This window comes from Erythrolamprus reginae, chromosome 10 (genome assembly GCF_031021105.1).
Source record: "Erythrolamprus reginae isolate rEryReg1 chromosome 10, rEryReg1.hap1, whole genome shotgun sequence".
Classification (NCBI taxonomy): domain Eukaryota; kingdom Metazoa; phylum Chordata; class Lepidosauria; order Squamata; family Dipsadidae; genus Erythrolamprus; species Erythrolamprus reginae.
Genome location: NC_091959.1, coordinates 22,842,734 through 22,986,912, shown reverse-complemented (window position 1 = coordinate 22,986,912; position 144,179 = coordinate 22,842,734). Strand labels below are relative to the sequence as shown.

The 144,179-nt window shown below is 41.0% G+C and overlaps 2 protein-coding genes across 4 annotated transcripts; one reads left to right on the top strand and one right to left on the bottom strand.

Moving 5' to 3' along the window:
* Window positions 1–22,845: 22,845 nt before the first annotated feature.
* On the top strand, window positions 22,846–48,392 carry HAPLN3 (hyaluronan and proteoglycan link protein 3). 2 transcript variants are annotated; one of them, XM_070762969.1, is made up of 6 exons: window positions 22,846–23,318; window positions 24,644–24,768; window positions 39,633–39,769; window positions 40,904–41,272; window positions 43,010–43,312; window positions 45,762–48,392. In XM_070762969.1, the coding sequence occupies exons 2-6, from the start codon at window positions 24,731–24,733 to the stop codon at window positions 46,040–46,042; spliced, it is 1,128 nt and encodes a 375-aa protein (XP_070619070.1). In that variant the 5' UTR covers window positions 22,846–23,318; window positions 24,644–24,730; the 3' UTR covers window positions 46,043–48,392. The 2 variants fall into 2 exon arrangements, with proteins under 2 accessions (XP_070619070.1, XP_070619071.1); XM_070762970.1 differs by having other exon boundaries at window positions 22,935–23,037.
* Window positions 48,393–50,959: 2,567 nt separating this feature from the next.
* Window positions 50,960–143,266, bottom strand: ACAN (aggrecan). 2 transcript variants are annotated; one of them, XM_070762966.1, is made up of 19 exons: window positions 143,142–143,266; window positions 115,331–115,408; window positions 112,169–112,552; window positions 110,129–110,303; window positions 107,468–107,595; window positions 101,361–101,654; window positions 100,063–100,530; window positions 97,830–98,004; window positions 92,573–92,700; window positions 89,060–89,353; window positions 87,716–87,895; window positions 82,854–85,013; window positions 80,306–80,419; window positions 75,082–75,195; window positions 68,959–69,117; window positions 64,569–64,651; window positions 64,016–64,160; window positions 61,113–61,295; window positions 50,960–52,492 (listed from the first exon to the last, which is right to left on the bottom strand). In XM_070762966.1, exons 2-19 carry the CDS (start codon window positions 115,398–115,400, stop codon window positions 52,416–52,418), a joined length of 5,331 nt encoding a protein of 1,776 aa, XP_070619067.1. In that variant the 5' UTR covers window positions 115,401–115,408; window positions 143,142–143,266; the 3' UTR covers window positions 50,960–52,415. The 2 variants fall into 2 exon arrangements, with proteins under 2 accessions (XP_070619067.1, XP_070619069.1); XM_070762968.1 differs by lacking the exon at window positions 75,082–75,195.
* Window positions 143,267–144,179: the final 913 nt, after the last annotated feature.

Below are 144,179 nucleotides of genomic sequence, written 5' to 3'. Positions count from 1 at the left end.
TTTAATTATTAGATTTGTATGCCGTCCCTCTCCGTAGACTCGGGGCGGCTCACAATACAATAAAACAGTTCATGACAAATCTAATAATTTACAATTTAAAATATTTTAAAAACCCCATTATTAAAAAGACATACATACAAACATACCATACATAAATTATATAGGCCCGGGGGAAATATCTCAGTTCCCCCATGCCTGACGACAAAGGTGGGTTTTGAGAAGTTTACGAAAGGCAAGGAGGGTAGGGGCAGTTCTAATCTCTGGGGGGAGCTGGTTCCAGAGAGTCGGGGCCGCCACAGAGAAGGTTCTTCCCCTGGGGCCCGCCAACCGACATTGTTTAGTTGACGGGACCCGAAGAAGGCCCACTGTGTGGGACCTAATCGGTCGCTGGGATTCGTGCAGCAGAAGGCGGTCTCGGAGATATAATTTTAAAATGTTGATTATAATTTGTCTAAATAAAGAGTCTTCGGAGAGGGGCGGCATACAAATCTAATAAATTGAATTGAATTGAATTTGGGGGTTTAGTTCATAGGGTTTCATTAATGTCCTCAGCATGTCTCAATCGATGAATTATGTGTTTCAAGAAATGAATTGTTTTCGTTTTGTGTCTTATGTTGGTAATGGGTGAAGTTGGTTAGTTTTCTTCTTTTTTAATGATACTTAAGTATTGGTACCCTTGGTTACATTTTTTGTGTGTGTTTTCTTCATTCTGAAAGGACTTTGACTTTAGTTTAAAAGTCTCTCTGTCTCCTTCTCCCTCTCTCTTTCTCACAACACACTGACACTGATGTTTTCCAGACCATGGACCTAACAGGGAATGGCCTGTAACAAACCTTTCCTGGTAACTTCTGTCTTTTGCCACCAGCAAATGTACAACATTCCTCCCCTTCCCCCGTGGAGCAGAAACTGATAAGGTCTCCGGAATATCAAGGCAGGAAATAAATGGGAATCCTGTCTCTCTCTCTGTAGGTCGTGCTGCAGAGACAGACATTGTCTCTCACTCTTTCATATCAATCTGCCGGTTGTGCCAGGTGTCTGGAAGACAGCTGCACCGGAAACAGAAGGCTCTGGCCATCCTCCCTTCAAACAAGGAAATTCCTGGCCAGAGATATGGGACTGAGCCAGAGAGCGATGCCCTGGAAAGACTCTGTCTGAAGTCCCTCGCGAAAGCCCCTTTCCTGAAAAGAGACAAAAAAACCACGGCTTCCAATTTATCCTCTCAAAAACTTGGCAGGATGCACTGGGGTGGGAGAAGAGGTCGTGTAACAGCGCCCGGTAAACAAAATAAGAATGTTCATACATTCATAAAGAACCAAAGTGCCTTGATCTTGTTGAATGACACTGGGGAATAGCAATTTCGTTGTCTTAAATCTGTGACTTGTTTTCAACTAACGTTTGGCCTCTGGATCCCAAAATAACCACAGGTTTTGTCTATCGTGTCAACTTTTTAAGCTACAGGATACCCTCAAAAGTCATGGGGGAAAGATCAGAAGCAACATGAGAACATATTATTTTACTGAAAGAGTAGTCGATGCTTGGAACAAACTCCCTTCCCCCTAGGCTTATACAATTTATGCATGGTACGTTTGTGTGTATGTTCGGTTTTTAAATAAGGGTCTTTTAATTATTTTAAATATTACATTTGTTACATGTTGTTTCATTATTGTTGTTAGCTACCCCGAGTCTAGGGAGAGGGGCGGCATACAAATCAAATCAAATCAAATCAAATCAAATCAAATCAAATCAAATCAAATCAAATCAAATCAAATCAAATCAAATCAAATCAAATCAAATCAAATCAAATCAAATCAAATCAAATCAAATCAAATCAAATCAAATCAATAAATTTCCAGCAGACGTATTTGGTAAATCCACAGTAACTGAATTTAACCCTGCCTGGGATAAGCATATATCCATCCTAAGATAAAATACAGGAAACAGTATAAGGGCAGACTAGATGGACCATGAGGTCTTTTTCTGCTGTCAATCTTCTATGTTTATATGTCATACAAATTGTGCATATAAAGGAAAGTAAAGTAAAAACGTATCAAATATATGTTTACAAAGAATAATTTTATTCATACAAAGGCTATAATAGTTACTGCAAGTTAAATTGTGTTCATACAAATGTTTTTTTTTAATCAAATGGTATTTATACATACTAAGGTAAAGTTTTTTGCTTATAGCTCTTTCTGGAGTGTTTAATCAGTGGACATTCTCGCCTGATGCTCCAACAATAGTCAGCCATCATATATACATCCCATCTATCTTGATACCATGCCTCCATAACTTTTAAATCTTGGTGGAATCGCTCACCCTGCTTATCACTGACTGTATCAAGATTTTCTAGGAAGTTAGCAAGATGGCTATGTAAAAAATGCAATTTGATGCTCATGTTGCCTAATTAATTAATTATATATGTTTTTCTGCTGAGTCACCTGGCATACCCAAATATGGGAGGGAGCTCATATTATCATAGCTGATAAAAGGAAGTAGAGCCTGTGGGTTAGAGGAGAAATCATTGCCTAGCAAGGCATAAGCTGCCCAGGTTTGAATCCTAGATGGGTATGGCTTGGCCGACGAAAACTAAAAAGCTTGAAATAGATCTATACCAGTTTCCCTTTATTTCTTTATCAGTTCTTTGCAATTTTGATATATATATACTGGTATACAGTATATACACTGCTGAAAAAAATAAAGGGAACACTTAAACAACACAATATAACTCCAAGTAAATCAAACTTCTGTGAAATCAAACTGTCCACTTAGGAAGAAACACTGATTGACAATCAATTTCACATGCTGTTGTGCACTTTCAACTTTGAACAGAACAAATTATTCAATGATAATATTTCATATATATAAGATGTAAAGAAAAGCTTGATGCAGTAGAAAAAAACTAACTACAGCTTTGAAACCAGCATGCCTAATTAACTATAAAAAAGCTCAAAAATCAAACTCAACAGGTATTGTGTTACAAATTGTTCCCCAGTTGGACACGAATAAAGAAAATCCTTGCAAATTTTGGGGCAATGGGTGTTTTCAAAGGAGTCTTTTCCTTCTGTAGACATCTACCTCCAGCTTTAAATGTGATGTATGGAGTCATGGTGACCCAAAAGCTTTTGCCAAATTGTGACAGCTGAATAATTACTCTGGAATTATTAAAAGGAACAATAACCACCCAGTGGTGCACCCCTTCTGAAGGAGGTTTGAATGGTTGCAGAAACTGGGCATGCAATACCAAGAGCAACAGCATTTAGACTTATATACCGCTTCACAGTGCTTTAAAGCCCTCTCTAAAGTGATTTACAGAGAGTAAGCCTATCTCCCCCTAACAATCTGGGTTCTCATTTTACCTGCTAGAGCATGTTTTGATCCTTCTGATGAAATGTGCTAAGTTACCAAAAATCCTAATTGAGATTCAAACTAACAAAATTTGGTGATTTGTGCATGCAGGTATTTTTGTGTTTTGTGTAGCACAGAGTATTGCAACATTTTCAGCATCATAATGCGTGGGCTTTAAAATGCATGCATCCCATGTTATGTTCCACTGGCATAGTTTTAATGCCCTGAATTATTCTAAGATGCCACATGCCTCCAGTGGACATTTTAAAAAAGAAACCCTAAGGAAAATTTGGAAACAGAATCCTTCCCCATTCTCTACAGTATTCCTCCCAATATTTTCAATATATTCCTCTTTTCAATGTTTTCTTCTGTTAGGTGAGGCTTTGCGCTGACAAAACTTAGCATGGAGCATCATGCACGAGTGCCTTCATTCGCATGCAAAGTTTAATTTAGCTCCAGGACGAGGTTTGTAAGGTGAAAAGTTTGTAAGAGGAAACAATGTTTCCCATAGGAATCAATGGAAAAGCAATTAATGCGTGCAAGCCCAAAACTCACCCCTTTTGCCAGCCGAAGCGCCCGTTTTTGCGCTGCTGGGATTCCCCTGAGGCTCCACTCCACGGGAAACCCCACCTCTGGACTTCCATGTTTTTGTAATGCTGCGATTTCGCTGAGGCTCCCCTTGCTGGGAAACCCCACCTCCGGACTTCCGTTGCCAGGGAAGCACCCATTTTTGTGCTGCTGGGATTCCCCTGAAGCATCACAAAAACAGGGAAGTCCAGAGGTGGTGTTTCCCATGGAGGGGAGCCTCAGGGAAATCCCAGCAGCGCAAAAATGGGCGCTTCGCTGGCAACAGAAGTCCGGAGGTGGGGCATCCCAGTGGCTGCGGCTTGGGTTTGTAAGGTGAAAATAGTTTGGAAGAAGAGGCAAAAAAATCTTAAACCCCAGGTTTGTATCTCGAAAGGTTTGTATGACGAGGGGTTTGTAAGACGAAGTATCACTGTATATGCCATGTCCTCCTTCTGTAATGCAAGGAGAGGTCAGCCAATCACAGCAGCAGAGCACTGAGCTATCTTGAGTCGCACCGATTCAATCGACAGAAGCCAAAGGTATTTTCTGTCACACTGAAGGAATCCATCCTCGTGCCCGCTACGGAGATTTGTGATGCTTGGCACGGAGTTGCCATCAAGACCGTGAATCTTCAATCGGTTCCATTTCCAGGAAGAAAAGGAACAGGCTCTGCACAACTCAGTACATTCCTGAAGCCTCCTGGGAGCCATTTGAGCTCCGTTTGCCCCGTGCGAGGCAGCAGGCAGCGTTTTCCTTTACCTGAAACAATGGGGTAGGTGACTCAGCAATCTTTGGCTTTGGGGAAATTGTGTATCCCATGATTGTGGAAAGCAACATTTCCGAAAACAGCAGAGGAACGAGCAAACACTCAAAAAAACACAAAACCCAATGTTTTTAATAGCAATACCATTATTTATTTTATTTTATTTATTTATTTATTAGATTTGTATGCCGCCCCTCTCCGAAGAGTCGGAGCGGCTCACAATAGAAACACAAAATACAAATCCAATGATTAAAAAAAGCAGAACAATTAAAAAAGCCCTTGATTCAAAACATCCATGCAACCCAAACAAAACATACATAAAACGGAGCGGCCGAGGGGAATCAATTTCCTCTTGCCTGGTGGCAAAGGTGGGTTTTGAGGAGTATGTGAAAGGCAAGGAGGGTGGGGGTGGTCCTGATCTCCGAGGGGAGTTGATTCCAGAGGGCCGGGGCCGCCACTGAGAAGGCTCTTCCCCTGGGTTCCGCCAGATGACATTGTTTCGTCGACGGGATCCGGAGAAGGCCAACTCTGTGGGACCTAATTGGTCGCTGGGATTCGTGCGGCAGAAGGTGGTCCTGAAGGTATTCTGGTCCGATGCCATGAAGGGCTTTATAGGTTATGAAGGGCTTTATAACAATAGCATTTAGACATATATACAGGGGTGGGCTACTGCCTGGACGGGGGGAATGCGAAAATGGAGCTCCACCCCAGAGCACCCTGAAAGGGGCTCCTGCATAAGCCATGCCCACAGTGTGGTAGTAAACATTTTGGTAGACCTTCACTGCTTATATACTGCTTCATAGTGCTTTTGCAGCCCTCTCTAAGTGGTTTACGGGACCAGCATATTGCCCCCAGCAATCTGGGTCCTCATTTGACCCACCTCGGAAGGATGGAAGGCTGAGTCAACCTTGAGCTGGTGGTGAGATTTGAACTGCTGAACTACAGCTAGCAGTTAGCTGAAGTAGCCTGCACTCTAATCACCCCGGGGCTTAAGATGTTTAGCCCAATATTTATGCCAACTGTGCATACGAGACCTTCCTATGTTTTAGTTAGTGTTTGCAAACATGCAATGGGCAGCTGTTGCTGCTCACCCATTTATTAGTCAACAGAACCCTTGAGATGTATCCATCAGGATAATCAGACACCTTTTAAAAAAAAAACAAAGTTTATTAAATATTTACAATAAAATCACACAAATATAGTACATATAGTACAATACAACGTACACACAGTTAGATTAGAAGAAAGAAAAAGAATAGAAGAAAAGAAAAAGGTGTGAAATCAAAGGAATAAAGGAGAAATAAAGCACTCTGCTTTATCAATTACATTTGATACCGTTGTTTACATTCAACCTACTCTAAGAGTAGTACATTTAATATGCAGCTTACGTCTAGTCCTTTTATTACTTTATTATACATCAATTGCATATATACATTTGCCATTCCTCATAGCATTTTAACATTCATATATATATCCTTCAATGGTATAATGGTGCTATTTTATCCTAATGTCTATAAATTGTAGTTAATTTTGTTACTTTTGAATTTGGTGTTGAGTTTCCTAATTTTAAATTACATAAGTTATAATTTGGTTCTAATTTATTAATTAATTTAAATTTTTTTGGGGGGGGGCAACCCAGATATACCACCTGTCCCAGCTTTTATGGAAGTCTTCCATGTCCCTGTCTTGTAACTCGTAGGTCAGCTTCGTCATTTCAACCACTTGATATATTTTATTCATCACACTGTAAATTGTGGGGGGGAGCTCCTCTTTCCATAGTTGGGCATACATAATTCTAGCCGCTGTTGTGATATGTAATATTAAGTGTCTATCATGTTTTGAGAAGTATTGTCAGACACCTTCAAACATCTGGGACCAGACCAGACATGACATAAGAAACTAGGGATTCTACATAGAGCAGGAGAATAGAAATAGCACTTATATATCACTTAACGGTACTTTACAGCCCTCCCAAAGTGGTTTACAGAGTCAGCATCTTGCTAATAATAATAATAATAATAATAATAATAATAATAATAATAATAATAACAACAACAACAACAACAACAACAACAACAACAACAACAACAACAATAACACCAACAACAATCAGAAGAAGTTGGAAGGGACCTTGGAGGTCTTCTAGACCAAGCCCCTGCTTAGGCAGGAAACCCTACACTACTTCAGACAGATGGTTATCCAACATAGAAATATAAAAACATAGAAGATTAACGGCAGAAAAAGACCTCATGGTCCATCTAGTCTGCCCTTATACTATTTCCTGTAGGATGGATATATGTTTATCCCAGGCATGTTTAAATTCAGTTACTGTGGATTTACCAACCACGTCTGCTGGAAGTTTGTTCCAAGCATCTACTCCTCTTTCAGTAAAATAATATTTTCTCATGTTGCTTTTGATCTTTCCCCCAACTAACTTCAGATTGTGGGCTTTTGTTCTTGTGTTCACTTTCCTATTAAAAACACTTCCCTCCTGAACCTTATTTAACCCTTTAACATATTTTAAATGTTTTGATCATGTCCCCCCCTTTTCCTTCTGTCCTCCAGACTATAAAGATTGAGTTTATTAAGTCTTTCCTGATACATTTTATGCTTAAGACCTTCCACCATTCTTGTAACCCGTCTTTGGACCCCTTCAATTTTTTGTATTAAACATCTGCTTAAAAAGTTTTACTTTCTAAAAAGTTTTCCCCCAGAATGCTGTCACTCTGCTAAACAAACAATTCCCTCAACACTGTCAAACTACAGTATTTCCTAAGTCTGCACTACTAATACTTCTAACTTTTTTCCATCATTCCTATCACCCATTTCCTCCCACTTAAGACTGTATGATTGTAACTTGTTGCTGGTATCCTTAAGATTTTTATTAATATTGATTGTTTCCTCATTACTTATTTGACCCCATGACAATCATTAAGTGTTAGCCCTCATGATTCTTGACAAATGTATCTTTTCTTTTATGTACACTGTACCTGTGTGTCCAATCACACTTGGCCAATAAAGAATTCTATTTTATTCTATTTTACCAAACCAAGTGTGAATAGATAGAGGGTGGGATGCAATGACATTTCTCAACCAAGCACTTACAAAAAAAGATTGTAATGTTGTTTTTTGCAAAATTACCACCAGCGGTATTGAATGTTCATTCCCAGAAACTGCAAAAATGCTTCATGGAAATTTGGGGGGGGGGGGGTGTTACCTGCTCAACTGGGGTTCCGTCTGAACCAATGTTCTTTTCCCGGCACCATCTAGACGCCTGGATTCTGGCGCCGCATTAGAAAATTCTAATCCAAAATCAACAGCCCTGTTGATCTGACACATGAAACCTTCAATCTCCTGTTCCTTTTCTGCAGCCAGGTTCCCCCCTCTCGGACTTCAATCAGATTTCAACCTCTATTAAATGTTTCAGCGTTTCTCGTACTCAAATCTCTTGCCAAGCTATTTTTATTAAGCCATATGGGAACACGAAAGAGAGGAGGAGTCCACGGAACGGCTCCTGTGTGTACAACATATTTTGCCGTATACCGAGAAGTCTTGTGCTAGGAAATGCCTAGGTTTTTTAGATCTTTCCATTTTATTTTAAGGACAACATATTTTTTTAAAATTATGCTTCTGATAGCATATCACTATCCTCAGCAGATTTAGGTATAAAAAGGTCGAACAGACGCAAAAAAATAACCAAACTTGATAATATTGATGCATGATGGAGAATAATCAACAAGGAGTCCAGAGTACGATGGTTGCCCAGAAAGCAATGCACCACATTTTTTTCTTCAACAATTATTTATTGAGCACAATTAAATTTACACACAAGAAAGAATGATGTTTCTTTTGCAACTTCAGATTGTGTAAAATGCACCTGTGAGAGCTATCATGGGGCTTCCCAGATTCGCCCACGTCTCGGCAACACTCCACGGCCTGCACTGGTTGCCGATCAGTTTCCAGTCACAATTCAAAGTGTTGGTAATGACCTATAAAGCCCTACATGGCATCGGGCCTGAATACCTTTGGGACCATCTTCTGCTGCACGAATCCCAGCGACTGATTAGGTCCCACAGAATCGGCCTTCTCCGGGTCCCGTCGACTAAATAATGTCATCTGGCAGGACCCAGGGGAAGAGCCTTCTCTGTGGTGGCCCCGGCCCTCTGGAATCAACTCCCCCCGGAGATTAGAACTGGCCCCACCCTCCTTGCCTTTTGTAATCTACTTAAAACTCACCTATGTCACCAGGCATGGGGTAACTGAGTTTCCCCTAGGCTATGGTAGATTTGTGTATGGTATGACTGAGTTGTATGGTTTTAATAATGGGTTTTTATGTGTTTTTTTAATATATTGGATTTGTGACATTATATTCTGTTGTGAGCTGCTCCGAGTCCTCGGAGAGGGGCGGCATACAAATCTAATAAATTATTATTATTATTATTATTATTATTATTATTATTATTATTGTTGTTGTCATTACATCATCATCATCATCATCATTATTACACTCCCTATTTTTCCATGTAATCTCCGTCCTGTTCTATGGCCTTCCTCCATCGAGACACAAGGGTGTGTATGCCCTGTCGGTACCACTCCTTGTTCTGGTCACAAAGCCATTTCTGCACTGTGCGAATCACCTCTTTGTCACCTCAGAAGGATGAAAGGTCTGACTCAACCTTGAGTCGGTCAGAATTGAACTGCAGAACTACTGGCAATCAGCAGAAGTAGCTTGCAGTACCGCATTCTCACCACTGTACCACCATGGTAATGCACACAAGGCATTATTCCTTGTATTTAACCACCAAAGAACAGTGGCATGTCAATATACATACAAGTATTGCTATGGTGGTCCTACTATCAGTGTCATTCTCAAGCAAGGCTTCCTAAACTTTTGGCTTGCCTGGGCCACATTGAGCGAAGAGGAATTGTTTCATGCTGCATAGAATCCAAACCCTTATGAAGCGAAGCCCCCAAGGTGTAGTTTAAACCAAATGTGTGTAATTTTTTCTCCAGGTCAAAATTTGACCTTTGACTTGGCGAGCCAATCCTGCATTCCAGAAAGTAGCATCAGGGGCTGGATAAAAATTAAAAACCCCTTTGAGTTGGGCTTAGCTCATGGGAGTTAGATGTGTTAAGCAGGCAAAGGCGGGAAATTAGAAACCCCTGGATTTCTGGAAAGATCTTCCTGGATAGTATTGCAGTGCAGCAGTGTCTTGAAAGCAATTCTCTAGCTCAATTTATACCAAGCCTAATTAAAAAGGAGTTAATCGGAGTCTTTTTCTTAAGTGTCCCCCTCTCCTTTGGATTCAGGAATGTTTTCTGTAACATCTCCAATAATGATCTTTCTCTACATTCTCAAGATCTGTTGATAGCTGGTTGATAGATCTCTGTTGATAGATAGGTGTTTTTTATTTTATTTTATTTTATTTTATTTTATTTTTTTATTTTATTTTATTTTATTTTATTTTATTTTATTTATTTTATTTTATTTTATTTTATTTTATTTTATTATTTTATTATTTTATTTTATTTTATTTTATTTTTTATTTAGTTAGTTAGTCCAATACACAATGAAGGTTATAGAGGTTATATGCGAGTAAAATATATTAGAGAAAGAATAGAAGTCAAAATTTAGGAATAGAATATATCAATGAGAGAATAGAAGGATGTTTTGAGAGTAGTATAAGAAGATTAGAATAGAAAAATAGTAGATATGATATATGAGATATAGGAGAGACAATAGGACAGGGGACGGGAGGTAGGGTAGTGCACTTATGCACGCCTCTTACAGGTGTTGTGGCCTGCCCGTTCCTGCTCAGCTGGTCACAGATCTAGAGGACCAGGAGATGATTGTACCTTGGCCAGTTCATCACGCGCACCTGGCACCTGAGTCCGATAGTGAGGAAGGCTTGGTGCCAGAAGCTGAAAGCCAACCAGGGCCTTCTGCACCTCCTCAGTTTGAGCCGAGTGACTCAGAAGGAGTCTCTGCTTGATGCTTGCAGTGCGGTCAGGTGGTAGGGAAAGCGAGTAGAATGCTTCGCTGCATAGCTAGAGGTATAACAAGCAGGAAGAGGGAGATTGTGATCCCGCTGTATAGAGAGCTGGTGGGACCACATTTGGAATACTGTGTTCAGTTCTGGAGACCTCAGCTACAAAAAGATATTGACAAAATTGAAGGGCTACAAAAATGGTGGAAGGTCTTAAGCATAAAACTGATCAGGAAAGACCATAAACTTAATCTGTAGAGTCTGGAGGACGAAGGCAAAGGGGGGATATGATTGAAACATTTAAATATGTTAAAGGGTTAAATAAGGTTCAGGAGGGAAGTGTTTAGTGAACACAAGAACAAGGGGGCACAATATGAGGTTAGCTGGGGGAAAGATCAGAAGCAACGTGAGAAAATATTATTTTACTGAAAGAGTATTATTTTACTGAAACTTCCAGCAGACTTGGTTGGTCAATCCACTCTCACTGAATTTAAACATGCCTGGGATAAACATATATCCATCCTAAGATAAAATACAGGAAATAGTTTAAGGGCAGACTAGATGGACCATGAGGTCTTTTTCTGCCGTCAATCTTCTGATTCTATGCTAGGGCACACAGGGCAGCCAGCAGGCATGACTGGCTCTATAGGAGGAGGTCTCCTCGTGAGTAGAGCTGTAGGCTAATTGGCCACATTTGGAGACTATTTAAAGAGAAAGCACATAGAGTCACTTGCCGGAGACAACGTGGTTGATTCATTATACCTAGCTTTCCTGTGTTCTGAATTCCTTGCTTTCTGAACTCTGGATTATCGCTCTGTGAAAATAATTAGTACAAGGCTGTGGGTCAACTTCTGGGAGTGCAGAGTTAACTGCCTGATATCAGCTCAGCTTTTAAGAAGATAAAGTAATAATGATGATGATGATGATGATGATGATAATGATAATAATAATAATAATAATAATAATAATAATAATAATAATAATTTATTAGATTTGTATGCCGCCCCTCTCCGAAGACTCAGAGTGGAAGTAACATTTTGACTTACTAAGAAAGCAATCTTTCTGTTTTGTATGAACTTTCTATCGTAGCAAATAAGATGATTTATTTGTAGTAAATAGGATTGTTTGCCAAAAGTGGGGTCTCATCATTTCTAAGGGGATTCCACACTGAGACACAACAGATAGGCTCATGTTTTTTCTTTGGCAAAGCTATGAATAAAGACAGATGCTTGTAGAAGCTACGTAGAATAATCCTAGAAGAAAGGCAGGAGATGTTTGATAGGATAACAGAGTTGGAAGGGACCTTGAAGGTCTTCTAGTCCAATCCTCTGCTCAAGCAGGAGACTCTATCCCATTTCAGATAAATGGCTGTCCAGTCTCTTCATTAAAAATCTCCAGTTTTGCTGGTGAATGACCACAATTAAATTATTAGATGTGAAAAATCTCCAGTGATGAGCATCCACAACTTCTGGAGGCAAGCTGTTCCATTGGTTAATTGTTCTCACTGTCATGGAGTTTCTCTTTACTTCTAGGTTAGTCCTCTCTTTGATTAGTTTCCACCCATTGTTTTTTGCTTGTACTTTTAAATAATTTTAAATAATTCTGAATTCTCCATGTGCTCAATCTTAATCTTTAACAGGATTTACCATATTTTTCAGAGTATAAGACGCACCAGAGTATAGGATACACATTAGTTTTTGGGGAGGAAAATAGGGAAAGGAATCTGCTGATCAGATAGTCACCTGGCTAGCGTCCTTAGTCTGGTCAGCTTCAGCACATTATTTTATTCCCTGGTTAGGACTTAAAAAAACCTTATTCAGAAAGAGTAACAATGAAAGAGCTTGCAAGCCAGTAAGAGCTGGGAAAATCATTAGCACCTGGTTAGTGCTGGAAAGAAACATTTGGAGCAAGTTAGAGCAATGCAAAGACTTAGGGCTTGGAAAACATTTGCAAAGAGTAACAATGAAAGAGCCTGCAAAGTAAGAGCTGGGAAGATCCTTAGCACCTAGTTAGGGCTGGAAAAAAAAAGCTTAGAAAAAAGCCACATTCAGAGTATAAGACACACCTGAATTTTCAGCCTCTTTTAGGGAGGAAAAATGTGCGTCTTATACCCTGAAAAATACGGTATATGCTGCCCAACTCCAGTGGGTGGCTAACAACATTTAAAATACTGTACTATAAAAAATAACAACATCAAAAATATCAGAAATAAGATAATAGAAATAAATAACAACCCTTAAATAACATACATAACTCAGTCAATCATGGTCCCAGGCCACCAGGTCTTAATGGCTTGCCAGAAGGCCGGTAGGGTCTCCACAAGCAGTTGGTTCCAAAAGGTCGGAGCTGCCACAGAGAAGGCCCTTCCCCGCAGTCCCACCAAGCGACATTGTTTGGCAGACGCAACCTGGAGAAGATCAACTCTGTGGGCCCATGTTGACCACTGGGAAGTATGGGGTAGCAGGCAGTCCCGTAGATGGACTGGTCCATAAATATGTCTATAAATATGAATACAACTAAGCATTTACAAACAATGGCAGCTGTTTCTTCTTGACCATAACACCGTTAAGTGGAACTGCAAATACCAAGAAGCAGGTCTCGGATGCAAGAAAGAATAAAGAAGTATTCAGACCTCAGAGTTTGCCTATCCAGTACAGGGCACCTTCCAAAGGTAACCCCAGAAGCAAAGACATTTTAGCCTCACCCTTTCCAGACAAGGTTTCCTTGTTTGGGACCAGGAGACAGAGTGGTTTTGTCTGATAAGGCCCCTCGCTGTTTATCAGAGAGACAGAAAGAGAATAGCGTCACTCCAGCCCTTGGACAGGATTCTCGGGGCCCCAAGATCAAAGAAGGAGTCTGAGAAGGCGCAGCATCTGGGTGAGAGATAGCTAGTTGGCTAGGGCTGCCCCCATGCAGAGGGAGTCAGCCGGGAAGGGAGGTCTGGGGAAGCCTCCAGAGGCTTGCTAACATGTCCATGTTAATTAAGTAAGCAGAAACAGCTGTCTGGGGAAAGAGATATTCCATAGCGGAACACCAGAGCACAGACTTTGCTTGCAAAAATCCCCCAGATTTAGCGTGCCATCCATATGTGGTGCTCCAAGCTAGGCAGATGTATTATTATTATTATTATTATTATTATTATTATTATTATTATTATTATTATTATTATTATTAATACAACACAGCAAACAAGATCACTATGCTGGATTTCGTATTTCATCACCAGTCGGGCGCTTCCCAAGCACCTAGGACTGCGTAATATAGCGGCGAATTATGTTTGCCGATCCCAGTAAAGCCGCCTTTTACAATTGACAGATGGAGATTTTGTCAATTCTGATGGTTTTCAAATGTCCGCTGAGATCCTTTGGTACTGTGCCCAGCGTGCCAAGTACCACTGGGACCACTTTCACTGGCTTATGCCAGAGTCGTTGCAGCTCGATTTTTAGATCTTCGTATTTCACTAATTTCTCTAGCTGCTTCTCCTCAATTCTGCTGTCCCCTGGGATTGCGATGTCAATGATCCATACTTTCTTTTTCTCCACAATTAGGATGTCTGGTGTGTTATGCTTCAGAATTCGGTCAGTCTGAAGTCGGAAGTCCCACAGTAGTTTTGCTTGCTCATTTTCGACCATTTTTTCGGGCTTATGATCCCACCAGTTCTTTGCCACTGGTAGATGGTAGTTCTGGCACAAGTTCCAGTAGATCATCTGTGCCACAGCATCATGTCTATGCTTGTAGTCAGTCTGTGCGATCTGACTACAAGATGATGATGATGATTATCATCATCATCATCATCATCATCATCATCATCATCATCACCAAACGAGATTGATATGCTGGATTTCGTATCACAATATCACAAGTCAAACACTTCTCAAGCCTCTAGGACTGTGTGGTGTATTTTTGTATGATGCGCACGGATCCAAGTACAGTGGCCTTCTGCAACTGACAGATCGTGATTTTGTCAATGTTTATTGTTTTCAAATGCTGGCTGAGGTCTTTTGGCATAGCACCCAGTGTGCCGGGACTGGGTGCTGGGACCACCTGTACTGGTTTATGCCAGAGTTGTAGTTTGCTTTTAAGATCCTGATATTGGTTAAGTTTTTCTGGGTTTTTTTCATCAATGCGATTGTAACCTGGTATGCTGACATCAATGATCCACACTTTTTTCTTTTCCACAATTGTGAGATCCAGAGTATTGTGTTCCAAAACCTTGTCAGTTTGAATTCAAAAGTCCCAAAGTATTTTGGCATGTTCGTTTTTAACTACTTCCTGAGTTTTATGAGCCCATCAGTCCTTTACCACGGGTAGGTGGTAGTTGTGGCACAGGTTCCAATGGAGAAGAGGAAGAGGAAGAAGAAGATGATGGTCATTATTATTATTATTATTATTACTACTACTATTATTATAATACTTTTATTCATTAAACATGAAACTCAGTCAATTGAACATTTAAAAAAGTGTCACAAATATCACCAACCGGTGCTAATGGTTGATGCGGGTTGCTGCCAGCATCCTAGGTATCAACCAAGTATTTTGTTAAAATATACGATGTTCTGAGTAGCCCAGTTTTTTGCAGTTCCACTTAGGTTATTGCAGGAAGCTGCAATTTCTTGATGTGTTTTGTGAAATTCTTGGACATGATACCAAGTGCCCGGATGACAATGGCTGTCACGGTTACATGTTTCATCCATAGCTGTGCAGTTGCGACAGCCAGGTCACAATATTTCATAATTTAAGTCCCACAAGATCTTCACCTTCTCCTTTTCAGTAACTTTTTTCCCTTCGTGCTCCCATGACTTTTCGGATACAGGTATGTCCTATTTTTTGTATAATGACCAGTGAACTAATTTAGCAACTGGATCATGTCTAGCTTTGTAATCAGTTTGCGTGATTTTGCTGCACTCACATATTAGGTGTGAAAGAGTTTCAACTTTGTTGTTCCTATTGTTGTTATTTAAAATCAAAGGCTGTTTTCATTATATTTTCAGCAGTTCCTGATTCCAGGGTTTTGCCGGGATCCAAAACCTCATTTCCTCAACCTAGAATAACAACGTTGCCCTGCTAAGCTGCAGCCCAAAGGGCCCAGAGGTCACAGTGCACACAATTTTCCAATTCCTTTTGGTACAACAGTCCAGCAGCTAGCAGTGACAGGCAGAAGCAAGGAATTTGTGCCTGGAAGGCAGAAGAAACTGCGGCCATGTCCCCCCCGAAACAGGCTGCGTACAGATGTGTTCGGCTAAAATCCACACCATCCAAGCTTAACTCATCTCCATTAGCTTGAGATTGGATACTGGGTATCTTCTTATTTACTTTATTTTATTTATTAATTGGATTTGTATAATAATAATTAATATTAATAATAATTTATTAGACTTGTATGCCGCCCCTCTCCATGGACTTGGGGCGGCTCACAAAATATAGAGCGCTGGTGAGACCCCATTTGGAATACTGTGTTCAGTTCTAGAGACCTCACCTACAAAAAAACATTGATAAAATTGAACGGGTCCAAAGACGAGCTACAAAAATGGTGGAAGGTCTTAAGCATAAAACCTATCAGGAAAGACTTCATGAACTCAATCTGTAGAGTCTGGAGGACAGAAGGAAAAGGGGGGGACATGATCGAAACATTTAAATATGTTAAAAGGTTAAATAAGGTTCAGGAGGGAAGTGTTTTCAATAGGAGAGTGAACACAAGAACAAGGGAGCACAATATGAGGTTAGTTGGGGGAAAGATTAGAAGTAACATGAGAAAATATTATTTTACTGAAAGAGTAGTAGATGCTTGGAACAAACTTCCAGCAGATGTGGTCGGTAAATCCACAGTAACTAAATTTAAACATGGCTGGGATAAACATATATCAATCCTAAGATAAAATACAGGAAATAGTATAAGGGCAGACTAGATGGACCATGAGGTCTTTTTCTGCCGTCAATCCTTTATGATATCCAATTAGGATATCCTTGAATTGATCTAGGGATAAATATGAAGTGCATAAGGAAAGAGAGTGGGGAAAACTTGTCCAAGGTAATTTTATTTTATTTATTGTATTGTGCTTTTTCCAAGAGGCAACTGGACTTTATGGTTTTTTCTTTGAAAATGTCTTGCTTCCCGTCCAAGAAGCTTCCTCAGTTCTGACTTTCCCCACCATATTATTTGCTGTTACATCTCATTTATTTGCTTTCACTTATCTATTAAATTTCATTATCTTTAGGCCAAAGGGATTATTTTCCATTGTCATACATCCTTATTCGACTACTGTAATTCTCTCAACATGGGGCTACCTTTGAAAAGTGTTCGGAAACTTCAGATCGTACAGAATGCAGCTGCGAGAGCAATCATGGGCTTCCCCAGGTATGCCCATGTTACACCAACACTCTGCAGTCTGCATTGGTTGCCGATCAATTTCCGGTCACAATTCAAAGTGTTGGTTATGACCTATAAAGCCCTTCATGGAATCGGACCAGAATATCGCCAGGACTCCCTTCTGCCGCATGAATCCCAGCGACCGATTAGGTCCCACAGAGTTGGCCTTCTCCGGGTCCCGTCGACTAAACAATGTCGGTTGGCGGGTCCCAGGGGAAGAGCCTTCTCTATGGCGGACCCAACCCTCTGGAACCAGCTCCCCCTTGAGATTAGAACTGCCCCCACCCTCCTTGCCTTTCGTAAACTCCTTAAAACCCACCTCTGCCGTCAGGCATGGGGGAATTGAGACATCTCCCCCGGGCCTATACAATTCATGTATGCTATGTTTCTGTGTATGTCTGCTTTAACAACGGGTTTTTAAAATGTTTTTAAATTATTAGATTTGTCTTGAATTGTTTTATTGTTGTTGTGAGCTGCCCCGAGTCTACAAGAGGGGCGGCATACAAATCTAATAAATAAATAAATAAATAAATAAATAAATAAATAAATAAATAAATAAATAAATAAATAAATAAATAAATAAATAAATAAATAAATAAATAAATAAATAAATAAATAAATAAATAAATAAATAAATAAATAAATAAATAAATAAATAAATAAATAAACATAAAGAAAGAAAGAAAGAAAGAAAGAAAGAAAGAATTTACCTCTTAAAGATTTCTTTACCCTTATCAAGTCCACACATCTTAAAATTGCCAAGGTTAAAGAAAGAACACTGCATTAAAAGCTAATTTAGAACATAAGGGTGGACTGTGGATGGATTAATTGACATGTTCTTTGATGGCCTTATGGACGTGTGGAAAGAATAGTTCACATTCAATTTCCACATTAGATATGGTAAAATGGAAAGCACAGCATAGACGTGAATTAGATGTGCTAAGCCAGACCAAATGACAATGGGAATTATGGCTCAGAGTGATGTGATTACAAGACCTGAAAAACAATAACAACAACATACACCCTTGGGCACATGAGCGGAAAGCTACTGGGGCCACCATCAGATCAGTCATCAAAGAGATGATTGATGAGGCAGAAGATAACTCCAACAAGAGGTCATCCCTCCTGAAGGAGCTCTTTTCTCATGCTCTTAATATAAGATTAACATTCAACATTTAAGCATTTCCCTTTTGGAAATGAAGAGATGCAATGAGCAAACTCTTGGTTCCTTATTTTTCTACTTGCTTATAATATAATATACTGCTCAAAAAATAATAATAATAGGGAACACTCAAATAACACATCCTAGATCTGAATGAATGAAATATTCTCATTGAATATTTTATTTGCACAACTGTTCCATTTGCACAACAGCATGTGAAATTGATTGTCAATCAGTGTTGCTTTCTAGGTTTGACTTCACAGAAGTTTGATTTACTTGAAGTTATATCCTGTTTTTTAAGTGTTCTCTTTATTTTTTGAGCAGTGTATAGTATGATATGATATGACATGACATGACATAATATAATTAATATTTTATTTATTTATTTATTTATTGGATTTGTATGCCGCCCCTCTCCGGAGGGGCGGCTAACAGCAATAATAAGACAGCGTACAATAATAATCCAATACTAAAAACGATTAAAAACTCATTAATATAAAAACCAAACATACATACAGACATACCATGCATAAAATTGTAAAGGCCTAGGGGGAAAGAGTATCTCAATTCCCCCATGCCTGGCGGCAGAGGTGGGCTTTAAGTAGCTTACGAAAGGCAAGGAGGGTGGGGGCAGTTCTAATTTCTGGGGGGAGTTGGTTCCAGAGGGCCGGGGCCACCACAGAGAAGGCTCTTCCCCTGGGTCCCGCCAAGCAGCATTGTTTAGTTGACAGGACCCGGAGAAGACTCACTCTGTGGGACCTAACTGGTCGCTGGGATTCGTGCAGCAGAAGGTGGTCCCTGAGATAATCTGGTCCGGTGCCATGAAGGGCTTTATAGGTCATAACCAACACTTTGAATTGTGACCGGAAAGTGATCGGCAACCAATGCAGACTGCGGAGTGTTGGTGTAACATGTTACATGGGCATATTTGGAAAAGCCCATGATTGCTCTCGCAGCTGCATTCTGCACGATCTGAAGTTTCCGAACACTTTTCAAAGGTAGCCCCATGTAGTCGAGCCTCGAGGTGATGAGGGCATGAGTGACTGTGAGCAGTGACTCCCGGTCCAAATAGGGTCGCAACTGGTGCACCAGGCGAACCTGGAGAAACGCCTCCCTTGCTACAGCTGAAAGATGTTTTTCTAATGTGAGCTGTGGATTGAGGAGGACGCCCAAGTTGATATATGATATAATATAGTAATATAATATAATATAATTAATATAATATAGTAATATAGTAATATAGTATAGTGCAGGACAATGCAATGCAGTGCAATGCAATGATAATATCAGAGTTGGAAGGGACCTTGGAGGTCTTCTAGTCCAACCCCCTGCTTAGCCAAGAAACCCTACACAACCTCAGACAAATAGTTATTCAATTTCTTCTTTAAAACTTCCAGGGTTGGAGCACCCCCAACTTCTGGAGGCAAGCTGTTCCACCGATTAATTGTTCTCACTGTCAGGAAATTTATCCTTAGTTCCTAGTTGCTTCTCTGCCCAGAATCAGCCACACTCAAAGGAATTTGCTCGCACGGAGTTTTATCCATCATCCATTCCCCGAGGCCTTAAGAGTCATAACTCAACAAAGCATCCTTCTTGACGATCTGACTTACAAGTGGACTTCAGACAGCACCTGTAGCTAAGGCCATCATTTTTACTGCTTATTTACACCTCACCTTTTCTTTTTCCTTTTGCTCAAGGGGGTCATGCCTGATTATCTATCCAATCATCTTCACTATCCAGATAAGAAAGGCTGCCTAAGAGACAATGACTAATGAAGACTCGCATCAGGCAAACTTACAGCTCGCCTGTATGGAACCCACATTGCATAACTGACATTGACACCATTGAGAGAGTCCAGAAATACTTTTCACTCCTCCTCTCGAAACAAACTACCGTACACCTCCAGACTTCAAATACTACGGCTAGACAATCTACAACTCCGTCGCCTACCAACTGATTTAACTGTTGTTCATAAGATCAAACACCATAATGTCCTTCCTGTTAGTGACTACTTCACCTTCAACAACAACAACAAGAGTACATAATAGATACAAACGCAATGTAAATAGCTCCAAACTTGACTGCAGAAAATATGACTTCAGCAACAAGGCCTGAAACTCACTACTTGACTCTGTTGTTTCTTCCCCTAGCCCCAAGAGCTTCAACCTTAAATTATCTACTGTTGACCTCTCCCCTTTTCTAAGAGGTCTGTATGGGGGGGTCCATAAGCACACTATTGTGCCTACCGTCCCTGTCCTTCTTCCCTATTATCATTTTTATCACCTCTTTACACTTTATGATTCTATACTTGTATAACAAATATATAAATAAAATAAAAATAAAATAAATAAATAAACTTCAAAGGGAAAATGAGAATTTGAACCTGGGTCTTTCCAGTCTTTGCACAGTCCTAAATGCTCCATGGTAATTAAGATCAAAATTCCTTTGAAAAGGAAGATGTCATGCCTTAAAAACTGCCAAAAGTTCATTACATCCCTATTCTGATACTACACCCAAATGCAGAATAAAGAATATTGTGGAAATGGCTTTAAGATAACCTTAGGCAACCCCGATCAAGTAGGCTGCAGTTTTTATTATCCCCAGTTAGCATAACTCGGTTGGCTGGGGTAACAGGAACTGTGGTCCAACACATGTGGCTTTTAACCATGGCTGGAACCCAAGAAGCAATTCAATGCAAAATCCAAGCCATCTTTCTTGGCCTTGCTGAATAATTGGTGTAAATTGATAGAGAAAACAAAGGACAGTGAAAAATTGGATGTCACCGATCTGGGTTTTTTGGAACATACATTTCAAGCTTAATGACAAAAACAGGGAAAGGGAAAGACAGTTGTTGTTGTTGTTGTTGTTGTTGTTGTTGTTATTATTATTATTATTATTATTATTATTATTATTATTATTATTATTAGGCTTTGCTCAACCATTTCCCCTCCTTCAATTTGGCACGATTCCCTAATGTGATGATGAAGATGAGCAGTTCAGATCAGATCTTGTTATGGATCAGGGTTACATAATAATCTCACACCAGTGATGGAATCCACATTTTTTTTACTACTGGTTCTGTGGTCGTGGCTTGGTGGGCTTGGTGTGGCTTGATGGGTGTGGCAGGAGAAAGATGCTGCAAAATCTCCATTCCTACCCCACTCTGGGGCCAGACAGAGGTGGTATTTACAGGATCTCCAAACTACTCAAAATTTCTGCCACTGGTTCCCCAGAACATGTCAGAACCTGCTGGATTTAAAAGATCAAAATGTTGTGCATTTCTTTTTCATCCAAGATTGTTGGGGGCAGTATATCCCGACTCTTTAAATGGCTTAGAGAGGGCTGTAAAGCACTGTGAAGCGGGATATAAGTCTAAATACAACTACGTCGCCTCCGATCTGATCTAACTGTAGTTCATAAAATCATATACCAAAATGTCCTTCCTGTTAGTGACTACTTCGCCTTCAACCGCAACAACACAAAAGCACGTAATAGATTCAACCTTAACAGAAACTGCTGCAAACTTGACTGCAGAAAATACGACTTCAGCAATAGAGTGGTCAACGCCCGGAATGCATTACCTGACTCTGTGGTTTCTTCCCCAAACCCCAAAATCTTTAACCTGAGATTGTCTACAGTTGACCTCTCCCCTTTTCTAAGAGGTCGGTAAGGGGCGTGCATAAGCACACCATTGTGCCTACCTTCCCTCTCCTACTGTCCTATTGTCTTCTTTTATCATTACTTTCTACATATGTTATGCTTATACAAAATACTATACTATACTCAGTGAAGGGCTGCGGAATTGTTTACTACCACACTGTGGGTGTGGCTTATTTTGTGGGCCTGGCTTACCAGCCATGTGACCAGGTGGGAGTGGCTGGACAATCATGTGAGCGGGGGTGGCTTAAAGGTCATGTGACTGGCTTAAAGGTGGCCAATTTGACATCACCTGAGTCCTTCTGAATTGGATGGCATAGAAGTCTAAATCAATCAATCAATCAATCAATCAATCAATCAATCAATCACTCACTCAATCAATCACTCACTCACTCAATCACATAAAGGGTTTGGGTTAGGGTGCCTGGCCTCTCCTCACCTCAAAGAGATACAATTTCCCTAGCTATTTACTATTACTGAACATCCAAAATATACTATTGAATTCTCTGTATATATGCCACATAATACATATTACACACAGGCACACAAAAATATACATAACAGTAGATAAACTGTATGTGTGTGTGTGTGTATGTATGTACGTACACACAAACACACACAGCTCTTCTAAAATTATACATATTCAACGTCATTTACTGCGATAGAACAAACATACCCATAAGGGGAAAAAAGGAAACAATTTTTTTCTCCCGGTTCTGCGTACCTGACCTTACCGGTAGGAGCTCATCTCTGCCTATACTTGTTCGACAAATAAACAAACAAATAATGCTATTACTATTGCTGAAATAAATAAATAACGAAAGGACAACCCAAGCCACAAGACCGGTTATATTTTGCAAACTCTTGCAACAGCTATGCCTGCCAAACAAACAAACAAACAAACAAGCGAACGAACGAACAAACTATCTTTGGCACGTTTCTAACGGAAAGCAGCAGGGAAATATTTAAAGCGCCGAAGCTGAGGCATAAATAAGACGTAGCTCCCTTCCGAAGCAAAGGCGTGAATAAGAATTAGAGAAGGCTTAACTCTGCCCCTGCCCCGGGGAAAACCTTTCCCAACTCCTCAGACCAGACGGGTGTTGCCGAAAAACACAGCGCAAACAAACCAACCCAACAACCCAGAAAGCGAGAAGTCAACGGAGACCTTTCCCGGGGTCCCCGGCTGTGGGTGGGTGGGAATGGTGGTGGTTGTGGGTGGGGAGGGCTCGCGTGTTCCTTTAAGGGGGTTGGTCCTGCCGCGGTTTCCTTTTTTGGGTCGCCGCCGCCCCGCCCTGCGGCTCTCTTACAAACCCACTGCGCTAAAGTTGCAAGAGGCTCAGTTGGTTTTTTTTTACGCGCCGCGGAGGGAAGTTTCAACTTTCCGGCTGCTGCTGCTGCTGCTGCAATTGCTGCTTGCTTACTAAGTGTCGGTTTCAGGTCGCTGCGGGGCTAGTTATGCCCTCTGGCTCCGTAAGTAAAGAAATTTGGAAAAGTTGGAGAGAGAGAGAGGGAGGGAAAGAGAAGAAGGGAGAGAGAAAGAGGGAGGAAAGGAGGAAGAGAGACAGAGAGATACAGAAATCTTTCCCATTCCCCTCCGATTTCTCCCTCTTTTTCCTCCGCTGGGACTCTAGACTTTCATCCCCCTCCCCAACCCCGGTTGGCAGGCTCGGAGTGCGAGAAGCACGAATGCGCCCTGGCGCAATTTTCACCCCTTTGCGCTCCGGCTAGCAACCCGATCCGCGCGTACGAGGCGGAACCGTGAGAAGCGGAGGAGGAATTCGAGGCGCGGGGAGAAGCAGGGAGCAACTTTGCTGGGGGTAGCGACGAGGATGCCACACACCTAGAAGAATCGGGTCGGGGGATAAACGGGTTATGGCAAGCCTCGATTGAGGGTCTGATCTCGGTTACGGTTTGTTTCCCCCCCCCCACCACCCAGCCTTGGGGGTTTTTTTAGTGGGTTGTGTGAACTCATTTGGTTTTGTCTGGGTGTAATTCAGTGTGCGGTGCAACCCAGAAAATGAGTTGATTTGGTCATTCTGCAGCTTGTGGGAAGGCAACAATTGTCCAAGGGTAGAGGGACATTGTTTAGTATTGCCAAGGTATATGAACCACTTAAAAAAGAGAGAAAGAGATTGTAGAGGCATTTGTCAGAAATGGTATAGGGCAGTGATGGCGAACCTATGGCATGGGTGCCACAGGTGGCATATGGAGCCATATTCTGGGAGTTGAAGTCCAGATATCTTCAAGTTGCCAAGGTTGGGAAACACTGGCATAGAGGATCTGGGAGGGCATTTTTGGCTTCCAGAGACCCTCTGGGGGGTGGGGGAGGGCGTTTTTACTTTCCCCTGGCTTCAGGGGAGCCTTTGGAGCCTGGAGAGGGCAAAACACGAGCCTACTGGGCCCACCTGAAGTTGGGAAACAGACTGTTTCCAGCCTCCAGAGGGCCTCCGAGGGTGGGTGTGGGTGGGAGAAGCCGTTTTCACTCTCCCCAGGCATTTAATTATGGGTGTGGGCACTGGCACATGTGCGATAAGTGCACAACCACACTCTTTCGGCACCAAGGAAAAAAAGGTTCGCTATCAGTGGTATAGGATCTCCCTCTGGGGTTGGACTAGAAGACCTCCAAGGTCCCTTCCAACATTGTTAAATCTCTCAAACAGAAGATCCCTACCAATGAAGGCAATCTGAAACATCTTTGTCTCCATCTTTCTGGGGTATTATTGTCAGGTTGCACAGGGCAATTACAATACAAGCCAATTTTATTTTGTCTTTTTCACACTTGTGTTGGAGAGCAGTCGGGGAGGATCCAGCTGCTGTGAAGTTCATCCAAACCTTAATATCCAGAACAAACCTTGATCCCCGGAACAAAACCAGCTGGACTGATGTGTAGAAGCGTGGAGATGCCTCTCGTGTTATCAAGGTGGGCTCGGCTGCCAAAGTGACCTGAAGTGTAATGGTCTGATTGTGTTGCATTGTTGGGAAATGTCCCTTTGCACTTAATAACTGGTGACATCTTAAAAAAGGATATTAAGACTGAGCCAATGTGTGTAAGGATGAAATTACCTGACAGTAGGAAAGGAACAGAAAGACGGAAACATACCTGAGTCTAGCAAACAGAGAACAGCTAATAGGAAAGAAAGTTTTAGCAGAAATAAACTTGATGTTTAAATTCAGTTACTGTGGATTTACCAACCACATATGCTTGGAACAAACTTCCAAGCAGACGTGGTTGGTAAATCCACAGTAACTGAATTTAAACATGCCTGGGATAAACATATATCCATCCTAAGATAAAATACAAGAAATAGTATAAGGGCAGACTAGATGGACCATGAGGTCTTTTTCTGACGTCAATCCTCTATGTTTCTATGATATCCAATTAGGATATTCTTGAATTGATCTAGGGATAAATATGAAGTGCATAAGGAAAGAGAGTGGGGAAAACTTGTCCAAGGTAATTTTATTTTATTTATTGTATTCTGTCTTACTTTTTAAAAAAAATAAGTCAAGGCAGAAAATGTACTTCCTCCTCCTCTCTTACGTAAAATAGCAAACCTGTGGTGTGCGTTGGGCTGAGAGAAAGAATGACTGCCCTAAAGTCATTTGGGTAGCTTTCATGTCTAAGGTAGAACTAGAACTCAGAGTCTCCTGGTTTGAAGCCTGGTGCCTTAACCACTCGACCAAACTGATAAACCTTTCACCATAGCAATGTAAATAGTATTTTTCTAGAAAAGGGCGATGGAAAGGAATAGCCTATTGACTGTGGTCTAGTGGTCTAGGGGTAGTGATTTCTGACAGTATCAAAATGGGTGAACAGTGCAGTCAGGTGGTAGGGAAAGCGAGTAGAATACTTGGTTGCATAGCTAGAGGTATAACAAGCAAGAAGAGGAAGATTGTGATCCCGCTATATAGAGCGCTGGTGAGACCACATTTGGGATACTGTGTTCAGTTCTGGAGACTTCACCTACAAAAGATGTTGATACAATTGAACGGGTCCAAAGACAGGCTACAAAAATGGTGGAAGGTCTTAATCATAAAACTTATCAGGAAAGACTTCATGAACTCCATTTGTCTAGTTTGGAGAACAGAAGGGAAAGGGGGGCCATGATAGAAACATTTAAGTATGTTAAAGGGTTTAATAAAGTTCAGGAGGGAAGTGTTTTTAATAGGAAAGTCAACACAAGAACAAGGGGGCACAATCTGAGGTTTGTTGGGGAAAAGATCAGAAGCAACGTGAGAAAATATTATTTTACTGAAAAAGTAGTAGATGCTTGGAACAAACTTCCAGCAGACGTGGTTGGTAAATGCACAGTAACTGAATTGAAACATGCCTGGGATAAACACATATCCACCCTAAGATAAAATACAGGAAATAGTATAAGGGCAGACTAGATGGACCAGGAGGTCTTTTTCTGCCGTCAATCTTCTATGTTTCTAAAGAAAGCAACCCTTTGATGAACTCTCTTAAGAACTGCCTCCCAAGAATGGTGAAATTACACGATTCCTTGAACTATTAACTTTTACCTACTGCTGATTAAGTATTTGCAGTAAGCCATGACTTCACTGGGGGAATTCTATGCATCGTATGACTACGCTGATGTGATGAACTCTTTCCATCTGCTCTATGGGTTGGGATGAACTAAGCCAATGAACAGAGATGGATGTTTTGCACGGCTTGTCGCTTTTTGGAATCTATGAGAGCAACTCTGCCTTTCTGTATGTACTCGGAAACCTTTCCCACTGAGCTAGCATGTTTTCTAATTTTTCCACTCTGGTGTAAGAAAAACACAAGGTTTGTCTGAGATGTATGATTGGTTTTTTTATATGTAGGGTTTTAAATTGCTTTTTTATTGTTGGATTTGTATCATGTTTTTTGTGTTGTGAGGCGCTCCGAGTCTCCGGAGAGGGGCAGCATACAAATCAAATTAATAATAATAGTAATAGTAATAGTAATAGTAATAGTCATAGTTCACTCTAAGCTGAGCAGTGAGCAATCGCTCACTTAAAAATCATCGTCAACTCAGAGTTTTCCAAACCTGCCCAGAAGCCGAGAGGGAACGAGTGAGAGGGAAGGAGAGAGAAAGGAAGAGAGGAAGAGAGAGAAACAGATTGAAAAAAGAGAGGAAGGAAGAGAGAAAGAAAATCAAAATCTAGTTTGAAACTAGCTCAACTATTTAAGTGGCATTTTGATATTGATAGAGTTGCCCTATTATGAGCTCTGTTATAGACACACAGTACAGTACAGTATTTTATTTTGAAATTCTCTGAGGCAAAACAGGGTGGGTTTTTTATTTGTTTGTTTGTTTGTTTGTTTGTTTATTTATTTAATATTTCTGTGCCGCCCAGTCCCGAAGGGACTGCCGCTCAGACACTATACTTTTCCGCCCCCCCCCCAAAAAAATTAGAGGGAACACTGGTAATAGTAATAGTAATAGTAATAGTAAGTGTGGGCTGGATTGCAGCACCATTTTTTTCAAGATGAGTTTGGAGAATCTCTGATCACACTGATGTCTTAAAACCTGCTTTATATCAGAGGTCCATTTTCTTTCTTTTGGGAAATGCCCAAATCTTTGTGTAACTAAAAAATAAATAAAATCTTATACCTTCCACATGAGAAATGGGAAATCTTCAATTTTCCCACTTAAAACAAATGTATCTTTTCTTTGATTGACACTGAGAGCATATGCACCAAAGTCAAATTCCTTGTGTGTCCAATCACACTTGGCTAATAAAGAATTCTCTTCTATTCTAAAATTTAAACCATCCCAGATTATGATGCATCCCAGTATTATCACTATAATATTTATTTATTTATTTATTTATTTATTTATTTATTTATTAGATTTGTATGCCGCCCTTCTCCGAGGACTCAGGGCGGCTATCAGCATATAATATAGCAATACAGTACAACAGCAAATCTAATTAAATTTAAAATTACAATTTGAAAATCCAATATTTAAAAACAATCATACCAGTTCAATCATACAACATATAACTCATTTTGTTGGCTAGGGGACTGAGACCTAATTGCTCCAAGCCTGGCGCCATAGATGAGTCTTAAGACTCTTACGGAAGGCAAGGAGGGTGGGGGAAGTGCGAATGTCCAAGGGGAGCTGATTCTAGAGGGCCGGGGCCACCACAGAGAAGGCTCTTCCCCTAGGTCCCGCCAAGCGACATTGTCTGGTTGATGGGACTTAGAGGATGCCAACTCTGTGGGACCTAATCAGTCGCTGGAGTTCATACAGCAGGAGGCGGTCCCACAAGTAATCTGGCCCGATGCCATGTAGGCCTTTATAGGTCATCGCCAACACTTTGAATTGTATCGGAAACCAATGCAGTCATCAATATTAAGATTGATCAAATTATTATACCCTGTTAGATATAGGGTCTCCTGCTCAAACAGGGGTTTGGAGTTGAAGATTTCCAAGGTTCCTTTCAACTCTATTATTCTATGTTCTATATTTCACAGGCATTGTAAGAGGAGAACCCTGTTAATCAATGGGGAAAAAAACAGGAATCTGTAGCATTTTTTCAGACTATCTCTGTGGCTCCGATGAAGTGCTTGCAGCTTGTGAAAACTTGTGCCTTTTAATAAAACGGTTAGTTGGAAGAGATGCTACTAGCCTCCACTTGATAAAGAAAGACAGTAGACGGATATGTTGCAAAATAAAGAAGCCATCATCAGCCGAGGGCTATGTTTGATTTCTTTCCTAAATTCCATTCTTGGCACAAGCTATCAGTGATGCCAAGGAAACTACAGTATACTGAATTCATCAACCTTTGGAAATTCACGACTCATCTTTGACTCAATGGTGCCTTTGGAGCCCAGGTGTTAATGTTGGACATGTATTTCTGCTGCTTTACTTATAATATCTGGCTAGTAATGGATCCCAGCTAAAGAGGGGATGAAGGAGTTCCTCCGGTTCTTATTATGTTTGCAGATGACTCCTGTTTTTGTGATAACTTTTATTGAAATCTGTAATTCAATAAATACCTCCAGAACCGTCTACTGCCACACGAATCCCAGCGGCCGATAAGTTCCCACAGAGTTGGCTTTCTCTGGGTCCCATCGACTAAACAATGTCGTCTGGCAGGCCCCAGGGGAAGAGCCTTCTCTGTGGCGGCCCTGGCCCTCTGGAATCAACTTCCCCCAGAGATTAGAACTGCCCCCACCCTCCCTGTCTTTCATAAATTGCTTAAGACCCACCTGTATCGCCAGGCATGAGGGAATTGGGACATCTCCCCCAGGCTTATATAGTTTTATGCATGGTATGCTTGCGTTGTATGGTTTTTTAAATGATGGGTTTTTAGATGTTTTTTAAATATTAGATTTGTTACATTGTCATATTGTTATTTTTATTGTCGCGAGCCGCTCCGAGTCTGCAGAGAGGGGCGGCAAACAAATCTAATAAATTATTATTATTATTATTATTATTATTATTATTATTATTATTATTATTACTACTACTACTACTACTACTACTACTATTACTATTACTATTATTATTATTAGATCACTTTTATCCCTTCCCTTTTCAGAACTGACTTTGGAATGCAGATAGTCACAATCACCAACATTTATATTGTTAAGTGAAACATTTGTTAAGTGAGTTTTGACCCATTGATGACCTTTCTTGCAAGAGTTGTTAAGTGAATCATTGCAATGGTTAGTAACTTGGTTGTTAAGTGAATCTGGCTTCTCCATTGGCTTTGCTTAAAAAGAAAGCTGCAAAATCTTATCACATGACCGCAGCCATCATAAATGTGATCCAGTTGCCAAGAATCCAAATTTCATTCACAGTGAGCATAAAGATGCTGCAATGGTCGTAAGTGTGAAAACAGGCATGTCACTTTTTCCAGTGCCCTTGTAACTTTGGTCACTAAATGAAACCTTGTACAGTGATACCTCGTCTTACGAACCCTTCGTCATACAAACTTTTCGAGATACAAACCTGGAGTTTAAGATTTTTTTGCCTCTTCTTCCGAACTATTTTCACCTTATGAACCGACCGCCGCCGCTGGGATGTCCTTATACAGTTTACCAAAACTTTCTTACCATGAACAGGAAATTGTTCAGTAGCTAATAGGAGAAAAAAAAAACTTTATGCAATCTTAGGGACTGGAAACTTGTTTGTCTCCTAGTGAGAAGATAGAGTTTTCTTTGAGTCTAATTTGACTGCTGGCAATTTCATTTACACATGTCCAGAGATCCAAAGGAATCCGATAACACCTTTTCAAACAGTCAGATAAGTTTTCCAAGCCGCAGGATCAACTTACTCATTAGATCCACGGATGTTATGCTATTATGGGCAGATCTATTTCGGGATAATCTTGAATTTACAACCACAAGTAGGACAGGAACGTCTGTCGCTAAGTGATGTGGTCATTGCATGAATGGCGACCAATCTGGCAACTCTTTTTTTTTTTTTTGCTACGGTCATTAAGTGAATCGTGTGGTTGTTAAGTGAATCTGGCTTTCTTCCCCTATTGACTTCGCTTGTTGGAAGATCCCTGGAAAAAGTCACAAATGGCAATCTGATTCACTTAACAACGGTGGGAGGAAAGGTCGTAAAATGCAGCAAAGTTCACTTAACAACTTCCTGGCTTAAGGAGAAATTTTGGGCTCGGTTTGTGGTCATAAGTCAGGGACTCTTTGTCCTTTCCAGTCTTGCCTGTCGTCTTCTGGGGGGGGGGGCGTATCCTAATGCTCAGCAGGGTCTACCTTGCTTAGCTTCTTAGACAAACCAAGTTTGGCCAGGTGCTGCTAGGCAAAGTAGGCTAAATGTTTCATTTGAGTCAAGCTGTATTTCTGGAGATTATGTGGATATAGGGTTGGTTTTTTTTTACTTCCAGCCTTGGGATTACTTAGTGAATTCCAAGGCAACCACTATTTTGCCTTATATTTTGTAGATCAAGCAAGATTAACTTTGTCCTGCAGAAGCAGCTCCTTGAAATTTATGAAAAATTTATGTCTCTAATTGGAATGGGAGTGGAATGAAATGGAATGGAATGGAATAGAATAGAATAGGGAATGGAATGGAATAGAATAGGGAATGGAATAGAATAGAATAGAATAGGGAATGGAATGGAATAGAATAGGGAATGGAATAGAATAGAATAGAATAGGGAATGGAATGGAATGGAATAGAATAGAATAGGGAATGGAATGAAATAGAATAGAATAGAATAAGGAATGGAATAGAATAGAATAGGAAATGGAATGGAATAGAATAGAATAGCGAATGGAATGAAATAGAATAGAATAGAATAGGGAATGGAATAGAATCGAATCGGGAATGGAATGGAATGAAGAAAATGTGGGGTGGAACGGAACAGAACAGAACAGAACAACAGAACAGAATAAAGAATGGAATAGAATGGAATGGAATAGAATAAAGAAAATGTAGGGCAGAGCGGAACGGAACGGAACAACATAACAGAACAGAATAAAGAAAGGAATGAAATAAAGAAAATGTGGGACGGAACGGAACAGAACAGACATAAAATAGAATACAGAAAACATGGAATAGAATGGAATAGAATAAAAGAAAGAAAATATGGAATGGAATAGAATGGAATAGAATAGAATGGAGCAGCACAGCAGAGTTGGAAGGGACCTTGGAGGTCTTCTAGTCCAACCTCCTGTTCAGGCAAGAAACCCCGCATCAATTCAGACAAATGGCTTTCCAGTCTCTTCTTTAAAACTTCCAGTGTTGGAGCATTCACAATTTCTGGAAGCAAGCTGTTCCACAGATTAATTGTTCTAACCATCAGGAAATTTCTCCTTAGTTTTCTAAATTGCTTCTCTCCTTGATTAGTTTCCACCCATTGCTTCTTGTCCTGCCCTCAGGGGCTTTGGAGAATAGCTTACATTTGACTGTTAAAAATCTAAATGAATCATCTGGGCACCCCTGAACTGTGCACGGTGAATACGTAAAAACTGATAGCAAAAGGATCAGGTTAATTGTTTTACTTCCTACCTGCCAGATAAAACAAATTACCTTGTTTGGATTGTGTCTAGTATATACACTTCTTCTTATCTTAAGTCCAGATTTGATAGATTGGTGAGCCTTTGAAAGGTGCCCACCCTGCCTAATTTCTGTTTTATTTCATCATTCCTGTAAGTTAACTTTTTTTTTTTTAAAAAAAGTAGTAGAATGTACAAGGTTGTCTTTGATTTTCCGCCCCTTCTCTGTGGGAAGTCTAAAAAGAATGCCAACGTGTAATTTACCCTTGTTGATGCTATTATGACATGATAAATAATGGTGGGGCTTTGAAGAGGCATTGTGCTGGGTGGTTTAAAAATAAAAGTCCTTCCAAAGCATGCGTAGAAGCAAAAAATCACAGAAATCTCATGTGTGTGCACGTTCCCACCTCATGAGATTTTGCTTCATGCACAGAAGCAAAAACACACTGGCATGTGCATATGCGCATACATGGAGAACATACAGGTGGTGGACAAAAAAATGGAAACACTTGACTTTTGGGTATCATAATGTTTGAACATGTTCAAATCAATCAAAACTTGACATGTTTTAATGTTTTTTTAAAAAATTCTGTTATTTGATATGTTTTTTTAAACTACCTTTTTTAAAACAAAAATTTAAGGAAATGGGTTTCTTCTAGAAATGGCAGACCTCTCAGACTTTCAAAGAGGCCAAATTGTGGGTGCTCGAATGGCAGGCGCTAGTGTCACAGAAAGTGCCCAAATGTTTGGTGTTTCAAGAGGTCATGTCCCAAAAGTAATGACTGCTTTTGCAAGAGAAGGGAAAATGTCCTCAGCCAAGCACAGGTCTGGTTGAAAGTCGAAGTTGTCTGAGAGAGACCATCGGACTTTAAAAGGAATTGTTAGAGCAGATCGCAAGATCACAGTTCCTAAAATCACTGCAGAGCTCAATAGACATGTACAGAACCCAGTTTCCACAAAAAACTGTTCGAAGGGAGCTTCACAAATCTGGATTCCAGGGAAAAGCTGCAAGGTGTTTCCATTTCTTTGTCCACCCTCTGTAAGCTATGTGCGCAGTGCACCGGTATTGGCAGTAATGCGAATCCGCCTATGAGCACATGGCCCTCCCGAGCTTTGCACCAGATCTAAGCACCCTGTGGGCTGGATCCAGCTCCCGGGCTTTGAGTTTGACACCCCTGGTTTAGAGGTTTGGTCCCAGAATGAGGTGGTGCAGATGCAAAGTGCTAATAAAATCTTTACAGGATATATGAATAATATTAGAATGAGAATTTTTTTTTTGGCCAAGTCTGATTGGACACACAAGGAATTTGTCTTTGGTGCAGATGCTCTCAGTGTACATAAAAGAAAATATAGATTTGACAAGAATCATGTCATAGGGGTCAAATAAGCAATCAGGAAACAATCTATATTAATACAAATTTTAAGGATACAAGCAACAAGTTACAGTCATACAGTTATAGCTGGGAGGGAATGGGTGATAAAACGATGAGAAAAAACTAGTAGTAATAATAGTGCAGACTAATAGTAGTACGGTAGTGTAAATAGTTTGACAGTGTTGAGGGAATTATTTGTTTAGCAGAGTGATCGCATTTGGGAAAAACCTGTTCTTGTGTCTAGTTTGTCTTGTTGTGCAGTGCTCTACAGCGATGAAGTTTGTCTTGTTGTGCAGTGCTCTATAGTGACTATGTATATATTTACATATGCATACTCTTAGGTTAACCTTGGGTTTTTAAACCTTTGGAGCTAATTGATCTCTCAAGGTGGTTTTGAGGCTAAAATGCTATGGGATCAGAGAGGATACACTCACAATCTTTAATTTCTGGAGGAGAATTTGGTCTGTAAATAGCAACAGCAGTTAAACTTATATACCGCTTCACTGGGCTTTATACTCCCCTCTAAGCAATTTACAGAGTTAGTATCTTGCTCCCAACAATCTCAGTTCTCATTTTACCGACCTGGGAGGATGGAAGGCCAAGGCAACCTTTCGCCAGTCAGGATTGAACTGCTGGCAGTCTGCAGAATTAGATAATAATAATAATAATAATAATAATAATAATAATAATAATAATAATAATAAAAAAGATTTGTATACCGCCCCTCTCTGAAGACTCGGTGCGGCTCACAACAGCAATAAACAATTTAGTACAAATCCAATAATTAAAAACTGAAGCTAAAACCCACTATTATTTAAAAACAGTCAATACTACTCAATCACACCACACACAGATCTTACTAGTCAACAGGGAAATGCATCAATTACCCCATGCCTGGCGACATAGGTAGGTCTTCAGAGTCTTGTGGAAGGCGAGAAGGGTGGGGGCAGTTCGAATCTCCAGGGGGAGTTGATTCCAGAGGGCCGGGGCCATCACAGAGAAGGCTCTTCCCCTGGGTCCTACCAGATGACATTGTTTAGTCGATGGGACCCGGAGAAGGCCAATTCTGTGGGACCTTATTGGTCACTGGGATTCATGCGGCAGAAGGCGGTCCTGAAGGTATTCTGGTCCGATGCCATGTAGGGCTTTATAGGTCATTACCAACACTTTGAATTGTGTCCAGAAACTAATCGGCAGCCATTGCAGGCCGCGGAATGATGACGAGACTTGGGCATATCTGGGAAGGCCCATGATTACTCTCGCGACCGCATTCTGCACGATCTGAAGTTTCCGAACACTCTCCAGAGGCAGCCCCATGTAGAGAGCAACTCAAGGTGATGAGGGCTTGAGTGACTGTGAGCAGAGACTCCCTCTCCAAATAGGGCCGCAACTGATGCACCAGGCAATCCTGGGCAAATGTAATAAATAAATGTAGTAGAAGACTGGCATGATTTAAATGTCAAAAAATGAATTTTGAACCCATTCTCTACCACCGTAGATGAGGCTGTTCTGTTCCCTGGTGCATCAGACGCTGTTCTGAATTTAAAATGATAACTGGCAGAGATTTTATTCCCACCCTTCCTAAAAGTTGGATATTTGCTTCTACAGCATCGTTAACAGAATCTCTCTCCTCTTCTTGCATACTTTATTTCGTGTCTCCTATTCAAGGAACTCAATGCGTGGAGATTTGGCTGCAATCCTAAATCCTGATACGCTCAATAGGTTTTGTCTACATCAACATGTGTACAGATGTTCAGTCAAGGCAGCAGCCTAGGGCTCGGTTCCATATGTTCTCATGGAACTTTATCAGTGTTTAACTTGCATGGGTTCGAGCTATACGCTCAGACGGATGGGTAGGCGGGTAAATGCACAAGCAAGCAATTCTTGCTGTGTTTTGGTTGGGAAGGAAATACTTTTGCTGCAAAAGTGAACTATGGTGCAATGGTTTGAGTGTACTGTAGTACTAACTAGCTATTTCTGCTGATCACCGCCTACCAGCAGTTTGGCAGATTGAATCTCAGTGGGCACAAGGTTGACTCAGCCTTCCATCCAGTGAAGGGCTACCAAAATTTTTACTACCACATTGTGGGTGTGGCTTATGCAGGACGCCCTGCATTTTGTTTCAACATCTTTCAGTGCAAATTGGGTGCTCCATTTTTGCGTTCCCAGTGGAAAATTAGAGGATAGCACAAGAGTATGCTGTCACTTGATTCCAGAATATGGATAAATGAGGTCTACAAAATACTTCACCTGGAATATTCCTATTGAAGGCATCACAGTTCTGCTGTTTTCCGATACCTGCCTTTTCATCTTCTTAATTTTTTGCCACCCGCTCCCAACAGTAAGCATTTTTGGCTCTGTTCTGCTGTCATTTGGCCCATCAGCTTGCAGTTACCATAATAGACTCCCTTTGACATTTAATTTAATTCAATTTATTTGATTTCTATGCCACCCAATCCTGTAGGATTCAGGGTGGCGTACAACAATAAAAACAATACAGTAATACAATAATAAAAAAGCAGTCAAATATTAATAATAGTTATAAAACCCCATTATAAATCCTAACCTAAAATAACATTGGGCAACTCCAAATCTCAACCAACAAATTTATTATTTTTTATTTATTTATTTTATTTTTATTTATTTGTTTTGTCCAATACACATCGAAGAGAATAGACGTGTAATAATTTATATAAAGAAAAGGATAGAAGAAAAGATATTAAAATAGAGGAGAAGATATATGAAAGGAAGAAAAGATATATGAGATAAAGGAGAGACAATTGAACAGGGGACGGAAGGCACACTAGTGCACTTATGTACACCTCTTACTGACCGCTAAGGAACCTGGAGAGGTCAATCGTGGATAGTCTAAGGGAAAACTGTTGGGGGTTAGGGGTTGACACTACTGAGTCCGGTAATGAGTTCCACGCTTCGACAACTCGATTGCTGAAGTCATATTTTTTACAGTCAAGTTTGGAGCGGTTAATATTAAGTTTGAATCTGTTGCATGCTCTTGTGTTGTTGCGGTTGAAGCTGAAGTAGTCATTGACAGGTAGAACTTTGCAGCATATGATGCTCTGTTGTGCACATTTGCAAAAAGAATCAGAACACCAAATCCAAGCTGAATAAACAAGACCTTACAGACAACCCTCACTCCATTAAAGACCTTGGAATACTCATATCAAATGACTTAAGTGCCAAAGCCCACTGCAACAACATCACCAAAAAGGCTTCATGAATTGTTAACCTAATCCTAAGTAGCTTCTGCTCCAGTAATCTCACACTACTAACCAGAGCATACAAAACGTTTGCCAGACCAATCCTTCAATACAGCTCATCTGTCTGGAACTCACAACGCATTTCAGACATAAAGACTCTAGAAAATGTCCAGAGATAATTTACTCGAAGATTTCTCCACTCCTCCACTCGCAACAGAATACCCTACGCAACTAGACTTACAATCTTAGGTTTAGAAAGCTTAGAACTACGTCACCTTAAACACAACCAAAGCATAGTCCATAAAATCATCTGCTACAACGTCCTTCCTGTCAATGACTACTTCAGCTTCAACCGCAACAACACACAAGCACACAACAAATACAAACTTAAACTGCTCTAAACTTGACTGCAGGAAATACGACTCTAGTAACTGAGTAGTTGATGCATGGAACTCAATACCTGACTCTGTAGTATCATTCCCCAACCCCCAAAATTTTACCCTTAGACTATCCACTATTGACCTAGTGTTGGTTATGACCTATAAAGCCCTTCATGGCACTGGACCAGAATATCTCCGGGACCGCCTTCTGCCGCACGAATCCCAGTGACCAGTTAGGTCCCACAGAGTTGGCCTTCTCTGGGTCCCATCAACTAAACAATGTCGTTTGGCGGGACCCAGAGGAAGAGCCTTCTCTGTGGCGGCCCCGACCCTTTGGAACCAACTCCCCCCAGATATCAGAGTTGCCCCCACCCTCCTAGCCTTTCGTAAGCTCCTTAAAACCCACCTCTGTCATCAGGCATGGGGGAATTGACATGTTCCCTCCCCCTAGGCTTATAAAATTTATGCATGGTACGCTAGTGTGTATGATTGGTTTTAATTTGTGGTGTTTTTTAAATTAACTTAAATATTAGATTTGTTTTACATTGTATTGTTATTGCTGTGAGCCGCCCCGAGTCTGCGGAGAGGGGTGGCATACAAATCTGATTAAACTTAAACTTAAACTTAACTCTCTTCGATTCCTAAGAGGTCAGTAAGGGGCATGTATAAGTGCACCAGAGTGCCTTCCATTCCCTGTTCCAATCTTTCTCTTTTACTAGTATCATGTATATAAATATTATTATATCTTTGTATACCACCCATACGTACTTGACAAAATAAACGGATAAATAAAATGAATAAATCTAAATAAATTTTAAAAAGTGATGAAACACAGCAGAGAAAAAAACACAAAAAGTGATTTATGGAAGAATCTGTAAATTCCCAGGGAAGAGGAGCAATCTTCTGCATCTGTTTATTTATTTATTTATTTGATGTATCGAATGTAGAGACCACCCATCTCACAGGGCAAAATGAAAGGATGATTTCATGAAGTCATGACATTTAGAAACGACTGTGAAACTCCAACCTTTGAACATTTTATTTTTCAAGGAGAGGCATATCATTCTCAGCAGGCAGACAAATGTCAGTCCCTAAATAAATGCAAAGAAACCCCCCAAAGCAAAACAAAACCCTTCTTTTCAAACATCTACTATTAATCTACTATTTAAAAAAGTCCAAGCATCATTTGAAATTTGGAAGCCACAAAGAAATTTGAAGGCGGGAAGCAAAAGAAGGAAGTGGATTGACATTGAAAATTAAACAGAAAAAAGACATGTGTATAATTTTAGAAGAGCTGTAGATACTGTATATTTGTGTGTGCCTGTGTGTAATATGTATGTACACATATGGCATATAGACATAGAAATAATAATAATAATAATAATAATAATAATAATAATAATAATAATAATAATAATTTATTAGATTTGTATGCCGCCCCTCTCCGAAGACTTGGGGCAGCTCACAACAATAACAAATACAATAGCAGTAATACAAATCTAATTAATAAAAATAGAATTAAAATCCCCTTAATATTAAAAACAATCAATACAACAAGTCATACCATTCTCAAGCGCAAGAAATAAATAGTATATTTTGGATGTTCACTAATAGTAAATAAATAGGGAAATTGTATTTCTTTGGAGGCAAGGAGAGGCCAGGCACCCTAACCCAAACCTTTGATGTGAGTGGCATCAAATTGGCCACCTTTAAGCCAGTCACATGACCTTTAAGCCACCCCCAGGTCACATGATCGTCAAGCTATTCCCACCTGGTCACATGGCTGGCAAGCCACACCCACAAAATAAGCTACGCCCACAGTGCGGTAGTAAATTTTTTTACAACCCTTCACTACATCACTGCCCTAAGGTCAATTTGATGCTGCCTCCTGGTGAGGCCATATAGAAAAATAGAAACAGAAAATTGACGGCAGAAAAAGACCTCCTGGTCCATCTAGTCTGCCCTTATCCTATTTCCTGTATTTTATCTTAGGATGGATCTATGTTTATCCCAGGCATGTTTAAATTCAGTTATTGTGGGTTTACCAACCACGTCTGCTGGAAGTTTGTTCCAAGCATCTACTACTCTTTCAGTCAAATAATATTTTCTCAAGTTGCTTCTGATCTTCCCCCCAACTAACCTCAGATTGTGGCCCCTTGTTCTTGTATTCACTTTCCTATTGAAAACATTTCCCTCCTGAAACTTATTTAACCCTTTCACATATTTAAATGTTTCAATCATGTCCCCCCTTTCCCTTCTGTCCTCCAGACTACTATTACTACTACTACTACTACTACTACTACTACTACTACTACTACTATTATTATTATTAATTAGATTTGTATGCCGCCCCTCTCCGGAGACTTGGGGCAGCTCACAACAACAATAAAACAATGACCAACAAATCTAATAATTTAAAAACCCCTTATTAAAAGCAAACATACACACAAACATACCATGCATAAACTGTATAGGCCCAGGGAAGATGTCTCAATTCTCCCATGCCTGGCGGCAGAGGTGGGTTAAGGAGTTTACGAAAGGCAAGGAGGGTGGGGGCAGTTCTAATCTCTGGCGGGAGCTGGTCCCAGAGGGTCGGGGCTGCCACAGAGAAGGCTCTTCCCCTGGGTCCCGCCAAACAGCATTGTTTAGTCGACGGGACCCGGAGAAGGCCAACTCTGTGGGACCTAACCAGTCACTGGGATTCGTACAGATTGAGTTCATGAAGTCTTTCCTGATAGATTTTATGCTTAAGACCTTCCACCATTTTTGTAGCCCGTCTTTGGACCCGTTCAATTTTATATAGTAGGAGACTCTTAAACTGGATGGCTTCTTCCTTCGCTTGTCAGGTTTTCCTTCCAGTTCCAGAGGCTTCCAGAACTCATGATCTTCGCCCTGGTGGTGATGTTGCTACAAAGCGGGAATATTCATGGCAAACCCACTTTCCACAACGGCTTCTACTACGATGGAGAACAGAATGATAAAGGTGATGATCGCGGAGATATAAATAAAGATGCAGTTTGGATGGGGGAAATGAGTACCTGGATTGGGTGGGAAGGAAAAATAGTTAACCAGTCAATTCACTAAAATGTATAGGGGGAAAAAAAATCCAAGCCTCTGAAATGAGAATATTAGAGAGAAATAAAAAAACTGTAGTTGAGCTTCCACGATTTTGATAATTTTGATTATGATTTATGGACCATTGGGTCAGAGAACTGTTTGACCTAACAAGAAATGTGCACATTTTATACCACTGAGGTTGTTTTGCAAATTGCATGAAATTGTGAAAAATTGCTTTACTGAGTTAGTCCAAGATCCATCTAAGTCCAGCCTTTGGTTTGCCCTTGAAGTATTTTATGGCTCCTGGGCCAGATCGAGTCTTTTGGTTGTCCCTGTCTGGCCCCCAAGGATTGTTTTCATTCTGAAGGCAACTGCTGTTATTTTTCAATTTACCTCTATGAGTGGGTGCATGCTATGTACCTTCACTTCCCTATTGGTTCACCTCTCCACAACAGTCCAGTCCACTTTCTCCCATTGAAGTGGACCTGAGATGCATCTTCTCCCATTGAGGTTCACCTGAGACCTTTTCCCACTATTGGTCACCTGAGATACACGTTCTCCCACTGTAGTTCAGCTGAGATACATCTATTCCCATTGAAGTTAATCTGAGATGCACCTTCTCTCATTGAAGTTGACCTGAGATGCATCTTCTCCCACCGTAGTTCACCTGAGAATGCACCTTTTCCCATTGAAGTTAATCTGAGATGTTCCTTCTACCACTCTAGTTCACTTGAGACGCACCTTCTCCAACTGTAGTTCACCTGAGATTTACCTTTCCCCACTATTGGTCACCTGAGACGTATCTTCTCACACTGTGTTCACCTGAGACGCACCATCTCCCACTGAAGTTCACCTGAGATCCACCTTCTCCCACTGTTGTTCACCTGAGATACAATTTCTCCCACTGTTGTTCATCTGAGATTTACCTTCTCCCACTGTTGTCCACCTGAGATGCAACTTCTCCCACTGTAGTTCACTTGAGATGCATCTTCTCCCACCGTTGCTTCCCTGACCTAGTATTTGGAGTCATGTTGCCTGACATCTGATCTTTGCTTCCCAGGACTGTTCAATGGTGTCCGACTGATGGTTGAGACCTCCGACGATGCCATCTCTACCCAGCGTGGTTCCAATGTTACCCTGCCCTGCCATTATCATTACACCCCTAAACTGGAAGCCCCTCGCAGGGTCCGCATCAAATGGTCCAAGCTGCCGGAGGACAACTCTAAAGACCGAGATGTGCTGGTGGCATCTGGGCGGAATCACCGCAGCTTTGGTGAGTTCCGTGGACGGGCCCATCTCCAGCAAGAGTCTGCAGATGAAGCCTCGCTGGTGATCAACGACCTGCGCTTGGATGATGCTGGGAAGTACCGCTGTGAAGTCATTGATGGGCTGGAAGATGAAAGTGGGACCGTGGATCTAGAACTGCAAGGTGAGCAGGATGGAGCTGATGGGACCAATATTCTGAGATAACCATTTTTTAATCTCAGATAAAATAGATAGATAGATGATACATACATGCATACATACATACATACTATAGATTGAAGATGGATGGATGGATGGATGGATGGATGGATAGATAGATAGAGATAATGATATAAAGATATTGATATAAGGTAGATGTGAAGATAGATGTTGATAGAAGATAATAGATATGAATAGATAGATGATAGATAGATGATAATAGATAGATAATGATATATAGATATTGATAGAAGATAGATGTGAAGATAGATGTTGATAGAAGATAATAGATATGATAGATAGATGATAGATGATAGATAAGATATAGATAGATAATAGATGATGATAGCTAGCTAGCTAGCTAGATGATAGATAGGTAGATAAATGATAGATAGATGGATAGATAGATGATAGATAGACAGACAGACAGACAGACAGACAGACAGATAGATACCTGTAGATGATGTATAGATCAACTATATTTATTTTGGTAAGATAACATTACAGTTACTTCCTGTTTCTGGCCACCAGATGTCACCAGCAGTCTGTCATTTTTTTCATTGGTATCCTTTTGATGTAAACAGCCTATTGTGCGAATGCTTTGACACAATCCCGATCCAGGCTTGTAATCTGGAGACCTATTTTAAAAATCAAGCAACCTTGTTTACTGACTAAAAATCCCAGCCGTTACGACCAGCATGTCTAGCAGGGAGGGATGCTACCACTATGCGTTCCAGTCGAACGGTGTCTAGATAGCCACAAAGTTACTTATCTCTAGTTTTACACAGTGATGTGCTGCCAAAATTTTTACTGCCACACTGTGGCTGTGGCTTATTTTGTGGGTGTGGCTTTATGGTCATGTGACCAGGTGGGAGTGGCTTGACAATCATGTGACCAGGGGTGTGGCTTAAAGCTCAGGTGACTGGGTGGGAGTGGTTTGCCAACCAAGAGAAGTTTTCAAATAGATGCTTGGACTCTTTTTCAGTTGATGAAGTCATATTATTGGAATAGCCACAAAAAGGACCAATTTTAAGATTTTGTACGGAACCCACAAAGTTCAGTATGATAACAGATTAGGCAAGGAGCTCAATTTTCTTGAATTGCTATAAACGTTCAGTTCTAGATAATGATTAAAATGATTAAAGCGTTTATGGGTAAAAACATACCATTTAATTCTTTTCTATTTTAAAAGTAATTAAGGATCATACTAAGGTACCAGAGAAGGAAGGACAATAAAAAAACTATTAAATATTCAATAAATAGTGCATAAACTTACTACTCCCTCATGGGGGCAGCAGCCCATTACTGGTTTTATACAACCTTTTTCCAAATGAAGGTCATCTAAGTTGGGTTGGATTCACTCCTCCAATTCCATCGGTGTGACTTTGTACTTTGCTTTGAGCCTTGGCTTATCCGGTTATGAAATGCACACCTTCAGTAATCTTTCCATTTGTACGAATGGGTGTGATTGATTTTAATATTTGGGATTTTAGATAGCTATTTCATTTTAATTTAATTGGATTAATGCTATTGTAATTTACTGTTTTTTGTGTGTTGTGAGTCTTTGGAGAGGGGCGGCATAGAAATAATAATAATAATAATAATAATAATAATAATAATAATAATAATAATAATAACAATAACAACAACAACAACAACAATAACAACAACAATTTATATTTGTTCGCTTTTCCCAATTCAGGAGTGGTCTTCCCTTATCAGCCTCCCCATGGACGCTATAAGCTTAACTTCCACGAGGCCAAGAAGATCTGTGAAGATCAGGATGCAGTGATAGCCTCCTTTGACCAGCTTTTGAGGGCCTGGGAGGACGGCTTAGACTGGTGCAATGCTGGCTGGCTGATTGATGGCACAGTCCAGTATCCTATCACGGTGCCACGGGAACCCTGTGGCGGATATCACCTACAACCTGGGATCAGAAGCTATGGAGAACGTCACAAGACCCTCCATCACTTTGACGTCTTTTGCTTCTCTTCAGCTCTGAAAGGTGAGTGCAATTATCTTTGGGGCAGTGACTACCATATTTTTCAGAATATAAGACCCACCTTTTTCCTCCCCCAAAATTCAGGTGCGTCTTATACTCTGAGTGTAGCTTTTTGTTTCAGCCCTAACTAGCTGCTAACGATCTTCCCAGCTCTTACCTTGCAGGCTCTTTCATTGTTTCTCTCTGCGAAGAATGTTTTCCAAGCCCTAAGTCTTTGCAGGTTTTTTTCCATTGCTCTAACTTGCTCCAAGTGTTTCTTTCAAGCGCTAACCAGGTGTTAACGATGTTCCCAGCTCTTAGCAGTTTGCAAGCTCTTTCATTGTTACTCTCTGCAAAGAATGCTTTCCAAGCTTTAAGTCTGCGCAGGTTTTTTTCCCCATTGCTTTACTTAATCAGAATGTTTCTTTCCAGCCCTAACCAGGTGCTAGCAATCTTCCCAATTCTTACCTTGCAGGCTCTTTCATTGTTTCTCTCTGCAAAGAATGTTTTCCAAGCCCTAAGTCTTTGCAGGGTTTTTTCATTGCTCTAACTTGCTCCAAATTAGTTTCTTTCCAGCCCTAACCAGGTGCTAACGATGTTCTCAGCTCTTAGCAGCTTGCAAGCTCTTTCATTGTTACTCTCTGGAAAAAATGCTTTCCAATCCCTAAGTCTGCTTTCTTCATTGCTATACTTAATTAGAATGTTTCTTTCCAGCCCTAACCAGGTGCTAACGATGTTCCCAGCTCTTAGCAGCTTGCAGGATCTTTCATTGTTACTCTCTCCGAATAAGGTTTTTTTAAAAGCCCTAACCTAAGGACGCTAGCCAGATGAATATCTGGTAAGCAGATTTCCCCCCCTATTTTCCTCCCCCAAAACTAAGGTGTATCTTATACTCCAGTGAGTCTTATAGTCCAAAATAATACAGTATTTGTAGAAGGAGATCATTTTACAGTGGTCCATTCCCTGCCATCCAGCCTGAGCTGAAGAAGCTTCCTGGATGAGAAATGAAACATCTTCAAAGAAAAACCAGAAAAGTCCAGTTGCCTCTTGAAAAAGCACCTTTGGGATGACCGTGCCCTGGATGACTGAGAATCTCCAGAGACACGTAGAAGCAGATGTATTGAGAAAGTGGTCATAGACTGGGGAACTTTTCTCTTTTTGGGGATGCCCTTGTTCTGATATCATTTGTGATCCACCGAGAGCATGTCCTGAATGCACATCTGCCTTTGAAGGAGCTTGTAAAACAGCAATTAATCAAATTAAAACTATCAAAAGACCGCCCCGAGTCTGCGGAGAGGGGCGGCATACAAATCTGATAGATAGATAGATAGATAGATAGATAGATAGATAGATAGATAGATAGATAGATAGATAGATAAATAATTAATAGACTGGACCAGTTGATGGGCATGTTGGAAACTATCTTTAAAGTAGGACCATTGATTCATTGTTCGACCTCTTAGCTAAAAATGCCTTTTTCATTAAAAAAAAGTGTTCTTCTGTTGAGTTGTATCAACATTGAGACTCCATTTTAAAATCTGCCTGCCTGCCTGTCTGTCTGTCTCTATATCTCTGTCTCTTTTTCTAGCATTAGAGCTAAGCTGTGAAACATAGAAACATAGAAACATAGAAGACTGACGGCAGAAAAAGACCTCATGGTCCATCTAGTCTGCCCTTATACTATTTTCTGTATTTTATCTTAGGATGGATATATGTTTATCCCAGGCATGTTTAAATTCAGTTACTGTGGATTTATCTACCATGTCTGCTGGAAGTTTGTTCCAAGGATCTACTACTCTTTCAGTAAAATAATATTTTCTCATGTTGCTTTTGATCTTTCCCCCAACTAACTTCAGATTGTGTCCCCTTGTTCTTGTGTTCACTTTCCTATTAAAAACACTTCCCTCCTGGACCTTATTTAACCCTTTGAAACTGCTTCCATCGACAAAAATGGCTGGATCCGTTCCTTGAATACTTTGAATGTGCTATCATTTACTTATTTTGTTCGGTTTTTGATTTGACGTGAAATCAACCTCAACCACAATTTTGTCTTTGTTTTATCTTGTTCTAGTGGGTACATTAACCACTCATCCATCCATCCATTCATTTGACTTATATGCCGCCCAATCCCTCAAGACTCAGGGCAGCTAACAACAATAAAACAATACAATAACAAGTTAAAGTCAAATATTTAGGTTAGTGCAATGTAGGAACTCATCCAACATGTCTTGCAAACCACCGTTTTATGGCTTAGCATTGTGTCATCTGTGCCTCTCTAGTTTGAGGAACCAGAGCATAAATTATGTTAGCCAACAATTGGTTTATTTGGTTAGAATAAGCTCAATAGCTATGCAAACCTAACCAGTTGCAAAGCATTGATTCTCTTTTCTTTTTTCAGCAATTCTGACTTTTTATTTTATTTTTTGAAAAATACATGAATTATCAGTAAAATATTCTTTGCCCACCCAAACAGGGGCTGTCTACTATCTCGATCACAAGAAGAAGTTCACCTTAGAAGAAGCCAAGCAAGCGTGCCAAGACGACCACGCTGAAATTGCCAAGGTGGGTCAGCTCTACTCCGCCTGGAAGTTCTTGGACTTGGACAGCTGCGATTCTGGCTGGTTAGCGGATGGCAGCGTGCGCTACCCCATCGCTTCTCCCCGACCCAACTGCGGCCCACCAGAAAAAGGAGTCCGAAATGTTGGCTTTCCCCAAACCGGGAAATTTGGAGTCTACTGTTACAAGATTTGCTAAGGAAAAGCTTCTTTCATTGGTGGACGGTTATTTATCACCACCTAGAGTTTTTTTTTAATTTAAAGGGCCAGTCTCTTGTGGGTGGGGGGAGGAAGGGGGGGTCTGTTTTTAACTGTATGTTTTCAAGTTTCAGTTTTCTTTAAAAAAAAACCTTTTGTAATGAAACAGGAAATGGAGATGGAGTTGCCTTGGTGCCGATTGGAAGAGCTTCCGGCTTCAAACCTGAGCTTATTGATGGGGCCTGTGCGTGCGTGATTTTATTATGTCTTTTGACGTTTTAGGATGGCTTTTGCTCCTGGCAACATCTGTCCGTGAGATTAGGGAAGCCATCTGAAGTACCGGTTAGGCAGCTGTTGTAATAACGTCCCCGAGAAAGGAATACCTTGCTCCAGTGTGACATCCCCAATTCTTAGTAGCATACGAACTCCTCTTAAGTGGCCCAGTATTTACAACTTTCAAATACAAGTGGCTGTTTTAATGGCTCAGGATGCTGTGTGATAAAGCAATCAGCGAGAATCTCAGGGCAAAAAAAAAAAAAAATGGATGCAGGAGGAGCTGTTTCTCTGTAGCTTTCCTCCTGTTCTCCAGGCTGTCGATATGAACAGAGGGAAAAAACACAATTCCTTCTGGGGTTAATGATGAATTGGACCTGGATCTATACTGAGCAGCACCTGCGAGGTTACCAATTCAGCTCCTCCTCTGTTTTATAAAGCGATGAGAAATTTGGAATGGCTGGGCTTACACAATAGGCCAGGGAGGGTGAACCTTTTAGACACTGAGTGCCCAAACGGCACATGTGCGCAACCCCAAGCTGAAAGGTGCATAGGTGAACATGCCCATGTGCGTGCATGCGCTGCAGAGACCTGAAGAGTGAAGGGCTGCTTGTCTTTGGCGCTACCAGTGTGCTCTCTGAGCCCATCACAAGAGCACATGTGTCTGGTGAGCGTGCACATGCCTGTCAGCGTGAGATTTGGCTTGTGCACATGTGCAACAAGTGAAATCTGGTGTGACGATGGACACAGGAGCAAGATTTCTGATATTTTTGCTTCTGTGCATGCGTGGAACCAAAAAATCATTGAAAATCGCCAAACTCTCCCTTGCACAAGATTTCGCTTGCTGCGCATGTGCAAAAGCCAAATCTCACACGGGGGCAAGCATGCACACATCGGGGATGTGCAGCTGAGTGTGCATCCTGGAATTTTCTACTGGGACGGAGCACCTGACTGCACTGGCTACTGCCCACCACTGGAGGTGCAGCATCCCAACACCACCAGCGCAACAAGAGGTAAGATCTTTTTCTTTCATAAGTTTCTGTTTTGTCATTTGCAAGGAAACAGAAGCTTGTGAAAGAAACACTACAGAGATCTGACCTGGAGCGATGTGTCATGCGCCAGCAGAGAAGGTACTGTGTGCCACCTCTGGCACGCATGTCATAAGTTCGCCTTCATGGCAATAAGCTCTGCTACCTTGTATTTTTGGGGTTTGGGCCTGGATTGTTGTGCAGACCCAACCGTTGAGTAAACCGCAGTTAAACTATGGCTTGGAGTCATGCCATCTTTTCTTCTTGGGTTCCTAAAGCATATGTTTATGCACTATTGCATGAATGTGAGTGCCCACACAAATAATTCAATGCCCTCTGCCCCCTGCACATGCGCAAGTGGCCCACTACCACTGTTCCAACCTCCTGTGCATGCATGGACAATATCCCCCCCGCTCCAGTTTCCTGACTTCCAGTGAGCCCGGTAGGCTGATTTTTTTGCCCTCCCCAAGTTCCAGAGGCTTTCTTGGAGCTTGGGGAGGGCAAAAACGGCCTCCCTGGCTCCCCCAGAGGCCCATCGGAGGCCAAAAATGTCCTCCCGGGGCCTCCGAAGAAGCTGAAAATCGTCTGGCCTTTGCACACATGCGCGCCGGAGCTCAGCTAGGGCAACAGCCATGTGCCAGAAGATATGGCTCTGTGTGCTACCTGTGACACCCGTGCCATAGGTTGGCCATCACTGGAGTAATGTATGAATGCAGGTCTTTGTAAAACCGTACATTTAAAAAACCCTCTGATTTAGAGGCCGACCAGTTTGAGGAGAAAACAAAGAACCGTTTACAATCTGACGTCCATCTTGCTGTAAGGGTGGACAAATCTGGGCCTGGATTAACGCATCTCAACTAAGCCGTATCGTTTTGTCGGGTTTTGTATGCAGAACAAGCAAAACTCTGTTGGGACATCTAACCAACCCATTGTTTTGGAGAATAATTCCTTCTGGACCTCTTGTATTGTCAAATGTGACTTGAACACTGTCTTGTGGGGTCTAAAGACGGGGTCCCAGGGATGTCTGCTAATAAAACTTGGAAGACACCACTCAAAGGAGTAATTTGGATGACCATTGGATCAGGGGTGAAATGCTACTGGTTTAGCCCGGCAGAGAACCGGTAGTGGTGACAGCACGAGACTCCTCCCACCTGCTCAGACACCACCATTTTCTTTTTTTAACACTCTGCGCATGCACAGAAGATGAAAAAGCATGCATGAGAGCAGAGCACGGGTGAAGTGTGCTCTTCCGAACCAGTAGGGAAAGTACCGTATTTTTGGAATATAAGACGCACTGGAGTATAAGATGCATCTTAGTTTTTGGAGAGGGAAATAGGGAAAAGAATCTGCTTGCCAGGTATTCATCTGGCTAGCATCCTTAGTCTGGTCAGATTCAGCACATTATTTTATACCCTGGTTAAGGGCTTTAAAAAAAATTATTTGAAGAAAGTAACAATGAAAGAGCTTGCAAGCCAGTAAGAACTGGGAAAATCATTAGCGCCTGTTTAGGGCTGGAAAGAAACTAAGTTAGAGCAATGTGTTCCGAGCAAAGTCTTAGAGCTTGGAAAACATTCTTTGCAGAGAGAAACAATGAAAGAGCCTGCAAGGTAAGAGCTGGGAAGATCGTTAGCAGCTAAGTTAGGGCTGGAAAAAAAGCTACATTCAGGATATAAGATACACCCAAATTATCAGCCTCTTTTAGGGAGGTAACATTTGCATCTTATACTCCAAAAAATACGGTAAGTAATTTTCACCACTGCATAGGATGTAATCCATCTTGATGCTGCCTGTCAACCAATCCTAATTTTCTCCAGAAGTTCTGTTTTTTACTACCCGATTCTACCAGAACAGAAATAGCACTGAGGTTCCTACCAGTATGGTTGAGCACAGCGCACTGGTAGCAAAAGTTGCACACAGCTTCTGTTCTCCTTCATGCATGCTTGTGCATCCCAGCATGTTTTTCCTTCTGTGCATGCGCGGAAGCAAAGAAATTCACTGAAATATCTCTCACACGGGCTTCCCCTTGCAATATTTTGTTTCCTGCGCAATGCAACAGTAGTGGCGGTATTGGGAATCTGCCCCTGGGTAATGAGATGCCATCCGTGAAGTGCAAAAAATTTCACTACCACAGTGTGGGTGTGGCTTATTTTGTGGGTGTGGCATGCTGGCCATGTGACCAGGTGGGAGTGTCTTGATGATCATGTGAACTGGGGATGGCTTAAAGGTCATGTGATTGGCTTAAAGGTGGTCAACTTGACGTCACTCACGTCAAGAGTTTGGGTTAGGGTCCTGGCCTCTTTTCACCTCAAAGAGATAGAGTTTACCTATCTATTTACTATGACTGAGCATCCAAAATATACAATTTAATTCTATGTCTATATGCCATATGTGTACGTACATATCACACACAGGCACACAAAAATATACATTATCTACTATATAAACTCTATGTCTATACACACACACACACACACATACAAACAGCTCTTCTAAAATTATACACACTCAACCTCATTTACTGCGATAGGAAAAACATACCCAGAGCCCAAAAGGGAAAAAAAGAAAATCAAAATTTTTCTACCGGTTCTCCTTAACTGACCGAACCCGTAGGAACCCATCATTGGATACCATCATGGACTCCTCAGCATTTTGGAGCAGAATGGAAAGAAAGTGTGGAAAAGCAAGATGCTTTGGGCAGTGTGTGTTTTGTGTATGTGTGTGTGTGTAAAGAGAACATGGTAGGGGCATGGAAGGGCCCAAGGAAAAACTGAAGCACTGATGGAAGGAGTTTTGAATGAGCTGCATTCATCAGGGCTAATGAAAGGTCTCTGCTGTTTACGGCACAGATCGAAACTCTTCTGCCTAAATATTGAAATCTAATCAAAACACCCTCTTTATGTCAAGAGTCTTAGCTGGTTTGCAGAGGCTGCTTTACTTTTCTTACCATTGAAGTCAGCCTCCGATTGCAGGAAACATTATGTTTCAAGCAGTGGTCGGTTCCTACCGGTGTGTTAGGAGGCTCCATTCCGGTACTGGCTGCCAGATTGCACAATTTGCACGCAACCACTGCGGTACCATCTTCACAAGTCCGTTGGGCAGTGCCATCTATTTTTCCTGAATTTTTGTGCCCCTTTTGTGCTTCCTGCACATGCTCAGAAACAATATCTCACAAGGGATGCTCGTGTGTGATTTCGGCAATTTCACATGCGGAAGCAAAAAATTTCAAAATCTTGATTTTGAAAAAATTCAAAATCAAAAATTCAAAATCTGCCTACCTAACCGTACCTGTAAGAGCCTATCACTGCTACCCAGTAATCCCTTGTGAGGTGGAGTTTGGGCAACTGAATGGAGATGAGTACTTATTGGCCGGATGCCCTTCTTGTCACCAATGTGGAGTTATGTTCAGCAGATATATTCCCTTGTGCCCAGATAGAGAAATATCTCCGCCTAGGATCGAACTTCCAGCCTCCCGATTATAAGTTGACAGCTAAACCTCTAGGCCAATGCACCACACGCCCAACAAGTGGTCCACGTACCCCGATCATCAAATACACTCGTGCATCCAAGATACACCTCCCTCCTTCCCCCAGTGCATGCAAACAGCACCTCAAGCCAAGTTAAATTACAACAACTTTTATTGTACAAGGATTCATCATAGCACTGACAGCAATGGGCTCGGCTCTCTTTTGTTTTGTTTTTCCATTCCAGAGTTGCTTTTTTATTTTTATTTTTTTGTGCACAGGACTTGAGAAGAAAATAAAAATCCTGGGGCTCTTTTCCTTGATGGCTTTTTCTTTTGCAAAATAAAAAAAAGCTCTTCCTGGTATTCCCACCACCCCATAATCCCCAGTCATTCCCCCCATTTCTCCATCGTATACAAAGCTGAACTCCTACCAGCATCTCTGAGACATTGGCAAGTCCACTTGAGTCACTGTTTTAAAAACGACTCCCTCTCGGTTTTCCTCTCTTGCTTTCAATGCATATAACATATAGGTATTTCTTTAAAAAAAAAAATAAATAGGTGCAGGGAATTTCAAGTGCCCTGCACCGTTCCCTGCGAGAGAGAATTCGCCATCTCAGGATGGGAGCTGCTTTCGCCTGCCCAGGTGTTCCCGGGAAAGAAAACCACAGCAAGAAGGAGAAGAAGGAAGATAGGTATATGAAGATGTGTCGTTTTATGATTTGGCCCAGCCTGCTTCTGGCCCGTTCCTACAGAATTAAAAACGGGAGAGCTGGGGAACGGGTCAGAAGAGATGCAGAGTTCGGGACCCCTGGAATCTGACCACGAAGGGCTGGAAGTAAAAAAAAGGCAGTCAGGTGTGGAGTTTTGCCCTGGTCCATCCCCACTTTTCTTCTTACCTGTTTACATTTGCTCTAGCTAATTGCAATTTCCCACACTGTGATTTGACCATTTTTGCATTTATTGAAAGGCATGAACAAGCAATTTCACCGTTTGCATCCACGATGATATATTTTGGAAGAGCTGGAAAATAGAGCATTCCTGACCCCCCTCCCCTTAACAAAACTCCCCCCCTCTGTTTCTGCTCGCTTCCTCTTTGTAGCTCCTGCTCAACCCCATTTATATTTCATGCAAAGACAGATTGGAAAGGGGACTTTTAAAAAAAGGACTTGTCCACTCTGCGGTTTAAAAAAGTGACCCCACTTGCAAGATTGAAAAAAAAAAATCAGGATTTTCCCCTATCTTCTTCCTCCTCTTCCTCCAGATAATCTATTATTTAACTTAACCCTCTGTTAACCCTCCCCTGACCCTGTTCCCCACAAAGATATTTGGCTCTAACCATCATTATTTTAATATATATATATGTATGCTGGAATCGTGTCTGCTTCCTAGTTTGCAAAGGGTTTCTCCCCGTACTCTCTCCTTTCTTTTATTTTTTTGTTCTTTTTCTTTATATATATACACACACACACCGTTCCTTATATAATGAGACTCCCCCCCCTTTAAAAGCAACAACAATGAAAAATATATCAATTTTGTTAATATAACTGTTCCATAAATTCTCTGTCTGTCTGTCTGTGTGCTCCCCGATCTTTTTCTCTCGGAAGGGTGGATCATGCCGTCATCTTTCCATTGGTCCTCGATCGAGCCCGTGAGTTCCTCTTGTGCAGTCTGCGTTTAAAGGTGGAGGCTGTGGGAGGAGAGAGGGAAGAAAGGAGGCCTTGTTACTCGGGAAGGAAGGCTACACAGGCCTGGCTTGTCCTGGGTTGGATGGAAGGAGGGTTTTTTTTCCTTCCCACTAATTCTCTCTCTCTCTCTTTCCCTCCCCCTGTGGAAAAACACAGAAGCTGCAGCGTCTTGTTTATCTGGCTGCTCGTGGCAAGGGCGCGACAGTGCCAAATTTCATCCTTTTGCACAATTGTGCTTTTTCTTACTTTTGGACCCCTGGGAGTTGATGTATTAGTTGGTTGGGGATTTCTTAATGCATTTTTTTTCAGGAATGGGGGGAGGTTTTGTCCTCTCTTCCTCCTGTCCCTCCATTCCTCCTTCCCACAAACATATCTCAGGCGCTGCTAGAGAGAATCCTGTCCCTGGCCCATGGATAAGCAAGAGAGCTGTTTGGAAAAGACCCAGGTGGAGAGGGGAGTTGTTTGTAAATGAAAACCTTGTTAGCATTTGTTGTGATTCCGTCTGAGGCCCCTCAGGGAACGGCTGATCCTCTGCCGGCTTCCTGCTCAGAGGGGGAGGATGAGGAACAGGAGGTTCAGGCAGACGGGGAGGAGGAATCTCAGGCTGAGGGAGAGGGAGGACAGGCAGAGTCCCCCGAGGGGGAGCTCTCCCCAGCAAGCAGCCTGGATTCCTTAGATGAAAATGCACAAGCAATCATCGATCTCCGGCAGAGAAGAGCAACACAACGAAGGGGACAACTAGCCAGGTACTTTCAGCACTAAAGAGGCAACAGCTGGGTTTGGGTGTGGTGGTCTCTGGAAAGGCTGAAAAGGCAGACCCACCCTTCCTGGCTTGTGGAGTATTATCTTTGGGAGTCCTGGGACCTGGCTGTGATCTTTGGCGTCTTGGAATTCTGGTTTGTGACTTTGAATACTGAAACCTTGGGGGGAAAAGGTGTGGGTCTTATTCTCTACAGTGGTGGGTGTGCCAGCAAGAAGTCTGCTGTATTGTCTGGCCATCAGGACTCTGCTGTGAAGTCTCATAGCCTGCCTGTTGGGAAGAACAGGTTTTTCTCTGTGTTTATTTTTCAAACTATAAAGTGCCTTTGTTTTTACCAGTGTGTCTGGCTGTTTTTTCCAGTTGGTGTTGAAGTCTGGGGGCACCCAGACAGAACATATGTGCTTAGTCCAGTGGTGGCAAACCTATGGCACGGGTGATACAGGTGGCACTCAGAGCCATATCTGCTGGCACGCAAGCTGTTTTATTTTATTTTATTTATTTATTTATTTATTTATTTTGTCCAATGCACAATAATATACAATGAAGGTTATAGAGGATATACTCGAGTAAAATATATTAGTCACAATTCAAAGTGTTGGTTATGACCTATAAAGCCCTTCATGGCATCGGACCAGAATATCTCCGGGACTGCCTTCTGCCGCATGAATCCCAGCGACCAGTTAGGTCCCACAGAGTTGGCCTTCTCCGGGTCCCGTCGATGAAGCAATGTCGTTTGGCGGGACCCAGGGGAAGAGCCTTCTCTGTGGCGGCCCCGACCCTCTGGAAGCAATTCCCTCCAGAGATTAGGATTGCCCCCACCCTCCTTCCTTTCATAAACACCTTAAAATCCACCTCTGCTGTCAGGCATGGGGGAATTGAGACATCTCCCCCGGGCCTATATAGTTTATGCATGGTATGTTTGTGTGTATGTCTTGCTTTTTAAAAAAGATTTTTTAAAAAGATATTTTAAATATTAGATTTGTTATACATTGTTTTCATTATTGCTGTAAGCCACCCCGAGTCTACGGAGAGGGGCGGCATACAAATCTAATTAATAATAATAATAATAATAATAATAATAATAATAATAATAATAATTAGAGAAAGAATAGAAGTGAAAATATAAGAATAGAATATATCAATAGGAGAAACTTGGAGAAACTATAGGACAGGGGACGGAAGGCACTCTAGTGCGCTTATGTATGACCCTTATTGACCTCTTAGGAATCTGGAGAGATCAACCGTTGCCCTAGCTCAGCTCCAGCACTCATGTACAGACCGGCCAGCTGATTTTCAGCTCGCCCGGAGGCTCTGGGAGGGCATTTTCAGCTTCTGGAGGGCCCCTCGGAGGTGGGTGGGAGCATTGTTGCCCTCCCCAGGCTCCAGGAAAGCCTCTGGAGCCTGGGGAGGGAGAAAAACAGGCCTACTGGGCCCACCAGAAGTTGGGAAACGGGTTGTTTCGGGCCTCCAGAGGGCCTCCGGGGGCAGGGGAGGTAATTTTCGCCCTCACTAGGCTTTGGATTATGGGTATGGGCCCTCACACAGTTATGTGCGCACTTTTGGCATCTGAGGGAAAAAAAGGTTCGCCATCACTGTTCTAGTCATCCCCGACTCTAGGGGGCAGTCTCTGTTTCAAAGCTGAAGAGTCACCGCTGTCCGAATATGTTTCTGTGGTCATGTGGCCGGCATGACTAAACATTGAAGGTGCACGGAATGCTGTTACCATCCCTCCAAAGGTGGTCCCTGTTTTTCTACTTGCATTTTTACATGCTTTCGAACTGCTAGTTTTGGCAGAATAACAATAGCAATAGCATTTAGAAACATAGAAGATTGACAGCAGAAAAAGACCTCATGGTCCGTCTAGTCTGCCCTTCCTGTATTTTATTTTAGGATGGACATATGTTTATCCCAGACATGTTTAAATTCAGTTACTGTGGATTTACCAACCACGTTTGCTGGGAGTTTGTTCCAAGCATCTACTACTTTTTCTCTAAAATAATATTTTCTCACGTTGCTTCTGATCTTTCCCCCAACTCAACTCAGATTGTGTCCCCTTGTTCTTATGTTCACTTTGCTATTAAAAACACTTCCCTCCTGAACTATATTTAACCCTTTCACATATTTAAATGTTTCGATCATGTCCCCACTTTCCCTTCTGTCGTCCAGACTATACAGATGGAGTCCATGAAGTCTTTCCCAATACGTTTTATGCTTATGCTTTATGCATTACTATTAATCTTCTCATTGTTCCTATCACGCATCTCCTCCCATTTATGACTGCATGTCTGTAACGTTGTTGCACGAATCCTTGTGATTTATATTGACTGGTTCCTAATATGATTTGATTGCTTATTTGTTTCCTATGATTATCATTAAGTGTTGTATCTTATGATTCTTGATGAATGTCTCTTTTCTTTTATGTACACTGAGAGCTTCTGCACCAAAGACAAATTCCTTGTGTTTTCAGTTACACTTGGCCAATAAAGAATTCTATTCTATTCCATTCTATTCTATTCCATTCCATTCCATTCCATTCTATTCTGTTCCATCCGATCCCATCCTATCCCGTTCATCAGTCCCTCTCTCTCAGCTCCAGGAAGGAGAAGGCAATAGCAAAGCAGTCTCCAAAATTTTGCCTGGAATACTGCAGGAGCTTGTCCAGACATATTATCAGGAGTGAACAATAATTCAAGGGTGCAGAGACATTCAACAGCAATCTTATGTTGACCCCTGAATGTGCAACTTTTTAAGAAAGGAAAAACTGCAAGAATTGAGCAGGAAAGTGACCAGGTCCCTCAGCTTAGAACTATCTCTCTTCTTTTGCCTCTTGGCTTGTCCAAAACAAACCCCTGCATCAGAAGATCAGGCTTTTATCTCGTGGAGTAAGAACCTCCTGTCTTTCGTTCTTCTCCAAAAGGCCATATTTGCATGTGTTAGCCAAACCGATTTCTGCTTCAGTTTGGAATCTTATTCTGTACATCCATCTTTTGGGACTTTTTTGGGGTGGTGGTGGTCATGCGAGGCGCATTATGTGCTTACACCACCATTCCAGGAAATGTGGAGAATAAGGAAGGAGAAGAGAGAGAGAGAGAGAGAGAGCTTGCATGTGGAACTTCATATTCTTCTACCGCTGACCAGTTGGCTGGGCTGAAATGTTGCCTTCCAAACCCTTGGAGGCCACTACTTTTACCCCCCTCTTTAATTTATATTCATCCCGTCTTGCGAGTTCCTCTACTTGCTCTCTGTTCTTCTTGTACAATTCTGAGAAACCCAAGATTTATAGAACTTTGCTGAGGACCACATGTTCTCCAAGGAGACCTTGCCAACTATTGGCAATCCTTTAGTGAATTCAAGGGCTCAGTGCTCCTTTACCAGCCAGTCCCTGCAGTCCAGCTTCTAGGGGATGTTTGAATTAGTAATTTCGGTCATGTTAAAAGCTACTGTCAAGGCTACAAGGCTTGGGAGAAATGGTACCACTGTCTATCTCAAAAAACTCCCCAAATTTAACTACCATTAAAAAAGAAGAAAAATCTAGCAACAATCTTACCGTTCAACATGATATCAAATGAAAATAACTTTATATTATTATTATTATTATTATTATTATTATTATTATTATTATTAATTAGATTTGTATGCCGCCCCTTTCCGTAGACTCGGGGCAGCTCACAACAATAACAAGAACAATGTAAGAACAAATCTAATAATTTAAAAAACACTAAAAACCCCATTATTAAAAGCAAACAAACATTCCATGTATAAACTGTATAGGCCCGGGAGAGATGTGTCAGTTCCCCCATGCCTGACGGCAGAGATGGGTCTTAAGAACTTTACGAAAGGCAAGGAGGGTGGGGGTAGTTCTAATCTCTGGGGGCAGCTGGTTCCAGAAGGTCGGGGCCGCCACAGAGAAGGCTCTTTTCCTGGGTCCCGCCAAATGACATTGTTTAGTCGACGGGAGCCGGAGAAGGCCAACTCTGTGGGATCTAACCGGTCGCTGGGATTCGTGCGGCAGAAGGCGGTCCCGGAGGTATTCTGGTCCGATGCCATGAAGGGCTTTATAGGTCATAACCAACACTTTGAATTGTGCCCGGAAATTGATCAGCAACCAATGCAGACTGCGGAGTGTTGGTATAACATGGGCATATCTTGGGAAGCCCATGATTGCTCTTGCAGCTGCATTCTGCACGATCTGAAGTTTCCGAACACTTTTCAAAGGTAGCCCCATGTAGAGAGCATTACAGTAGTCGAACCTTGAGGTGATGAGGGCATGAGTGACTGTGAGCAGTGAGTCCCGGTCCAGATAGGGCCGCAACTGGTGCACCAGGCGAACCTGGGCAAATGCCCCCCTTGCCACAGCTGAAAGATGTTTCTCTAATGTGAGCTGTGGATCGAGGAGGACGCCGTTATATAATAATTTATTAGATTTGTATGCCACACCTCTCCGCAGACATGGGGTTTTATAGTTTACAGTTTATGTCCCAAAAGATATTGACCATGACATCCTGAAGACAAACATCAAATTCTATGAACCATAACCCCTGATATCAACTCTACAGACAAATTACGCATACTATTTAATCACTATTAATTTATACTTCTCAAAAAAAAAGGGAACACTCAAATAACACATCCTACATCTGAAAGAATGAAATATTCACATTGAATATTTCATTTGCACAACTATTCCATTTGCACTACATCATGTGAAATTGACTGTTAATCGGTGTTGCTTCCTAAGTTTGATTTCACAGAAGTTTGATTTACTTGAAGTTATATTCTGTTTAAGTGTTCCCTTTATTTTTTTGAGCAGTGTATTAACTTTTACTAATTCTATTTCTTCATTTTATGCGGGGAGACGTACTCCTAGTACCTATTTGAAACCAGAGGTGGTATAATACTGAAGTGTCAGCCATATAATTGACACATCTCTCCCCCACTCCCCCCCCCAAATCTACCTCCTTTTCTTTTTTTCTTTCTTCTTCTCTAACTTCTTTATTCTCAATTCTTTTTTCCCCTTTTCCCTCATTTTTTCTGTTTTTGTAAACCTGCCATCCCTGTTATGTTATGTAATTTATTCTTCTCTTTCCCTTTTTAATGTAAATACACATTAAAGATTATTTTTTAAAAAGCTACTGTCAAGAGCATTTCCCCATATAGTGGTAGAGGTTCAGTGTGGTGGCTTGAATGTTAGAATCAATCATCCGATCGTTGCTAACGAGCAAAGAAGAGCTAGGAGAGAAACCTGGTACACAAGGGACGTTTTTGTAGCCGCACAGGCATTGTCTTAATTGAAAGCAGGTTTTCAATCTCGTTTGCGGAAAGCTTTTCAGGGATTTCCCTCCTAATTAAAAGGACATTTCAAACGAGTAGGTGGTTTGGGGGGAATGCGGTGGCTCCGTGGCTAAGACACTGGGCTTCTCGATCAGAAAGGGCCAGCAGTTGAACGGTTCGAATCCCCAGCGCCGTGTAACAGAGTGAGCTCCCTTTACTTGTTCCAGTTAGCAGTTTGAAAACATGTAAAAAATGCAAGTAGAAAAATAGGCAGTGACGGGCTACCAAAATTTTTACTACCACACTGTGGGCTTATGCATTTTGTTTCAACATCTTTCAGTGCAAATTGGGTGCTCTGGGGTGGAGCTCCAAATTTGGCTACCAGAACTGCATTCCTGACCGTTCCCATAGAAGCCCACCACTCACAATAGGGACCACTTTTGGTGGGAAGGTAACAGTATTGTGTGTGCCTTTAGTCGTATCGGACACATGACCATGGAATTGTTATCAGACAGCTCTGGCTTAGAAACAGAAATGAGCACCCACCCCATAGAGCAGTGTTTTCCAACCTTGGCAATTTGAAGATATCTGGACTTCAACTCCCAGGCTGGGGAATTCTGGGAGTTGAAGTCCAAATATCTTCAAGTTGCTAAGGTTGAGAAACACTGCTCTAGAGCAGTGTTTCTCAATAGTGATGGGCGAACCGAACCCACACAATTTGGGTCCGTACTGAATTTTTGCGGTATTTCGTATGCCGAACACGAACCTGAAATGTTTTGAAACTTCAGGCAAAGTTCGGGGTTGCGTTCAGTGTTCGGAACTTTGATGTCACTGGCAGGTTGTTTATTTTTATGTGAAAGGACCGCCCTTTGTATGCAGTGCCGCTGAGGCGTCCTTTTTCGTACAAATAACAATGTTTATTTTTACGTGAAGACCTTCCTTTGAAGGAGCTGGGGAATCCCTCCCATGAAGAGATTCTGGGGGCAGATCCTTGACGTCACCGGCAGGTTGTTAAGGACGCCAAGGTGATCACTTCCTGGATTCCATGGAATCCAGGAAGTGATCACCTTGGCATCCTTAGCAACCTGCCGGTATATGTGACATCAAAGCTCCGCCCCCGGAATCTCTTGGTGGGATTCCCCATTTGGGTTCGGGTTCGGGTTTGGCCGAATTTTGCATAAAGTCCGTCCAAACTTGCCGAACTTGAACACCGTTGGGTTCGCCCATCACTAGTTCTCAACCTTTCAAATACTGCGACCCCTTAATACAGTTCCTCATGTTGTGGTGACCCCCAACCATAAGTCGAGCGCCAATTCTCCCAACAGAGCTTCAAGCTGATTGGCAGGAAGATCAGAGGGACACCCCCACTGTTAACGCCTGATTGGTCAGATTTTAAAAATATGTTGCAAAGCGCCAGAAGAGAAGCTTTAGTTCCTAACACCATGGGAATTTATCTCCCCCCTCCATGGTCTTAGGCGACCCCTGTGAAACGGTTGTTCGACCCCCCCAAAGGGGTTCTGACCCCCAGGTTGAGAACCACTGTCCTAGAGTCAGAACGTACTACACGTAGGTGCGAGAGCAACACCTTTACCTTTACCTTCAGGTAGTTCATACAAATAGTGTGAACAGGATAGAGAAAAACAAGGACTCTGTTGTGGCTCTAATTCTATCATGAGGAAAGACAACATTGCTTTTTCTGCTTGATTTTCTCCTGAGTTGTCCAGGCAAATAATGCCCAAACTTTACTCCCACTTATTTTTTTGAATCCAGAAAAACCTACATTAATATAGATTGTTGCATACTAGTTGGCTAGTTTAGTTTACAAGATTTATATGTCACCCAACTCCAGTGGACTCTGGGTGGCTAACAACATGCAAAAAAAACAACACAAAAATTTACAATATCCGCATAAAATATTTAAAAAACCAGCTCAATTAACCCTGTTAATAACACTCAAACATTCAGTCATTCATTCATGGTCCCAGGACCGCCAAAAAAGCCAGGTCTTAACGGCTTTGTGTGGATAGTGTGAATCGCTTTAGGCAGTTGGTTCCAAAGGGCTGGAGCTGCCACAGAGAAGGCCCTTCCCCGTGGCACCACCAATCGACATTGTTTGGCAGACGGGACCTGGAGGAGACCAACTCTGTGGGCCCTTATTGGCCGTAGGTGATACAGTCCTAGACAGTTAAATTAATCAATATAACATCATGTATATATCTAATTCAGTTGAATAAATATTACTGTAAAATTTCATTTGGGCTGCTATCATCATCATAATCATCATCTTTTAACAATCCCATAATCCCTTGCAGGATGGAGTCTAGGCAACTGAATGGAGCTAGCAGAGTGTTTAATGGCTGGTTGCCCTTCCTGTCACCATTGAGGAGTTTTGTTCAGCAGAAATATAGTGTGCCCAGAGAGTGAAATATCTGCCTCTACCTAGGATTGAACTCCCAGCCTCCTGATTGCAAGGCGAGAGCTCCACCTCTAGGCCACCGCACCACTCTCTATTTGGGCTGCTAAATCCTCCCTCTATGGGTTATAAGGGAAAGGGTACAAATGCTGAAAGTTCATCAGAAAACCTTACGTACGGTCTATACAGACTATCCAGGGCTCTTCCCACTGCCCGTTTGATTGGCATCGGATGATGGGCACATGGCGCTGTATGTAATCTTTGTTGCACTGGTAGCGCACCATAGCGTTGATCTCATAGCGGTCTTTCTTCTTGCCAAAGTGCCTGGCATTCTCAACCGCAGGAGGCTCTCCACAGGCCACTGGTAGGGAAAAAAAGGACATTTTTCAAATTGTTTTCTGCTCAAAGCCTTACTCAGCCAACAGGATGCTCCTGGCTGCTCCTGTAATTATAATTTCTGATAATCAGAATGCACCAGGCCATATAAATACAGTCAAAACTTGAAAATGTATAATATCAATATGACTTTGTGTCCGGACTCTGGAGCAGTGTTTCCCAACCTTGGCAACTTGAAGATATCTGGACTTCAACGCCCAGAATTCCCCAGCCAGCATTCGCTGGCTGTGGAATTCTGGGAGTTGAAGTCCAGATATCTTCAAGTTGCCAAGGTTGGGAAACACTGCTCTAGACCATCTTAGTTTCCTGGAAAATATGACTTTTATTTCCACTGGATAACACTTTGCTGCTTAACCTTGAAAATTGTAATTTTATATGCTTGTGCCTTAATCTCTGGACTTGTTTTTGAATTGTGGTTTGGCCCACTGACCTTTCCACAAATGCATTGTACCTTTTAAAAATCTGATCTTGCCACCTGAAGGCAAACAGGATATTTAGCTGTATACCAAAATATCATGGCAACCTTGAAGTGATAAGGTACTCCAGTGGGGATTGAGTCAGTGGTAAGAACAATGTGACTTTGTTATAAAATACATTAAGAAGATATTACAACCATGGTGGCGCAGTGCTTAGAGTGCAGTACTGCAGGCTACTTATGCTGTCTACCGGCTGCCTGCAATTTGGCAGTTCAAATCTCACCAGGCTCAAGGTTGACCTCACTCTAAAAACTCTTTCATGAACGGCGTTGAAACCCCACATCCAATTACCCAACAACAACAATCAACTTTATTTGATTAGTCAATCAACCATATCAAAGCAAAAACAGGCACCACATCGGTCATCATAGAACTGCAACTGGTTAAAATACAATAAAATTGGATAAAATAAAGGGAATTTTGATAAATAAGTTAAAATGCAGTAGAATATGCTAAAATTGAGTAGTAAAACATGAGAATATCACTCATGCAAAGGATTATATTAAACAAAATTACCCCAAATCCTTTGCTTTTAGACTGCCTGGAAGTGGCATCACATCACAAAGAGGCTAAGACTACCTTTTACTATGTAACTCCTCTTGCCTTCTCAGCAATCTCCTATATTGAGGATCTATCCCCTGACTATCCATTCTAATGTCTTCCTCATCCTCTGACTTGGACCACTCTCCCATTGTCATATCAGCCCCCTCTAGTGGTTCTTCAGTTTCACTCAGGTCACTTTTTCACTCACTCTCACTCTCTGCATCACCTGGCAACCCCTCTGGCCCAGGGTATCCAAAAGGGCCTGGCTCATCCTCCTCAGAATCTGACATGACCTGAGGTGGACAAGGAGCACTCACAACACCCTGAACACAACTGCAGAAATTCATGCTGTGGGTCCAGAGCCCATTCCCACAGCACGCACCGCTAGGATAATTACCACCGGAATCCTCGCTATGACCTTTCTTTACTAACTCCAGGAGACATGGATTATGATCTTCCCAAACTGTCCTCCCAGAACAGGGATAGGCAAAGTTGGCTCTTCTATGACATGTGGACTTCATCTCCCAGGATTCCTGAGCTAGCATGATTGTCTCAGGAATTCTGGGAGTTGAAGTTCACAAGTCATAGAAGGACCAACTTTGCCTACTCCTGTCCCAGAAAGAAGAACAGAGCTCAGTCCAGGCACTAAACAGGCTTAAATATGTGCAGAGAATTGTACCTGAACAATGCATGTACCCTGGAGAGGTCCAAATGAAGAGCCTCCTGAGTGTAGCACTTATAGCAATATCCTTAGAGTGAATTATTGCTTCCAAAGGGGCCTGTTTTCTACCAACTGGTTATGATTAGCATGTGTTGCACTTGGAAGAGGGCCAGTAGCTTTCAATATTTCATTTTCAGCTGCTGGGACAGCCTGTCCTTGGATCTGCCATGTCTTTCCCCGAGTCTTGCTTCACTGCTTAGTGCTCTTAATCATTGCTCAGTCCTGACAGGGGCTTACTACTCTATTCTGCAGAAAAAAACAATTGCTGCCAATCTGCCTTCCATTGAGGACCTATATATTGCAGCGGTCAAAAAGAGGGCGGTGAAAATATTTACTGACCCCTCGCATTCTGGACATAAACTGTTTCAACTCCTACACTCAAAACGTCGGTACAGAGCACTGCACATCAAGACAAACTAGACACAAGGACAGTTTTTCCCCGAATGCCATCACTCTGCTAAACAAATAATTCCCTCAACACTGTCAAACTTTTTTATTATGTCTGCACTTCTATTTCTACTAGTTTTTTCTCATCATTTCTATCACCCATTTCCTCCCACTTAGGACTGTATGACTGTAACTTGTTGCTTGTATCCTTAAGATTTTTATTAATATTGATTGCTTCCCCTTTGCTTATTTGACCCCTATGACAATCATTAAGTGTTGTACCTCATGATTCTTGACAAATCTATATTTTCTTTTATGTACACTGAGAGCATATGCACCAAGACAAATTCCTTGTGTGTCCAATCATACTTGGTCAATAAAGAATTCTATTCTATTCTATTCTATTCTATTCTATTCTACTCAACTCTATTCTATTTTATTCTATTTCATTCTATTCTTCTTAGGATCTTGACCGCTGAGATTCAAGCCTTTTGCAGCCATAATCTTGGACTGCCTGATAGAGATTTGAGCCCTTCAGAAGAGGACATTGAGCCTCACCTGTTCCTTTCTTGCAAGTGAATGGGAGGTGGTAATTGCATGGCACATCATTCCATTCACCCTTCTCATGCCAGATCATTACCACGCAATCTTCCTCTTTGGAAAAAAAGTTATCCGGCTGGTTAGGTCTCCAGTTCTCATATTGCTAAGGAGAGAGAGAAAAAGATCTGGAGTAAAACAGAGAGCCAGATGAAGGAAGGGGGGGGGGTCAAGGGGAGAAGGGACAAAATCAATAGACCTTTCACAGTTCTCCATTTAAAAATAAAAGTTAGAAACAGTTGCCGCTTTTCCACAAGGCTGTCTCTAAGACTTTGGATTATTCTAGGAAGACCTGGAGACTTGGGTAATATATTTCTCAAGTATGAAAAGTGATTTGTATCCATGCTACAACCACAGCTGTTTCCCATACTTCATCTTGTCCATGAAGTGTTTTCTCGAATGGGCACTCCTCAAATGGATGGGAACCCTGTTGGATTTTTGGATTTCTGAAGCATTGCTTTTCCAACAGTCCAGAAACATCTCCATGTTTGATACCTTACAGAGTTTAACTTACAAGAGAATGTCCATCAGACCAGCGAAAGTCATCTTCTACAGCTCGGTCACTTAGCCCAATCCACTGGTAGTTCTGTGCATTGTCTAGATAACACAGAGAGAAATAAAAATTAACATGGAATGCTGGTTTATTTGGAGACAGATGATGACTCTCCGGATTTTGAGCCTAAGTTTCAAACTAAACTAAGGAGCACTTAAAATTCAATGCAAAAAGGTGCTTTGGAAACACCCAAACTGCCTACAGTTCTTTAAAGCAGCTTTATATTTCTCCAGTACTGCACATCTGTCTCTTGAGTTTGCACAAGGATCCCTGGAAGAGATATTCAAGGTTTAAGGAGTTACCGAGAGATGCTGTGGCATGCATCTACAGACTCTGAAGCATCTCCTTGCTTTTGAATCCAAAGCTTCTTACCAAAGCATTTCCCAGCACAGCGTTCAACCGAGACGACAGGTTTGAAGCAAGAATCATGGTTTTAAAGCTTTATTCCAGCACACCCTCATTTTTATGTCTCTTCCAAAGAATGGCGTTGAGACTCCACACCCCATTCTCCACAATCCTTTATATTTCCTGGAAGTGACATCACACCTCAAAGAGCTAAGGCTGAGAATTAATACCTTTTACTCTGGAGCTCCTCTCGCCTTCGAAGCATTCTTCAATAGCGAGGATTTATCCAATTGTTTCCCACTAACATGTCTTCCTCACTGTCTGACTGGGACAACTCACCCAATATCACATCAGCCCCCTCAGGCTCATTCAAGTCACTTTCTGCCTTCAACTGGCAAAGCCCCTGATCCAGGGTATCCAGAGGGGCCTGGATCATCCTCCTCAGAATCTGACATGCCCTGAGGTGGACTCACAACACTCACAACAGCCATAAAGAAGTAATTGGCCATTTCCTTTCTTCTAGCCTAAACATGGAATGGTTGGATTTTTCTTCTAACCACATATGACCTTACAGTATTTTCCTTGTCTGCCAGCTATGGCAGAATAAACTCCAGTCATTTCAAGAAGCTCACTCTCCGAGTCTGCGGAGAGGGCCGGCATACAAATCTGATTAAACTTAAACTTAAACTTAAACTTAAACTTAAACTTAAACTTAAACTTAAACTTAAACTTAAACTTAAACTTAAACTTAAACTTAAATTGGTTGCCTTCTCAGGAAAGCCTCTTTCAAGGACTACAGAGAGATAGAACGAATAAATAAACGGGGATAATTGTGTGTCATAGCCTGAGCCTCCTTGGATAAGTAAGACTGAGTAAGATTTCTTTCTTAAAATAATGACTTATTTGTCATTTGGTATTTGTTCGCATGGGTGTCAAGATAAAGGAGTCTTCGGAGAGGGGCGGCATACAAATCTAATAAATTGAATTGAATTGAATTATGCATATGTTTTGGGAATGCCTAATAGTGCAGGAATTTTGGCAAAAAGTGCAAGGGGACATCAATAGAATGCTAAATATACAATGGACAATCACTAAGGAAATGGCAGTACTAGTTAAAAGCAATGCGATGGGAGAATTTAGAGAAATAAAACAAGCAGCAATAGAAAGTGCTCAGCCGGTAATAGTTTTGGGTTGGAAGGATGCGACAAAATGGACAATGCAAAATTGGTATAGGTACATGGTGGACCATATTCAGTTTGAAATTATGGATAAAGGGATAAATTTGGATAATGAAACTGAATTGAGACAACTGATGGGACGGTGGGACAAGGTAAGACGATATATGATGAGTAGAATCCGAGACCAAGCTATAAGAAATAAATTGGAAATATGTAAATAGATATATTGCTCTTGGGTCAAAGTGGATTATATAAGAAACATCCCCGATTGGTGGTGGGGTATGTGTGTCTGTCGGGGTGGAGGGCACATTTCACTATGCACTGTTTTATGTTGTGTGTATATTAAACTTGTTAAAAATTAATTAAAAATAATAATAATAATGACTTTCTCCCTTTCTCTAGGCCTAAAGAGCAATGACTTGCCCAGCGATAAAACTGTGGTAATACTAATTATGTCTATCTTCAGCCGTTACTTATTTTCTTGAAATAGTTTCATTTTTTTCCCCTATGAGTATTCAAATACTACTATGGATCCCTGTAAAATATTGATTTTCTCCCAGCAAAATCAATGATGATTAACACTGGTTTGTTCAAACAAGATTTTCATTTTACACTTCAGCATTGGCAAGAATTTGAACAGATGAATAATGAGCACCACAGACTGGGAACAATGATAAAAAGACTCAGTCTTAGAGGCACATCAAGCTGCCTTTTATAAGGTGGATGGTTGGGTGTTGAATGTCCAGATGGAAGATTCTAGCTGTTCTTACCAGCTGCAAACCATCAGTTTAGAAATGCAATTAGTCAACTGGAATATGAATTGATCTGAAGCTTCAAATCAGATGCCTTTGATTTGATTTGGATCTTAATTGACAATTCAGGGGACCTTTCGCATATGGTGAAAAGTACTTGTACCAAATTATTTCCGAAGTCTGAATTAGGTCAAGTCAGGTCTTTGAATCCATTTGAAAATCCAAATTACACCGTGAATGATTTACAGACCTCTAGTACACCATTACATTCCTATCAAATAGTTTTCTAATAGGGTCCATTTTTTTTTGTTACCAAGAAATGAAAGGTCTCTTTAAATTGTATGGGTTTTTTTTAAAATAGAGGAAAAAAAACCTGGCATCCTCATACAATGTCATATAGCCCAAATGTATACTAAAGTACCTAAAAACAATGGCCAATTTTAACAAAAAAATCAGTTGCAAGGTCAAATGCAGATATTCGTAACATTTCTGGCATATTTTATTATAAACTACTAGCTATTTTATTTTCTCTTTTTTTGATAATTTTGATAATATATTTTGGGAAACTGTCCTGTTAGACTTTACTTAGAAATTACTGATTTCTCTAAATCTAATCTACTTGATAATTATGAAGTTTTAACTGGACTTCTATGGCTTATATATTTCCTTCATGTAAGACAGTGTCTCCCAACCTTGGCAACTTGAAGATATTTGGACTTCAACTCCCAGAATCCCCTAGCCAGCATTCAAATATCTTCAAGTTGCCAAGGTTGGAAAACACTGATATAAGAGATTTGGCAGCCTCTCATCTTATTATCAAGTTTGTGTCACACTCTTTTTAAAATAAAAAAATTAAGATCCAAAATGCATGTTTTGCTGCTTGATCAATGTTAATATAGAATGAACACATCCAACTATTTTGGCTACTTTAGCGATCTATCAAAGTTCCATGCTGTTTTTATTTCTAAAGTGAAAATATTATTAATTCAATAAGCAACATTCAAATAGACTGAAAAAACCAAGGAGAAAAAATGATGAAATGAATGCAAGACACAAAAGCCCAAATTTGTTATCAATGATGAATTTACGATTCCCCCCTCCCCGAAATTGTACATGCTTCAATTTTCAATAGTAAATAAAATAAATAACTTATATAAAAGTAGCAGAGACTGCCAGCAATTTATATATATATATATCACCGTTTAAGAATCTATAGTCTATTCTAGTCTAATTTAGCCTGTCTGAATATCATTACTGAATATCAACTGAATGGTTATATACTTTGTACATTTACAATGCACCCAATTATTTATTGAGTACTTTGGGTGGATTAGAACATGAATAAAATATTAAACTTCTACTTGAAATAGAATTTGAAAATTTGGAATATAATACTCCTGAAAAGATTACTGAAATGGAAATACAAGAGATAAATCAAGAAAAGAACAATCAGCAGTTATAACAAGGAATCCTGCATAATGCCCAGAAAGTAGCTTGCTAAAACTTCTGAAGATGTTTTGGAATATCAAAGAATGATGAAATACCAAGTCCTGCGACACAACTGGAATGAATCAAAGACTAAGATTGTGAAGCACAAAAGGAAGGAATATAAAGTTGGATCATTTGATCAGGGCTAAATTATTTGACATTTCTGTGGATTCTAATGGTATTTTGAAGGTTAATATCAGTAGATTAACTTGTGGCTCTGCCGGCTGAAATATTTGGATTTAACACAGTTGTGTTTGTACACTACAGTTCATGATAATAACTGGTGCAGTCTATTAAAATATGCCACTTAAAGGCTGAGCCATGAAAAGTCAATTTATCTAGACAACCAGCTTCTCTTGTAAGTGAAATTTAGAATCAGTACTGTATCCTATATACATACTATATATAAACTATATATATTGTAAGCTGCCCCAAATCCTCGGAGAGGGGCGGAATATAAATCAATCAATCAATCAATCAATCAATCAAACAAACAAACAAATAGTGTATCAGTGTTGTAATCCTAGAAGTCCATTGGTTTGGGGGTGTTTTTATTTTTTTAAAGAGATGTCAAGTTGTCATACTTACTGTTCACAAATTCTTGCTCTTCAGGTGTGATGATACTGCTCAGGTGGGATTGATGTCTTCGGCATAGTTTTTCTGCCTCCATCCAGTTAAGTTTCTCTTCAAAATGCTTGTAGCAGTTACCTTGAAATTTAGTCCAGCCTGTTTCACATTCTGCCAGATCTAGACATGAACACAAAAAATATCACATGAAGAAGAATCAAAGCAGAGAGTGACACTTAACCCCTTCCAAATCTCTCTGTAGAAAATTTGATGGAGTCTTGACGGAGGTTGTGTAAAACTTACCTGATTCTTTTCCAAAACCCAACAATTATTGATTTCTTGCCAATGAATGTCATCACTTAAAGTAAAGGGTACTGAAGAGTTTATTAGAACTGTCAAAATGGATGGAAAAAAGTGTTTTACCGTATATCTATAGAGCTTCTATCCAAGGAAACATTCTGATTATGAACTAGTAAAAAAAAAACACCTGCATGATATTCTTTAGTCGTGTATAACTTGATACATCTTATGAACAAATTAATCCCTACAATTTCCTTAAGGAGGAATATGAAATTTTAAAAATCAGTTCCATGTGCCTGTGGCTTTAATTGTGCCTTCCTATGCATTTTCTCACACACAAAGGGCACCTAAAGTTTTATGCTGTTATATATATGCATTTTATCAGTTTATGTGACATAGAAACATAGAAGATTGACGGCAGAAAAAAGACCTCATGATCCATCTAGTCTGCCCTTATACTATTTTTTGTATTTTATCTTAGGATGGATATATGTTTATCCCAGGCATGCTTAAATTCAGTTACTGTGGATTTACCAACCACGTCTACTGGACGTTTGTTCCAAGGATCTACTACTCTTTCAGTGAAATAATATTTTCTCACATTGCTTTTGATCTTTCCCCCAACTAACTTCAGATTGTGTCCCCTTGTTTTTGGGTTCACTTTCCTATTAAAAACACTTCCCTCCTGAACCTTATTTAACCCTTTGACATATTTAAATGTTTCGATCATGTCCCCCCTTTCCCTTCTGTCCTCCAGACTATACAGATGGAGTTCATGAAGTCTTTCCTGATACGTTTTATGCTTAAGACCTTCCACCATTCTTGTAGTCCTTCAATTTTGTCAATATCTTTTTGTAGGTGAGGTCTCCAGAACTGAACACAGTATTCCAAATGTGGTCTCACCCGCGCTCTATATAAGGGGATCACAATCTCCTTCTTCCTGCTTGTTATACCTCTAGTTATGCAGCCAATCATCCTACTTGCTTTTCCTACAACCTGACCACACTGCTCACCCATTTTGAGACTGTCAGAAATCATGACCCCTAAATCCTTCTCTTCTGAACTTTGCATTGCGTCCTTGTCATTTTGAATAAATAAAACTTCTGATTTTGTTCTGAAGCCATAAATGGAGACATCTCAATATATTTGATTTTGTCTCCAAGTATCTTAGAAGTCAGAGATGAGTCTACGTTTTTTATGAGAGAGACAAATGAATAGGAACCCTTTTGTAAGGAAAGACGAATGAGGAACACAAACGTAACATTATTAATGCCAAGTAGAACAGAATAAGTACAGGTTTTCTCTCCTCCTTATTTTCTACTTCTAAAAATAAGTACCCTTTTGTCGTAGACCAGATGAAGGACCTAATATATACATCTTAAGTACATCTGAGACACCGAGAAGTGTTTTTTAGCACTGACTCTTCAAAACTTTTCCCCCTGAATTCACCGTGGTACAAATAAATACAATAAAATAAAAAATACAGGTGGTCCTCAACTTACAACAGTTCATTTAATGACCGTTTGAAATGGAAAAAAAAAGTGATTTATGATCATTTTTCCACACTTACTGTTCAACCAATTCAGCATCCCCCTGGTTAAGTGATCAAAATTCAGACCCTTGGTGGCTGACTCTTATTTATTTATTTATTTATTTATTTATTTATTTATTTATTTATTTATTTATTTATTTATTTACTTACTTACTTACTTACTTACTTACTTACTTACTTACTTACTTACTTACTTACTTATTTTATTTGATTTGATTTGATTTGATTTGATTTGTATGCCGCCCCTCTCTGTTGCAATGTCCTGGAGTCATATGGTCATCTTTTGTGACCTTCTGACAAGCATAAACAGGACCGCCTTCTGCCGCATAAATCCCAGCGGCCGATTAGGTCCCACAGAGTTGGCCTTCTCCAGGTCCTGTCGGCCAGACAATGTTGTCTGTCGGGACCTAGGGGAAGAGCCTTCTTTGTGGTGGCCCCCCGGCCCTCTGGAATCATCTCCCTCCAGAGATTCACACTGCCACCACCCTCCTCGCCTTTTGCAAGAGCCTTAAGACGCACCTATCTCATCAGGCATGGGGGAGCTAGACCATGCCCCCCCCTTCTCTGATCATTAAATGTTATGTGTGGATGTGACTGAGTTAATTGACTGCTTTTTAATGTAATGGGATCTTTCCGTATAGTTTTAAATAATCAGATTTGTATACATATTGTTTTTTGTACCATATTTTGTGAGCTGCCCTGAGTCTAATACTAATACTGATCCTGATCCTGATCCTGATACTAATGTCAATGGGGAAGCCAGATTAATTTAATGACTGTTTTGCTAATTTAACAACTGCAGTGATTCACATAACAACTGTCACGGGTATACCTCGGTATGCCCATATAACACCTACATTCCGTGAGCTGCACTGGCTTCCTATTAGTCTCCGGGCACAATTCAAGGTCTTGGTAATTACCTATAAAGCTCTATATGGCTCAGGGCCAGATTATTTACGGGACCGTCTCTTGCCGCATACCTCCCAAAGACCAATAAGAACACACAGTGCTGGCCTCCTCCGGGTCCTGTCGACAAAGCAATGCAGGTTGGCAGGACCATGGAGGAGGGCCTTCTCTGTGGTGGCCCTGGATCTATGGAACCAACTAACCCCTGATGTCCGTACTGCTCCCACCCTACTGGCCTTCGATAAGGCCTGGGGGGCCATGAACTAACAATCTGACAGGGCCACACTGTATTAATGGTATATATGTATGGGATTATGACTGTTTTATATTAATTGGGTTTCTTTTAATACGGGGTTTTACATAGTTAGATTATATTCAACTTCTTTTTATTGCTCCGTTTCTATTTGTATTTGTATTTCTATTATTATTGTAAGCCGTCCTGAGTCCTTCGGGATTGGGCAGCATACAAGTTAAATAAATAAATGAATGAATGAATGAATGAATGAATGATTGAATGGTTGAATGATTGAATGATTGAATGAATGAATGAATGAATGAATGAGTAAGTAAGTAAATAATTAAAATAATAAACTAAACTAAAATATAATAAAAAACAAATAAATAAAATAAATATAAAATAATAAAATAAAATAATAAAATAAAATAAAATAAAATAATAAAATAAAATAATAAAATAAAATAAAAACATAAAAACATAAAAACATAATAAAATAAAATAAAATAAAATAAAATAAAATAAAATAAAATAAAATAAATAAAATAAAATAAAATAAAATAAAATAAAATAAAATAAAATAAAATAAAATAAAATAAAATAAAATAAAATAAATAAAATAAAATAAAATAAAATAAAATAAAATAAAATAAAATAAAATAAAATAAAATAAAATAATAAATAACTGTCTCCCTTCGCAACAAAAAATTTGGGCTCCATTGTGTTTGCAAGTTGAGGACTACCTATAATTCAGATTTCCTTTTTTCTGTAAGGAGGCTTCCAAACCCTGTTAGCCGAGCACGCATCGAAGCCTCCATACATTGTTGTGCTTGCATTTGAATACAAACCAGCCTATTTTGCAAGGCAAAGTGGAAAGCAATTATCTATCTGTTTTCTCTCACAACTTTCGGGTTCCACTGTACAACTTTGATCCAGGTATGCATTAAGAAATAGATGCTTAGGGAACGAAGAGTACCGAAAGAAGAGGCACTTGAATAAAATGCATATTTTTTTCCCCAATGAGAAATTGCCTCTAACAAAGGATATGATTTTTCAAGTGGCAGTTGTAACTGAGGTTAAGGAGAGTCGCCTATAGATTTAGCTAAAAGGTTTTCTTTGCTTGTGAAAATGCAAATAACCAGGTATCTTAGAGCTTTGGGAGAGACACATATACACACACAATGCTAAAGTGGGGACTGCTTTTGGATACAATGTGATAACAAACATCTCCCTTGCTCTCTGCCAGGTTCCCAATCCTATCAGCCTTTAAGCTTTTAAAACAAACCTTTGCATTAAATAAGAAATGGGAAGGCCAGGTTTATTTATTTATTTGTGTTTGTTTAGTCGGATGCACTGGACTAGGGATTTTCTGTCTTTCACTGTGAGTTGTATGGTGTTCGGGGAGGGGAGTGCAGGAAGGGAGGTTCAGTCAATCTCATTGTACACATGTTGTACTCTAACAATAAAGTTTTGAAACTGTTTAGGCACAGAATTGGAAATTGAACAGAATACCAACAGATGGAGAAGTATTGAAGAAGATTATGAATTGTGCTGAAATGAATAGACTTACAATGAAAATTAAAGATAAAGAAAATATAGAATTTTATAAAATCTGGGGGAAAATGTATATATACAGTGTGTGTGTGTATATATGTATACTGTATACTGAAGGGATTGGATACTGTAGCCTAGAGGATAATTCTCTGCCTTACAAGGCAAAGGTTGCAGGTTCAAGTCCCAGTGGGTATGGCTAGCTGATGAGGCCAAAATAAGGCCGAAATAGATCTATCCTAGTCTCCCTTAATTTTCAAATTCAGCAAAAAATGTGACATATGTGTATATATGTGTATATATACATATACACATATAGGTGTATGTGTATATATATATGTGTGTATGTGTGTCACATTTTTTTTGCTGAATTTGAAAATTAAGGGAGACTATAGGTGTTTTCTTTGTATGAGCTTAGAAGAATTCTCAACATTTCCAGAGTGCTCTAACCACGCCAAATTCTGTTTAACTTCCAAGCCTTTGTGTGTTTGACTGAGGTCAATGGTAGGTAGTAATAACACTTAGACTTATATACCACTTCGCAGTGCTTTACAGCTCTCTCTAAGTGTTTTACAGAGTCAGCATATTGCCCTCAACAATCTGGGTCCTCGTTTTACCAGCCTCGGAAGGATGGAAGACTGAGTCAACCTTGAGCCAGGGAGAATCGAACTGCTGGCAGCAGGCAATCTGCAGAAGTAGCCTGCAGTACTCCCTTCTAACCACTGTGCCACCAGGGATCATGATAGATCATGATGAAAGCCCTAGTGATGCAGTGGTTAGAATGCAGTATTGCAGGCCAACTCTGCTCACAGTCAGGAGATTGATCTGGACCGGTACAAGGTTGATTCAGCTCTTCATCCTTCCGAGGTCGGTAAAACGAAGACCCAGGTCATTGGGGGCAACCATGTTGACATTGTAAACTGCCCAGAGAGTGTTGTAAAGCACCATGGACCAGTATGTAAATCTAAGTGCTACTTGCTGTAAGAAAAAATAACTTCCTACAACCTCCATCAACGTATATTTTAGGAGTTAATTGTGATGAGATGAGAAAAGGGTGCAATACAATACTACTGGGTGTATATGTGTTAGATCAGTGATGGCGAACCTATGGCACAGATGCCACAGATGGCACGCGGAGCCATATCTGCTGGCATGCGAGCGGTTGCCATAGCTCAGCTCCAATGTGCATGTGTGTGCCAGCCAGCTGATTTTTGGCTCACACAGAAGCTATGGGAGGGCATTTTTGGCTTCCAGAGAGCCTCTGGGGGGATGGGGGGGGGTGTTTTTACCCTCCCCTGGCTCCAAGGAAGCTTTAGGAGCCTGGGGAGGGTGAAACACGAGCCTACTGGGCTCACCAGAAGTTGGGAAACAGCCCGTTTCTGGCCTCCAGAGTCCCTCTGGGAAGGTGGGGGAGACTGTTTTTGCCCTCCCCAGGCATTGAATTATGGGTGTGGGCACTCGCACATGCACAATAGGAAAAAAAGATTCACCATCACTGTGTTAGATTGTCTTTTTTTCCCACCACCACCCCCGGGGAAAAAAAAGAACAGATATACAGTTAGTAGAGTTAGCTGAAGCTGGGTAAGGTAGCAGACCATACCAATGTCACAGCGGTTCCCTCCGTAGCTGGGAAGGCATAAGCATGTGAAAGTGTGGATGCCATCGACACAGGTCGCTCCATTCAGACAGGGGTTGGAGTGGCACTCGTCAATGTCTGGAAGAAATCAAGGGCTGCCATTAGGACTGGGCCGAAAGTCGACAACCGGAGACTCGGTTTTCTTGATTTAACCAGAATATAGAAGGAAGCAGTGAACTAAAGGATTCGTAGAGGCAACGAGACCCATTTGGAGATGGGGGCTAAGTGAAACTGCAGCCCTCAAAGTGGAAGAAAATGCGTGAGGAATGGAAGGGAAGAATTTCCCAACCCACAGGGTTTAAAAAGACTTGGCAAATACTTAGCTACCATAATGTTTCAATGACTACCAGAATGACATTCAAGCTGAGATGGAATTCAGTCATTCAATAAATTATGAGAAGAGTGGGATAGCTTTAATTAGTAAATGTAACAAAACTATGGAGAACAGCTACTTTTTTATGCTTGAAAGATTATGAAAGATCAAAGAAAATTCAATCATCTCATAAAACAAAAAAACAAATTAAAAAACTCATAAGAACTTATGCACCAGACACAAATTCCTTGTATATCCAATCATATTAGACCAATAAAGAATATTCGGTTTTATTCTAAAAGAATATTCTGTCCTGTTCTGTTCTACTATACTGGTCTATTCTATTCTATTCTATTCTATTCTATTCTAGTCTAGTCTAGTCTAGTCTAGAGTAGAGTAGAGTAGAGTAGAAATAATAGACTAGACTAGAATTATTTATATTATTTCTATTCTACTCTACTCTACTCTATAGTACTCTAAATGCATTTAACCCAAATATTAAGCCATAAATCATCTTCTGCTCAAGCAGCATAAGGACCAATAACAGAAGCTCCCCAACACAGTTCCTGAAAAGACCCAACTGTGACCTTGTGCCCAGCCCAATGACAGGAGAGCTGAGTTGAGTGAATGGTCAACTGATGACTGCCCATCCTGAGAGAGAGCTAAATTTGTCTCTTATGGCCCTATGAAACTGCTTGTTGACCAAGAATTTCATACAAGCAAACCAGAATTGCCTTCAATCTATCAAAATAGATTGTAGTGAGGTCGGTGTTTCGCGAGTCTGAAGGCTTGAGTCCATTAGAAGTGTACTTTCCTACTGCTTTACTGATTGATGAAAAATATAGTAAACATTGCCTGACGGTGTTTTCTCAGCTCAAGAAAACAAAACCAACATGCATGGAAACAATTTTAATTGTAAGAAGAAAATATTCAAGGCTATCAAATGGAATTGGCTTTTGTTTATGTTTGTTAATGAAACGGTACCTTTATCCTTGAAAGATTTGTCCTTCAGTTTTTCAGGGAGTGAAAAGCTTTAGAAATGTTAATCCTGAAATGCTGATAATCTAGAAATTATCCCCATAGTAGGGCTAAAAAATAAAAAAATAAATTAGCATTTGCTGCAAATGTACAAAGATGGTGACCTAGATAAGAAAAAAAATGTTTTGCAGCAAAGAATAATAGATGTATATATCTATATTTTCATATTCATGAATGCTGGCAAGGTACAAGGTAGGGACCATGCTTCTACTATGGAAAGTCTAGGACAGGAAATAATCAGGACTAGAAATTCTATAAAAGTTCTGCTACTGCATTGACTCTAGTCATTACTCGTAATGACCTGTCCAGGGTGCTGAAAAAATTTCCACTTGATATTCTTGACCATGATTCTGGCTTATCTTGACATTTCTCTTCTGGTATCTAAGGTTTGAATTTTGAATACAGTACAAGGCTTTACTTTCTTTATCAGCTGGATGTGCCACTTGCCTTCTACAATTCAGCTTCCCCAAGACACATCCATGGACATAGCAGGTTGCAATTTTGTTTCCTGGGACCAAAATCACCACTAAGCGTGGATGATTCAAACCTGGCAACCTCCAGATATGTGAGCTTATTCCCCAGAATTATCAACAATGCCCATGCATCTAAGGGCCATCTGAATTCAGGAAGGCTTTTACAATAAGAAAAATTCTAGAAAATTTGTGCCTTTACCCAAGATTGCAGAGTCCAAAATTAATTTCGCATATTTTTATATGTGACTTGGAATTCTGTGGCTTGGAATGTACTTTAAAAAAATTCTGATAATAAATATTTAGCAAACAGTGGAGAACAATGTGCAACAGCATGTGGGTGAAGAGCTCAGACATCAATTTTTAGTATGTGGACTATGCTGTCAGAAATAAATCTCCCCCCTTTTTATCTGCAAAGCACACTATCTATAATATACCTTCCTAGCCATGGTTCATACAGTATATTTCCCTCCAAATCAACAAAACAGGAATGGAGAGTAAGGAATTTCAAAAAAGTGATCTACCATAGTGTCATTCAACAAAGTACATTACCAACCAACAGACCAAAAATGTTATTATCTTTATAGTTTCCTAAGCAGCCCACAGCTGGATTGGATCCTTTACTCAACTAGTTTCAGCAGCCCTCAGAGTCCCAACCAACTGTACACAAAAGCCAACTAGTCTTCCGGAAGATTGCATTCAGAGGCAGTCATTCTGCCTTCGAAACTAATACCCATTGATCCCTATGACTTCCATAAATTGACCCGTGGTTTTTGTGAAACCTGATCCAGAAACACAAAATGAAACAATTAATTTCAAAACAAGACTTGAAATGTGCAAATACCTCCCCACTCACTCTTCCGATCACATCAAATCCCAGATTTGCAACATAGCAAGGTTAGACTTGAAATTTTATTCTTCCTATTGACCTGTTATTCTTCATTTGTTATTTTAGTTGCCTGGCTACAGTCTGGATCCATCATTACTCCTTGTACTGGATTAGTACATTCTTGTTCCCATGTTTTTGTTTCTGAATCTATGTCAATTTGCTGCAGCCAAATTGCCATGGACCACTTGCCATGGATAACTCATCCTGGGACAACTTGCTACAGGTTAGCAATAGCACTTAGACTTATATACTACTTCCCAGTGTTTTACAGTCCTCTCTAAGTGCTTTGTATAGTCAGCCTATTGCTCCCAACAATCTGGGTCCTCATTTTACCAACCTCGTAGGGATGGAAAGCTGAGTGAACCTTGAGCTGGTGAGAGTTGAACTGCCAAACTGCAGGCAGCGCGCAATCAGCAGAAGTAGTGTGCAGTACTGTATTTTAACCACTGTGCCACCATGGCTCTTACACTAATATCAAAGAAATGATGGAATAGAATCATTAAAGAAAGGATGCAAAAGGAGGGACAGAATGAAATGTGAATGACAAAAATCAAAATAATGTTTTATTTATTTTAGATAATTAAATTGAATTGCCCTGCAGCAAGTTGGCCCATTATGCTGTTTCTGCCTTCTTCTCCCCAATTCTTTCCTAAAATTTACTCTTCTGCTTTCCTCTTATGTTACAACAACATGAGCATGGAGGAGCAAAGAAGAAAGTTCAATGTATAGCAGCTGAGATGAAAGTTAATCCTGACCTCCAACCTGCCACCTTGTTTTCAAATTCCTACTATTGACAAGAGTTTTATAATTGTGCAGTAAGAAAGGCAGATCCAGCATTCTGGGGATGTCATTCTACTGCTATTTACTCTTTTTGACAGAGCTTTTCATTGGAAGAGTTCTAAATATAATGGAGTTGAGATCAGATCAGTAGTTGGAATTTAAACATGCTTTTCGAAAACTGACCTGTCATGATTAATGTTTTTGGCACTTTGCATCTCAGTGGTTAACAATAAACTTTGAGATAAGAAGAAGAAAACAATGGATTTTTTATTAATTTGTAGCCCCATGCCCATACCATACATTTTCCCCATCTCCAAGAGGTAAGGTCACTGACAGAGTGTACCAGAATAAAATAAAATATAACAAAAGTTATATTTTCAGTCAGAAATCAGCAGCAGCAGGAAAACTTTGAATTTATCCACTGCAGGGTGAAAATTTCTTCAGTTAAAGGTCAAGGACTTTAATCTGTTGCATTAATCCAGTGTGCGTAAGTAAACAGATGTTTTTGAACTACTTAGTAACAATTGCAACTGTGTGAACCTTTTGTTCCATGATTGAAAATTTCAATGGAGAAATCAGCAAGTAAAACGTAGATAACGTTAACTCGAAACAGGCAGCCTCATGGGTAAGGCATGAGTTATGAACTCTGCACACCAAGCACAATAGAGAGAACAAGGAAAGCAAAGATGGAAAATAGCCAGGAACATTTTGCATGGGGGATAGTCCGCTCGGTTGTGTTTCTCTGTAGCTACCTATGATTGTGAAAGCTAGACTTAAAAAAGCAAGGCAGGAAGAGCGTTAACTCATTTGAGCTGGGGGTGCTGGGGAATTCTATTGCATATTCCTTGGACAGCAAAGTAGCGCCTAACACCAGATATGTCACTGGAAGGCAAAATCATGAAATTGTGCCTCAGTTACTTTGGTCATATCATGTGTGGGATTGCACTGGAGAAAGCAATTACCATATTTTTCAGAATATAAGACGCACCTTAGTTTTTTGGGAGGAAAATAGGGAAAAGAATCTACTTGCCAGGTACTCATCTGGCTAGCGTCCTTAGCTAGCACATTATTTTATTCCCTGGTTAGGGCTTTTAAAAAAACCTTTATTTGGAGAGAGTAGCAATGAAAGAGCTTGCAAGCCAGTAAGAACTGGGAACATCATTAGCATTTGGAAAGAAACATTCAGAGCAAATAGAGCAATGGAAAAAACCCTGCAAAGACTTAGGGCTTGGAAAACATTCTTCGCAGAGAGTAACAATGAAAGAGCTTGCAAGCTGGTAAGAACTGGGAACATTGTTAGCACCTGGTTAGGGCTGGAAAGAAACATTTGGAGCAAGTAGAGCAATGGAAAAAACCCTGCAAAGACTTAGGGCTTGGAAAAAATTATTTACAGAGAGTAACAAGGAAAGAGCCTGCAAGGTAAGAACTGGGAACATTGTTAGCAGCTAGTTAGGGATGGGAGGGGGAACCTACATTCAGAGTATAAGACGCACCCAAAATATCAGCCTCTTTTAGGGAGGAAAAATGTGTTTGTGTTTCCAAAAAGTATGGTCTGTTCAGAAGAGTTAGCAGTAAAAGAAACCCAGGCCACTAAAGGACAGGGTGCTTGTTCTTTGGAAGATGTCTAGAAACCTGGCCCACAGAATCATCAAGAGTGACACATAACATCATCATCATTAAGAAGAAATCAAGACTTACCTATCTCACAGTAGTCACCCATAAATCCAATTGGGCATAAACAGGTGATGTTTCCTTCATGTTCATGGCAGGTCCCAGTTCCACATAGTTTCTCCTCACAAGTCTTAGGTGTAGCTGCAATCAAAAATATTTTTCTTTGAATTATTCTTCAGGGTCATCAAGCTGAAAGTTACTTTTAAAGTAAAGCCCCTTTTTGGTGAGACTTTCTTGTCCCCAGATAAGGGTTCAATTCCAATGTGGATTGAATAAAACCACTGTCACTTTAGCACAATCCAGAAAGAAATTTCCTTTCCCTAGTATGGCAATATTGTTTGTCCATATCTGTGAACTCTACTTCACTCATTCTTGTTGCCTGTGTGGACTTCAAGGATTGTAAAAGTAAATTAAGGATTATATCTGGTCCAAAGTTTTGGGCAGAAAATGCTTTGAATGCCTATGTACTTCATACAGCTCCCACATGTGAGATCATATGGAAATAATAGTTGATGGTTTTTGGTGAGACAAATATAACCTTATAACTACGGTATGTGCTTTTTATTAGTCGATATATACAGTGTAGTAGGATTCAAAGAACTTTGGGTTTTTCATCAATACTTTAGAGAAAACTGAGCATTTTACTTCCTAGATAGTGTTGTGGTTAGCTCTGGCCCAGCTCCTGCCCCAAGGAATGTGGAGGTGGATGTGTGGAAAACATCCACATGTCATAGGCCTGTTTTGCTCCTGACAGAGTCAGCTAGTGAATTATCTGATGACAAAGGAAGTGTGGGTGGGATGGAAGAGGGGGGCTTGGCTGCCAGTCCAGGAGGAGATCAGTCTTCCTTATCTTTGTTGGATTCAGAGGAGAAACGTAGGACAGACCCACGCATGCGTAGAGCTATGCATAGGAGAGAACAACTTAAGACATATTACAGGAGATAAGAGAGGCCACTTGTGGTTGGGTGGGGCTCCAGTAATTAGAGCTGCTGATAAAATAGCAGTGTGCTGGCTTAGCCGTTGTGGAAGATTATCTGATCGTAATTTATCAAGACCATGACTTGCTGTTTTCTGATTATATTCAAGACTTTGTTTGAATTCCCAGACTCTGGACTATAATTCATTGTGAGTGTTTATCCTCGTGTGGACAATAATAGCTGTGAGCCAATTCCCAGTTACTGGGTTAGTAATTGGATTTATTATTAGACTTCGTTCTTGGATTGTCTTTAAAGTTGCCTTGTTTGTATCAGAAATTCCTTTGAAGTTTAAAAGGGAGTTTTTTCTTTTCTGTTGATAAAGAACATTTACTTGCATTCTATCATGTGTGTGTGTCTGCTTGGATTAATTAACCTATAATTAAGGGCGGGTGGCACATACTGGCAGAACAGATAGGTAGAAATGGTTTTTTAAAAAACAAATCAGCTGGTATAAGGACAGATATACAGCTATGTTTTTTTTTGCTCCTGCCTTAATTTTTAAATAAGTACTCATCCTTACACACTAGTGCTTAGACTACATACTACTTCATAGTGCTCTACAGCCCTCTCTAAGCAGTTTTACAGAGTCAGCCTATTGCCCCCCAACAATCTGGGTCCTCATTTTATCAACCTCAGAAGGGTGGAAGGTGGAGTCAACCTTGAGTCGGTCAGCATTGAACTCCTGGCATGGGGAAGAATTAAGCTGCAATACTGCATTCTAATCAGTACACCACAAGGGCTCCTTAAGTAAAATACTATAAGCGAAATGTATACATCTTTGTGGAGATAATTACTATTACTAATTGAAGAATTGATTGCTGCCCAGGGGTAGGCTTACTGCATTAATTTATGGAACCAAACCATAAACTTAAAATAAATAACTTATTATATATTTATTTTAGCAGCCTAAATGATAATTGTGCAACCTTGAAATCTAGAGAATATAACAGTTGAATTCTGAATTAACAAGGCCTTTTCAATTGCAACATTAGGGGGAAAAGTCTCTAAGTTAAATGAATGTGATATCAGATGCAGGAATTACAATTTCATCATATTTGGATGGATTTTATGGTTTATCTCAATGTCTTATATAAATCCATTGGAATCCTTCATATATACATGGCAGGACCTGTCGATTCTCATTGTAGTAAATCTCTTTAGTATTTTGTCTATTTTTCCTCTCTTCCCCCTTTGGTGCCTTAAATTTATGTTACCTGTAGTTGTTTGTTAAAAACTGACCAAAATGTGCTCTAAAAATTATTAAACATTAGGAGAGAGGGACAAATCTATCCAAATGAATGTTCACAATCTTTAGTTAATCAACCAGTTAGATTACCCTTCCTGATATTTTTGGGAATCACTATGCTATGGGAGAAATAAGAGAAGGATCAGCAAGGGTGAAAATTTAGCATAGTGTATATTGGAAATTTGATTGTATACATGCATTTTAGAGTAGTTTATTTAATTTTACTTAATTGGATTTAGCGCATTATATTGCATTGTTCTTTTTTATATGTTGTAAGCCTCCCTGAGTCTCCTGAGAGGGGCGGCATATAAATCTAATAAATATATATAATATAATATATTTCTGAATTTACCTTGTGTAATAGGCTGTATCTCATCAGTCGTCTCTGATGAAACTTCAGGAAGGAGAGCAGTAGCTGTCGGTGATGGTAGTGGAGCAGCAACATCTATTTCCAACTCTGGTGTTGGATATATACTGGCCTCTGTTTCATCCCGAGTCTCTGTTAGAAGCCTTGAATGTTCAGTTAATTCAACATCTGGACTGCTGGTACTAAGTAGGACATCTGGCGAAAAGACTGGTGTATCAGGCTCTGGACCTGAACTGTCTCCATTAAACTGAGTCCTTTCATCAAAAGTCCCAGAGGGTAAGCCACTGGTGAATGGTGCCCCAGATGTTTCTGAGTAGCTTTCAGATAATGAAGATGTTTCTCCTGGTTCATAATGGGTTGAAGTTTCTAGGTGGCTTTTTGATGTTTTGTCACTGGTTTCATTAAACAGAGGGGTTTCTACACTAGTTTCATCAAACGTGGATGCCTTACTACTGACCTCATGATATTCTGGGGATGATATGGTACTTTCAGGATATGTAGAAACTTCTGCCCTGGGTGCGGAGTCTTCCACACTTGGCTCAGGATAACGGAAAGACTCTGTTCCTCCAATCAGTTGCTGTGAAGCTGTTGGTCTTGTCACTGTTTCTATGGAATCAGTTATTAAGATAATTTCTGGGATTCCAGAGACATCCCCACTAGCACTGGCTGTGGTTGAAGATGCGCCACTTACATCGGTGAGCTCATCAGTTTCTCTCCCGAAATATGGAGCGCCAGAGGAAGTCCCGCTGAAGTCAACTTTTTCGGATAATACTCCACTAGACGTCGTCACATTGTACAATGCTCCAGATGTTTCTTCCTGTCCTGAAGGAAGCCCACTTATTTCTAATATCCCAGATGTCCCTTCTAATTCTTGGGCAACAGATGGCTGTGTTATGGCTTCTACCAAAGTTGTATCTACAAGGGAAACTGTAGGAAACCCTGATGTGAGGCCACTATAATCATAGGTTCCAGATGAAATGCCACTGACAAGATCAACACCAGAGCTTTCTCCACTCAGGCCTGTTAGTCCACTAGGAAATCCACTGACTTCAGTGACCCCTGAAGCCCACCCACTGAAGTCTACTTGTCCAGAATAAGGCCGGCCACTCACATCTAAAACCCCTGGGGTAGTGCCTGATAGATCTTCATCTCCTGAAGGTAATCCACTCACTTCTACAAATCCTTTCCCTTCTTCTTCTTTAGATGAAGGAGTTGTCACTTCAAATAATTTAGTATCAATGAAGGTAACGCCTGAAGGTTCACCACTCCCATCAATGCCTGAAGGTTGGCCACTTAATTCGACATCGTGACTAAGATCAGGTAGCCCGACAGATGTCCCACTGAAGTCAATTCCTGAAGACAATCCACTGTTATCTAACAGGCCAGATGACTGTCCACTAATATAAGGTTCTGATGGTGATTCACCGATATCAGGTGTGCTAGATGGTTCCTGGCTGGTATCAATTCCTGAAGAAAATCCACTGGGGTCACTGGTGCTGTAGACGTCAACTCCGGAGGGCAACCCACTGGTGATGCCACTACCGTCCCATTCGACAGAGGGGAGACCTGATAAGTCTCCATCTCCACTTATACCTATTGTCCCTTTCCCTTCCATTTCTCTTTCCGTCGCTGTGGTCACCACTTCCGTCAAAGTGGCATTCACCAGAGACACAGTAGGAAATCCAGGTGTGAGTCCACTATAATCATATTCTCCAGGTGGTGAGCCACTGGGTTCCATACCAGATTGGTCCCCACTAAATCCGGAAGGCAACCCACTAAATTCCGGGATCCCTTTGCCTTCCTGGACCCCAGGTATTTGTTCTTGGGTTCCTGAACCAATCCCTGATAATTCTTCTTCTCCAGAAGGTAAGGTGGTCACTTCAATGACCCCAGAAGATAGGCCACTTATGTCTCCTGATGGTAGCCCACTTTCTCCTGAAGGCAGCCCACTTATTTCAGGGACTCCAGAGGGAAATTCTATAAATCCTGAAGTTGTTTCATTAGGTTCGACTGTTCCGGTTATTTCAGGGGCTCCGGATGTCCAACCGGAAGCAGATGTCTCTGTGATCGGAGCTTCTGAACTTGTTTCGTCAGGCATTGCATCAATGGGAAGAACGGTTGATTGATTCACAGCTGGTGGACTCACTTGCATGAAAGAGAAATAGAAAACACAGGTGCAAAGGGTGAACACTCAAGCAATGCAAAAACATCAACTTTAGACTACGTTTAAACTCCTTTCTTTAAAAAGCAACATTATTCTGCAATACATGAAATGTCCGAATATATATGCAGAGTAACGCAGGAGGACTACATAAGATACCAGAATATAATGTGGCAATTAATGAACCAGATAAATAGTGAAGACGTTTGTAGAAAACATTAGTGACTTCAGTGAAAAATACACTGCTCAAAAAAATAAAGGCAACACATCCTAGATCCGAATGAATGAAATGTTCTCATTGAATACTTTGTTCTGTACAAAGTTGAATGTGCACAACAGCTTGTGAAATTGATTGTCAATCAGTGTTGCTTCCTAAGTGGACAGTTTGATTTCACAGACGTTTGATTTACTTGGAGTTATACTGTGCTGTTTAAGTGTTCCCTTTATTTTTTTTGAGCAGTATATATTCCACTTCTGTTTACAGGAACTTTACATTAGCTATATTCAGCTTACTTACTAGTAGATACACAACCAATCCAGGTTACAAGTAGATACTCAACCAATCCAGGTTTCTAGTACACACTAAATCAATCCAGGTTTCTTTGGATCACTATTACTACTCTACTCAATATCTAATTCATGCTCAAAGTGCTCCAGCCAGCCAACTAACAACCACCACCATCTACAGCAAACAGCAGATAGAAAGAATGGTGAAGTTGATTTGCATCTTATAATGCTCTGGCCCAATCAGGTTGCAGTTCACACCCTATGACTCAGCATTAACATGCTTTACATTCTACATTACCTTATATGGTAATACAATGACATATCACCCAGGATTGATGAAATATATACAGTATTGGCATATAGAAAGAGGTCTACAGAGAAAGGATGCATACACATCTTAAGGAAAAGATTTCTCTTAATCAAAACTGGAGTTCTATACCAAGAGTGAAATTTATAATTTTTCTCTAAATAATATAATATTCAGAGTAAATTTCACATTCTTCCATCAAAGTTTTCATTGTTGTACATTTGTTACCACATCTATAACTTATGCATCCTTTTAATTCTACAGTATAATCTTCCACTTGTTTCTGAATCAGACTTCACCAGTTGATAAATAAGGTTTATAAATTAGGCCACGCGGATATTCTGAGTGATACATTATAAAATGCTTAACATTCAGTGGAGTCTCTATGTTTCCCCCTTTGTTTCTGCAGTTATTTTTGCACTCTTTTTTAATGAAGATACTCAGTGAAGTGTACTAGACCATTGTGTAGAGTCTCAAAAGATTTTATTTTTGTCTTGTTAGCAATCAAATATTGCAATCTAAACAGATTGTTCTCTCTCCACTCAATGAATTTCAGTGTTTTGCTTGTCATAAAAATAAACAGTTAATAACAAAACAACAGGGGAACAACCAGGACTTATTATTTTCTTGTTTTATCCCAGACATTTAATATATTACTTATTACTGCATAATGTATTCTGCAGTTTGTTTCTATTTGTATTGGACCAGAAATATCTACGATATTTCCTCACATTCTTTAATCTGTCTCACTCTTTTGAATCCTGTAACATCTTGAATTTAATCCTTGATCTTTTATTGAAGCATAGGCAATTCATTAATCATGTATGCCAGTTGCCTAATATCTTTTCAATATGCAATGGAATCATACAGAAAAGCAAGTTAAGTCTTAGTACAATATTCATTTTGATAGCGGCAATTCTTCCTAACTAAAAAAGGTTTACTTTTCCCTTCCGGAAACATCTGTTTTATTATTTCTCCAACTCTGCAAATAAGTATTTTAAACCAAGTTCTTATTATTTTTGTGAAATAGATTTCCAAGAGCTTAATTTTTTTGGCAGTAGCGTTAATGCCCATTACTTGATGCAGATATAGCTTTTCTTTCTCTGCTAAAGTTTATATCAACATTTGGGGGATTTCTGTTATTGATCTGATAACCTGAAAGGAGGCCAATATTGCTGTATATATTTCGTTAACCATCCTCCGTGGTTTATTGGTTTGTTTGCCAATTTGCATCAACATAGCATAGAGAGATTTTTAGGCAAATAACCTGGTTGGTTTCAGAAATCTATAGATATTAATGGATTATAATGAGGAATTTTTGTTCAATTCTATTGAATTTTCAAAGTCTGCCTAGACAAATCTCTGCAGTTTTCTTGGGAAGCATTTTCCTAAAGTGGTTCGCCATTTAATTTAAATATAAAACTGGTGCCAAAAGAGCCTAGAACGGGGTCACATCACACATTAAACTCTCAATCTAGAGTTACATAGCATAAATGTGTGTCATGTAGTTACAAGTGAATAAAGTTATAACATTCATGACAAAGGTAGTGGATATGTGCAAACAATGCAAATATTTTTTGTAACATAGGGACAACAATCATTTTTTGGGATTATCTGAACTCTCTCCATTTTGAGGGAATTGGGAGAATTAGTCTGGATCTAGATTTCATTCATTAAATTTGAAACCGGTTGAATGGTAATTCATTTTGAGTCTACTAGTGTTGCGCTGCCAATCGCTTTAAATATACAACAATTAAGATGAGGTTTTACCGTGTTCTTATTGTGAAATATATATTCACAGTTTCCTATACTCTCAGAAAATATGCATGTACAACAATTTATTCTGAAGTTGAACCAAGGGAACCTGCTTACCAGATAACAGTGATGTATCAGTTGGAAATACTTCTGTCCCCCACTCAGTTTGATTGTCAGAATCAGTGGCAAACTCCATTTCCACAGTTGTTTCTTCGCCAGAAGGAACTTCTTCTACACCAGGGATTGTCTGGACTGCAATTAAGTCTTCTTCTATATCCCCATACAAAGATGGTATTGCTGAAAGAAATAAATCATTATTCAGAATAGTCAAACAGGGCAGTGGTGAAATCCTACCGCTACACTGTGGTTCAGGTATACCAGTACCAGCGGCTGCCAGTGGTTCAGAGAACCAATAGCAGTGGCAGCATGAGGCTCCGCCCACCCACCTGGATGGTGCCATTTTCTTGCTTTTAACCCTCTGCGCAGGGTTAGGGAAGGTAAATAGATTTTACCGATGAATTGGGGAAGTTTGTGGTAGATGTAGAATGAATTCTTCATGATGGTGTTGTAACTTTGATCACCAAACAAACTGTTGTAAGTCAAGGAATAACTGTAATAAATTCTGGCTGATTGGAGAATTCTTGGTATTTGGGTCTGGGAGTCTTGGGAGTTGCCAAGTTTGGAGATTTGGGTCTCTTGCTCAAGAAATTGGCTTAGGACCAGACTACCTATGGGACCGTCTTCTGCCTCATGCATCCCAGCGGCTGGTTAGGTCCCACAGAGTTGGCCTTCTCCAGGTCCCGTTGGCCAGACAATGTCATCTGGCAGGGCTTAGGGGAAGAGCCTTCTTTCTGGTGGCCCCAGTCCTCTGGAACGAATTTCCTCCGGAGATATGTACCACCTCCTCCCTCCTGGTTTTTTGTAAACATCTGAAGATCTACTCTGCTGGCGGGCATAGGGGCCAGGAACGATGAGATTGTCTACAGCCAATGTTGTGTTATTGAATTGGATGAATGTGGATGATTGTGCATATTTGTTTGTTTTTTTTATTTGTTTTTTTATTTGTTTTTTTTTTTAGAATTTTGCTAACTTTGTATATTTCTTTTAAAATAATTAGATTTTTACACATATTGTTTGTATTTACTATGTTGTACACTGTCCTGAATCACTTGGAGAAGGGCAGCATAGAAGTCTAATTAATAATAATTACAATAACAACAATTACAATAACAATAGGTTGGATGAGAAGAACTTCTAGATCCCATCTAACCCTATGATTCTATGTTTTATAATGTAAAGCAGTGGTTTCCAAACTCCATGATGGTTGAGGAATTGTGGGAGTCGAAATCCACAAGGCTTAAAGTTGCCAGGTTTGGAGATTCCTGATATAAAGGAATGAAGGTTGAATTCTGGATGGAAAAGATTGGTCCCCTAGTTCTAGAAAGATGATCAGTTCCTTACCTTTGAAGCAAAAGACGTGATGCTTCGATTCCGGGTGTGGGAATCCTGTCTGATTGGGGTACAAGTAAATCGTTCTCACACCGGGCTTCTCTCCACCGCAGGTAGGGCGGGGGTGGACAATGGGATATCGGAGGCTTCCATCAGCCAACCAGCCTGCCTGACAGTTATCCTGGCCCAGTCTCCAGGCAGCGTATAGTTGTCCAGTGGAAGCAATGGTCGCATTTTGACTCTCACAGTATCGTTGGGCTTCCGAGAAAGTGAATTGTGCTGTTTGAGTTGCAAAGAAGACCTCACCTACAGGTAATGAATGGAAGGTGGTGAGATCCACTTTCATTAGAGCTACACAGTACTTGGGATTCAACGTTTCCCCAAATTCTATAGAGCAGTGATGGCAAACCTTTTTTTTCTCGGGTGCTGAAAGTGTGGGTGGGTACATTATTGTGCATGTGCGAGTGCCCACACTCATAACTCAATGCCTGGGGAAGGGCAAAATCAGCTCCCCCCCCCAGAGGCCTTCTGGAGCCTGGAAGTGGCCTGTTTCCCTATTTCTGGTGGGCCCAGTAGGCTTGTGTTTCTCCCTCCCTAGGCTTCAAAGCAGGGGTCCTCAAACTTGGCAACTTTAAGACTCATGGACTTCAACTCCCAGAATTCTCCAGTCAGCTATGCTGGCTGGAGAATTCTGGGAGTTGAAGTCCACGAGTCTTAAAGTTGCCAAGTTTGAAGACCTCTGCTCCAAAGACTTCCCTGGAGCCGAAGTAGGGTAAAAATGCCCCCCCCCCCCCCCAAGGAGGCTCTGTGTGAGCAAAAAACTAGCTGGTCAGCACACACATGCACGTTGGAGCTGAGCTAGGGCAACGGCTAGCGTGCCAGCAGATATGGCTCTGCGTGGCATAGATTCGCCATCACTGCTATAGAGCATAGATCTGGCTGTGATGTATCCAAAAGGTGCCCTAATTAATTCATGAGCCACGAGCCAAACTCCAAAATAAATATAGTGAATTATTAGGAGCGACATTTTGGCAATACTCCGATGCAGTCAGAACTGAACTCATGTAGGTTACGTGCCCTCATGACCCTGTTTCCCCCCCTTCTCATTGGACATGTCATAAATCACATTCTCCAATGAAGCACATTGGTGGGCTGTGAACCCCACACCCCTCCTGCTGACTTCGGTATCCTAGGACACAATCAGTAAAAGAAGCATTTGTGGAATGTAGTTTCAATTAATACAGTTCTCCCCCTTCCTGCTGATGGCAACTTGAAAGCTTTGTAAGTTGACATCAGCCCTTATCCATAACACTTCCAAGCAGCTGACAAATCCCATAAATGAATGCAGCTGGTGTTGTGGGAGGGCTGAATTCAGTGCATTGATTCATCAACACTTCCTGACCTACTGATAACGATAGGTCCTCTTTACCTCACCTTTTGCTTGCTCTTTATCTTAGCATTTCTCAACATTACCAACTTTTAAAATATGTGGATTTCAACTCTTAGAATTCTGGTTGGAGAATTCTGGGAGTTGAAAGTTCACATGTCTTAAAGTTGCCCAGGTTCAGAAATACGGGTCTAAGTGATTGCTAATCTGAGGTCACTTAGTTCTGTCTGTCTTCTGGGACACATTTATAACAAAGCTTTGACTTTCTTCCTAGTGGGCTGTAGTTAGCTAGGGTCTAGTCTGTGTCTATCTCTACATTGCTTTTCCTGTAAATAAATATATCTCTGCTATGAAACCAGCTTCACGAACCTTTCTTCAAATCATAGCCCTACTCTCCTAAAAAGTCTGTGTCTCACACCTATAGAGCTGGGAGCTTCATCACTGGAAGCTTTCAAGAAGAGATTGGGCTGCCATCTATCAGATATGGTGTAGAGCAGTGATGGTGAACCTTTTTCAGTTCACAGGCCAAAAGGATGTGTGGGCGCATGCTATCATGTGCACACATGTCCACACCCATTCCCTGTGCATGCACACAGGCCTCACTGAAGCAACAACAGCAATGAGGTGGAAGGGACCTTGGAGATCTTCTAGTCCAACCCCCTGCTTAGGCAGGAAACTCTATACTACTTCAGACAGCTGGTTATCCAACATCTGCTTTAAAACTTCCAGCATTGGCATTCACAACTTCTGGAGGCAAGCTGTTCCACGGGTTAATTGTTCTAACTGTCAGGAAATTTCTCCTTAGTTTATGTTTCTTCTCTCCTAATTTAGTTTCCACCCATTGCTTCTTGTTCTGCCCTCAGGTGCTTTAGAGAATAGGTTGACTCCTTCTTCTTTGTGGCAACCCTTAAGATATTAGAACACTGATATCATGACTCCCCTGCTCCTTCTTGTCATTAAACTAGCCATGCCCAGTTTCTGCAATGGTTCCTCATATGTTTTAGCCTTCAGTCCCCAAATCCTCTTTGTTGCTCTTCTCTGTACTTTTTCTAGAGTCTCAACATACTTTTTGCATATTTTTTTTTGCAGAAAAATGGACTTCTGGTTGGCCCGTTGTGCTGTTTTTTGCCTTCTGGTGACCTGGGATGCAAGAAACAGTACAATGGGCAAACCAGAAGTCCATTTATCCAAACTTCTGGTTTGCCCTTTGGACAGTTATTTGCATTCTGGAACTTGGGGAAGCTTCTCGGGAGCTTCCAGAGAGCAAAACAGCTTTCTCTAAGGCCAAAAATCAGCTGGCTAGTATGCACATATGCACTGGAGCTGATATAGAGCAATGCCTCATATTCCTTCCAATATGGTTCTGCATGCCACCTGTGGCACACATGCCATAGATTCACCATCTCAGTTGTAGGGTCTCCTGCTTGGGCAGAGAGGTTAGATTAGATGATCCACAAGATCTCTTCCAACTCTGATAATCCATCAGATAATCCATCCACTTCATCCATCAACACTTTAAGATGATGTAGACCAGAAGTCTTCAAACTTGGCAACTTTAAGACTTGTGGACTTCAACACCCAGAATTCTCCAGCCAGCTGGAGCTGGCTGGAGAATTCTGGGAGTTGAAGTCCACAAGTCTTGAAGTTGCCATGTTTGGAGACCCCTGTTGTAGACTGCTACCCTTCATACCCAAACCCCCAACACTTTACCCTTAGATTATCTATGGTTGACCTATCCAGATTCCTAAGAGGTCAGTAAGGGGCGAGTACAAGTGCACTAGAGTGCCTTCTATCCCCTGTCCTATTGCTCTCCTATATCTCCTATACCTTTCTTCTATTCCTATATCTCTTCTTCTATTCTTTCATTGATATGTTCTATTACTATATCTTCCTTTCTATTCTTTCTTAGATATATTTTCCTATGAGTATCTCCTCTATAACCTTCATAATGTATTTTACTATGTGTGTGTATATATATATACCCACTAAAACCCTCATTGTGTATTGGACAAAATAAATAAATAAAATAAATAAAATCTTTCGAAATTGAAACCAAAATGTTGTCCAGCCCTATTTCCATGACTACATCTGATGTGAATGAAGCACTTCTCCAGAAGGTCCCATAAATGTAAGCATACCTTTCAGTCTTTCAATATAACAATAGACATCAAACTTTTCTGATGCTGGGCGCATACCATACGACCGCACTCCAGGTAAGTGCTCTTTGTTTCCCGAACATTTGCTGCGTGGAACGACGATGGGATACCTGGACGACAGGAATGAATTTCATCAAAGGTCTCAGAATTGTTCACTAATAGTTGAGAAATATTTGAGGTGGCTCGGATCATGTAATTGTTTTCAGTATCAGGATTGCACTTAGATTTCTGGGAATGTGTTTGGAGCTGCATTCATTCCCAAAGTAAATGCTAAAACTATTTCAAAGATTTATATTTCATGAACTCAATAGATTTTATGATCACTTCATCATTTACTTAATCAAGGGTGGTTTTCACTTACCATCACTCTGCTAAACAAATAGTTCACTCACCACTGTCAAACTATTCACTAAGGCTGCATTACTATTACTATTATTCTTCTCATTGTTCCTATCACCCATCTCCTCCCACTTATGACTGTAGGATCGTAACTTGTTGCTTGTATACTTACGATTTATATTAATATTGATTGTTTTCTAATTGCTTATTTGTAGCCTATGACAATCATTAAGTGCTGTACATCGTGATTCTTGACAAATGTCTCTTTTCTTTTCTGTACACTGAGAGCATCTGCACCCAAGACAAATTCCTTGTGTGTCCAATCACACTTGACCAATAAACAGCTCTATTCTATCTATTCTAAGCAGCTCCCCTACCAGATAAAACACTAAAAGTTGTAGTTTCCTGACAGCCTTTGAAAATACTTCACAGTCCACCCACAGTTTTCAGTTCTGTGGTTTCTACTCCTAACCCCAAAACCTTTAACTTTACACTATCTACAATTGACCTATCCTCCTTTCTAAGAAGTCTGCAAGGGGTGTGCATAAGCACACCACTGTGCCTACCGTCCCTGTCTTATTGTCTTCTTTTGTTACTTTTTATCATTACTTATCTAATTTATTTATTTATTTTATTTATTATTTAGATTTGTATGCCGCCCCTCTCCGCAGACTCGGGGCGGCTCACAGCAAGATACAACAATTCATGACAAATCTAAATATAATTTAAAATATTAAAAAAAACCCATTAACTAAACAAACATACACACAAACATACCATGCATAAATTGTACATGCCCGGGGGAGGTGATTCAGTTCCCCCGTGCCTGACGACAAAGGTGGGTTTTAAGGAGTTTACGAAAGGCAGGGAGAGTAGGGGCATTTCTAATCTCTGGGGGGAGTTGGTTCCAGAGAGTCGGGGCCGCCACAGAGAAGGCTCTTCCCCTGGAGCCCGCCAACCGACATTGTTTAGTTGACAGGACCCGGAGAAGGCCCACTCTGTGGGACCTAATCGGTCGCTGGGATTCGTGCGGCAGAAGGCGGTCTCGGAGATATTCTGGTCCGGTGCCATGAAGGGCTTTAAAGGTCATAACCAACACTTTGAATTGTGACCAGAAATTGATCGGCAACCAATGCAGACTGCGGAGTGTTGGTGAAACATGGGCATACCTAGGTAAGCCCACGACTGCTCTCGCAGCTGCATTCTGCACAATCTGAAGTTTCCGAACACTTTTCCAAGGCAGCCCCATGTAGAGAGCATTACAGTAGTCGAACCTCGAGGTGATGAGGGCATGAGTGACTGTGAGCAGTGACTCCCGGTCCAGATAGGGCCGGGATGTTTTATTTGTACAAATTATCACCCTATAATGGTTTGACTAACTAACTAACTAACTAACTAACTAACTAACTAACTAACTAACTAACTAACTAACTAACTAACTAACTAACTAACTAACTAACTAACTAAACAAACAAACAAACAAACAAACAAACAAATAAAATAAGTTCCTCAGCTGGCATACCATTACATTAACAATCTCTTTGTTGAACAGAATTAAAAAGAATGTGACAACAACTTTGCATGATTTCAAAACCCGCGTTGAGATTCAAGTTTATAAATTCTCCCAACCTATTATTCTGCATTGTTTCAAGTGTCGTATTCCTCTATGTGTGCTGTTGTCATCATTACTGATTTCTCTTTCGTTTTATCTTTAAATCAATTGTGAAAACAGATAAAAATAAAGAGAAGCAGCCTTCCAAAATTGCGCGGGAGAGAAAATATACTTAGTTAAGAAAATGTTTGAGACAGAACAACGCTTTTCAGGTTGGCAAACTACGTCATTGGCAGCTTCTTCACTGCATTTTGAAGAATTTGAAACTCTCCTGTGAACTGACAAGTTTGGGGTAAATATTTTTCTGGAGAGAAAGAAATGGGTGGGTTGATAACGCTAAGCTGGACAGTGTCCCATACTGGTACTTCAGGGCTTTGGCTTAGGCTTTAGAATAATGATAATGATAATGATAATGATAATGATAATGATAATGATAATGATAATGATAATGATAATGATAATGATAATGATAATGATAATGATAATGATAATGATAATGATAATGATAATGATAATTTATTAGATTTGTATGCTGCCCCTCTCCGAAGACTCGGGGCAGCTCACAACAATAATAATAACAGTATCCAATGTAACAAATCTTATATTAAGAATTATCTAAAACCCCTCATTTAAAAATCATACAACACAAACATACCATGCATAAACTATATAAGCCCGGGGGAGATGTCTCAATGCCTGGTGATATAGGTGGGTCTTGAGCAATTTACGAAAGGCAAGGAGGGTGGGGGCAGTTCTGATCTCTGGGGGGGCGTTGGTTCCAGAGGGCCAGGGAGCCACAGAGAAGGCTCTTTCCCTGGGGCCCGCCAGATGACATTGTTTAGTCGATGGCACCCGGAGAAGGCCAACTCTGTCTTTGAGGGGTCCTTGCAGTATTGGGTTGCTAGATGGAGTGGAAAAAAGGACGCCGCAGCGGCGCTGCAAGCAAAGGGCGCTCCTTTCATGTAAAAATAAACATGTTTATTTTTACGTGAAAGGACCACCCTTTGAAGGAGCTGGGGAATCCCTCCCACGAAGAGATTCCGGGGCGGAGCCTTGACGTCACCGGCAGGTTGCCAAGGACACCAAGGTGATCACTTCCTGGATTCCATGGAATCCAGGAAGTGATCACCTTGCGTCCTTAGCAACCTGCCGGTGACGTCAAAGCTCTGAACACCGAACGCGACCCCGAACTTTGCATACCGAACACCGCAAAATTTGGTATGGACCCAAATTGTGCGGTTTTGGTTTGCCCATCACTAACCATGAGGTCTTTTTCTTCTGTCAGTCTTCTATGTTTCAGTCTTCTATGACAGTGTTTCCCAACCTTGGCAACTTGAAGATATCTGGACTTCAACTCGCAGAATTGCCCAGCCAGCATTCTCTGACTGGGGAATTCTGGGAGTTGAAGTCCAAATATCTTCAAGTTGCCAAGGTTGGGAAACACTGTTCTATGGCATGGGTGCCACAGGTGGCATGCAGAACCATATCTGCCGGCACATGAGCTGTTGTACTAGCTCAGCTCCAGCATCCACGTACACATTGGCCACTGGGTTTTGGCTCACACAGAGGCTCTGGGAGGATGTTTTTGGCTTCCAGAGGGCCTCTCGAGGGGATGAGGAAGCCTCTGGAGTCTAGGGAGGGTGAAAAATGAGCCTACTGTGCCTACCAGAGGTTGGGAAATGGGCTGTTTTTGGCCTCCATAGGACCTCCAGGGGCACAGGGGAGGCAATTTTTGCCCACCCCAGGCATTGAATTATGAGTGTGGACACTTGCGCGGGTGTGATAGTATGTGCACACACCCTTTTAGCACCCGAGGGGAAAAAGGTTTGCCATCACTGCTCTGGAGGCTCTCTGAAGGCCATCCCAAACTTCCAGTAGGCCTGTTTTTGGTCCTCCCCAGGTCCTGCATTTACCTGGCATCCCAAATAGGCCACATGGGGACTCCTTATAGGCAGGCCACCCAGGGAACGGGATTTGGGGGTTATTATTATTATTATTGTCAATACAACACAGCAAACGAGATCACTATGCTGGATTTCATATTTCACCATCAGTCGGGCGCTTGCCAAACACCTAGGATTGTGTGATGTAGTGGCAAATTATGTTTGCCGATCCCAGTAAAGTGGCCTTTCGCAATTGACAGATGGAGATTTTGTCAATTCCGATGGTTTTCAAATGTCCGCTGAGATCCTTTGGCACTGCGCCCAGCGTGCCAAGTACCACTGGGAGCACTTTCACTGGCTTATGCCAGAGTGGTTGCAGCTCGATTTTTAGATCTTTGTATTTTACTAATTTCTCTAGCTGCTTCTCCTCAATTCTGCTGTCCCCTGGGATTGCGATGTTGATGATCCATACTTTCTTTTTCTCCACAATCAGGATGTCTGGTGTGTTATGCTTCAGAATTCGGTCAGTCGGAAGTCGGAAGTCCCACCGTAGTTTTGCTTGCTCATTTTCAACCACATTTTCGGGCTTATGATCCCACCAGTTCTTTGCCACTCGTAAATGGTAGTTCCAGCACAAGTTCCAGTGGATCATCTGTGCCACAGCATCATGTCTATGCTTGTAGTCAGTCTGTGTGATCTTTTTGCAGCAGCTGAGTATGTGATCAATTGTTTCATCTGTTTCTTTACAGAGTCTGTACTTTGGATCGTCTGTTGATTTTTCAATTCTGGCTTTGATAGCATTTGTTCTAATGGCCTGTTCTTGTGCCGCCAGTATTAATCCTTCTGTCTCCTTTTTGTGTGTTCCACTTGTAAGCCATGACCAGGTCTTTTCTTTATCCACTTTGCCTTCAATCTTCTCCAAGAACTGGCCATGCAATGCTTTGTTCCGCCAACTGACCATACGACATTGAGTTACAGTTTTTCTCTACTGGTCCTTAGTTTGCGTCACCTTGAGAAGCTTCCTATTGTTGACCTCCATCAATGCTGACTCTTTGCTATTATTATTATTATTATTATTATTATTATTATTATTATTAATTAAATTTGTATGTCGCCCCTCTCCGTAGACTTGGGGTGGCTCACAGCAATAGTAGAAAACAATGTACAATACAAATCTAATATTTAAAAAACTAAAAACCCATAATTTAAAAAACATACGCACCACATACCATATATAAACTATATAGGCTGCTACTCCAAACTGCACAGAATCTTAGCTAGAGGTTCTCCTGAACCCCTGCAAACCCCCTGCATGACCACCCCTGGGAAAAATCTGATCTGCCGAGAGAAAAAAAAACCTTTTGTGTGGTCCTTTCCTTTCTTTGCCATCTGCCCGAAGCCTTACCTGACCGTTTGGTCGTTCAGCCAGCCCGCATCACACTGCTCATACCCTTCTTCATAGGCAGCCTGTAGTTGTTCTGGAGTAGCAATAACAGCGTGATTGTTTAGGCAAGCTTGCTGAGCTTCAACAAAAGTCAAGGAGTATCTGTTGGTGGATGGCCGGTAATGAAAAACAACACCTGCAGAGAAATCAGCAGAACACAAGGAGGAAGTAGGTTGAGAAAGAAATAGGACACAACAGGTGGTCATTAAGGAAACAAGATGAAATATTTTGCTGGGAGTTATTCTTGTATTTTGCTGGGAGGTATTGTGTGCCAGATACACACTGCACAATCAGCAACAAATGCACACTTTTGGATTTCTTGCTTTTTAAAAAACCTTTTAAAAGCATTTTTAACTTCAGGTTCTGAAGAACCGGTTGTAAAAAATGCTTACAAAGTTTTTTAAAAAAAGTTCTGAAGATCAGCTGTGCAATGCTGGTTTCTCTATATGACTATTCTATTGTAAGAACTAATAGAACTTTTATTTAAAAACCTTTTAAAGCATTTTTTTCCTACCAGTTTGGGTGAACCGGCCCGAACCGGTAGCATTTTATTCCAGGTCAGGTAGATGTGATTGGGAAAAAACTGTCCTTCCGATAACCTGATTCCAAGCCATGCAGTTTAGTAATAATAATATGCTACTAATCACTTCAAAGCTTTTGCTTATTGTTTTCGAATTTGCTTATTTTGTCTCTCTCTATTCTTTTTGTCTATCAATCAGCTTGATGCTTCACCTTACCATATAGGTGTTAGTACTGTATGTATAACTAGTTGGGTTTTCCAATATATAACTTAAGCCAGCAATGTATGGTTAAGGAATTAGTGCATTGCTGCTTTAAGAGCTGGTTTTGCAATCAGCTATAAGAGGGAGCCAGCAGCATCTATCTTTCTCGGAGCCTAGAGCTCTCCCTGATATCTCTCTGATTCTATGCTGGTTTGTCTATATGACTATACTATTGTAAGGACTACTATGTGTAGTAAGAACTATGTGTTATAATGTTAGTCTGTATATGTATTGATTGAGGCTTGAATTTTATATGTATTGAGAATATTGATTTCTATATTTGTGAATGACTAAGACTGTTACTGACTATGATATTTGCCTAATGTAAATAATATTTATACATTTAGTGTATATGGTCTGGTTATTTGGAGTACTGCTCACATCTCTGGAATATTTAGCTGTATATCCTCCACCTCCACGTTTTCTGTTGCACAAGGGTAATACAGTTTACTCCTCACCAGTGAAGGGCTACCAAAATTTTTACTACCACACTGTGGGGATGGCTTTGTGGATGTGGCTTGCTGGTCATGTGACTGAGTAGGAGTGGCTTGCCGGCCATGTTGACAGGTGGGAGTGGCTTGACAATCATGTGACTTGACCAAGGATTTTCCAAGAACCTCAAAACAATACCTATATCAATGGACTCAAAGCAAACAGCTCGTCGAATTTACCCACATCCTAGAAGTGAGCAGCTATAGAATAGTGAAATGACAGAAACATCTCACTTTGAATTTTGAAAGCACATTTTGAGCATTGTCATAAAGGTGCCTTCATGATTAAAATGGCCACTCACAAAATAATCACTTACTCAAAGGCCACAATCTAAAGTGTTCCTTGCTACTTTCACAGCCTAAGTCAACATCCCAAAATGCTCCATTACACATAACAGTTTTAACCTTCCTTCCTGCAGACTACCAAGCAAAATCAAAGTTTATGGCAAAACATTAAGTTTCAAGCATTATTCATTTTATTTTTCTAGAGCAGAGGTCCCCAACCTTCGCAACTTTAAGACTTGTGAATTTCAACTCCCGGAATTCTCCAGCCAGCTATGAAGACCTCTGTTCTAGAGAATATTATAGCCATTTGGAAAGGAAGGGGAGGCAGAAACCCAGATCACATAGGATGAATTCCAGATCTTATCTCCTTATACTTTTCCTAGATACTTTTGTTTGTAGCAGAATCATCAGCTTTGGGGTTTTTAAATACTTTCGGGAAGAAGGCAGAGGCTGTCCAAAGAAGACGCCCTGCATTTTCTTTCAATATCTTTTGGTGCAAATTGGGGGCTCTGGGGTGGGGCTCCATTTTCGCTACCCCATTGCGACTCCTCCCCACATCTGGGCAGCAGCCCACCTCTGCTCCTCACCCTCCAACAATAGAAAGATGAAAAACAGAGGGTAGCCTTGGTTGGGTACCTGTGGGAGAAGTGGGTTTCTGAGGGGCTTGATCAATAGCAGAAGCCGCTGTCCCTGGCACAATTTGCTCTTCTACTGTAAATGGTGAGGCTGATTCCGATTCTGTTGTGGCTGTAGACCATGGACTATATTCCTCCGATGTCGTTTCTGGGACATCGGTGGGGAAGAGGGCATCCAGGGTTGAGATAGTCCCATTTTCTAAGTCCTCCCAGATCTCAGACTCAGTCCTGTTCTCTGTCTCATCAGTGAAGGCTGTTGGAAAGAGATCTGGAGCTTCTGTGGTGGCTTCATCCACTTCCAAGGTGGCGGTAGTAAAGTCTACAGGTTCCAAGGTTGCAATGCTTCCTCGAGCTTCTTCTTCAGTAGTGTTGCGTGGAAGCTCCAGTTCAATATCTGTCTCGGTGAAGGTCTGGATGGTGAAGCCACTGCCCTCTTCATCGACAGAATCCTTTGTGATGTTGTCAACATCTAAAGCACAAAGAAGATAACTGTCAAGTTATTTGCTTTGGTAAAGCAAATCACAGTAGGGAACTGTTTTTAGGGATGTTTCCAGGACTATCAATTGTGTGCAGAATAGAATAGAATTCTTTATTGGCCAAGTGTGATTGGACACACAAGGAATTTGTCTTTGGTGCAGATGCTCTCAGTGTACATAAAAGAAAAGATACATTTGTCAAGAATCATGACGTACCACACAATGATTGTCATAGGGGTCAAAAAGCAATGAGGAAACAATCAATGTTAATAAAAATCTTAAAGATACAAGCAACAAGTTACATAAGTCATAATAATTGAAAGTATATATGGTTTTTAAGGATTGTTATTCTCCTTTATATTTCTACTGTTGATATTGTAATCTTTTTACACTGTTTTTAATTCTTGTCATTATTGTGAGCCGCCCATAGTCCATTATAATTGGGTGGCATATAAACTTTACTAACTAACTAACTAACTGACTGACTGACGGACTGACTGACCGATCGACTGACCGACCAACCGACTGACTGATTGACTAACTAACTAATTAAATACGTAAATACGTAAATACATAATTAACACTCCTGTTTTGAGATGCACATAGTTTTGTAGATGAAAGAAAATAAAGCTGTTTATTTTAGAAGGAAGTTGACACACACATGCATATTTGACAGGAAGAGAAATGCACAGCCGTGGGTTTTTTAAAAAATAAAACAGGGTGTGGAGCAGAAGGTAACATGAAATATAGGAAAAAAAGAACTGCCGAAATGGAGACAGAATGGGGGGAAAAAAGTGTAATGCCTCTTTCTGTTTCTACTCACCAGTGTAGCAAATAGCATCATAGCGGGAATGAGGGTAAGGATACCCTGTCTGGTTGACGTAAAGATACACCGTACGCACGCCCACCATGTTGCCACCGCAGATGGGACTTGGCTTGTTGATGGGATACCGGACACTGCGGTCTGCCAGCCAGCCAGCACTGCAGAAGTCCATCCCATCCTTCCAGGCCAGATATAGCTCTCCTGTTGTCGCCAGCCGCGCCCCAAGACTATGGCATTTCTCTGCTGCTTCTGAGAAGGTGAACTTCGCAGGAGAGGTGGCATAGAAGACTTTGCCTGCAATCACAATGCACAATTATTTGCCACCGATTAGCTGCTGAATGGTGACCCTTCCACCAACTGACAAGCTTCACAAGGCTTTTCTATCCATTATCTTTGCTTATATACAGGGACTGAAGAGTTTGGAGGGAAAATATGTTGGAGCTGAAAATGGATTAGAAAACGTATTTCTGAGAATGAACCTAATAGAAATTGGAACTTTTTGGCTGGGATGGTAGTTTGCCTCCTCGGTAGTATGAACCAAAAACTAGCAACAATCAGGAGCCATTGAAGAATTAGTGGTTACTGACTGTATAATAAATATAATAAGAAATATAACAACAACAACAACAACAACAACAACAACAGAGTTGGAAAGGACCTTGGAGGTCTTCTAGTTGAACCCCCTGCTTAAGCAGGAAACCCTACACTACTTCAGACAAATGGTTATCCAACATCTGCTTAAAATCTTCCAGTGTTGGGGCATTCACAAGTTCTGGAGGCAAGTTGTTCCACTGATCAACCATTGTGTCAGGAAATTTCTCCTTAGTTCTAAGTTGCTTCTCTCTTTGTTTTGTTTCCACCCATTGTTTTTTTGTCCTACCCTCAGCCTCAGGTGCTTTGGAGAATAGGTTGACTCCCTCTTATTTGTGGCAACTCCTGAGATATTGGAAGACATTTGTGGCAACCCCCGAGATATTGGAAGACCGCTATCAAGTCTCCCCTGGTCCTTCTTTTCATTAAACTAGCCATGCCCAGTTCCTGCAACCGTTCTTCATATGTTTTAGCCTCCAGTCCCCTAATCATCTTTGTCACTCTTCTATGCACTTTTTCTAGAGTCTCAATATCCTTTTTGCATCGTGACGACCAAAACTGAATGCAGTATTCCAAGTGTGGCTTTAACGAGGCCTTATAAAGTGGTATTAACACTTCACATGATCTTGATTCTACCCCTCTGTTTATCCAACCTAGAACTGTGTGGGCATTTTTGGCAGCTGCTGCACATTGCTGATTCATATTTAAATGGTTGTCCACTAGGACTCCAAGATCCCTCTCACAGTTACTACTGTTGAGCAATGTAACACAAATACTGTACCTGTGCATTTTGTTTTCCTTGCCTAATTGTAGAACTTTACTTTTTTCACCATTGAATTTCATTTTGTTAGATAGCGCCTGTTCTGCCGGGGTGTTTCAACTGCCCATAATTAGAGAGTAATTAATCCAGGAAGACACACACCACATGATAAAAGGAAAACCCAAACGTTTTTATAAACAAAAACAGAAAAAGCTCCCTTTTTAAATGTCAAAGAGATTTTCTGGTACACATAAGGCACAGGTTAAATGCAATCCAATTGCTCACCCAATAACTGGGAAATTGAATCCAATTCTAAAGTCCAGAGAGTCCACACACACAATCCTGAACAGCAAAAAACCACGATCTTGACAAAACAATGAATCAGATAAACTGCCATGAGGCTAACACACCAGGCTGCACTTTTATCTGTAGCACTAATTACAGCAGCCCCACCCAACCACAGGTGGTCTAATTTTCTCTTATAATAATCCTTCAGTTGTTGTCTCCTATGCATCAGTCTACGCATGCGTGGATGTGTCATTAATTCTTGTTCAGAATCCAGGGATGATACAGATGATTGATCTCCTCCTGGGCTGTCTGACAAACTCCCCTCTTCCCTGTCACTCACACTTCCTTGGTCAGAGGAGACAGATTCTACTGGAAGCAAAACAGGCCTGCGGCATGTGGATGTCTCCCCCACATCCATCTCCACATTCCTTGGGGCAGGAGCTTTGCCCAGAGCTAACCACAACAACGCCCATTGTTCAAGTTTGTCAAGATCCTTCTATATTTTGCCCCTATCTTTGCAGAACTCCTGGTTCTCTAAATATATGCCAACGGATAAACAAATTGGACCTTGTCAGGTCCAAAGGACAACAAACGACCGCTAAGGAGCTTACTTTGGTCCAATGTGTGATTTTTTTTCAACATAGACCACCCTATCCTTGAATGGCTGGGTGGACTGGACATTTACATTTGAACTACTATAAATCCATGTATTTGCCATGAGCTAAATATACAAATAAATAGGAACTCTTGATTTCTTAAGAACTGGACTGGACCATGAAAAAATGACAGCCCTTATCATCTTAAAACAACCCCACTGATTTTATCAGTCAGGGCCACAATGAAAAATGTGGATAACGATTGAGGTTATTCCCTGTTGGATTCATTTGAAAAGAATAACAGGTGTCCTCTATCCTTTTCTCTTTAAGACTTTCCTTCCTCAGCTTGTTCCTTCTTTCACTTATAATACGTTTTCATTAACTACTCAGATGCTACATCATAGAAGAATTATGTCTCCCTGGGAATAGTTGCTGCAAATTGCTCCCCTCGCCCCAAGTTTGCTACCTGCAAATTCAACCTTTTTTCATTCAGTCCTAAAGATGAATCCAGAATATTAAACTATAAAGCCCACCATCCGTCCCCCACAATTTTGACCAATTTTTCTCTCAGCATAATTTATCTCCATGGGTTGCTGAGAGGATTAAATCAGAAGCAGGGTACCAAGTCTGCTATTTTCAGATTCTTGCATACAGGATTTTAAAAAGTAAGAAAACAAGTGTTTTGATAAATCTAGAAAATGTTCAGAATAGGGTTGGTGCTGACGGTACAGTTATTCTAGTATAATATCTCGTTGATACCAATAGCCTCCCCCTTACACTTTATCTATCTATCTATCTATCTATCTATCTATCTATCTATCTATCTATCTATCTATCTATCTATCTATCTATCTATCTATCTATCTATCTATCTAATTATCTCTCTCTCTCTCTCTCTGTGTCCGTCTATCTATCTATCTATCTATCTATCTATCTATCTATCTATCTATCTATCTCTATCTATCTATCTATCTATCTATCTATCTATCTATCTTTCTATCTATCTATCTATCTATCTATCTAGAAACATAGAAACATAGAAGACTGACGGCAGAAAAAGACCTCATGGTCCATCTAGTCTGCCCTTATACTATTTCCTGTATTTTATCCTACAATGGATATATGTTTATCCCAGGCATGTTTAAATTCGGTTACTGTGGATTTACCAACCACGTCTGCTGGAAGTTTGTTCCAAGGATCTACTACTCTTTCAGTAAAATAATATTTTCTCATGTTGCCTTTGATCTTTCCCCCAACTAACTTCAGATTGTGTCCCCTTGTTCTTGTGTTCACTTTCCTATTAAAAACACTTCCCTCCTGAACCCTATTTAACCCTTTAACATACAGTATTTAAATGTTTCGATCATGTCCCCCCTTTTCCTTCTGTCTTCCAGACTATACAGATTGAGTTCATTAAGTCTTTCCTGATACGTTTTATACTTAAGACCTTCCACCATTCTTGTAGCCCATCTTTGGACCCGTTCAATTTTGTCAATATCTTTTTGTAGGTGAGGTCTCCAGAACTGAACACAGTACTCCAAATGTGGTCTCACCAGCGCTCTATATAAGGGGATCACAATCTCCCTCTTCCTGCTTGTTATACCTCTAACTATGCAGCCAAGCATCCTACTTGCCTTTCCTACCGCCTGACCACACTGCTCACCCATTTTGAGACTGTCAGAAATCACTACCCATAAATCCTTCTCTTCTGAAGTTTTTGCTAACACAGAACTGCCAATGCAATACTCAGATTGAGGATTCCTTTTCCCCAAGTGCATTATTTTACATTTGGAAACATTAAACTGCAGTTTCCATTGCTTTGACCATTTATCTAGTAAAGCTAAATCATTTACCATATTACAGACCCCTCCAGGAATATCAACCCTATTGCACACTTTAGAGTCATCGGTAAATAGGCAAACCTTCCCTACCAGACCTTCCCCTATGTCACTCACAAACATATAAAAAAGAATAGGACCCAGAAAAGACCCTTGTGGCACACTGCTTGTAACCTGTCTCTGCCCAGAATACTCGCCATTAACAATAACTCTCTGATGTCTATGCTTCAGCCAGCTTGAAATCCACTGAACTATCCAGGGATTAAGTCCAATCTTCACTAATTTATCTATCAGCTCTTTATGTGGAACCGTATCAAAGGCTTTGCTGAAGTCCAGATAGGCAATATCCACGGCACCACCTTGATCCAACACCTTTGTGACATAGTCAAAGAAATCAATGAGATTAGTCTGACATGATTTGCCTTCAGTAAAGCCATGCTGATTTGGGTCCAATAAGTTATTGTTTTTTAGGTGCTGATTTATCCTCTTTTTGAGTAGAGTCTCCATCATTTTAACTACAACTGATGTCAAGCTAACTGGCCTGTAGTTACCAGCTTCTTCTCTACTGCCCTTCTTGTGGATAGGCACAACACTGGCCATTCTCCAATCCTCAGGAACATCTCCTGTTAACAGGGATTGGTTAAACAAATCAGTCAGGGGGGTAGCAATGACAGATCTGAGTTCTTTAAGAACTCTGGGGTGGATGCCATCTGGACCTATTGCCTTATTTATCTTTAATCGTTCAATCTATCTATCTATCTATCTATCTATCTATCTATCTATCTATCTATCTATCTATCTATCTGGTCAAACAATTATAGGGTAGTAATTTGTACAAATAAAACATTAGATAATTAATGATAAAAAGTAACAAAGAAGACAATAGGACAGGGACGGTAGACACAATGGTGCGCTTATGCACACCCCTTACAGACCTCTTAAAAAGGGGGAGAGATCTACTGTAGATAGTCTAAGGTTAAAGGTTTTGAGGTTAGGAGTAGAAACCACAGAGTCAGGTAGTGCATTCCAGGCACTGATTACTCTGTTGCTGAAGTTGTATTTTTTGCAGTCTAGTTTGGAGCGGTTGACATTTAGTTTAAATTGATTTCATGCTCGTGTGTTGTTGCGGTTGAAGGTGAAGTAGTCATTAACAGGTAGAACATTTTGGTATATGATTTTATGTGCTATAGTTAAGTCTTATTAAAGAGCATTTCCTTTAATTGTTAGAGGTAGCTCATCTTCCAAAATAATTTTGGAATTCAGAAAAGTGAAGTCAGTTCCTTCAAAAAACTCCCTGTCCTCTCCCCTCTACAGACAGAACAGAATAACAGAAATAACGAAAGGTAACTTGGAGGTCTTCTAAAGCAACCCCCTTCTCAGACAGAAAACCCTCTACCATTTTGGACAAATGGTTATCCAACCTCTTCTTGAAAATCTCCAGTGTTGGAGCACTCACAACATCTGGAGGCAAAAAACCATATCATTCTTTGGAGAAGTCATCTAGAAATTAGTTTTTGATATAATTATTATCTAGATAAGATGTGACTATAGTTTCAAATTCAAGAAATTCCGTAGAAGCTTGATTCTTTTGAATGTTTGAAAAGGTATCTGGTGATGGATAAGGGGAATGGACAAAGAAGAACAAGACAAATCGTTTGCTTGTTGGTGGATCAAACTGGTTGATCTTAACAGCTGCTCTGCAATGGCTTCAGAGTGGTCCTAACATCGATCAACCATGAATATTTTCTTTTTGATGTTGTCTTTAATTGTGCTGATTAAAATTTCCACAGTGCCCTTCCTGAGTATTGTGGATATTCCCAATATTTTAGAGGGCAAGAACTCCCATTTATTAATCTTTGTAAAAGTTGCGTTGAGAGGCTCACAACACAACCCTAAAAATGCACATCAAATCAATGTGTTTAATTTGATGCTGAAATCATAGAGCCATGTTTTAAACCCTGCACAAGGTATCATTAAGGCCTTCCAGCTGAAGAGTAGGGTATAAGTGTGTTGAGCATAAAAAGAAACCGTTACCTTCCATTTCCTGTGCGTAACAATAGACATCATATGTCTCATCTGTATCTCGAACACCATATGTTCTCACTCCAGGAAATTCATCCTTGTCACCATAACAACCTTCTCGAGGATGGTGCATTGGGTACCTAGTTTAATAAAAGAGTTAGAGAGAGGAAAAATTATTTTCACGGAGAGAGGACAGAGAAAGGAAATAGTATATTCTGGGATATAAATAATTTCCAGGAAAAAAAATAAATGATTGAGACTGAAGGTACATTTGGAATGATAGCTTTGGTGTTTATTGGAAAACTAATATGGAGACACTCCACTTTATGGACAAATGAGTTCAACCAGTCAGGGTTCTGGCTTCTTTGCACTGTTTTCAAGCTTCATTTTCTTTCTCTAAAATGTCCAATCCATATTTTTTTGCTCATAAAAGTAAGAAATTTCTCCCTCGGGGAAGCTCTTGTTCCAAGCTCTGATAGTAATGTTTCTCTCTTTACAAAAAACAAAAACTCTTGGAATTGCAAGCTGTGATTGTTTTCTCTGCCTCTACAGTGAAAAGAAAGAGTTGGGATTACTACTCAGAAGGACAGGTTTACGAATGGGAGACATTTGGACTGCCAGGTACTATATGTAGTATGGCAAGTTGCCTGGGGCCACAATAATTGAATTGTGTCGGTAGGGTAGATTTTTAATGAGAGAAAGAGAGAGGGAGACAGAGAGAGACAGAGAGAGAAACACAGAGAGAGACAGAGAGACAGAGAGAGAGTCAGAGAGACAGACAGAGAGTCAGAGAGACAGACAGAGAGACACAGAATGACACACAGAGAGACAGAGAGAGACACACAGAGAGAACGAGAAAGACAGAGACAGACAGGGAGATAGATACACAGACAGTTGATGTAGTAAGCTCTGATAGTTTGATATATTTGTAAGCTGTAATGTATGTCTGATATGTAAGACAAAAACAGACTTGTAATACTATTATTGTATTGAGAGATATTGACTGATTTGGATGTGTATGACTGGACTGTTTAACTTGACTGTGCTATTTCTAAAAGTAAACACTAATTGGACTTTAATGTATCTGTTTTTTGTATGACTGAGTAATTACTCATATCTCCTGGATATCTGCTGGAATCCCATGTTTCCTCTGTGCTAAAGGGTCATTCTGCACACTCCTTAACATACCTGCAGATGTATAGGCAGTGCACCCATGCTTTTACCAAAAATATTTTTCTTTCCTAAATTTCCACTACCTGTGTTTCTCCTAAAAATAAGACCCTGTCTTATATTTTTTTGAAGGCTGAAATAAGCACTTGGCCTTATTGCCCTGCATTCAAAAGCCTGATTGGGCTTATTATCAGGGGATGTCTAATTGGGGGGGAAACAGGTAATATTATTCAGGCCAGCAGAATTGTATGGAGAGAAGAACACGATTTCTCATCTGCTATAAAATCTTCAGTTCTCATCAAATGAAGAGGAGGGGGATAGCCAAGCAGCGTAAATTCTCTAATTGCTGATGCACAGCACCATTTAATATTTCACCATGATTATTCTTTACCCTGTGTTTGCATATAGCCAGGCTTCTCCATGCTAACCACCCTGGCTGAGGAACATGGAAATGTATTTTAGTTAACCCAGATGGTATAGGTCAGTGATGGCGAACATTTTTTTCCTTGGGTACCGAAAGACCATGTGTGCAATACATCGCGCGTGCACGAGTGCCCACATCCATAATTCAATGCCTGTGGAGGGTGAAAACAGCTTCCCCCATTACCCAGAAGCTCTCTGGAGGTTGGAAAAGGACTGCTTCCCAACTTCTGGTGGGCGCAGTAGGCTCGTTTTTCACCCTCCCCAGGCTACAAACATTTCCCTGGGAGGAGCGCCTTCCCACATCCCCCTGGAGGCTCTCTGGAAGACAAAAACACCCTCCCAGACCCTCTGTGAGCCAAAAACCAGTTGGCTGGCACACACATGCACGTTGGAGCTGAGCTAGGGCAACGGTTCACGTGCCAGCAGATATGGCTCCATTTGCCACCTGTGTCATCCATGTCATAGGTTTGCCATCACTGGTATAGGAGATGAGTTGGAAGAGCCAGGTGGAGGATTCACAAATTTATTTATTTATTAGATTTGTATGCTGCCCTTCTCTGTAGACTCGGAGCGGTCTAAATCCAACCTGAAGAGTCGAAGAGGGTTCAAAGATGGACAAGGACCATGTAGGAGCAAATGAATCAATCTTTATTTTCCAGCTTTATTTTCTTGGTGTGTTGATGGTACCAACACATTTTGGAATGGAATATTTGCTCCAGGCGTCTTGAACTTTCCAGGCCTACCCAGAAAAACTCTGTGATTGCAAAGCCTGAGCAAAAAAACTATGCTAAACGATGATGTGAACTGAGCATCCATACATGGTTTTTTGTCATATCTGGGCTTGCCCAACCATATGACCTTTGACCTACACAAGGAATACTTCACCAACCTCTCTTGAATTCCACTGATTCTATCTTGTGCCAATTTAGCGATGACTGTTTGTTGACTAGATTCTTGTGTATAGACATGAGCAATACATAATCTTATCTGGAACTTAATATGTGATCCCAATTCTTCATGCCTGACAGATGTGCTGGAGAAAATGGTATACCTCCTGCCCCCCACTTGGCAATTGCTTACCTGACTGTTTGATCCGACAACCAACCAGCATCACATTGGTCAAAGCCATCATCATAGGCAGCCTGGAGCTGCTCAGGTGTTGCGATGACTGCACTGTTCTGGATGCATGCCTGCTTTGCCTTCTCGAAGTTTAAAGTGTAGCGGGTAGAAATGGCTCTGTAATGGAACACGATCCCTGGAAAACAAATTGGTTCAATTCACACAACAGGCTTCACTTGGCTACCAAACTAACCCACCTTCTGGATTGGTGCAATATTTTGATGCCTAGCTTAATATTATTATTATTATTATTATTATTATTATTATTATTATTATTATTATTATTATTATGTCAATACAACTCAGCAAACGAGATCACTATGCTGGATTTCGTATTTCATCACCAGTCGGGCGCTTCCCAAGCACCTAGGACTGTGTGATGTAGTGGCGAATTATGTTTGCCGATCCCAGTAAAGCGGCCTTTTGCAATTGACATATGGAGATTTTGTCAATTCCGATGGTTTTCAAATGTCCGCTGAGATCCTTTGGCACTGCGCCCAGTATGCCAAGTACCACTGGGACCACATTCATTGGCTTATGCCAGAGTCGTTGCAGCTCGATTTTTAGATCTTCGTATTTCACTAATTTCTCTATTATTATTATTATTATTATTATTATTATTATTATTATTATTATTATTATTTTATTTATTATTATTAATAACAATAACAATAACAACAACAACAATAATAATAATAATAATAATAATAATAATAATAATAATAATAATAATAATTTAGATTTGTATGCCGCCCCTCTCCGAAGACTCGGAGCGGCTCACAACAACAAAACACAGTACAAATCCAATGATTAAAAAACCATTTAAAACCCTTAATATAAAAACAGTCATACATCCCAGACAAACCATACATAAAGCGGAAACAGCCCAGGGGAATCAATTTCCCCATGCCTGACTGCAGAGGTGGGTTTTGACTACCTACAAGATGCTAGTTCCCCCAAAAAGCAGCCAAACTTTGTACCAAGTGTGCTTGTAGTTCAAACCATTAATATCCATAAAACCATTTTCAGGTCAAAATGGTCAAATGGTTGACTTCTTAGCACTGCCATCTTCCTATGAGTAAAAAAAAAAAGTGATCTTCATTTCTCACATCAGGTTTGACATTTAATATTCCACCAAAAAAAAGAGAGGATGAATATTTCTGGCTTTGCTCAATGAAAGCATCTCACCTAAAAGACCTCAGAAGCCAAAAGAAGTGAAACTCATTGAATGTACCATTTAGTGTCATTTATACTAAAAGTATAATAGATAGCTAGATAGGTAGCTAGATAGCTAGATAGCTAGATAGCTAGATAGCTAGATAGCTAGATAGCTAGATAAGATAGATAGCTAGATAGCTAGACAGCTAGACAGCTAGACAGATAAATAGATAAATAGATAACTAGATAACTAGATAACTAGATAACTAGATAAATAGATAAATAGATAAATAGATAAATAGATAAATAGATAAATAGATAGATAAATAAATCATTTTTTTAAAAATATTTTTTTAAACCCTAAAACAAGATGGTGACAATGCCTGGAACTTGGCTCCTGCACATCCTCAGAATTTTTTAAAAAAAAATTGAAAAAAAAAGGTGATTTTTTTTTTAAAAAGAGAGGGGGCATTTTTAGAGGGGCTGCATATAAATCCAATAAATGAATGAATGAATGAATAAATACATTAAAAAATATAAATATAAATATAAATATAAATATAAATATAAATATAAATATAAATATAAATATAAATATAAATATAAATATAAATATAAATATAAATATAAATATAAATATAAATATAAATATAAATATAAATATAAATATAAATATAAATATAAATATAAATATAAATATAAATATAAATATAAATATAAATATAAATATAAATATAAATATAAATATAAATATAAATATAAATATAAATATAAATATAAATTGTAACACCCCCACACACAATTAAAACTTGGCTCCAAAGCAGCAAAGATTTTCTCTCTCACCTTTAACTGTCACCTCCACCATGTCGTGGCTATCCTCAATACCATGGATGACTTCACAGCGGTAGATCCCAGTGTCATTGGACCTGAGTGTCTTGATTTCCAGAGTAGCATCCGTTGGTATGGTAGGATAATAGGGGAGAGAGATAGACTCCTTATAGGCGGAGTGGATCCGTACCTCCCCATCCATAGCCACGAGAAGGACAACTTCTTTGCCTTCGGACAGTTTGCTCCATTTGATTCTTGGGGACACTGGTGGGGTGTTTGGAGCGGTGGTGACTGGCCCCAAAGTGTCAATAAAGTAGCAGGGGATGGTCAACGTTCTTCCCAGGGAGACCCGCAGAGGCGCACGTAAAGGTATGCTCACGCTGAGTGTGCCGCTGTGATCTACGGATCCCCAAAAGAAAAGGAGGAAAAAAGAGCGAAATATCAGTACCACAGAATCATCCCAGTCATTCACACCCTCATCACCTCACGGCTCGATTAATACAATGCTCTCTACATGGGGCTACCTTTAAAGAACGCTCGGAGATGCAGTTAGTCCAAAATTGCAAGTAGGTTTGTAAAAAGTCCCAAGTACAGCAGTCAAAGTTTGCATTGGTTGCCGATTGGCTTCCGGACATAATTCAAAGTGTTGGTAATGATCTATAAAGCCCTACGTGACATCGGGCCGGATTATTTGCAGGAGCGCCTTCTGCCATATGAATCTAAGTGACCAGTTAGGTCCCACAGAGTCAACCTTCTCCAGGTCCCTTCAACCAGACAATGTCTCTTGGCGGGGCTGAGTGGAAGAGCCTTCTCTGTGGGGGCTCCGATCCTCTGGAATCAGCTCCCCCTGGAGATTTGAGCCGGGGTGGCGCAGCAGGTACAGTGCTGTACTGCAGACCACTGAAGCTGACTGTAGATCTGTAGGTCAGCGGTTCAAATCTCACCACCGGCTCAAGGTTGACTCAGCCTTCCATCCTTTCAAGGTGGGTAAAATGAGGACCCGGATTGTAGGGGCAATATGATGGCTATGTTAAAAAGTGCTATTGCTAACATGTTGTAAGCCGCCTGGAGTCAAAGGAGAAGGACGGCATAAAAATTAAATGAATGAATGAATGAATGAATGAATGAATGAATGAATAAATAAATAAATAAATAAATATGCATTGCCCCCACCCTCCTCGCCTTCTGCAAGAGTCTCAAGACTCATTTATGTCACCAGGCTTGAGGCTATTAGATCTTAGGTCCCCTGGCCAATTAATGTTATGTGTGGCTGAGGTCTGAACGTGTATGATTGATTTTTAAAATACTGTATTAGGGATTTTAGATTAATTCATTGGATTGTCATTGTATTTTATTATAGGTTGTAAACCACCCCGAGTCTTCAGAGAGGGGCAGCATAGAAATAAAAAAAATAATTAATTGACTAATTAATTTCCGTCACCGGTCTGAACTGGTAGCAACCCACCGTTGCCATGGAGGCTTGGCTTGGCTTTAGTTGGTACACTAGCAATGGCCGTTCGTGGGGTGAAAGAAATCCACTAAAGGGGCTCATGCCTTTTTCATTAGCCGACTAGCCTTCCCTTGAATACTGTAACTTGGGACTGTTTAAAAACCTACTTGGAAGCTGTGGAGGGTCCAGATTGCAGCAGCCTGTGTATTCACTAATTTGTGTCATTGTGCTGCAACCCCTACACGAGTTGCCAACAAGCTTCCAAGTCCAACTCCAAGGACTGGTTTCAATCAACGGAACCCTCAATGGCTTGGCACTTGGTGGCTTCCAAGACTGCCCTCCCTCCAGTTAGAATCAGCTGGAGCCGCACAACTCTTGCAGAAGAAGCAGCTTGTGGTTCCTCACTTCCATGGGGTGAGAGGTATTGTGGTTCCTCAATTCTGGGAAGTCGCTTCCTTGTGGCAGTGCTGCCCCTTTGGATCGGGCTCCTGGATGACATTAGTTTGGCTCTCTCTCCCTCTAACGGCCTTCTGCAAAAAACTTAAAACAGAGCTCTTTTGTAGAGCGTTTGGTGGCTGAGCCCACTTATTGTTATTTGGCTTGTTGTTTCTCTGCTATATTTTATTCTTCTTCTTCTGTTTCTACTGTAAGTGTCTACTTCTGTAAAATGCTGAGAGATCTTAAGAGATAAGGGCAGAGGAAATGGAGCTAAACCACAACTTCCATAAACTGAACCAATATACTCAATAGTATAGGACAGTGATGGTGAACCTTTTTTTCTTGGGTGCTGAAACAGCATGGGTGTGTGCTACCGCACATGCGCCAGTGCCCACACCCATAATTCAATATCTCCCTCCCCTGAGGCTCTCTGGAAGCCAAAGACGCCTTCCCAGAGCCTCTGCGTGGGCCAAAAATCAGCTGGCTGACACATACATGCAGGTTGGAGCTGAGCTAGGGCAACAGCTCACGTGCCAGCAGATATGGCTCTGTTTGCCACCTGTGGCACCCATGCCATAGGTTTGCCATCACTGGTATAGGAGATGAGTTGGAAGAACCAGGAGGAGGATTCACAAATGGTCTAAATCCAACCTGAAGAGTCAAAGAGTGTTCAAAGATGGACAAGGACCATGTAGGAGCAAATGAATCAATCTTTATTTTCCAGCCAGCTCTCTTATAATGAATGTTATCTCTATGCTACTTTGGCTGTGCACATGCGCAGTTTTACCTGATGTGGGAACATGTATATCATTGATAATGTTGCAGGTGCAAGGACAGAACTTTAGGGCGTAACTTTAGGAAGTCTTGGCAGCAGGCAAAAAAAATGTGTTTTGGTGGTACCAACACATTTTGGAATGGAATATTTGCTCCAGGTGGCTTGAACCTATGCTAACCGATTATGTGAACTGAGCATCCATATGTGGCTTTTTGTCATATCTGGGCTTGCCCAGCCATATGACCTTTGACCTACACAAGGAATACTTCACCAACCTCTCTTGAATTCCACTGATTCTATCTTGTGGCACCTATGACATACAGTAGGTTCACCATTACTCACCACCCCGATGCGGTACTCAATGAAATCGAGTTTGACACCCCTGATGTAGAAGCAGCAGCAGCATGATAGTATTTTTTACAAACTGCAAGGGCATAGTCCCTTCCTTCCCAGAAAAGACCCCTGAATTGCTTCTGTTTTGTTTACAATTCATAGTAAACCAAGTGTAACATACCTAACACTTCCGCAGAGGTGGCTGCAGCGATGACATGCCAACACACAAATGCTAATAGTAAAGTGGTCATGCTTTTTCCTGAAATACAAACAAGAGGACAGTGAATTAGTGTTTTTGGTAGGATGAACAAAACAATAACCAAGATCCATATCAAGCACGTAGACAGACAGCAATAGTTTATACCAGTGATGGTGAACCTTTTTTCCCTTGGGTGCCGAATGAGCCTGCATGCGCATTATCGCACAGGCGCAAGAGCCCACACCTATAATTCAATGGCTGGGGAGGGTGAAAACAGCTTCCCCCAACCCCCAGAAGCCCTCTGGAGGCCGTAAATGGCCTGTTGCCTAATTTCTGGTGGACCCAGTAGGCTCATGTTTCACCCCAGGCTCCAAACGCTTCCCTGGAGCCAGGGGAGGGTGAAAGCACCCTCCTCCCCCCCCAGGGGACTTTCTGGAAGCCAAAAACAACCTCCCAGAGCCTCTGTGTGAGCCAAAAATCAGGTGGGCTGCACACACATACATGTTGCAGCTGGCGTAGGTCAAAGGCTCGCATGCCAAAAGAGATGGCTCCGCGTGCCACCTGTGGCACCCGTGCCATAGGTCCACCATCACTGGTTTATACAATGGGATTTCACCTTCTCTACTTGGCAAGGAAGAAATATACTCTGCATTTCAATATTTTGGATGTGCTGCCTATTACAGTCAATATGGTCTTGACATGAAAAGGTGACAATGTCCAGATGTTGATGAGCTAGAATTTCCACATCCCTTACCATTGTTCCGACCAGCTGGAGTTGCTCAAAATTGGTGTTTCGTCTCAGCTGGAAACTGGACATTGCCACCTCCTAATTAGCAGCTGCCTGTTGCTGTTAACATTTATTAAATGACAGTTTTTTGATGCATATGAACAGGAAAATTGATTTAGGCAGGGCACAAACTATACTTACAGCAATTCTTCAGTGAATTGAAATTTCACTCTAAAAACTAAATACACTGAAATACAGGTGCTCAGCTGGCCTGGTATCCAGATATCTAATGAGACATAAGTTGATATTAAAGTAGAATTGGCCTAAGAGCCTAAGTGGAGAATAAAATTTGGGTCAAGCTGAGCCAGGCAATAAAGTGTACTTAATATACCAAGTCCTACATTATTTGATTTATAGGAAGAGCTGAAATGCAGAAATTGTCTTTCAAAGTTCTGCAATTTAGTTCTGGTCAGATGGGGAACGAAGGAGGGAGAAGGTAAAAGCAATTTCATGGAATCTTTCCAAAGACAAAATAAATTCTCCAAACAATTTACCACTAAAGTCCCCCCCCCTAGCCTGTTGTATCCACCACAACTGATTTCTTGATAGCAATAGCAATAGTACTTAGACAAGCCATGAGTTGCTGACCCCTGTCCTAGACCCACATATAGCAGGAGAGCAGTACGTTCTGTTTGACATTCCAGCTATATGTCTATGTTGATTAGTGATTGATTGTGTGCCATCAGTTAGATATTGAATCTTAGCAGACCAATGATGGGCTGCCAAAATGTTTAGTGCTATGCTGTGGGGGAGGAGTGGCTATTATAGCCAGGGAGAGTCTTGGCCTGCGTAGGCTCATTGCTCCAGAGGTTGCGGGTTGCGAGTCCCTCCTGGTGAAGTTGGACTTAGGGGTTCAGGTGGGCTTGTTACTCACGTACCTGCCTCCCAGCTGCGTGTCAACAGCCCTGCCTGTGCTGCTCGAGGAGGTGGCCGGGTTGGCGGTGGAGTTCCCCGGACTTATCGTCCTGGGGGACTTCAATCTACCGTCACTCGGCGGTTCCTCTGGACTGGCACAGGAGTTCATGGCCACCATGACAGCCATGGACCTGACTCAAGTAGTTCAGGGTCCGACTCACGAGGGTGGACACGCACCCGATATGATATTCCTCTCTGAGCAACTGAGTAATGATCTGAGATTAAGGGGCTTAGAAATGTTGCCTGTGTCGTGGTCAGATCATTTCCTACTGCGGCTTAACTTCCTGGCTCCAATCCTTCCCCGCAGGGAGGCGGAACCAATTAGGAGGTTCCGCCCCAGACGCCTGATGGATCCAGAAGGTTTCCAGACGGCGCTTGGGGTTATTCCAGATACACTCGTCCACAGTTCGGCAGAGTCTCTTGCTGAGGCCTGGAACAAGGCTGCAGTGGAGGCTCTTGACCGGATTGCGCCGTTGCGACCTCTCCGTGGCACTAGACCCCGTAGAGCTCCATGGTTCAACGAGGAGCTCCGGGTGTTGAAACGCCAGAAGAGACGTCTAGAGAAGCGATGGAGGAAGAGTAAGTCCGAATCCGACCGAACACTTGTAAGAGCTCATATTAAGACTTACAAAGTGGCGCTCAAGGCGGCAAGATGCGCGTATCATTCCGCCTTGATTGCGTCAGCGGAATCCCGCCCGGCCGCTCTGTTTAGGGTGACCCGCTCCCTTCTTAATCAGAGGGGGGTTGGGGAGCCCTTGCAGAGTAGTGCCGAGGATTTTAACACGTTTTTCGCTGATAAAATCGCTCGGATCTGAGCGGACCTCGACTCCAATTGTAAAACAGAGTCGACTGACAACGAGTCAGTCGAGGTGACTGGGGCTAAACGTCTTTGTCCATCTGTCTGGGAGGAGTTTGACTTGGTGACACCTGATGAAGTGGACAAGGCCATTGGAGCTGTGAGTTCCGCCACCTGTTTACTGGATCCGTATCCCTCCTGGTTGGTTTCGGCCAGCAGGGAGGTGACACGGAGCTGGGCCCAGGAGATTACCAACGCTTCCTTGGGGAGGGGAGTTTTTCCATCACTCTATAAAGAAGCGCTTGTGCGCCCCCTCCTCAAGAAGCCCTCCCTGGACCCAGCCGTGCTTAATAACTACCGTCCAGTCTCCAACCTTCCCTTCATGGGGAAGGTTGTTGAGAAGGTGGTGGCACTCCAACTCCAGCGGTCCTTGGAAGAAGCCGATTATCTAGGTCCCCAGCAGTCTGGATTCAGGCCCGGCTACAGCACGGAAACTGCTTTGGTCGCATTGATGGATGATCTCTGGCGGGCCCGGGACAGGGGCTTGTCCTCTGTCCTGGTGCTCCTTGACCTCTCAGCGGCTTTCGATACCATCGACCATGGTATCCTTCTGCGCCGGCTGGAGGGGTTGGGAGTGGGAGGCACTGTCCTTCAGTGGTTCTCCTCCTACCTCTCTGGTCGGTCGCAGTCGGTGTTAGTGGGGGGTCAGAGGTCGACCTCTAGGTTTCTCCCTTGTGGGGTGCCTCAGGGGTCGATCCTCTCCCCCCTGCTATTTAATATCTACATGAAACCGCTGGGTGAGATCATCCAAGGGCATGGGGTGAGGTATCATCAATACGCTGATGATACCCAGTTGTACATCTCCACCCCATGTCCAGTCAACGAAGCAGTGGAAGTGATGTGCCGGTGCCTGGAGGCTGTTGGGGCCTGGATGGGTGTCAACAAACTCAAACTCAACCCAGACAAGACGGAGTGGCTGTGGGTTTTGCCTCCCAAGGACAATTCTATCTGTCCGTCCATTACCCTGGGGGGGAATTATTGACCCCCTCAGAGAGGGTCCGCAACTTGGGCGTCCTCCTCGATCCACAGTTCTCATTAGAGAAACATCTTTCAGCTATGGCGAGGGGGGCGTTTGCCCAGGTTCGCCTGGTGCGACAGTTGCGGCCCTATTTGGACCAGGAGTCATTGCTCACAGTCACTCATGCCCTCATCACCTCGAGGCTCGACTACTGTAACGCTCTCTACATGGGGCTACCTTTGAAAAGTGTTCGGAAACTTCAGATCGTGCAGAATGCAGCTGCGAGAGCAATTATGGGCGTCTCTAAGTATGCCCATATCACTCCAACACTCCGCAGTCTGCATTGGTTGCCGATCAGTTTCCGGTCACAATTCAAAGTGTTGGTTATGACCTATAAAGCCCTTCATGGCACCGGACCAGAATATCTTCGGGACCGCCTCCTGCCGCACGAATCCCAGCGACCGGTTAGGTCCCACAGAGTCGGCCTTCTCTGGGTCCCGTCGACCAAACAATGCCGTCTGGCGGGACCCAGGGGAAGAGCCTTCTCTGTGGGGGCCTCGACCCTCTGGAACCAGCTCCCCCCTGAGATTAGGATTGCCCCCACCCTCCCTGCCTTTCGTAAACTCCTTAAGGCCCACCTCTGCCGTCAGGCATGGGGGAACTAAACATCTCCCCCTTGCCCATGTTGTTTTGCCATTGATTGATTGACTGTGTGTCTGTTTTTATATACATTGGGATTGTTATAAATTTATTAATTTTAAACTGTAATTAGATTGGTGGGCATTGGATTTGTTATTTGTTATTATGTACTGTTTTATTGTTGTTGTGAGCCGCCCCGAGTTTGCGGAGAGGGGCGGCATATAAATCCAATAAATCTAATCTAATCTTTATTGTGTGGGTGTGGCTTGATGGTCATGTCACTGTGTAGGAGTGGCTTGCCAGCCATGTGACCAGGTGGGAGTGGCTTGAAAATCATGTGACAGGGGGTGGCTTAAAGGTTATGTGACTGGGTGGGAATGGCTTACCGACCAAGATAAGTTTTCAAATAGGTGCTTGGATTCTTTTTCAGTTTATTAAGTCACATTATTTCAATAGGACAAATGATAGACAGCATTATTTGTTGAGGAGCACAGGAACATTTTAAGGTTTTGTACTGAAGGCACAAGGTTCAGTATGATAACACATTAGGCAAGTAGCTCAATTTTCTTAAATTGCTATAAAAGCTTAGTTCTAGATAATGATTAAAACAATTAAAGCATTTATGGGTAAAACATTCTATTTAATTATTTCCTATTTTAAAAGTAATTAAAGATCATACTAAGAGAAGGAAGGACAATAAAAAATTATTAAAGTATTCAATAAATAGTGCATAAACGTACTACCTCCACTGCGTTCCCCCCACCCCTGGGGGCAGCAGCCCATCACAGACTATGTCCCACTTAGCAAGTCAAAATTTGTGCAGGTCTGCTGAACTCAATTTATTCCAGCAGTCTTGCCTCTTTCTATCCATGGACCCAGGAAATAAATAACTACTTTGGATTAAGTCTGTTTTTTGGGGGGTTGTGGTGGAAGAGGACACTGAAAAAAAAAATCTTCTTTTGTTTTGCTGCTATTCTCTACTGGGCATTTTTGGAATCAATAAACTATTAAAGCACACAAACGACAAAAGTTAAAACTGAAAAACTTTACAGCTATTTGTTCTGGGTCATAGAGGGAAAGAACATCAGGTGCCTCAATTATTTTAGGGAAGTTCTTCCTGACTGGTCTGTCAACCCCTTAATTGCAGAAGAAAACAGGGAAGGAAGGAGATGATAAAAAAAGAAAGGCTCAAAATGAAGCATTGCCTGAAAAATGCCACCAGTTAGTGCCAGGTTCACTTAATACATTAACTTACAGCTTGGGGAAGCCAAATCTGTCTACTGAGTTTTTTTCACTCTTGCATTCTGTTTCTTAAAGGGACATATGCAAAAGAGAGACATTTTTTAAAATAATTGTAGCCCTGAGAATTCTTTTCCTAGCTGTGAATCTGTTGCTTTCGCATATGAATTGTATTAACGGTGCATTCTTAAGTCTTTTGCAAATGTTCATTAGATCTTTTTTAAAAAAATAATTAAATCACCCCTATTTCCATTCATTTTGTTCCATGTTATTTCAGCTCCTAAGCAGTTAGGAACATGATCACTGAGCGAAATAACTGTGTCAAAAGCAATAATAATTCAAAAACAGCAGCAACCCGGTCATTAGAGAAAGCACACAATAAAAAAACACAGCTGCTCCAGTCATTGTGAATATCATTTCAGTAATACAACATCACCAATCTTTCTATAACTAATGTTGAATGAGTATGTCCTTATTCACAACACAACACAAACACAAAGATTTCAAGGCGATGTAAGTTTAAATCGCAACATGACATCATCTCCCTGATATAAGGGAACTATACAGATCATTATAAACCACTGAACTCTGTAACACTGTTATTTGAATTATTGATTACAATATCACTAACCTTTCCATAACTAACGTTGAATAAATAACACTCTTAAAAACACAAAAATCCCAAGCTAATTCAGCCATTAACTACACAGGTAACCATAAAGCATTGAGCTCTCTAAAATTCTGATACATGAAACTGCTTATGTTTAATCCTACGTAGCGTCTGCTCCGGTAATCTCACACTACTAACCAGAGCATACAAAACATTCGCCAGACCAATCCTTGAATACAGCTCAGCTGTCTATAACCCACACTGCATTTCGCACATAAACACTGTAGAAAATGTCCAGAGATACTTTACTAGAAGAGCCCTCCACCCCTCCACTCACAACAGAATACCCTACGCAACTAGACTTAGAATCCTAGATTTAGAAGGTTTAGAACTACGTCGCCTTAAACATGACCTAAGCATAGACCATAAAATCATCTGCTACAACGTCCTTCCTGTCAATGACTAATTCAGCTTCAACCACAACAACACACGAGCACACAACAGATACAAACTTAAAGTAAACTCGACTGCAGGAAATACGAGTTTGATAACCGAGTATTTGATGCATGGAACTCACTACCAGACTCTATAGTATCACCTAACCCCCAAAACCTTACCCTTAAACTATCCACTGTTGACCTTTCCCGATTCCTAAGAGGACAGTAAGGGGCATGCATAAGTGCACTAACGTGCCTTCCATCCTCTGTCCTAACGTTTCTCTTTAACCAGTATCATGTTTACAAATATTATTATATCTTTGTATATCACCAATACGTACTTAACAAAACAAACAAATAAATAAAATAAAAATAAATGTTAATTTGTTATCTAGATTGAAGTCTAGATCTGGTTCTATTGCTTGGAACTAGGCCGACATCTTTTTCCCCCTGAATAGCCTTTCTTAACTAAGACACTCCTTAATGTGTGGAGTTTGTGGAGAATTTAATTCCTGAATCTTTAACGCTGCTGAAAATGGCTGTGAATTATAGAAGACGAAGTTTATCTATCTGAGAATATCCAGGTTGGACCGGAGTTCCTTGGAGAACTTCACCATTTCCAAAAACAAGATGGCCGTTGTTATGTTCAAATGACTCATAGAAATGCTTAGAAGAACCATTTTGAACGGAACAACCTTCTCACTTCAGGGTTGTTGTTTTTTTTAAATTATTTTCCAGTGGGTAGGCTCCTGAGTAAAGAGCAGAATGAGTCACATCTGCATTTAAACAAGACCACAGATGAACGAAATGGCCACACCTAGAATTAAATCTCAACTTCACTTTTTCATGGCTTAACAGGGAGACAAACATGAAGGTTTTCTGCTTCACAAAGAAGCTCCTGTCTGTTTCCCCAGCTCCGGCTGCGGTTTGGGTAGATCCCAAAGCGCCCTGCCCCTGGGTGCTCTGAGACCCCTTTGTTGTAGAAATTTCACACCTCTCTGCCTCTCTCGTCATGCAGACATTTTCCCCACTCCTTGCTTTTTTTATGGCAACTTTTAGCTCTTCTGTGAGCCTCGAAAAGGCCTCACATTTATCAGGTTTTAGATGAAGTCACACCCTTCCCCAGCCATCCTTCACCCAGTCTTAAATCAAAGAGTAACAATTTGTACAAATTGTTCAGCAAAGCATATAATTTATACGTATTTAGTATTACTAGAAATATTTCTCTGGCCATTTCATGCCACCAGATGTTGTGGGTATCCCAACAGTGGAGGTTTTCAACAAGAGACTGGACCATCACTTGTCTGAGCAGTGGATTGGACTTGAACAGTGTTTCCCAACCTTGGCAACTTGGAGATATCTGGACTTCAACTCCCAGAATTCCCCAGCCAGCGAATGCTGGCTGGGGAATTCTGGGAGTTGAAGTCCAAATATCTCCAAGTTGCCAAGGTTGGGAAACACTGGACTAGAAGACCTCTAAGTCCCTTCCAACTCTGCTATTCTGTTATCCTCTGTGAAAATGTTTTTAGATGTTCTTCCATGGAAGTGTACAAGTAGAAAGCGGATTTCTGTGACGTCCAGGCATCAGGCTAGTTATGGCCTGCTTACAAGAGCCAGTAGGATTTCAGCTGTAATATCATATTTCTCTTAAGTGTCATTCCTAAAAATTGCCTGAGGACAACACTCGCTCTTAAAATGTCTGCTCTCCTGGAATTTCTCTCCTTGACTCAGCTCCTCTTATTCCTTTCACCTTTTTTTAATATTTATTTTTTTAAAACAACAAAATATGACAAACACAGACACACAATGTATATTCTGGAAGTCGAAGTCCACAAGTCTCCAAGTTGCCATGATTGGAGACCCCTGATCTAAAGAAGACACAATCCATCCATTTATGAAGAACAGGAGGAAATCTCAATGAGGCTCACTGGTGAAGGATTGCAAAAAAATTTATTACCACACTGTGGGCGTGGCTTATTTTGTGGGTGTGGCTTGCCGGCCATGAAGCCAGGTGGGAACTGCTTGACGATCATGTGATGGGGGTGGCTTAAAGGTCATGTGACTGACTTAAAGGTGGCCAACTTGATGTCACTCATGTAAAGGGTTATGGTTAGGGTGCCTGGCCTCTCCTTGCCTCAAAGAGATACAGTTTCCCTGTCGATTTACTACTACTATAAAACGTATCAGGAAAGACTCAACCTGTACAGTCTGGAGGACAAAACAAAAAGGGGGGACATGATCGAAACATTTAAATATGTTAAAGGGTTCAGGAGGGAAGTGTTTTTAATTGGAAAGTGAACACAAGAACAAGGGGACACAATCTGAAGTTAGTTGGGGGAAAGATCAAAAGCAACATGAGAAAATATTATTTTACTGAAAGAGTAGTAGATGCTTGGAACAAACTTCCAGCAGACATGGTTGGTAAATCCACAGTAACTGAATTTAAACATGCCTATGATAAACATATATACATCCTAAGATAAAATACAGAAAATAGTATAAGGGCAGACTAGATGGACCATGAGGTCTTTTTCTGCCATCAGTCTTCTATGTTTATATGTTTCTACTGAACATCCAAAATATACTATTTAATTGTATGTATATATGCCATATGTGTACATATATATTGCACACAGGCACACAAAAATATACATTATCTACTATATAAAGTGTATATACACACACGCGTGCGCGCACAGCTCTTCTAAAATTATACACATTCAACCTCATTTACTGTGATAGGAAAAACATACCTAGAGCCCAGAAGGGAAAAAAAGAAAAAAATTCAAAATTTTTCTACCGGTTCTACGTACCTGACCGTACCTGTAGGAGCCCATCACTGAGGCTCACTCTCATATATAGAGGTTGGTGTATGCATGCACAGTTGCTATGAATAGTTGTTGTTTTTTTAAAGCTGGATGATCCCCATTATAGAGTAAAAAAAAAGACCCCATCTATTTCATGGCTCAACAAAAAAGCTTCTATATATCTGCACTGTAAGTCTATTGAGGGAAGATGGGCAGAAACAGCTGCTCCCGCCCATTCCCCTTGTACACACAGATGGATGGAGGCTGGAGTAGTTCTAGTTATGCACACATAGGGTGAACTGTTCTGCTCCCCTCCAAGGAGAACAGGGTGTTTTTTTCAAAAGTAAATGCTATGATTTCCACTGTTGCATCTTGCTTGGGTTAATTTAATATGTAATGACTTGCTTGGTTTCTCACTCCACCTCAACACTGTCCCAGCCAGCCTGCCACCGTTCTCTCTTGCCCTCTTCAGAAAGAGAGTGATGTTTTTTAAAAATATATTTGTATTGATTTTTGTTGTTTACATCTTAATACTTTCAGGTGGGTTAACATCCTTATACAGTGGTACCTCTACTTACGAACTTAATTCGTTCCGTGACCAGGTTCTTAAGTAGAAAAGTTTGTAAGAAGAAGCAATTTTTCCCATAGGAATCAATGTAAAAGCAAATAATGTGTGCAATTGGGAAAACCACAGGGAGGCTGGAGGCTCTGTTTCCTCCCAGTAGATTCCTATAGAGGCCCCATGGAGGCGTCTCCCTGCCTTTTCCGGCCCTGTTTCCTCCAAGAAGATTCCTAGAGAGGCCCCATGGAGGCTTCTCCCTACCTTTTCTGGCCCTGTTTCCTCCTAGGAGATTCCTAGAGAGGGCCCACAGAGGCTTTTCCCTGCCTTTTGCGGCCCTGTTTCCTCCCAGAAGATTCCTAGAGAGGCCCCATGGAGGCTTCTCCCCACCTTTTCTGGCCCTGTTTCCTCCCAGGAGTTTACCAGAGAGGCCCCACGGAGGCTTCTCCCTGCCTTTTCCAGTTACAGTTTCAGAGGGTCGGGTTTGTAAGTGGAAAATGGTTCTTGAGAAGAGGCAAAAAAATCTTGAACACCCAGTTCTTATCTAGAAAAGTTCATAAGTAGAGGCGTTGTTAGGTAGAGGTACCACTGTATTTACATTGACATTGATATATTATTCATTTTTACATTTGTACATTGATGATATTCTATCTCTTATTGTTGATTTGTGTTTCTTTTTTGTGTCCAATTGTACCACTTCGTCCAAGTAGTATAGTAATCTGAATCTTTTTGATCGTTCGGTTCCATAGTTAAGTGGTCTATTTCTGCACATTCGTATATTTTTCCAATTAACTCCTTGCTGCTGGGGATCTGTGGATTTTTCCATTTTTTTGCATAAGCTATTCTTGCGGCCATTATAATGTGTAATATCAAATACTTAACATTTTTCTTATGAGTGATATTTTATATTAGGAACTTTTAAAGGGTCTTTTCTTTGCCCACCGTCACTCAGACCCTCATCACCTCCCGTCTTGATTATTGCAATGTGCCCTACACAGGGCTACCCTTGAAGAGTGTTCGGAGACTGCAGATGGTCCAGAATGCAGTCACACAAGCTGCCATGTGTGTACCTAGGTACACCCACATAACATCAACACTCCACACGCTGCACTGGCTGCCAATTGGTCTCCGGTCACAGTTCATGGTGTTGGTTATCACCTATAAAGCATGGTTTAGGATTAGATTTCTTGCTATGTGACCAGTCAATTTCCATTTCCATTCTTTTAGACTCTTGAAGATATTATATACTTTTGTTTGTTCTCTAATCCAGTGTTTCCCAACCTTGGCAACTTGAAGATATTTGGACTTCAACTCCCAGAATTCCCCAGCCAACATTCCCCATTTATATATGGGCCTAGAGGCAAAATGGAGCTGTGACGTTCCTTCAATATACCCAGGGTGATCCGACATAAAAAGCATATAGCCCCTCCTTGGTACAGAGCTGAAGGGATCAGGTCTGGTGGCCTAGAGGTTAATTCTCTGCCTTACAAGGCAGAAGCTGCTGGATCAAATCCCAGTAAGGGTGTGGCTAGCTGATGAGGCCAGAACAAGGCCGAAATGGTGCCATCCTAGTCTCCCTTAATTTTAAAATTTCAGCAAAAAACATGTGATATATAATAATACACAATGAAGGTTACAGAGGATATAGTAGAGAAGAAATATGAGGACAGGGGACGGAAGGCACTCTAGTGTGCTTATGCACGCCCCTTACTGACCTCTTAGGAATCTGGAGAGATCAACCGTGGATAGTCTAAGGATAAAATGTTGGGGGTGAGGGGATGATAGTACAGAGTCCAGTAATGAGTTCCACGCTTCGACAACCCAATTACTAAAGTCATATTTTTTACAGTCAAGTTTGGAGCGGTTAATATTAAGCTTGAATCTGTCGTGTGCTCTTGTGTTGTTGTGGTTGAAGCTGAAGTAGTCTTTGACAGGCAGGACATTGCAGCATATGATCTTGTGGGCAATACTTAGATCATGTTTAAGGTGTCGTAGTTCTAAGCTTTCAAGACCCAGGATTGTAAGTCTAGTTTCATAGGGAATTCTGTTTCAGGTAGAGGAGTGAAGGGCTCTTCTGGTGAAGTATCTTTGGACATTTTTGAGGGTGTTGATGATGATGACCAAATTGTGGGAAGAGGAAACTTTGCAACAGCCAAACACTCATCCCCAGTATAACTCCTGAAAAGAAAAAGAAGCACCAGGAGATGGCAGATTTGGAGAACTGGAAATGTCTTACTTAAAGCTGATGAACCTGCCTATTGTTCTCTAAAGTGAGATGAAGACGCCAAAGACGTTGGGAAAGTTGACTCCCGCTGCATACCAATGTGCCTCCTTGTGAAAAAATAAAGTCAGGGCTGTGCCAATATTATTTTTTTGTTTTAAGCCAAAGCACCAAGGAAACTTATACAAGGCTCCCCACGTCAACTGAGCAAACAATGGAGGCTGGGAGAGATGCAAATCACCTTGTTGCATTTGTCTGGCTCCACTTGAAATTCCGCTGGATTGGGAGGATATGAGCATGGGATAGGAATCAAGAAGGCTGGACTAATAGCAATCCCATTTTTTAAAATACAGAGTATAAATCGGGGAGAAGGTGCCACGAATTGAATGATGGTCCTATAAAAGTCCACGGGGGCTGTTACATAAAATCGAACATAAAAGTGCATCCAGTTGTTCTTGGCCCCAGTTTTCCGTCTCTGGCATAGCATCGTCTCAGCTTGGTGGGTGAGAATGGGAGAAACGATGGACCATTCCAATCTTCAAAAGTTTGCTTAAGTGAGCAGGTCTTGAATAATAAACCTCGGCAAGTGTCTACCCCTCTTGTGCCCGTGAACATTGGCATGGTTGTGGAGCAGAATTATTGCGTCTGTGATGAGCCAGATTTCTTAGGACTGGCCGTCCTGGGAAGTTAGGAATCAATTGGAAAAAAGCTAGTCAGAGCTCCCAGGAAGTCAGTTAAAATAGCAGACTAAATTCTAAATCTGGATTACACAATACTATCACACAATACTGGATAAGGGGGCACCCCCTAAAGCTCATAGGTAAGAAAGTGAGGATAAATAAAGGGAAATATTTCTTCACCCAGAGGGTCCTTGGTCTATGGAATTCACTTCCAGAAGAGGTCATGACAGCTGTCAGCCTGGATAGCTTCAAGGCAGGATTAGACAGATTCATGGATGCCAAGTATATCGGTGGTTATTTAAACGGATGTCCATGTACCTCCTCTATGTTGGTTGAGGCAGGCAGGGTTACCTTGGGTCCCATTTGTTGGGGGTCAAGGGAAAGGGAGGGTTTTGCCTTCTCTTTCTGCTCAAGATCCCCATGGACAATTAGTGGGCCACTGTGTGACACAGAATGCTGGACTCGAGGGGCTTTGGACCGATTCAGCATGGCTCTTCTTATGTTTGTTTGTTTGTTTGTTTGTTTGTTTGTTTGTTTGTTTGTTTAGTTAGTTAGTTAGTTAGTTAGTTAGTTAGTTAGTTAGTTAGTTAATTATTAGAGTTGAAAGAGATCTTGTAAGGTCATCAAGTCCAATTCCTCTTGAAAATGTCCAGAGTTGGGGAGTTCACAAAAAATAAACACTCAAAGAACACATCCTAGATCTGAATGAATGAAATATTCTCATTGAACACATTGTTCTATACGAAGTTGAATGTGCACAACAGCATCTGAAATTGATTGTCAATCAGTGTTGCTTCCTAAATGGACAATTTGATTTCACAGAAGTTTGATTTACTTGGAGTTATATTGGGTTGTTTGAGTGTTCCCTTTATTTTTTTGAGCAGTGTATTTACTTCTTTCTGGCAAAAAACATTCTATCTATTTGCATTATAATTATCTCACTAGGCAACATTATTACAATATTACTACAGACCATCCGCAACAAGCTACACATGTGCAAAGGTGCATTACATTTTATACATTTGTCCACCGATCGGGTTGTAGCACATTCTGTAGACTCATGGTGACTCAGCATTCTTTTCTTGTTACAGTTATTACCGTAATTATACTTCTTTTTCCTGGATTTGGAATATTAGATCGAATCTAATCCTGACAGAGTTAAATGAGATGATGCCCTACCAGAAGGTCCCGAATTAGGCTTTGAATCCTGAGGCAGGTGATGCCCGAACAAGACCATGGTGGAGCGGACACAAATGGGACAATCTGATCTACAGGAAGCTGGTAGAGAAGAATCCATTCATATTACTTTTCTTTCCTAGATGTGTAGAAAGAAGAGCTTCAGCAGGTTCGACTTGTCATTTAATTTTCTAGAGAAATAAGGAGCTGGAAGCCGGCCAGTTTGGCTTTTTCTTTCTCTATTGGCACAGACGATACAAAGTCTGAGGACTGTATTTCTTCTTATATCAGAGCTTTCCATTCCCTTAAAGCAGGGGCCAGTAACCTTAAAACACTCAAAGAGCCACAAAGGTCCTAGCCGGAAGCCCCCTGTTCAATTCTGGAGCCAACAGGAAGTCCAGTTCCCCCACCATAGAGTCTCTTCCTAGTGTGGCATCCTTTTTCCTCTACCAGTTCTAACCAAAAGCCCTAGCAATTGTGGCCCCATGGCAGTGATGGGCAGCTGCCCCCACTGGGGGGGGGGGATACAGTTGGGGTAGTAAGTTTATGCACTATTTATTGAATACTTAATAGTTTTTTATTGTCCTTCCTTCCCTAGTACCTTCGTATGGTCCTTAATTACTTTTAAAATAGGAAATAATTAAATAGTATGTTTTTACCCATAAACCCTTGAACCATTTTAATCATTATCTAGAACTGAACTTTTATAGTAATTCAAGAACATTGATCTACTTGCCTAATCTGTTCTTATACTGAACCTTGTGGGTTTCAGTACAAAACCTTAAAACGTTCCTCCTCAACCAATAATGCTGTCTATTATGTGTCCTTTTTGTGGCTATTCAAATAATGTGACTTCATCAACTGAAAAGGAGTCCAAGCACCTATTTGAAAACTTAGCTTGGCCGGCAAGCCACTCCCATCCAGTCACATGACCTTTAAGCCACCCCTGGTCACATGATTGTCAAGCCACTCCCACCTGGTCACATGGCCAATAAGCACTCCTACCTGGTCACATGACCATTGAGCCACACCCACAAAATAAACCACACCCACGATGTGGTAGTAAAAATTTTTGCAGCCCTTCACTGCGCCACCGGTGACAGGAAATGAGAGGGATGAGAGAGCCACATGCGGCTTCAGAGCCACGAGTTGCTGACCCCTGCCTTAAAGCAACGCTGGCCAAGTCAACTATTTCCAGCTAGGGAGTTGTATACTTATTGGGATTGAAATGGATTTTTCAAAGCCTTTGGGGAGTGGGGGAAACCTTCCATTTGGCTTATATTTATGTTCTAGTTTGTATTGCAAAGAGCACTCATCCCAAAACAACCTGGTAGTCTGTACAATCCCCTTAATCAGTCCTTAAGTACTTAGCTAGCAGCTGTGAAGGAACGTCACAGCCCTCCTTCTTCCACAAAGTGAAACACACACACTTTGCTCTGCTTTGGTTTCAAAGACATGAAAAATCAACAAACAAAGTCCGGAAACAGCAAGGCACGGTCCTGAAGAAACAACGATTAGATAATCTTCCACAACGGCCAAGCCAGCACGCTGCTATTTATATCAGCAGCTCTAATTACTGGAGCCTCACCCAAACACAGGTGGCCTCTCTTATCTCCTGTAATATTTCTTCAATTGGTCTCTTCTATGCATAATTCTGCGCATGCGTGGGTCTAACACTTTGTCATCCGAATCGACCGAAGATAATGGAGATTGGCTTCATGGGCTGTGTGCCAAGCCCCCCTCTTCCAAGTCACCTCCACCTTCTTCTTCGTCCGAGGAAACTGCACTACCTGACTCTGTCGGCAACAAAACAGGCCTATGACATGTTGATGTTTCCACTGCATCCACCTCCACATTCCTTGGGGCAGGAGCTGGGCCAGAGCCAACCACAACAGTTTTTAAGCATGTATTAGATAACAGATAAATATATAAACGTGGTTATGAACATATGAAATAGATATGAATAAAAGGGGACATGAGGACGGTGATGGTGGGCATGCTGGCGCACTTATGGTTGCCTCTTGCAATCCTCTTAGGAATGTGGTGACCTCAACAGTAGACAGTCTAGGGTTAAAGTTTGGGGAGTTTGGGGAAAAACCAGTCAGGTGGTGCATTCTAGACATTGACCACTCTGTTACTGAAGTCCAGTGTTGGTCTCCTACTGGTACGGTCAGGTAAACAGAACCAGTAGAAAAATTTTGATTTTTTTCTTTTTTCCTTTTTCCTTTCTGGGCTGTGGGTATGTTTTTTCTATCACAGTAAATGAGTTTAATGTGTATAATTTTAGAAGAGCTGTGCGTGTATACATATACAGATTATATAGTAGATTACATATACATATATACACACATATACATATATACACATACACATACACATATACATATACATATATATATATATGTCACTTTTTTTTTTGCTGAATTTGAAAATTAAGGGAGACTAGGATAGATCTATTTCGGCCTTATTTTGGCCTCATCAGCTAGCCATACCCACTGGGACTTGAACCTGCAACCTTTGCCTTGTAAGGCAGATAATTATCCTCTAGGCTACAGTATCCAATCCCTTCAGCTCTGCACCAGGGAAGGGTTAAATATTTTTGTGTCGAATCACCCTGGTATATTGAAGGAACATCACAGCTCCTTATTTGCCTCTCGGCCCAACCCAGGGCCATTTCCAAGGCAGTTAATTTTATTGATAGCTAACAATTCTATCTGTATGTGTCACATGTTTTTTTTGCTGAATTTGAAAATTAAGGGAGACAAATATATTTATATTTGTTTTTGTAGATTTTCACGGGTACAGATATGACGGTCTTGGCATATTTGGGTTTCTTCCCGTGTAGGATTCAGAAATTTCTGGCGACGTTTCGACGAGGTCTCACTCGTCATCTTCAGGCTGGTGCTTCTGTCCTTGTTCTAGGGCGAACACCCAGCCACCAGTATTTATAGAGGGCAGGCAGCTCAGGTCTTGCTGTGTTCGCCCTAGAGCAAGGACAGAAGCACCAGCCTGAAGATGACGAGTGGGACCCATAGTTCCCTCTAAGCTGAGCAGTGAGCAATCGCTCACTTAAAAATCACCATCAACTCAGAGTTTTCCAAACCTGCCCAGAAGCCGAGAGGGAAAGAGTGAGAGGGAAGGAGGAAGAGAGGAAGAGAGAGAAACAGATAGAAAAAAAGAGAGGAAGGAAAAGAGAAAGAAAAAGAATGGGAGTAAGGAAGAGAGAAAGAAAATCAAAATCTAGTTTGAAACTAGCTCAACTATTTAAGTGGCATTTTGATATTGATAGAGTTGCCCTATTATGAGCTCACTGTTATAGACACACAGTACAGTATTTTATTTTGAAATTCTCTGAGGCAAAACAGGGTGGGTTTTTAATTTGTTTGTTTGTTTGTTTATTTATTTATTATTTCTGTGCCGCCCAGTCCCGAAGGGACTGCCGCTCAGACACTATACTTTTCCGACACTATACTTTTATACTTTACAAAAGTATCATCAACATATCTCAGCATATCTTTGTAATTTGGCCACATGGAAGGGAAAAACTAGACAATTTCCTCACACATCTCAACAGCCTACACCCCAAAATACAATTTACTATGGAAACAGAAGTCAATGATCAACTTTCCTTTCTAGATGTACTAATCTATAAAAAACCCAATGGCACCCTAGGACACACCATCTACCAAAAGAAAACCCATACCAACCGTTATCTAAATGCACACTCCCACCACCACCCCGCACAAATCACCTCAGTAGCCAAAACTCTCATCACCAGAACCAAACGCCTAGCTGACCAGAAGCACTTAAAAACTGAATTGAACAAACTCAAAGATGTATTAATTTCTAATTGATTCGAAAAGAAAACAATCACAAACCTAATAAAAAAAGAGACACCCCCCAAAAATCAAGATCAAGAACAGGACAATGGTACCACCCTTCTCCCTTACATCAAAGGCACCACAGACAAAATTAGTAAAATCCTGCACAAACATAATATTAAAACTTCATTTGTCACTAACCAAAAAATATCAAACATCCTAAGGAACCCAAAAGATAAAATCTGACTAGAACACCAAGGAATCTATGAAATCCCTTGCAAAACATGTGCAGCCACATACATTGGACAAACCAATCGAAGAGTGAGCCAACGCATTGCAGAACATGAGAATGCAGTTAAAAAAGAAGAAAAGACTTCCTCCCTTGTCCAGCAAATTAAAAAAACAGGGCACGAAATTGACTTTGAAAAAACTAAATTACTTTCCAAAACAGAAAATTTATACAGAAGAATTACCAGAGAAGCTAGAGATTGAGAAACGCCCCTATGCATAAATAAAAGGGATGATACGTCCCGCCTACCAGAGATTTGGAAACCAGCCTTAAACAAAAAAACATATCAGAATAATCACCATATCAATCTTCCAAGTAAGTGTGATTCCACCAACCAATCAAATCACTAAAACATAGTCACCCAATCTATTTGCTACATTCAAACCAAATCTCCACCCCCAACACTATATATAAGGAAGAAATGGCAGTTACAAACATTTCATATTTACAGCAACACGAAGCTTAAAACTTCAGCCTGATGATGGTGAATGTGATTTCACCGAAACGTCGCATAGACATGCAAAATATTACACGGGGCAAAATCCGAACTCAGAACAATCTACATACATATACCCATGAAAATCTACGAAAACAAATATATATGTTTTTTTCACGGGTACAGGTATGACGGTCTTGGTATATTCATGTTTCTTCCCGTGTAGGATTTGGAAATTTCTGGCGACATTTCGACGAGGTCCCACTCGTCATCTTCAGGCTGGTGTTTCTGTCCTTGTTCTAAGGCGAACACTATATAATTAAATAGTATATTTTGGATGTTCACTAATAGTAAATAGGGAAATTGTATCTCTCTGAGGTGAGGAGAGGCCAGGCACCCTAACCCAAACCCTTGATGTGAGTGATGTCAAATTGGCCACCTTTAAGCCTATTCATATGACCTTTAAACCAGCCCCCCAGTCACATGATCATCAAGCCACTCCCACCTGGCCCATGGCTGGCAAGCCACACCCACAAAATAAGCCACACCCACAGTGTGGTAGTAAAATTTTTTGCAGCCCTTCACTGCTGAAGTCGTATTTCCTGCAATCACATTTGGAGCAGTTCACCATGAATTTTTTCTGCTGAGCTTTGCAGGTCTGATCTAGGAGCCTTCCAGGGATGATGCAAATGAATCTGGGACTAATTTTTGCTGTTTCATTTTAGAAATAACAATGGAAAGATGCCTTCTGTGCTCAAAACACTCCCTGGAGCCCTGCCAGAGTGAACAAAGCCTCTCAGCATCTCCCCCATCTCAGTGACACTGAGAAGACAACCAGCTAAGGCCCTTTCAGCAATTCAATGTCATTTCATTGGCAACACATTGTCACTGTCCACCAAGGTGGCACAGTGGGTAGAGTGCAGTAATGCAGGCCACTAAAGCTGACTGCTAGATATGCAGGTCAGCGGTTCAAATCTCACCACCGGTTAAAGGTTGACTCAGCCTTCCATCCTTCCGAGGTGGGTCAAATGAGGACCCGGATTGTGGGGGCAATAGGCTGGCTCTGTTTAAAAAGGGCTATTGCTAACATGTTGTAAGCCACCTTGAGTCTAAGGAGAAGGGCAGCATAAAAAATAAACAAATAAACAAACGAATAAATGAATAAACGAATAAACGAATAAGCAAATAAGCAAATAAGCAAATAAGCAAATAAGCAAATAAGCAAATAAGCAAATAAGCAAATAAGCAAATAAGCAAATAAGCAAATAAGCAAATAAGCAAATAAGCAAATAAACAAATAACAAATAAGAAACAAACAAACAAACAAACAAACAAACAAATAAATAAATAAAAGCTACAGAGGAGTTAGCCATCATTGGCGTGTAGCCATGAGAAATGAATACCAAAATCTGCAGCGGTGAGATGCCAAAATTTTTACTGCCGGACTGTGGCCGTGGCTTATTTTGTGGGTGTGGCTTCATGGTCATTTGACCGGGTAGGAGTGGCTTGCCGGCCATGTGACCAGGTGGGAGTGACTTGATGATCATGTAACAGGAGGTGGATTTAAGGTCATGTGACTGGGTGGGGAGTGGCTTAGTTCACATTTTTCTTCATTTGCAATGATTCATGAAGCTTTGTAATCAAGGACGCTCTTTCTTCATATTAGCCAATTCATCCAGAACTACAGGTTTGTTTCAGCCCTGCCACAGCCACGTCAGTGGAACAAGCTCTCAAATATGCCCCACACTTTGATCTAATCTGTCAAATGAATAGTTTAGGATCGAGTCTGCGGAGAGGGGCGGCATACAAATCTAAATAATAATAATAATAATAATAATAATAATAATAATAATAATAATAATAATAAATAAATGTTTTCCATGTTCCTTAGCCTTCTTTATGCAACCTGAAATCATTGTATTCAAAATTTTTCTCTAAAGAATCAAACCATGTGAAACCCTTTACAAAACTTTTTTTAAAAAAAATGTATGCTGGATACTTTTAAAAAGAGCTCCGTTTTTTCTACCCTGATTGGGGGGAGCAGCCCACCTCTAAAAATCTGGTTAGGCTGAACATAACCTGGGAAAAAAAACCCTACAGCACAAAAAGCTTGCAAATTTGCACAGTGCCTCACATGTTTACAATTGATCTGAGCGGTTTACAGAATCAGTCTCTTGCCCCCAACAATCTGGCTCCTCATTTTACCCACATCGAAAGTATGGAAGGCGGAGTCAACCTTGAGCCGGTGATGAGATTTGAACTGCTGAACTACAGCTAGCAGTTAGCTGAAGGAGCCTGCAGTGCTGCACTCTAACCACTGCGCCACCCTGGCTCCTAGACAAAATGCTTCTTTTTCTGATCTCTTAGGAAGCTTTATAATTAAATTGGACTAATTAAACAAAATCGAGGCAGCATGTTGCAGCGTTTAGGAGGTTGGACTTGGAAAATAGAGAGTCTGGTTCAAATCTACCCTCAGCCATCAAAGCTGAGGTTAATTTTGAATCTGTAATTTCAGCTCAATGGAAATCGCTTTGAAGAAAAGGTCTGAGTTCAAAACAGACCATTTCCACTTCTGTTTTGGGTCCAGGGCAGTGTTCCCTCTAATTTTTTTGGGGGGTGGGTGGAAAAGTATAGTGTCTGAGCGGCAGTCCCTTCGGGACTGGGCGGCACAGAAATAATAAACAAACAAACAAACAAACAAACAAACAAACAAACAAATAAAAAACCCACCCTGTTTTGCCTCAGAGAAGTTCAAAATAAAATACTGTACTGTGTGTCTATAACAGAGCTCATAATAGGGCAACTCTATCAATATCAAAATGCCACTTAAATAGTTGAGCTAGTTTCAAACTAGATTTTGATTTTCTTCCTCTCTTCCTTACTCCCATTCTTTTTCTTTCTCTTTTCCTTCCTCTCTTTTTTCTATCTGTTTCTCTCTCTTCCTCTCTCTCTCCTTCCCTCTCACTCTTTCCCTCTCGGCTTCTGGGCAGGTTTGGAAAACTCTGAATTGATGATGATTTTTAAGTGAGCGATTGCTCACTGCTCAGCTTAGAGGGAACTATGGTCCAGGGTATTTCAACTGGGGGGGAGAGCGGGGGCAAGTCATCACCTACCATGCTGGAACAGAAAATAATGGCCTCTTCCAATATCAGAAATTGGAATTGGAATGGGATGCAAGGTTAAAGGCTTTGTGAATTTTTAATAGGTGCAAAGAAAAATACGAAGGAAGATTCCCTAAAGTATAAGCAGGAGATAAGGCTTAACAGATGGACTTTTATTTAAAATGGAGATGCACAACTTGAAATGAAGGACATACTGAGCCTTGTGTGGAATACTAATAAGAGAAGTCAAATTGGGACCAAAAAAAGGTTAAACATCAATTCATTCAAATTGACAAAATCAAGTGTCCAACTCTAAATGTGGCAGTTCCTGGCTGACTTTGAGCTTGGGAGCTAAGCAGGGCTGTGCTTGGACAATCTTTGGATGGGAGATGGAAAGGGCAAACAATTTCTGTATTTTTTTTTTGCTCAAGTAAATGGCATGGATGGATCCAGGCTTTGAAGTCATCCGATTCAAGAGCATTTCTTTACTTTCATATGTGGTGTTGTGGTTAAAATCCCGGTCTAAGAAAGCAGGAGACTGTGAGTTCTAGTCTCACTGCAGGCACAAAGCCATCTGGATGAGCTTGGGCCAGCCACTTTCTCTCAATCCTTGAAGGGAAGCAATGGCAAAGCACTCCTGAAAAACCTCGTCAAGAAAACTTCAAGGACTGGTGAAGGCAGTTGCCAGGAGCCAGCACCCACACATCCACACTCACATCCACACATGTTCAACAACAATGTGAGCAACCTCCCCACTCCCAATTTTAAGCATCCCAATACAGCAGCAACTTGTAGAAGTGTGTTAGATCGGGGATCTCCAACCTTGGGAACTTTAAGCCTGAAGGACTTGAACTCCCAGAATTCTATAGCCAGCAAAGCTGGGTGAGACAGCAGAATTGAGGAGAAGCAGCTAGAGAAATTAGTGAAATACGAAGATCTAAAAATTGAGCTGCAATGACTCTGGCATAAGCCAGTGAAAGTGGTCCCAGTGGTACTTGGCACACTGGGCGCAGTGCCAAAAGATCTCAGCGGACATTTGAAGACCATCGGAATTGACAAACTCTCCATCTGTCAATTGCAAAAGGCCGCTTTACTAGGATCGGCAAACATAATTCGCCGCTACATCACGCAGTCCTAGGTGCTTGGTGATGAAATATGAAATCCAGCACAGTGATCTCGTTTGCTGTGTTGTATTGACATAATAATAATAATAATAATAATAATAATAATAATAATAATAATAATAATAATAATAAATAAATAAGTTCCATATAACCTATAACCCTAAAATGGACAGAAAATACATTATCATTATGTTTAGAAATGATTTAAATAACCAAATAAGAGTTGGAAGGAACCTTGTAGGTCATCTAATCCAAACCCCTGTCTAAGCAGGAGACCCTACACCAGTGATGGAGAACCTATGGCTCAGGTGCCACAGGTGCCATGCGGAGCCATATCTGCTGACACGTGAGCTGTTGCCCTAGCTCAGCCCCAACGTGCATGTGTGTGCCGACCATCTGACTTTTATCTCACATAGAGGCTCTGGGAGGGTGTTTTTGGCTTCCAGAGAGCCTCCAGGAGGATGGGGGAGGGCGTTTTTACCCATCCCTGGCTCTAGGGAAGCCTTTGGAGCCTGGGGAGGGCAAAACACAAGTGTATTGGGCCCACCAGAAGTTGGGAAACAGGCTGTTTCTGGCCACCAGAGGGCCTCTGGGGGTGGGGGAAGCTGTTTCCCCCTCCCCAGGCATTGAATTATGGGTATGAGCTCTTGCAGATGTGCGATAATGCTCCCGCACACTCTTTCAGCACCCAAAGAAAAAAAGGTTCGCTGTCACTGCCCTACACCATTTCTGACAGACGGCAGTCCAATCTCTTCTTGAAAGCAACCACAACTTCTAAAGGCAGATTCTGTTCCATTGGTTGGTGGTCCTCACTGTCAGAAAGTTCCTCCTTATTTCCAAGTTGAATCTCTCCTTGACCAGTTTCCATCCAACTTGGACGTCCTCCTTGATCCACAGCTAACATTGGAACATCATCTTTCGGCTGTGGCAAGGAGGGCGTTTGCCCAGGCTTGCCTGGTGCATCCGTTCTCTACATGGGGCTACCTTTGAAAAGTGTTCGGAAACTTCGGATCGTGCAGAATGCTGCCGCGAGAGCTATCGTGGGGCTTCCCAGATTCGCCCATGTTTCTACAACACTCCGTGGTCTGCACTGGCTGCCGATCAGTTTCTGGTCACAATTCAAAGTGTTGGTAATGACCTTTAAAGCCCTACATGGCATTGTACCAGAATACCTCCGGAACTGCCTTCTACCGCACGAATCCCAGTGGCCGATAAGGTCCCACAGAGTTGACCTTCTCCGGGTCCCGTTGACCAAACAATGTCATTTGGTGGGCCCCAGGGGAAGAGCCTTCTCTGTGGTGGCCCCAGCCCTCTGGAACCAACTCCCCCCAGAGATTAGAACGCCCCCCACCCTCCTTGTCTTTCCCAAGTTACTCAAGACCCACCTGTATCACCAGGCATGGGGGAACTAAGACATCTCCCCCAGGCTTTTTATATTTCATGTTTGGTATGTATGTGCTGTATGGTTTTTAATTGTTGGGGTTTTTATATATTTTGGATTATTAGATTTGACCCATTATTGCACTGTTTCTTATTACTGTTGTGAGCCGCCCCGAGTCTTCGGAGAGGGGCGGCATACAAATCTAATAAATTATTATTATTATTATTATTATTATTATTATTATTATTATTATACAAATCTAATTAATAAATAAAAATAAATAAAGTCTCTATAACATTTGTTTGAGACTTGCACTGTGTACGAACTACAGTGGTCTTTTCATGAGAAGGATGCACATTTTGAACATCTACTGAACTGAAATGCGATTATGCTATAGGTGTACCCCTTGTTATTATTGCTTTATTCATATAAATTGCTGATTTCTATGAAGGTGTGCACTGTGGGTGGTTTGGGCTACTTCTAAAAACTTTTTCTGACACTGGCCAACATGTCTCATCTTTAAACTACTATGGTCAATGAGGATAGATTTATTCCCGGAGAAAAGCAATCTCTTTAATGGTAGTGGGGGGAAATGATTACATTAATATTTTTTTAAAAGTTTAAAGAACGCACAAGGAACCAGGCTAATAGAATAAAGGGACAAAAATCATGCATGTTCCCTGTTCTTTCTTTTCTCTCTCTCTCCCCCCTCTTTTTAAATGTATGTGGTCACATTTTTCTCTTTGGGCAAAGCATAGTTCTAATTGGTTAAGGCTAAAGTTTAGGGGTTTGGCATCAGGCAAAAAATACAAGCATTCAGGATTAATGAAGGGTTTGAAAAACGCCGATTCCATGAAGAAATGACACATTCTCTTCTAAAACGAAACCACATTGAGAGGGGGAAAAAAGAGTTCTGTGCATTCATTCAAAAAGAAAGTAGGTCTTTAGCCATTCTAAGCTGATCTTTTTATTTTTAAAAAAATCCTAGTCACTCTAGACCTTGTAAGAAGTCACCGGGGACTTAAGATCAACGTTTCACAGCCAGAAACTTTTTTTTTTTTAAAAAAGCAGGATCTAAGGCCACTGTTCTCCCCCAGTTCTTAATGCTTTCATTCATCATTTGTATATGGTTTTTTTTTTACATTTGCCAAATATCCCAACTTTCCAGACAGCTACAGCTGGAAGTAAGATCAAAGTATGACATTCTAAGAACAAACCTCCAAATATTACGGGTTCGTAGCATAAGGGATAATAGAACTCTTGGTTTGCAGATGTAAACCTATAATTTTGCAATTTTTAATACCGAGACTCAGTCTCTGAGCAATGAATAGCCAAGAAAAATGGAAGAACAACCAAGCACTTTGACACTGAATTGGGAAGATTATTTAGATATAGAATAACAGAGTTGGAAGGGACCTTGGAGGTCTTAGAGTCCAACCCCCTGCTTAGGCAGGATACCCTACACTACTTCAGAGAGATGGTTATCCAACATCTTCTTAAAGACTTACAGTGTTGGAGCACTCACAACTTCTGGAGGCAGGCTGTTCCACTGAAACCCTCATTTGTTAATACCGTCTTGCCTTAGGTGATTGTACATTGCTGCTTATATTCACACAAACTCCTTGACCTAGCTGGTGGATAAACCCACCTTTTATGTTTCAACAACTTAATAAACTATAAATGAAAAAAGTGGTTGACAAAACAAATTAAACCAAAAGTGCATAGAAAATTAACGTTACTAAATCTCAATACCTTGTCCTAGTTCAGCTCCACAGTTTATAGCTGACCTGAATAATCTTGTTAAGCCAAAATCGTTACCATTTCTTAGTACCTCCATAGGGTTGTTGCAATAAAAGAAAAGGGGGGGGAATCTATTTGGGCATTTGTGACCCTTTAAGCCAAATACCGGTAGTTGTGTAATTAATAAGCTTAGTCATTAGTGCAACTTTGACCGCTTAGCTCATGAATAATTCAAGTAGCTGTAATACTGACGAAGCCATCTTTTAAAAAAAATGCAGATGTGCCTGCATCGAAATTGCATCTTTGGAAACTTGTTAATTTCTTTACTCCCCTAATCTTCTCTCCAGAGATCTAGTTCGAAACCATCCCTTGCATTTAGCCATGTTCCTTGCTCCGTCTCGGCTTCCCCACTTTGCAAACCTACATTACACTAAGCTGTAATGTTGGATGGTCTGTGAACCAAACTGCTGTGTTTGTAAACCAGGGTTTCATGCATTGTGTGAAGCCAATGAATTTGTTATGCAGCAAATTGCAGTTAAAGCCATGAGTTCTTAGTGTGATCCTAGTCTAAATGTAGATTATATTTGGGAAAAGACCCATGTATGGTGCTTCTGTAAATTGGCTACAAGCCAAGTAGATTAACAGAGCAGGAGAAATCGTGATATGATATTGGCTACATGCCAAGTAGATTAACAGAGCAAATCGTGATATGATGATGATAATAATAATAATAATAATAATAATAATAATAATAATGATGATGATGATGATGGTTGAGGCCGCCTCTATGCTGATTCAGGCAGGCAAAATTCCCTTGGGTACCATTTTTGGTGGTCAAGGGAAAGGGAGGGTTCTGCCTTCTCTTTCTGCTCAAGATCCCCATGGACAATTGGTGGGCCACTGTATGACACAGAATACTTGACTCGATGGGCTTTGGCTCAATTCAGCACAGTTCTTCTAATCATCATCATCATCATCATCAACAACAACAACTGCAGTAACCAGCATAACTTTCTAGTAGATTGGTCCTAGACCTGGACCAGATCAGTTTGCTGCTAAAGACCCCCACGCCCATGCTCTCTTAGCTCAATTTAGTAGAACTTCACTTCTAACCAGGGGTGGGCTACTGCCCAGACGGGGGATGGGACGGGACGCAGTGGGGTAGCGAAAATGGAGCTCCACCCAAGAGCACCCAATTTGCACTGAAAGATGTTGAAGGAAATGCAGGGCGTCCTGCACAAGCCATGCCCACAGTGTGGTAGTAAAAATTTTGGTAGCCCTTCACTGCTTCTAACCCATCCCTCATCAAGCAATATCACTGAATTCTCCATTACTTCCTATCTACACTCCCACTACTCAAAACAAAACCAAAGAAAGAAGTTGGATGTAAGTTTTGTTCCTTTCCTTGGTTGCCAGGCAACATTAAGCATCCATCTACCCAACCATCCACCACGAACAAACTTTTTCTGTTGCGGCAGCCAAATGCTCATGGCTGCCATATATATATATATACATATGTATGTGTGTGTGTGTGAAACAATTATAGGATGGCAATTTGTATAAACATAACTTTAGAAAAGTAATGATAAAAAGTAATGATAAAAGACAATAGGACAGTAGGACAGGGACGGTAGGCACAATGGTGCGCTTATGCACGCCCCTTAAATTGGAACAATTTAATTGCTTATGCACGCCATTTAATTGGAACAATTGACAATTAGAATAATTCCTCCTCCCCCCTTCAAGGTATACATTAAAATATATTCTGCATGGTTAGATGGAGGAGGACAGGTTTTCCTCTGTTTAATCTAGCATCCTTAAAAAAATAAAAAAAAGTGGAGCAATTTTACCAGATAAGCAAAAACATGACCTGAAGACATTATCTCCTGCTGTATGAACCCAAAGATGTCTAGCAGAGAAAAAAAATGATTCCCCCAAATTCCCCCAGTCCCTACAAAAGCTCTTATCAAGTACACACCTTAAAATGTAAAAGCAGAAAGAACGGGCGACAGCTTACCTTTCTCAAATCAGTGCTTCAAGAAGTTAAGTCCCATGCGCCCCCAACTGAAGGCTAGCAGTCTCGTAGCTGTGTCAGGGAGGGAGTTCAGGAAGGCAGGACAACTTCTTGCAAGCCCTGCTAAGTCTTCTTCGCAGCCTCCAGATGTCCTTGCTTTTCTTGGGGGTCACCTTGTTCTTGATTTATCCCCCTACGCCCTCCCACCCCCAAAAAAAACCTTCCCCAAAGTTCCTGGCACTGGTGTATCAAATGTTCAGTTGAAAAGCAGCAAATAATAATAATAATAATAAACAGCAGCAGGGTTAATATTGGAATGAAAATCTAAATGAATGAAGAGAGAAAGCAGAGAAGTAACAGTTCCACGCTGAGCTGCAACCGGCTGCAGAGAGAGTTTGTTGACTCCTCCTGTTCTTCTTTAGATACCTCTTGCTGTACTTGGGGGATTACTAAGGGGACTGAACCGTCCTATGAAACTTTGAGTCAGGTAGGCAAAGGTCCAGGAAAAATAAGACATGGGCTGGGATGCCAGAGGGGTGGGGTGGGTGGGGGTGGATAGGAGGGAAGGAGGGAGGCAGGAATAGGAGGAGAAGTAGGAGGCAAACCCTCTTGGAAGAAGGAAGAAATAGGGAAAGGAAGAAAGAAAGTCCTTGGGCAAAAAAGAAGAAGAAGAAGGATTTCTTTTCCCCCAAAAATGGAATCCTCTGGAGGGAAAACCAGCCAGTTTGCACATCACAAGGGGTTGAAAAGGAAGGTGTGAGCCAAGGGATAAGATTCAGAGGACCGCGACTTAATTTTAAAGGGGGGAAAAGCAAAAAAAAAAAAAAAAGCAGCTACATCTAACCTCAATCTCTGAGCAAGAAGGGATGAGTGAAAAAAGAGAGTGCCTGCAATGCAGTCAATATTACTGCAAGCTGGCTATAAGCTTTTGAGATAAATATTCAGAACATCCTATACAGGAGGGGGCTCAGATCAGGCAAGGGAATACAATCCTGGGTTGTATCAACAAAGGAAGAGCACCGAAAGCACACGAAGGTATTA

Coding starts and splice junctions, on each gene's coding strand:
- HAPLN3 (XM_070762969.1), top strand. CDS start 24,731: ATGTGTAGAAGCGTGGAGATGCCTCTCGTGTTATCAAG. Junction 39,770..40,903: donor TGGAGAACAGAATGATAAAG/GTGATGATCGCG, acceptor TTTGCTTCCCAG/GACTGTTCAATGGTGTCCGA. Junction 43,313..45,761: donor CTTCTCTTCAGCTCTGAAAG/GTGAGTGCAATT, acceptor CCACCCAAACAG/GGGCTGTCTACTATCTCGAT.
- ACAN (XM_070762966.1), bottom strand. CDS start 115,400: ATGACCACTTTACTATTAGCATTTGTGTGTTGGCATGTCATCGCTGCA. Junction 110,304..112,168: donor GGTGGAGGTGACAGTTAAAG/GTGAGAGAGAAA, acceptor TTTGTTTTCCAG/GGATCGTGTTCCATTACAGA. Junction 98,005..100,062: donor GAAACCCACTTCTCCCACAG/GTACCCAACCAA, acceptor ATTTCTCTGCAG/GTGTTGTTTTTCATTACCGG.